We start from the raw sequence: 144,179 nt of genomic DNA, 5'->3' as shown, positions 1-144,179 counted from the left end.
AGAGAAAATGGCATAGAGTGCTCATGGTCTGTGTGCTCGAATTTCTAGATGTCTCTTACTGACAAAATACAGCTTGTATTTGGATCAGGAAAATGTTTGGTTTTTTCACACACCCCTCAAAAAAAATAAAAAGACCAGATGAAAATAACAGTATAAATCAAGAAGACAATTCAAAGAACAAATAGATATTGCTGCAGAAGTGCTCAGTTACTTTCTAAAGTGACATTGTTTTTTCCATGCAATAGTAGATACATCAGTCATTAAGAATTACACAAGTACCTGTTCCTTTTTCCTTTAAAAAAAACATATTGCATGCCAGCTGAAATGTATGTGAACCAAGATTTAATGGTACACTCTACCATCAGCTTGTTTGAAAGATTTACAAGAGAAGTTCTCTTGCTTATTCAGGTAGAGATCTTCCTGATTCTGTTTCAAGGTTGCAGTCATCAACAAGGAAGACATTTAGACAGAAGGCAAATGCAGCTTATAGATCTGCAGGTGGACTGAGAAATTCAGAAAGTCATCTGAAATGTCTGAGAACAGCTGTCTAAGCAGACAATTTAAATCCCATAAATGGTGCAGCAGAGAAAGGAAGGAAGGAGATAAACCATTGCTGATGGGATTTTTAATTTGCAGAGTAATTTCCTTATGTACTGCTGGTTTAGTTTTGGGGTTGGACTTCTGTTTGGTTTATTTACTTATTTATTTTGAATGCATCCCTCCAGAATATTATATTATGAAACAGTAATACAGTGATTTAAGTTATATTCCAAACAGGCCTATGATTTGGGATTGGAACCAAATTTTCCCAAGATTGTGAACTTAGACAGGGTCTGACTTCAGCAAGATCAATCATTTAACCACCAGGTTTATATGTGAACACTGAAGTTTGCATTAATATTTTCTGCAAAGTATCACAAAAAGTCTTAAGCCTAGCAAATTAAGAGAAAAGAGAAAAGACAATGGCAGAAAATAAAATTTTCACCTTAAAACAGAAAAATCTCTGTTCAGGGCTTGCATTTATAATTTTAGCTTCTCGCCTTCCCAGCAAACTGTATTTATCTGAGTTTTTAAGTCTAATATGCTTGGTTGTTTGTGATAAAGATAACACTTCCTGGCCATACGCTTGGCTGCTACAGAATAACGAAAGCTAATAAATTTGAATAAGGAGAAAATTAATGATGTTATTTACTACTTCTCATTAGGGGCATTAAAGCAGATGTTCATCAAGGAAAAAAAAAAATAGTAAGAACTAATAGAGGCCAATAAGTACAACATATAAAATGAAAGCAAATTTTAAATACTTATTAATAGCTTATCATGGAATACTTTAAAAAAAAAAGTTACCAATTAAAAATCATAGCAAAAAATAAAGTTAAATTACAATAAACCTGATGACTTCCAGTAATTAAAAGTCTAAAGTGTAGGTCCCATTTGATTAATAAGTATCCCATCAGAACAGTGTGGTGCAAGAACTGGAATGATGCGATTTTAAGAAGTTAGCCATCAGCTTCCCTGCTTTTTTTCCCACTACTGTCTAAATAGCAGGAATCATTCAGAGGCAAAGCGATATGCAGCGAGTCGGAGAGAACCACACATTTAGAGGCCCGAAAATTAATAAAAAATTACTTGATTGTGGTGACAGCCAATAGGTGCCAGAAAATCATCCTGCTGTGGTGGGAAATGATGGAATTAAGTAGAAGTTTTGCAAGATGATGCAGCAAGACAGAGTCTGTACCTGCTGCTGTAGAACAGTGAGTGAAATGGGAATCATCTGGGGGTTTTGCAGTTTGGGGTACATACCAAGAGGTTTCTGCTGACCCACGTCCCTCGAATATGAACACGTTCTACAGAGGAAGGCAGCAAGCTAAAATGGTTTGGTCAAAGCTGTAAGGTGGTCTTCAGCAGAGAGCTGGGGAAAAGTAAGTTCTGTTGGTTCTTGATTGTTCTTTCAGCTTCAAATCACCTTTACTTTTTTGTTCTCTTTTTGTTTTGGTTTGGTTTTTATTGGTTTTGTTTTGTTTTAAATCTATATATATTCTGGCTGAATGGCTTTGTATTAAACAAGAAGGGTTTCAGCTCTATGGTAGATGCTGGGATGCTCTTAGGAAAATCACAGTATCACAGTATGTTTGGGATTGGAAGGGACCTCAAAAGATCATCTAGTCCAATCCCCCTTGTATTTTTATTATTAAGAACAACTTCCATGAGGGAAGTAGAATAAAGATATTAATAAATTGTGGAATAGGTGGGTCTTCAGTGACCTTTCGATAGGTGGTAGATAACAATAGTATTGCAGGAACAAGTTGCTTTTTGATAGTTTGCAGGCAGTTGTTGGAATAGACTCAGGCTGTGGGGGTTGTAGCCTATATTCGAGTGGTAAAAGGAGCAACAACTTTTCTGCAAGGCCTGCATTAATTGTAGAAATCCAATTCCTCCTGAGGGCAAGTCTGCAATGTAGGCAGAGAGTTTCAGGCTATTTTACACGAAGTTTTGCGTTTATGTTTCTTTTTCCCTCCTCCCTGACCTTGGACAGGAGGTTGAAGTCAATAAAGTTCATTTTTCTTTTCGGCTGCAAAGACTTCAGCATTGAGGAAGGTTGGTTGGTTGGGGTTTTTAAAACTTTTTGATTGCATTTTTAAACTTTTCATTCTGTGCATGTTTTCCAGTTTGACCTCTCAGAATCACAGTATTACAATTTCCACAAGAAAATATTTTTTGATGCAGCAGTTGTGAAATCTTTATTACTGAGGGATTATACTTAGCAGCTAAGACTGGAAAATACACTCTTCTCTGGGGAGTGTCCCTACTTTTCCATATTTTATACTGCCTCCAACAATTAAATGCTATTTAACTCTGCTTAACAGAAGCATTCCCATCATGTTGTACCTGCTCCCTGTGAGCCCCATCAGTGTCAATGAAAAGTCTGGCACTTATTGCTGTGACTTTTAAACAAAGCCCAGGTTCAGGAAAGCACCCATGTCCCATACAGGCAGTAAGAACAAACTTGCATTTAAGCACAGATAAATAACTTCTTTTGAAAGGTCTGAGACTTCCTGCTAGATCAAATGATTAAGTATTTGGCTGAATTTTGGATCTAGTGAACGAGAGCGCTACCAACAGTTTCAGTGGTTGCACTGCCAGGGACAACCTGATTAAGGTGATGGGCAGAAGGGTAAGATGCTGGTCCAGACTCTAAGATCCCCTCACTGTCCCTGTGAATTCCCTCTGGCCTTAAAAACACCACATCTTTCCATTGTGTCAGCACGGTTTCAGCTGGAATGAAACAAGTCTCCAAGGCTTTGGCTATATATGTAGCTTATTTCTTCTTATTGGAGTGGGAATAAACACTCTGAAGGAATAGTTTTGACAGGTAACACTACTGAATGATGGTTTAAGGGGGTAGATGGCTGGAGTTTGTTTTCATTTTCTTCCTTAAAAAGAATGGGGTAGAGGTTAGTAGAGACAAGGGAGCTTTTAAAAATAGCATCTAATATGTGATTCAGTATACAGCCTCGAATACTTACAAAATATATAATTCAAAGTAAACAAAACCAACATGATTCATGGTGTTCAATAACCACAGTGCAAGGTCAATTAGCCTCAGTACAAACTGCAAATATGTTCAGACATGTAATAGAACCCCTAAAAAAAAAACAAACTGAAAAAACAACCAACAACAACCAAACACAAAACCCCCCCCAAACAAACAAAAACCCACCCCAACAAGCTCATGAGCAAATCAAGCAATGTAACTCACGTGTATGTGTTTATCAGCACGCTTTCTGAGTCAATTCCAAGACTTCCCAAAAAGTTTTGGACCTGGAAGCAGCAACAGCAGAAAAATAAGTCAAATATTTAGAGAGAGCAGTACCTTCCATTGCTTTTCACACTCCAGTGCCTTGCCACTGTTAAACCATTGCGGCCTAGAGAAAGTGTATTTCAGCTTTTGTCACCCTATCTTCAAGTATTTTCTTCGCTTGCATTCCAGTTCCCAAATGTGGATTTACCATTTCAGTTCTGGTTAGGTGCAATGCAATACAGTATAATAGCAATTACAGTAATTATTACAGTTCTGTTCCTGAGCTGAAATCTTGGGCATCTGAAAGCAAGGGCAGAAAATACATGCTTTTTTTTGATGGTTTGTTGGCTTTATTGTCTGTGACTATCCAACACAGTGCTTGAAACAATGTGAGATTACTCTTTCAGTCTTAATTTTGGTCAGAAACCAATCATATCAGAGAAGCGTTTATGAATGGATGAGCAGTAGCAAGCATCAATCTTTGTTAACAGTTTATCAGGTATAAAAACAACCCCCTAGTCATAGATTTTAGCTAAAATAATATTGAGATTGAAGCCTGCCACAGTGGAAGCACAAAAGAAAAAATAAATTACTATTAACATTTAGAGGAAATGAAGAACATGCATGTAGGCATAACATAGACCCATCAGCCATTGCAGTAACATTAATTTAGCTTTCTGCAACACTCAGATAACTTGGATATAAGCCTGGTGTGAAAAATAACATGCACACTTCTTTAACTCTGCCAGCTAAAATGTAATAGCAATTCTTTCCACTAACTCAATCAACTGATATCAGGTTATTAGATGCAGACTGCCAGGGTGGTGCAATGAGCAGGTCTGTTGCATGAACTGTTAAGTTTAAAAAATAAACACATTTCACCTTAACATCTATTGGAAATACCTAAAATGTTTGTTGAGCTATCGCTTCTCTGTGTGTTTATGAATAAATTTGTGGGTTTTTGGTCTGTTTTGGGCAGGAGGGGGTGGACTTTCGAATATCCACCTTTCCATGAAAACAGAGAATGGAACAGTATAGGACGTTACTTAGGGAATAGAACACATTTGCTATTCCATCCTGTATGAGCAAAGCTGGGGGGTTGTTCATAGCATAGAGGAAATGAGAGTAATTGTGCCATGGTTTGATATAGAGGCACGAGAAGCACATCTTTGGGGGTCTGAGTGCATATTTTATTTTGCATAATTATTTCAGGCTACTGAGGAGAAGCCATTCCGAACTGAGGGTGTATTTCTGTAGCATTAACTTCCACTCCCATTTTACTGCATAGTTCAACTGAATGTTTCAGTGTGAAGATACCAACGTGACAGATCTTCTTGAGGGCAGCAGAAGCACATGGCTACAAAGGCCAATGTCCATAGGAGATGATTTCTTTGGACAGAGGAGGAGAGGATCAGGCAGAAGAGAGAGGAGGTCATGAATAACCTTGCCAGATTTAAATCTTTCAGACAGAAACCTGACTTACAATGTTTTGAATACTCAGTTTGGCAGCAGCTTCCTAAGCTTCAGATGAGAGAGCCTTTCTGGAGACTGAACCTGGAGTTGTGCCCCAGTTAACCCAGAAGCGTTCCCATTTGACCAGTGCCTGCTGAAATAGTCCCTGAGGATCTGCTTGTGAGAGATGTCCAGAGTATTTTGCTAGTTCAGTCTCAAAAGAAGGTATGCAAAGAAATGCTAAGTACCTCCCCAGGCTGGTCTCTGAGACTCACTTCAAAAGACATCACTTAAGGGTCCCTCTGAAAAGCCTTAGAGATTTGAAGGGTTGGGGCTGAGGGAGGGAATAAGGCTGAAGAGGAGGAGTGTGTGCAATGCATAGAGAAACCAGAGCAGCAATACAGCTACGAGGAGAAATTCTGAAAGTGAGAAGAAATAAAAGCTTGATCTTGTTATGTCAAAGAAAAGAGGAGTCAATGAGGAGATCTGAGGATTTCTACAGACTTCCTAATCTTCAAAGACTTTAAAAAATATTATGATTGCTTTTTATATACATATATGTATCTATGGGACAGAGCAGATATAAAAAGTAAAAAAAAAAAAAGGCACCCAGAATCCTTTGGAAAAGCAGCACACCTCCCTCAGATGAAAAGACAGGCTGAGTTTTATCATCTTATCCAAGATTAATAAAATTTCAAAATTTAAGCCCAGCTCAGTGGCCATTTAGAGCAGAAGGGCAGTTGTTTCTAGTGTAAATTGTGAGACAGATAACTGTCAAGTAACACAGATGAGCACAGCCCCTTGGAGAAAAGCTGAACATAGAACTAGAATATTCTAACTGAATTTCCCCTTGGCACACTAAACAAAGCTAAAACTCTCATTAGCATGGCTACGCTTACCTTTTGCCATTGCCATTTCTGATCCCAAGGGAGTTATAATGAAACAATGTACTGCAAACTGCCCCAATTTTGTTACTGTTTTTATTGCTAATTCTATTTGGAAGGAAATTGTGCTTGACCTTTAACTGGGTAAGTTTACAATCAGGTCTCAAGGAGATGACAATTAGCAAGTAATCAATAAAGAGTATAATTGGCTTGGTAGTTCCTTTCCCTGATAGGTTTAGACTTTTACTGATCTACAAATGTCTGTAGCTTAAGTTGCATCAAGGCCTTGAAGGTGGACATCAGCGCAGAGGCAGACTACACTCACCTCCTCGTTTGGGTGAGTGATAATTTAAGTCCTTGCCTGGCCAGGTGAGTGTAAGTCCTTGCCTAATTCAGATGAGTGTAGTATCCTGGAGTCAGAGGGCTCTGGCTTTGTTTCTTGTGAGTGTGTGCATGCACAATGTGCATCCTCATTATTCTTATTTTGCTGCACCCCAATAATCTTCTCAACTGATATCCGAACCTTTATCTTATGTTATCGGAGTGCTAACCAATTGTATAAACCCTGTTTTGGTCAGTTCATTAGCTGTACTTTTCCAGCCAGAATAAAATCTGTTTTGGAACTTGTTTTGCTGCCTAAAACTGACTTTGGGGTCCCTCTGTGACACATGGGGTCTCACATGTGAAGACTGTTGTTTATTGTTTTTAAGCTAAACCATAATTGAACATGGTGTATTTCAGTTTGAGATTAGAGGTCAATCTAATTGCTGAGTAATTGTCTGAAAATTATATGAACAATAAAACATAAAGTTGTACACTTTGTAACATACAGTGTCAGGCTGGCAAGAGATGTTTTTGCATTTAATTGACATTTAACAAAATAATTACAAGTCCTTTGGGATAATTAGAATACACACTGTATTTGCAAAGTGCTTAAAATAATAGTTGACCTTTAGTAAGTGTGTTAATCAATGACAAACATATAACTTGCTATTTTGCCAATTAAATGTCTGTGTATTTCATTCAGATATTTAAAGATGAAGGTTAAATCATGCTAAATCATTACCCTGTCAGGATGGCCATTTTGCTCTGATGTGTTCCTTCCAGAGAAAGCATGCAAAAAATACCTTGTGAAATGCCCCAGGGATCTTACCGATCCATTTTAAAATGTACAGCAAGGATTTAAAAATCTTGTCCTATCATTGGTTGTCACCGAGAAGAGCCTGGCTCCACCCTCGTGACACTCACCCTTTATATATCTGTAAATATTAATGAGGTCACCCCTCAGTCTCCTCTTCTACAAGCTAAAGAGGCACAGTACTGGACTCTCTCCAGCAGTTCCCTGTCCTGCTGGAACTGAGGGCCCAGAATTGGACACAATATTCCAGGTGTGGTCTCACCAGGGCAGAGTAGAGGGGCAGGAGAACCTCTCTGACCTACTGACCACCCCCCTTCTGATACACCCCAGGTACCATTGGCTTCCTGGCCACAAGGGCCCAGTGCTGGCTCATGGTCATCCTGCTGTCCCCAGGACCCCAGGTCCCTTTCCCCTACGCTGCTCTCTAATAGGTCATTCCCCAACTTAGACTGAAACCTGGGCTTGTTCCTACCCAGATGCAACTCAAGTGATCTAAGAACAGAACTGTGATGTAAATCAGCATTACTCCACTAAGCTACAACTGTTCTAATATGTTGAAGATCTGATCAAATGTATTTTATGGAAAGGCATAGTGAATTAGTACAGCCATTCTCTCTCTTTTTCAAGAGTAATATGATTCTGACTTTGCATAAAGGTCAATGAAGTGTTAAATTGAGGGTGATTGAATACGGAATATGCAGGAAATGATTCCAAGAACAAGAATCAGTGAGAAACAGATATGAATGAGGATGCAATAAAAATAAGGTAATTGTTGAATGATAAAACCACCTGCTGAAGTGCAGAGTCCAAAGCTGTGAGCATTTGAAGTAGTGACCATACTGGGGAAAAAATAAAACTCTCTCCTTGCCATGTAACTGAGGCTTCTATGTAGTTGCATGAAAAGTATTTTGTAATTTTCAGTATTGGCACTGTACCTGAAACTAATAAGCAGAAACTTTGAAAAAGGTATCAAGTCAAGTAATTCAGAACTACCTCTTTAGTAGTATGATCCCCAGGCCCAGTGTTTCCAGGAAAATATTTTTTCATAACAACATGTTTATGTAAAGGCTTCTATTCCTGGTCCTGCCTTTACATTTCTATCACAATACAAGTAGGCAAGATGCTTATCTTAAATTTGCTAAGGACGTGCAAACCAGGCTGTTTTCCAAGATGTAAATAAATGTAACCATTGTAAAGCAATTTTGTTCTGTTTTTGTTTGGAGTAGGTTTACTAAGTAATTAAGGAGATCCATGTAGTCTTAAGACCCCGTGGAGCTCCCAGTTAATACCGAAGCCATTTTGATCTGAAGGTTCCCACGTTGCTCCAACGTGAGGTTATAACTAGGTACAATTCCACACCTTCACTTGCAATATCTCTCTATTGCATTTTAAAGCATGACACAACAAAGACAGCAGGCCATCTGTGTCTATATTACCCATGTGAAATAAAGCCTTATTTTGCAGATATTGTCTTCTGAATAAAACATTACTCCCAAGCTGTAATCTAGTTTCCCAAGAGATAGGCAGGGAATTCTGCAATGAAGTTGATGAAGATAAAGTCAGACTCACATCAATAAAAACTATCCCTAAATATTCCCTAAAACATTTTTAAACTTAGTAGTATACTTTGGGTTTAGTACATACAGAAATAGAGATTTATAGTCAGTGAGAAGTTGATGATGAAAAAGTTGAGATGTTTTATGAGCCCTGAGGCAACAAAATGCCAAGATATCAGTCAGGCCATTTGAAATAAAAGCCCAGAAATCACTCTCAAAGAGGACTGTTGATCTTTGATGTTAATAATTGATAAAATAATGTACTGACATCTTAGCTGTAGATGTAACTGCCAAAAGCTATGAAGCCACATTAAAATAGACTGCACTACTTTCTTTTAGAATGTTCCGTTTTCAGAGTGACTGCTGATTCCAGCATGGCTGATTTTCAGCACGTAGGTTTGGGGAATCATTCTCACATGTTGAGTTCTTTCTGGTTGATGTGAAGTTTTGAAATGTAACACACACACCGCCTTAAATTTTTTATGCAGATATAAGGCACTAATGATCCGTTCATAAAGTGGTCCCAGTCTGATTTGATCTTTACGGAGCTGTGGTGCCTAAGACAGAACTCAACTCCAGATGATATTTCTCTGGTGCTCCGTGAAGTGGCTTTGCAGATTTTTTTATCTGCTTCCAAAATTGATCATGTTACCTTTGCCTTTTCTGAGCTTAAGGGAGTCCCATCAGTCCTGTTTTCTTAATACAGCTGCAATACATCCAGAAGAATGGGATGAAGTGGAGAGAGAAAAATACTGTTATCTGCTAGTTGCAAAACTTGCCTAAGGAACTTGGAATGTTTTTCTTTTACTGCTTGCTGTAAACAAATATTTGTTAACTCACATCATTATTTGCAACTTGAAAGGTATTTCTTATAGAAAACACAAGGGCTTTTGAGATTTCTGAGTGCTTCCTTTAAAGTGGTCTAACCATTGCATGATCAGTTACCCTGGGTCAGTCCAAAGTTAGTTAAAATCCTCTGGAAAGCTTTGCCTGGATGCGAGTAGGCTTTGGGACAAACTTTATCTGAAGCTATTTCAATCCAGCCTGAGGCCTGCAGATTTAATACTTTTATATGTAGATAGTTGGGGGGCTGGGGCTGATCTGATTTCTGGCAGATCCCACCAAAGGCAGCTGTGCCAAGTGAGGGATTTCTGATTCACGAGCCAGCACCACCAAATGAAAACACAAACTGTACATCTATCCCAACCTAAACCTCTGGCACATCCACTGTGCACTGAAAGGCTTTGAAGGGCTCTGGAAATGTACCCATTTGTCTCACAATAGTATTAACCAAGCAACAAAATTAACCTGGTTCGCTTTCATTAGAAAATATTACCTGATCAGTATGCTTCATTTCAGAGCAGCAAATGTTCCTGCCAGCTGTGACAGCCACCAATTCCTGACATATCAATTGGGTCACACAAGGCAGTTGAGTAGATGTTTCAATAAAGAGGGAAATGAAATGAGCTATTCCTGAGTCCAAATTACCTGTTCTTTTAGTATTTACACTGGCTCAAGCTCCAGGACAAATGCATTGTACAATATAAAAAAAGAGTGAAAGCTTCAAATGTAAAGTTTGTTCTCTACTTTACGTATTGAACTCTTAGTTTAAATTCTGCCTTTTCCAGAAGACATATATCAAAATAAATAGAAGCAGATTATGTCTGATTCTCTTTTCAGTGAGACAGATTTCACGATTGATTCCAATGCTTACAGTATTGGCTTTGGTGGCTCAAACTGTGTAGAAGAAACATCAAACCACAAGATATTTATTATTATATTTATTTTATCACACTGCATCTGAAGCTCCTTTCTTAACAGCGCTCCTACTTGACTGAGGCAATTTGTCATCTCCTAGAATTTGAGAGCCATAGTGGACTTTGTCTAGCATTACTCTCCCATGTCTGTTAGCTCTGTGCTTGGATTCTCTGGGGAATAACTGCTAATAAATAACAAGCAAAGAAGTCGTAGACCTCTACATCCCTCCCATTTACATTTCCCTGACTGCTGACCTCTGTTTTTTTAGATAAGAAAGTGGTGGTATGCACATAAAAGAGCTGTTCTCCACTGTTGAATATTTCATATGAGTGTCTTGTTGAAAGATTTTGCTGTACCACTCTGACTTTATTTGTTGTCAAGATGAACAGACACACTATGTATTGGAAATGTAAATATGAATATTTGCTCTTTTAGTCTGTGTTGGAGAGCTCTGACTATGGTATGTCATGAACCCCCTTTTCTGCAAGAATCTGAAAGTTGCAAGCAAAGAAATTTTCAGTTTGAAATTGGTATTCCATTCAGTCCTCTTGGGAACTTCTCACACCTCTATATGTAAGATTTGCATAAATTCTTATAGTCTTCAACCAACGTTTGGCAAATCACACACATAAAAGCATTAAGGTACCATAAGTTGACATAATATATTAGAGAAGATACTCATACTAAAATGAGAACTTTTTACTGGCTTACATACACCAGTACTTGTGTATCTTGAGACTTTTTAAACTTGCGCAGTACGGTTAAGTTTTAGCATAGTATCATATTTCATTAGAATATAGTGCTTTTGCAGAATAGTTTGTCTGCCACCAGCTATCACAAGGGACTAAAACAGAAGACATTCTATTACGCTAGATTTGATTTTTATTATAGTCTAATAATTGCATTAGGCCTGCAACCTTCTGTATTCAGTTTTGTTCCAAAGTAATCCTTAAATCATAGTGCATTTTAGTTATTGATTTTGCAATGACCTCATCTTTTGTGCACTGTTTGGGTTACTAAATGCAGAAATCTGAAAACTTTAGTAGGAGCAGCTGCTCTCAACAGTCATCTCTTCATTTCCTCAGCCAGTCTGATGAAATTCTTCTTGCTTCCCCTCTGGTGAGCCTAGGAAATATATTTGACTTGATTCACACCTAGTGGATCAGTTGTATTTAATTATTTAAAGGATCAGCCATGGGGCTGTGTTTGTACACATTATTAGCACAAGTGCTGTCCCATAAAACTCAGTCTTGGCAGATTCCCTCCAAAGGGAGCGTTACCACAAGGAAAATCTCCAAAACATTTTGTTCCTAGGGTGTGGCTTCCTGACATAACCGTTCGGAAATGCCATTTTTCAACTGGCATTGCCCATCATGCCCAATGGCCCAGAAGAGTCTGTTCTAAATTTTCGAATGTGTTCCTGAAGGCTTTTAGAACCTGCCTTTCTAGTTTTTGTCCTGGCCATGTGTTGTGAGTGGAAGCAGCCTCCTGTGCTGCCAAAAGAGGAGTTCACCGAGGGCAGAAATCAAGTTATTCTGAGGTACCTGAAGTGCTGCTCTTACTGAAGGAGAGGCCTCATACACGTTCCCAAATTACAGAACTCTAATTAAGCTTACAATCATTTGGGCCCATTTTCCACTTCAGATGACTATCTTCGGCTGACACTCACTTTCATTGTACCCAACACAAAATTGTCACAAGGGGAGGGCTGGAGGGGGACAGGATGTCACATTGGCCATGCAGGACCACAAGCAAAGTAGCTACTGAGGGCATTAAGGTGAAGTTGCTGTAAACATTCAGATAAGTTTGTAACTTGCAGTGCTACTGCTTCAGGAGGGTTTGTGTTTTTAAAACAGGTTGCCTGGTTGCAAATACCATTAATCATCTTCCTTTTCAAAGGAAAAAGTTGCTTTTTGTTTTACTCTGTCTTGGCATTGCAGAATGCTTGTCCTGGGTGGTGCCAGTTGAGCAAAGCTCTTTGCACACCGTGTCATCTCACTTTGGAGAAAAGTTATTTACTTGTTTGTCCTCTGTTAGTCCTCAGCTGGTAACCATAGATTATTTTTTTCCTAATAGCCATATGTAACCTGGGGGGCAACACCAACTGGGATCTGTCTGCTGACTTAGATCAAATTTTAGTTCAAAATATATTTACTGTCACTTCTTTTATATGGGGCTTGTAAATCTTTTCATGTCGAAACTGTGTGGAACTACAGGTCTAAACTTTCCCTTTGATGTCAGTAAGAACTTCCCTGCTTAGCTGGATTGGGCTGTAATATTATACATCCACAAACAAAACAACAAACCAAACATTGATAATGGATTGTTAGAAACTTTATGGGAATTTTTAAATCAAACTTTTAAGTGAGCATATTGATAAGCTGGTATAATAAGCTTTGCTGTAGGCTTAGGGAAACACACATTAATAACACACGTAAATGATTAAATCAAAAGTACAAGTCATCTAGATATTCACATTTGTACGCAACAGGTCTTGTAAACCAGCTGTATCTGTGATTTAAATCTTAAATGAGCTAAGGATGCCATATGATTTCACCATGTATCCAAAACACTGGAACTCTTGCTGAGGAAATATTATTAAGGACATTTTATTCTTGGCTTACTGCAACACATTTTGAGCTGCCTTTGAATGTAAACATGTTGCGTATTCTGGGACGGAGGCAGATATTTTGGTCCCTTTCTTACATGACACCTGTGGGATAGTGGAAGATGGGGGGGGAGGGGTTAAAACAACAACAAACACCATCCTTTGGGAGGCAGTAACTATTTTGTATCCTATGGATGCTTCTTTCCTGTTTCTTGTAAAGTTGGGATTTTAAAGATAGTGACAGAAGTGCACATGGACAGTATTTGTTATTTTCTTATAAGCATATATTGTAATCATCTCACCTGGTCAGATCCTTCTGCCTTGACTTCTTTCAAGTAACTACCAGTATCTTTCCATATTTCAAGATATGTAGATTTGTATGTAACCCTCTATTATTTTCACACACATATCAATTAAATCAATGCTTTTACATTAATCTTCTTGATTTTGTGGATATAATGAGATTAGTCCCCCTTTTCCTTCCTTACTATAATTGCTAGATAGCATTAAGAATGCAATTTGGTATAAATTTGCTAGTTCCAAAGACACAATTGTTGTGTACAATGCCACATGGGTTAATTTAATCCCTAAACTAATGTAGACTCACTATAAAAATATATTAACCGAAGATTTTCCAAAATACTGATTTCAGACTAATATGGATTAATTAACGCTTAAATGAGGGAAATGATAATTTCATACATTATGGCTCTGATATTTACACTGCATCATATGCTGTGTGTTTTATGCTGCCTCTCACAACTCTAGCCATTTTCTGTTCTACATTTTTAGCTGAATATGCTTTTTTTATTAGGAGTCAGTACTTCAGCTGTCAGCTTTTCATAGGGCAACAGCAAAGGGGAAAAGAGACAAAACCAAGAAAAATAATAGCTTCCACTTGTATCCGCATCTCATCTCAGTCTCCAAAGCCAAACATCATTAGTGACACAGGACTATTGGTTTTATCTCTAGCCTGCATCCAGGTTACCTTTCTTGTGATCCTGTACAATATAAGTAGCAAAAGGAGAATAAATGGGTGGCCAGGAAGATGCTAACTCAGATTTTAGCAGAAGCACTGCTGAGTATTTCTCCAATTTCCCCTCTCTTGTGAAGAAACAGTGTCCTTTCCTAGAAATGTCTTGAACAGGACATAAAATCAAAAGTCTAAAGCAGGGGTGTCAAACTCCTACATTTATACAGTCCTAAAATCACATTTGGCCTTTTGAAGGCAACCGTGAGGCTGATGTGGCCCCTGGTGAAAATGAGTTTGACATCCTGGTCTAAGACATGCTTACTCATTAAATATCTTACAGATTGTTTCTGGGAGCCAGATTTCATCCTATTTACTTCAATTCCAGCTTCTGATGTTATTTCACAATTTAAATGAATGCAATATTCTCCCTTCCAGACCCTCATTAACACATAGTTGTTTAGTTCTGTTGCAAGGTATTGAAAAGGCTCTGATCTCACCCCAAGCATCAACTGTTATTCCTGCATCCATGATACAGCAAAACTTGTTCAGGTAGCAGAATATTTTGTAATCTTTTGCTCGATAGTACGATACTTTCCAGCTCTGAGTCTGCTCTTATACCAAAATAAATCAGAATCTGTTTTGTCACAGCGATTATGTTTTTTCTGTCATGACAGTTCCAGATCAGTGTATCTGACCCTGTCCTTTCAAAGTGATGTTAATTTTTGCACAGATAAACCAAAGCACAGCAGCTAAACTGAATCGATTCTGACAGATGTTCCAAGATAATGATGGTATTTGAATACAGCACTGACATCTTCACCTCCTCCCCTCTGTCGTCAGAGGTGACAGGAAGAAACACAAGTCATGCTGATCAAACCTTTCCTCTGATGGGATTCTAGCTAATGATATTGTCATTATCAATTCAGTCGCTATTGATCCAGTTTGTCAGATTTCCACCTTGCTTTGATTTTTACCCAGTGAAACGAGACACAGAGGAATTCCCCATGCAAAACAGGACAGGCTTCCATGCAAGACTTCATGTGCCTTGCAGATGGCTTGTGGTGGTTCTTCCAGTACAGTCCATGTTCTCCAACCTTTAAATCCAGATATTTCTTTTATTTTGTAACACATAAGCTGGCATGGTCAAAACAGTGCTGTTCTTGCCTGGTAGCCGTTGGTATTCACACAGGGCCAGAGCCTTGGTTTCTCATTTGGACTACAGATCGTGCAACTGTTGAGATGACAGCAGCAGTGGCATTTAAAATTGGCATTACTTATGTACTTATAGAAGAAATCAAAACAAAAAATAATAGGCATGTAATTTTTCATCCCTTTCAGCCTCTTTTTAAGTTGTTTTCTTCTGCCTGCAAACAACAGCCTCAGGCTCCACTGCAGCTTCTTATCCAGGGCTAAGGAGACACACTTGATGTATAGAGTGTATTAGGAAGCCTGAATAATCTCTAATCACAGAACTGCTTCAGACATCTCTTTAAGAACAGCATTGTTCATGTAAACAGAGTCACTATAGCGTATTACAAGTTTGTGAACTTGCTTCAGAGATGTTGATCTGATCTTACAGCTATCATGGTGCTAAATCTTATCTTGCTTGTCTTTTTAATTCTTTTCTCCCTTCACCTTTTTTGCTATGTATGTAAACTCTACATGATGAGCATAATTTTTGTATGGCTTATGTGTACTACTCCTGCCATCAGGAGATCTCATCCACTATTACTCAGTTGACTTACAAAGAATGGATTTGTGGTTAGAGGAAAGAGCTTTAAAGTTGCAACTAGATGACTTTTTTTTGACCGAAGAATTTCTGATTTTAAAAATGGCTTGAAACTTCATTCCATTTTTTAGAGGAGTCCTTTCTTCAGTCAGAATTTTACAGACATTTGTCAAGAAAATGTAGAAATTAAAATAAATTATACACTGATGTTAGTTTTTCTCCCATTTAGCTCCATATTTTTAAATGGACCCTGAAGGCAAAACTAATTAGTGAGAAGACACACATATAAAATGAGTTTAGAAGCAGAGAAATGCTGGTGTTGCCTCAAGCAAAGAGACCTGATCACAATCACCTAAATATAGACTGTTGTACTGAAAAAATTTAGGTCTTAAATTCAGACCCTCCCCTTCAGCCTCCTCTCTTTCAAGTCACCTTGTGAAAGATAAATTGACTGACCAAGACAGAGTTTTCCTGAGTGATTTCTGGTTTGAAATAGCCAACTACTTTCAGACTCTCTCTTTTCATTTCCTTAAAGAGGTCTGAGCTTTAAAGTGAATCCTCCTGTTTCAGAGCGGAGGAAGAACAAACCCTTCTGATTTGAGAGCCAGGGAGATGGTGTGAACACATCGTCAGTGGCTGTTGAAGGCATTGGTGTGTCTCTGCTATTACAGGAACCTAGTACTGATCAGCCAAAGTGAAAATAAGAGAGGGGAAAACATTTTAAGAAGAGAGGTAGAGAAAGAAATCGCTGTGCAAATTTTGGGTCGCAAACGATAAAAACTGCGAAGTCAAAGTTTGAAAATACCCGATGGGTGGTACTTATCCCTTCCTTACACGTTTATGACCCCTGGGCAACAGATGTTCTTCTGGAGGTCTGCACACTGTTCGCAAATTCCTGAACAATTGTGAGAACAACTGGAAGCTTTGAAAGAAACATTGAAAACGTGGCTTTTTCACTGAAATTAATCCAGTCCTCACCACATATTTTGTCTCATTGTTCACACCATATAAAGTGTGATTTTTGGTTTTTTGCAAGCTGTACCATGTCACTCTATTTTGGAATAATGTGACATTTCTCTATATATTGTCTCTTAAAAATATGAATACGGGTTCACATCTTCCCCTTGGATCCTTGTTCATATGGTGCTTCTTTCAGCCCAGTAACTCAAAGCTGATGCCACATACGACTAAAAGGCGACTTCTTGTGACACCGCTGGTGCTGGTCACAATCATGTCCATGTTCCCACAGCTGCCCTAAGGACCCCAAAATCATACTGAGCAGCTTTTTTTCTCTTATCCATCTCGTATACATCCACAAGCCCCCTGTGACTCCACTATCAGCTCCTAGCAGCACAGATCACTATTTTTTTTTCATTTCTCTGTCAAAATGTCAGTAGGCAACTGTCCTTGTTTCTCTGATGCCATTCTGATACTTAACAGTGCTAAAGCCTGTACACCTTGCTGGGCTAATGTAACTGGGAGAGGTTATTTCCGATGCACAGTTTTACATTTTTTACTGTGAGCTCAGCAGCATTCTCTCATTCCAAAGCTGCTCTGAGCCTCTTAACCTTAATTACACATCTGTATGCTTTTATCAGGTCCCAGAATCCTATTTAAAAGTCTTTTCTGAACATTTGGTGTTTACATGTGATGAAGCGCTCCTTTTTCGAACAGAGGTCCATAATTAGTTTCCTCCGCATCAAAAATGTAGAGGTGGTCATTTCAGATTAGAAACCAATAGTTTTAGTTTCCTTTTTGCCTCTCAGAATAATGCTCCAACTTATTTTTTTTCCTCCAGATAAATAAATCATCACATAATGCATTACCTACCTAACCCAGGAGATGTTTCCACAGAAAGTACCACTACCAACAGCTTTAATTCTCAATAGCCAATGCTTGCGTTAAGTCAAAGTAGGGGAAGGTAATTGTCACGTCTGTGACTATTGCCAACGTTTTATTCTCTTTAGATGCAACTGAAATGGCAATATTTTTGCTGAATGTGTATCAGAGTTAAACTTATGCATTAAAGATAAAGCATTTTTAGAATTGGAGTGCACTTCAAATTCGGCCTCTCAATATACAAGCTTTTATGCTTCTTTTGAGGACAAGTGAATTAAGCTGAAGCTTCAAAGTGCTGGTACTGTACACGTTGCCAATATAAAACAGGCAAGGCAGAAATAATTCTCTTCTAAAACTATGGAATAAGCATGTGAAGAGTTTCAGTTGTTTCTGGATGTGTTAAATACAAGTTGCTGGGACCGAGAAGTGTAGTCTCTACCACTCTCTAAACACACCCCGTACCACAGCAATCACAGCAGAAGGATATTCCTGTTCTGAGTTGTCATTTCCTCGTCTCAGGGTGGGGACAGACTGGCAGGACACACTCTCCAGGGCAGTGCTGACATCCACAAACGAAACCCCATCATGATATCAGCATCTGAGAAAGAAGCAGGTGTCCTGGTCCCTAACATAAAGCGGGTCAGGTTTGAATACCGCGGTGCTACAAGCGCCACAGAATTATTTCCCAGAGTTCATCCCATGTCACACCCAGCACCTCACTGTGTAAATATAAAACTGCACAGGGCTCCCCGAAGTCATCTTGGTAATCGTTGCTACCACAAAACAAGGCCAACTATACCCTTTTCTCAAATATTTGTCTAACCCCTTTTAAAAAATACCAGTACAAGAGATATAGCAGGCTCTCTGCATTATTTGTGTGAGTCCTCATGTATCCTTAGAGAAGGAGGGTTTTTTTCTTACTATCTAAACTAAATCTCCCACTGTTATTATCTGAATAGCAATTCTAATGGCAATTTGGATTAAAGGAATATGCTTCTTGCCGTGGTGTGAAGAACAGTGAGATCACATTAGTCACTTTGCTTTCCAGTGACTGTCAACTTTTTATGATTAGTAGGGCAGTAAATGAAAATAAGACTCCTGCAGAATCACAAGGAGTCCCATAAAGCTTCTGTCCATGATTCAAAGGGGCCATTTGCCACAGCTAAGTGCAGCTTTTCTATGCAAACAAATATTTGTTTTCCTAGAGGACAAAAGTAAAGGCACATTTAAAAGAGCTGAATTTTCATCAGATTAAATTCAGAGGTGGAAAAAAACAATTCAGGTGAATTAATAAATTACCTAAGCTGCTCAAATGAGCTTTGAGATTTAGATGTGACTTAATATAGCTTCTCTGGATGTAATTAGAGGAACATCTGGAGATTCAGCTAGATCATTTGAAAAGCATTTGCAATTTCAATGGATTATTCAACTGAAGAATGGACAAGTTGTGATTTTTACTGTAAATACAGATATAACTTCCAAAGTGTTTCAGACTTCTATTCTGTTTGCACAAAATAACAACAACGCTGAAGAAAAAAGTAAAATGCTGGGTAGGATAAGATACTGAAAAGCTAAATAAATGTAGTTAAAAGTGGCAAATGAATTTAAAAATAAAACTCATTGCCAGCAATACTCCACTGAATTTCATTACTGAGGAGCATATTGCACAGGTATCTTCTGCCTTAAATGTGTACTTCCCCTTGAATTGTTTATGCCCTTAAAATATAATTAGACGAAGGCTGTAAATGTAGTGCTAGAATTCAGAACTGCACCCAGAGTAACTCAACAGGGTTTAGACAGGTTTGAAACAGAGAAGCTATTCAGTACTTTCATTTTAGAATCTCACAGTTTTAGCAAGTGACATTTTAATCTAGGGCCAAATCTCAACTGATGTATAAAGACCTGCTCTCCTGGATCTAAATGAAAAAGATTAAAACCAAAACTAAACAACCACCACCACCACCACCCCAGCCCACACCATGTTGTGCTCCAACATGTAGATGTTAGATGTAGAAACGAAAAAGAGAAAAGGGAAGTCTCTGATTTTGGAGCAGGACCATCATTTTGAATATTCACTCTACACCCGTGTAGTCACGACCCATTGTTCTAAAAGAACAAAGACTTTGTACTGTGTAATTCTTTTTTAATACAGGGTTTTTTTGGTGAAATTTGAGTATAGCAGCAATGGAAAAAAAGCAGCAGACTTCAGAAATCCCCATTTCCCTAAATAAAACCTATCCTGTCAGCTACCATGACAGACATTTCTATTAGTTCTGTAAGTGGCGGTGCCAGCAAGATGTAATTTGTGAAAACCTGGACTTCTTTGCACCCATTTCTATTGTCAGTCCACCTATTCAAAAATTTCTCATGTGGTTTCTGAATGACCAAAGATAACCTGTATTAGAAGCCAGAAATACCTAGCAATTGAAAGAAGGTGACAGTAGTTTCATATATTTGCATAAAATAAACTAACCTTGAGCTTCACAACTTTACTGCCTGTGCGTGACACAGAGCACTAGGGCACTTCTTGGTGCAACACACTCAAACCAGCCTCTTTCGCAACCGTAAGGCAGCGCCATTAGAAACCAAACCAAACCAATCCCCAAAAGAACCAAACAAACCCCCTCCCAGACCACAAAACCAAATCAATCAGTAAAGAAGCAAAAGCATGGCACTAAACAAATTAAAGTTTTGCAAATTATATTGCTGTTTGACAAGAGCTACACAGAAAAAGAAATACATCTTTTCCTCTGCCTGTATGTGTTGTCATTTTGGCAAAATTATCTTCTGGTACATAGTTAGAGCTGTTTGATTAAATCCCATACTAAGCATGTGTTACCATTAGTGCCTTAATTTTCCAAACTCTAAGTGCATACATAAGCACACTAAATCAACAGGATTATTTATATTTAAGTATGAGCACAGCATGCGAAGTTAAGCCTTTTTAAGATCAAGGACTACAGAGATGAAAACAGACTGAGGGGAACAGATAGTTTCATTCAGAATTTCTGCACTGGATCAAATCACTCATAACATTTGCAACATGTATTTTGTTTTTTTCATACAACGAGGATATTCTAGAGAACACAAAGAAAAAATCTGAAACAAGAAGCCAAAGCCATTTAACATTTACTGCAGGTGATCAAGATTTTTCCCCCAGCTCTGGTCTGATTTTTTGCTCTAGATGTCTCTAAACATTGGACATCGAATGTGTAGCACATGAACAACAGAAGCATGAATGAGAGAACAGGGAAAATGTAACAGCATGTATTGAGATATATTGCCTTTAAGTTTCTACCTCTTATCCTCTGGCTATGTCTACTATTGTTTTCCTACAGCCTCTGTTCAAGTATTGCAGTGGTAAAAGATCACTTAAAGAATCTTGGAAATAACCATATTGTGGGAACTATTAAATACCAACATCTTAATCAAGAACCACTAAACACTTAGTAATAAAACCAAACATTGTGACTGGTCTTATTTCTTGTCCTTATTCTCCAGAGGAAAGTATGATGGCAGAGCAGAATTTCACAAGTATATACAAGAATTTCACATGGCCAAGTCCTCTGAAATTTTATTTTTAATACATGCTTAAAGCATCAACTTCCTAAAAATACCAGAAAAGCAGTATGGTTCATCCTGTTAGAAATCAATTTGCTGAAAAAGGTCATTTTGTCAAGAACTATAACAGCATAAGTAGATATCAAAAAGAACTGGTGACTTCCTTTTTTACAGAGAAGGATTTCAGCTTTAAGCTTTGCTTTGAGATGGGTTTTCCAACACCACAGTGCCTGTGCAGCTGATATAACAGGACAGCTTATAAACATATATATTCTTTCACTTTGCAGTACATTGATATTTAGCAATGTGCAACCCTTGTGTAGCAGCTCAGTAGCTGTTCAGCACATCAAATTTAAATTAGACATTTAAGGCAACCTAATCTGCCTTCTGATTAACAGAACTTTAAACATATGGACATCTCAGGCCTGCTTGAACTTGAGATATTCCTGAACGGTATAGAGTTATCCAGTGCCAGCAAAATCCTTTGTGGAAGTGCAGATATGAGGAAAGTTAGGTCTAAAATTTTTGCTGAAAAAAAGAAGGCATTCATGTAACATCTTCATTTGGACTTGGTTGAGTATGACTATACACACATCAAGCTGCATCATACCTATCCTTGTAGCTACTAGGGATTTTACTGAGAATTATACCAATTAAATTTTTTAGCACAATAAAAAATTCTTAATGTCAGCTTGTTGGACAGATTTAAGACATTACCAAAGCTACTTTGAAGAGCAAATGACAGCTATTGATTGCTGAACATGGATCCTGCAAATAATGATAAAAAACCCTCTGAGAAGAACGTTTCTGAAATGCAATCCTGCAAAAACCAGTGGGTTTCTGGTGCTGACACACAGAATGACAGGGAGGAGGGGGATGGAGGATGCATTGAAAAAGGTTCTCATTACAAATGTCAAACTCATTGACACTTTAAATCATAAAACCAAACCCATTTTCCAACACCTTCCAGCACTTCCTTGTTACTTGACAGATGTATTTTTTTTTTTTAAACAGTGATAGTTGCAATCAAAAGAGTTTTAAATGAACAGTGATTTGCAGTACTCAGCTTCCCAAAGATTACAGACTCTGGCAGATATAACTAATATATCATATCATTCTCATTCAGATATATAAGCAAGAGATAGTCTGCAAAGCTCCTAATTGCTGACTGATATAATCTATGATCTTCTTCCTGTACATTTTTATTTTTGGCAACATTTCTTCTCTCTTAGGAGATAGTCCAGCATCAGCTATGTTATATCACATAGATCTCCATTAAAATTAAGGACAGAGTTTCCACCCATCCCCATGCATATTTGTTTTGCATTTAAACTTTACTTGCACTACAGAGAAATAGGATTAATCATGTGGCTTAAGTGTTTGTGGGCCTCAGCAGATTTGGGCTTAAGTGTTGCTCGTGTCACAGACTGTGCATGACATTGGGGGGGAAATAAATAAATATTTCTGTTCCCGTGTAAACAGGAAAATACCATTTGCCTACTGGCCCTAATCCTGCAGATAGGTATAGTGAAGAGAAAGTTAGGTATGCGAGTAATTTCATTCATGTCAAGTCAGCTCCTATTGCTCCAAGGAGAGAGTGGGGAAAGCGGGACCAGCTCTGTGCTTCTGTCTCCGGGTTACTGAGATTGAGTCATTTTGAAACAAAATTGAGAGAGAAATTTATTTCAAGAACAAAACAAGAAAACCCAAACCCCACAGGGTCCACGTAGGGTCACTAAACCAGGATCCTGGTTGCCAGCCCTTGACTTCTTGCAGCCTTTTCCCCACCACAAGCTGTGAGTCACCAGCTGTCCTAGAGGCTGAAGGACCATGATGGACTCCATCACCTCCAGAATCCAGCTGTCATCTGCAAAAGTTCTGCTGAATACCAACAACTGCTCCTATTTTTATAGTCATCTCCCCTTTCTTAACCTCTTCAGCACTCACAGCAGCTCAGCCCAGGCTCCTGCTCCAACACTCAAACTGTTTTAAACACACTGCACGTCACAAAATACTTTCACATCATGTTTTATTACCTCCTGTCACACTTCTTTCCTGTTTGATATATCTGAAGCTCATGGAAGCTTTTTAGATTTTTAGCTCTTGGGGCTGGCATCTATAGAGTTAATTTTAAAGCTTAAAGAAGTAAAAATCACTTCCAGGCAAACCCCTTATGAGCAGTAAGCATTGTCATTCATTTCTAATCCCTGCTTCTCTACACCCACAGGAAATAACCGCGAGAAGTATGGGTACTATGAATCATTGATGGTGTTTCCCTTGCATGAAAAATTGCTTTCCTTACCTATATGATCAGGGTGCCCATTTCAGTTTGTCATGCCTTTCACACAGCAGCAGCAGGAGGTCAAAAAAGAGGCAATTTTCTACCCATACCCTCAACAAGGGCAAATAGCCTGAGTAGTTTTACCTGAAATATAGTTGTCGTCCTTCTGCAACTCCTCACTGCAGATTTTACTCTCAAACTCAGTATAAAAATCTAAACTGAAGTTTCAATAGTGTGTACCTCCTAACCCACGTGCTGCAGAATCACACAGTCTTGGAGAATAAGAAAAACATCCATGTGATACAATAGTCTTCTCAATCACGGAAGCTATGCCTTAATCTAATGTTGGTCTAATATTTCCAGGCATTATTTATCATAAGTTTGGGATATTCTTTGGTTCTTTGTCCAAAACTCCTAGTTTTAAATGACAGGAACTTCCTTAAGCCAATCAAAATCAAATTAAGTTCTCCAGTTGGTTTCAGACAGCAAAGACTGTGAAAATACTTTAGGTTTCTGCTAGCAAGTTACTGGCAATATTCTAGACTCAGCATTATGCATAAACTGGACTTTCCTAAAACTGCTAAGCTTGAATAGTATTTCATCACCACTAAGCATAACTGCAAGCAAAGAATGAGATAAAAGGAAAAATAAAAGCAGCATAGATAAAATGATGCCTGAGAAGGGTACGTATGTACTTTGAAAGTAAGATTTTCAAAGGCAGTCAGAGAAATTACATCACAGCTCCGAATGACAGCGGGAATGTCAGCTCCACAGTGGCCACTGAGAAGTTCAGCCACAATTTTGCTGTTAACTTTCTCCAGTTGATGCCTCAAAATGATGCTGCCTATCAGCACTTCAAGATGTTCTTATCCAACGCACGCTGACTCACGTCTCACCACATGCATTAATAGACTTATTAGCCTCCTCCAGAACTTTTATTGTCTGACTTAATGAAATGTGGGCTTCTTTATTCTAATATCTACAGCAATTCTGTACTTAACTCTGACTTACCAGCATTTTTTTATATTTATAAATAGCAATTTGCTTGTACATTTCATGGTGTATTTGCAGATCCCAAAGCACTTTGCAAAGTATATTTTCCCTACTTGCTTCACAAAAGAGAAAGAATGAGCAATCCCATTTACTCATTTGCTAAAATGCAAAAAAATTTTAAGTCTGTCACAATGGTGTGATGTACCCCCTTTCATCAGGTAGTATTGTTGTCCTAACAATACTGAATATGGTAATAAAACAGGCAATAATGGTAACCATTTTACACGTTGAAGCAGCAGGAAGAGGGACTCCAGCTTGCACTCTAAAGATACTGTAAAATCAACAGGCTCATTGTGCAGAGAGGAAGCTCTAGAGCACTTCAAACCGGAGCGATAAACCATGCAAACAGATTACCAGCTCCGAAGTTAATCTAGTGCTTTACACCATAGTCTTTTATAGCAGAACGCATTAATACCATGCTCCAATAAGCATAGCAATAGATGGAAAGATATAATAGCATCTCTGGATCCTAAATAATACATGGGAGGCTTCATATAGGGGGGAGCTGCTTTCTACTGCTGCAGATCTGTTACTTTTCAACAGTGCTAAAAATGATTTCCTTCTATCAGCCTTAAAGGAAGAATAAAGCAGGCTAAAACGTAGCACGTTTACATTCAATATCCCGGCTTCAATAAAGTTTGGAGTCTTTCAGAAGATGCGGAATGAGTTTAATTTCAGCATCATTTGACTAAATCTTACCCCTAGGTTTGCTTAATTATAGAGACACTGGAAGAGAGATGAGATCATAAATCTCACACAGTGTCAGGAAGCTACGCTAGTTAAAATTCAGCTAATAGAAAAGAGGTGCCTCCTGTGAGATTCAGCACGGATACACCATAGAAACAGCAGTAAAAAAGCACAACTATATTAAGTGCAATGCTTACTAGCCTGCCTTTTCCAGTGTATTTACTCTAACACACTCTGAACATTTCCAAGTGCTTTATTATTCATTTTTTCAGAAACCCAGCACACAGTGCCTGTTTCTCTTTTCACCTAATTCCAGAGAGACGAAAAAAGTGCATTCTTGTCCCTTCTGAGAGCCACAACCCAAAGGAACCCAACAAATTCTTCAGCACCTCACTGGAAATCTGTGAGGAACGCAGTGTAAACCAGATGTCCCTCTTGTCATCCCAGCTCACTACCATGAATTTTTATAAATGACTCAGATAAAGGTAAAGTCTTTTTAATTAAATGGCCTTGGGTTTCAAATGAAGATGATGAAGTTCACAGGTTTTCTTGGAACATGTCTCTATTCATACCAAAGTAGCTGACAACTGCAAGTTACTCAGACCAGTCACAAAAACAACAACAAGCAGAGACAGCACACAGGGAATCAAATTAAGACCCAACGGATCTTAAAACTTCCCCTGAATTTTTGTCTATTTAGTCTTTTGCTTTGTATATTTTTAAAAGATAGGGTGACAGGGAGAAAAGGTACAAAATATTCTCCACAGATGGTTCAGAAAAATTGTGAACGGAACAGCAGAATGAGGCTTTTATGTCTGGGCAGCTCTGGTAAATCAGATTACTGTCAGTCCCAGGTAATATAAATCACATAGTACAGTTTTGATGTGACAAACGCATTGATCCTTGCTGATAGTTGTTTTGCGTCATTTATTTGAAACACACTAAGCCAGGCTTATAGGAAAATTCTCTTAACCTGAGATAAACGTCTCTATTGACTTGAGTCAAGTTTTGTTGCAAAATGCAAATCCTGAAACTTTCTTCCAGATTGTTTTTTTTAATTAACACCTCACTCAGAGCTAATTCACAGTCTTTAAAATGAGCCAGTGAGACACTTTGATCTCTGTCTTTCCACACCATATTTGCTGCTTGACGGGGAAAGTTTCGTCTGGTCTTCCTGTTTAAATACTTCTGGCACATGTTAAACAATAGCCTGGTTATATCTTTCCCTCATTATCTGGGGTGTAACACAGCATCTCACCTTTTCAAGTACAGTGTATAATTTGTCCAAACAGCAGCTCTTCTGACGACCTTGCAGTCCTGCTCAAGTAATGTGTCTGTGTTGTTCAAATGAGTCAAGTCCTGTGTCACTCTGACATGTGTGCCAACAAGAACCTGGAGTGTTTATTCATGTAATCATGCATTTATTGTTATGCTCCACACTTTTTTTTAATGCTATCATTAGTTGCTCACACTTGGTCCTGGATGTGCTCCCACTGATCAAAGAGCCAGCATGACAATCTAAAAGCAACCAGCTTGGCAGACCCTTTCTTACTGAAATGAATGTTTGTTTCAGAAGCTATGCAGAAACCCATCTTAGAAGAGACTTTTGAAAGCCTAGGAATTGCTTTGTAGGACTTGGCATGCAACATGGCATATAGTTGGAAGAAAATATTCTATGTTTCCAGTATGAGTCAATATTTTGTGATCAATAGTAGAAACAAAGTCCTGGGATCAGCCTGAACCTTCTGCACAGGTTCTGGTAGCAACTGCTTTCAGTTGTAATTTAGGGAATTCTCATAGAACCTGTCCGGAGTTAGATATCGCACATACTATACAAAGACTAGAAACGGAGCTTGTGCCTTGGAGAATTCTGCTAAATACATGATTACCCTTCAAACAGTTTTGTAGATAAGATGGTGATCTTGGTATCTACAGTTCTCTCAAAGAGAGACTGCAAAAGAGGTTGCTATGGAATTCCCCAACTTATTGCACATAATGCATATGGGTCAGGATCTAACCCTGCAGGGCAGATGTAACCATAAAGGTGGCAGAAGCTCAATTCTGTGGCACATTTTAAGTACAAGTTTTTATGTAATTTATTTTATATTTATGTATCTATATATAATCCCAAGAATTGTCTTTGTTCTATTATGGTGTTACAGAGAACAGACCAAAAAATCATGGCAGTATGCAGTTCCATCTTATGCCTAACCTGTTCTGTTTGTAATTCTCACACACATTTCTCAAAAGAGCTGTATTTGTTTTTCTCACTTTTCTCACTTTTATTCATCCATGGAAACTCTCTTCCTTATATTCAGCAGTCTGGAGAGAGTGTAAATAACCAAATGTCCCTTCAAAACAGCACTTTTATTCTTTAGAGTACCATACACCTGGTGTTTAATATGAAGAAAACACACCTTCCACATAAACCAAACTAAGAAAAAGGTAATTTTTCTAGGTGTGGGGTTTTTTTTTGCTTACTATAGAGATGATATATTGCAAGTAGAGCTAAGTAGCCTAAAATCTTGATTCAATTCTTTGAGACGTAAGATAGCAGAACAATTGACATTTTCTACTGATCATACGCAGAGTAATCCACAGGGAGAAAAATAAGACTAGAGAGATGGAAAACTGAACTAAGTGTTTCACTAGTGCTGCTGTTGTCTGAATGTTAATCAATAAAGCAATAAATAAGCTGCCAAGTTAGGCATATCTTAGCGGGGGATTTTGGCCATAATTCTCTAGAGCATGTTTAGGGAGAGAAAGAGGTTGATTTCTATTGAATTTCTATTCTAACTTAGGCTTTAGGAAAAAAATACAGATCTTCAGTTAACACTGAAGAAGTTTGTTCTTTCCACTTCAAGAACGGAATGAAAATATCTTTTTGTTAGAATGTTCAGAAATCTAAACTTGTCTAAGAGCTTATATACAAGTCTTTCAAGTTCTTCTTGTGAATGACACTGAACAAGATATATATAGAAAAAGCATAGCATTCACAATTATGAATTATATACTTCAAAAAGAACTGAACTGGACTTCTGAATATACCAAATAAGACAGGTCCATAGCCTTAATATGTCTATTATGCATGTCATCTGGCCTTGCAGCTTTTCAAGACTTTGGTAGACAAAACCATGACTGACCTTCTTTGAGCAGGTTAGATCAGAGACCTGCAGAGGTCCCTTACAACAAACACTTCTCTGACTCTACGTGATTCAAAGTACAACAAAATAAAAGTACTGTTATTTCTGTCATAATACTATTGTTTTACTCTATTTCATCACTATGGTTAAAAAAAAAAAAGGCAGCATATCTTTTTCCAGAAGGAATATTTGTGAAAACATGTAGGTAGAAAATTAATAATAATAATAAAATCATGTGAAACCTGTTCCAATCAAAAGCACACACACAAAAAGCTGGAAACTAGAAAGGTATCTAAGATACTATAATAAATAAGCTATACGTTACATACTGGAAGCAAAAGGACAGTCTCTACCATATGAAGAGCAGAACACAGCCTCTTCAGAAACAGAGCTCCGCATTGGAGCGGAAAACAAACTGTGATAATCCAAGAGGCAATTAATTGGAATTAAAATCAAAGGAAAATTCTTTAGGAATTAGAGCAATCTGCTTCAGTTGTTTTCTCATGAACTGACTTCTTACTATCTACTATTTTTCTATATTGTTAAAACATGGAGGCCCATTGACTGTAGGGTGAGATTGTCTAAAATTCTTCCATGATTTTCCAGCATTAATCCTTAAAACCTAAAACTACTTCAGAGACCAGACCTTTTCAAATGTTTTCATTTTATTTCTGAAACATGCTCCCCAGATGGGTGGTTGCTCTCCAAGCTCTGCCCACACCTCCAGTCAATCTCTGAAGGGAGTTTTGTAAGAGAAGTCAGAGACATTACACTATGTGTCTTTCTCTACTGGAAGCAGAAGAGGTGGTTTACAACCTGAATAGGAGTGTCTTCATTTTCCCAAGGAAAACCTGCAGGGACCAGCCTGCTTTATTTCATTCTAAACAAAAATTACAGAGCCAGACCCTATTTCATTCCAAAAAGTGTTCTCAGAATTCATGTTTTCCCCAAAAGAGAGAACCTCACGTGACAAAGCAAACATAACTCACTTTTTTAGTAAAAACTGTTCGCCCCTCAGTTTATTAAAAATGTCATTTTTCATTGGTCATAATTCCTGAAGATATCAGTGTGCTTTATTTCTCATTGTTGATTATATTTACAACCTTTGCAAAAATAACTTCTGCCACATGTGTGTGTGTATATGTATATACACACACACACACATATATATCTAATATGGACTTAACTTCACATGAGACACCAGCCACAGTCTGACTGTGCGAGTGCAGTTCTCAGACTCCGGTACACTGAACCTCTGTATTGGACCATTGACGGATGTTTAGCAGAACTATTGCTCTTCCTAGCACAATATGTGGCTAAAGACCATTTTTAGGCTGTTGTCAGAACATAAACATGCTACAAGTCAGGTAGTTTCTATGGAAACCACACTGAGTAAGACAGACACGGTAGGTCACTGCTTCTACAAAAGATAAACTGGGAATAGCTAACATGTGAAACCTCAAATTATTTTCCCCTCTAAACAAGAGTGCTGTTTGCCCTCAGTAATAACTCTGGTTAAGAAGCAGTGCGTGCAGAAAGCATAGACTGAACACTCCAATAGCTTTCACTAATTTGGGAAGCACACTTCCAGCATTTTAAAAAGACTTAATTTTGTAAGGTGGTGAGGCAACGCATGATTCCTTCAAAAGGTCTCACGTTTGATTCTTTACAACAGTGAGACATGCAAAATTATCAGTTATCTCTAAAGCGGGAATCTTCATTTGAAGACTGTCCCTATTCATCCATCATAGTTTAGTCTCCATCCAATTTAAGGCATCACAAGGCAGATCTTATAAAATGACAATCAGTGGCAGCATAAAAATAAAAGCTGGATTGTCAAAGAAACTTAAGAGGTTTGGGCATCTGAGTATCTCCTAGGAACACTACATTTCATTCTTAGGCTTTTAAAAGAGGTGAAGTGACAAAATGATTGCATTAGTCATACTAATTAAACAAAACCCCAAACAAACCCTAAAACATTTTTACCTTCTCATCTGAAACAACTAGAAAATTAAATCCAAACTAAACTTGATTACAACAGCAGTTTCCCTGCAGTGTATCCTCACTGGCAAATACTTGAAGTATTTACCATGAATATTCATCCCAGTAGAAGAGGAACACCCCAAAATAAATGGAAATGGACACAAAAAGGTTACAAAAGGCAACACCAAAGATTATTTTCACATTCAATCAGTCATGTTTTTGTACTATTCCTGAAGTTTTATAAATAACCTAAGAGCTAGCTGGCATAGCAAGAGATCTAATTATAAAGAAGTTATAATTAAGTACTGTCTCTAAATTATATAACATAATATCAATATAAATGTATTCATTATGTAAATGGTTATTTTATTGCTCATTTAAAATACATAATGAAAATGCAGATAGTAGGTGGACAGCATGCTAAATAAGGGCACAAATGAAGGAAGCATATCTTGGCAGAGACAGAAGATGTAGGTGTTAAGGAACAAGAGCAACACTTAGCTGTCTCTGTGATAACAGACAAGTATTTACGTTCATGAGTTGGTTGCATGCATCATATCCAAGTCTGAAGATTCCAGTCTTAAGAGACATTCACCATATTTGCTTTGAATTTCAGCAGCCTCTCTCCTTTTGCTCTCGAGAGGGCAGGAGAAGAATGAGGAACAGACATTTGCATCCTGCTATTTTCTCTACCAGAATCTCAGTCTACGATAAATCCAAGAACTCCCCCTATATGTGCAGCTGACCAGCACTAAAGGTTGAACAAGTTACTTGAAGAGCTTAAAAAAGAATTTTCAACTACTTGAGCTGCTAAGGAGGCAGCCAGAGCCTAAAGAACTCCTGTTTTCTGAGGACGAAGTCAGGGAATACTTACAGGCACGTGCTACACCGGGAAACATCTGAACTCTGTGAGGTGATCTAATAATTCATCACCCAGGATCAGTGCTGGGAATCTAAATGCTCCAGGTGAACCATACTTGTAATTATTTCAAACCACCCAGCATATATCATTATTAACCATATTTACAGGTCCTAAGTGCAGAGCACAGCTGGAGCAGCAAACAAACACCACAGCAGCTCAGATAAATCTCCGTGAAAAGCAGTAGCTACTCTATGAGGCACGTACTGAGTGCTCACACTCAATTTTGACAAGAACTATATTTATTTTTGCAGAATGTGAAGCAACATGATTTGGCATTTCACAACGAAGCCTTTCTTCCTCCCTCTTTGTATTTAATGTCCGGATTATTCTACAACCACCTGGTTCCAGCTACCGAAGTTGTCAGCTTGTAGACACTTAATGACAACGTTTAGCTCTTACGATTTTACGTAAGAAAAACATTGGTCAGTTCCTCACTTTAAACATGTTTCTCAGGAAACTGGAAGTTTAAAAAAAATCAGTAGTTCTCAGCATGCAAACCAAATATTTAAATATCCTTTGCAAATAAATATTCTGCCAGACATTACTCAAATCTACTCAGAGTGCTGCAAAACGCTTCAAGCCAATTCCCAGCTCACTCCCTTCAGCTTCTCTCCAAGCCACTTTTTTTCCCCAAGAGGTTCCACTTACCCTTTGCTTCCTTTTAGCTTAGACATCTCCTGTTTAATTTCTTAATTATAAGAATGATACTGCTTATCATTTAGCAGGATTTATAAGTCATATTTAATATCATTACAGCACGGGTATATGCCCACTGCTATTTTACCCACCTCATGATTTACAGCTTGCTAGTTGTTCAGCACACTTGCTTCTGTAGTAAGAGGAAAAAAATCCCCTAACCATATATTTCAATTTACCAAACTCCTGTCTGTTACCTCCACACCTCCTTTTATACTAAGGAATTCTTTGAAAACAGACTCACCAGGAGAAATCCCACTTTGCAGACACCAATCAGACTTGGCTGGAGCAACAGGCAGGGAATGTCCTTTCATTAATTAGGCTGCCTTACAGCTGGTTTGGCACATCATCCTGTTATAATTACAAATGCTTGGTTAAGCCAAAACCCCAGAAGCTGCATTGGTGTTCACAGTAAAAACACAACCTGAGCACCAGGACCCCAAAAGCACCATTATCAACAGCCAAAAAAAAAAAAGACTAAAATTACATTAATTTCAACATCAATTTGCAAAATAATTAAAGGTGGATTTCCAGGTCTACTTTTTTCAAGCTGTGCTAGGAATTGCTAATACTTAAAGCTCTGCACATTTTCATTTACCTCATTATCACTTTTTTACTGAAAGTCCATTCTGAAATTCAGAAAAAGCTAAATTTTGCTACTGAATAATTTGTTCTAATAAATTAAAGCTTTGTCAAGTTAGGGAGAGACAGATGCCCAGCTTGCAAGTGTTTAAGCATACAGAGTTGTTCCCTCATTTATGGGCTGCTTTTGCAGACGCTTCACTATCTGCTTGAATATGCATTACGAGTAGTCCCATTACCTTAAAGGGGATTGATTCCAGCACATAAAACTGGGCCACAATGTAAGGCTGTGCTGCAGTTGGATATTAAGTAGTCTTGTTTACTTTAATGAGTAAGATATACATACTCTTAAGGGCTTTTTGCATCTTTTTAGACAGGAAGGAGGTTGTTCTCTTCAGGCATCATATTTGTAGACTGAAAACCTTGATCTTATTTTCTAGGCAATTCTTCCTTCAGTAGAGCTTTATCCCAAAATATATTCCAACTTCAAATTTTACAAAAAGCAGAATCTCTTTTGTCATTTTGAGATGCTTACTTGTTTTTGTTCAAATGTCTGAGGCTTTCTGTTCCAAGTCAGGATGCAAGTTAATAATCCTCTTCCATCCTGCCACCTCTCTAACCCAGGACCAAGGAACTCCAGTGATGCCTTCCTCAGAAATACCAGCTGTGAGCAAGCCCAGTTCTGCAGATCTTATAGCTGATACATGACATCCATCAGGTCTGTGACTGCATAAAGAAGGTAATTAATCCTTTGCAGAAAACTATTTAGTTTTACTGTCTTGGAGCATTCAAAATATAGTATCTATTCACAAAAATTTGAGCTATCTGTTCCACGGTAGAATCTGGAATCTGTTGTTAAATGAATAAATTACTAAGTGTCCTTTATAAACATGAGCTCCTGTCAAAGTGCTATGATTTCCTCAAAGAATACTCAACAAATCCTTAAGGATATGGCTTCCGAACTCTAATTAGCTGTGCACATCATGCTGAACTCTGAGACACGGAGTTCAGAATCCGGGTGAAGAGGAGACTTCTCCGGGAGAAGAGGAGACTGAGGGGTGACCTTATTAATGTTTATAAATATATAAAGGGTGAGTGCCATGAGGATGGAAAACAATTATAGGACAAGGGGTAATGGGATCAAGCTGGAACACAAGAAGTTCCACTTAAATTTGAGAAAAAACTTCTTCTCAGTAAGGGTGACAGACACTGGCCCAGGCTGCCCAGAGAGGTTGTGGAGTCTCCTTCTCTGCAGACATTCAAAACCCACCTGGACATGTTCCCGTGCGACCTCACCTGGGCGTTCCTGCTCCAGCAGGGGGATTGGACTAGATGATCTTTTGAGGTCCCTTCCAATGCCAAACATACTGTGATACTGTGATACCCTGTTTGTCCAATGGTCAAAATTCCATTATAACTGGCCTTTTAGTTACATGAATGCAAACTGCTTTCATCAAGCCTTCCTAGCGCCTCCACCACAATATTTAAAAATAACCCATTCATTTGCAATTACTATGTCAGTACACAGTCTTTTCATAGGTATTTGTGCTGCAGAAGTCTGTCCAAAAGGGTTGGAACTATTGACTAAAATGAGAGTGGGAAAAAGAAAACCAAACCACCTGCAGCAACTCACATCATGCATTATACATAGCATGTGAAACCCCAGTGGCACCCAGACTTTGGAGGCAAAATTTCCTCCTCAGATCCTCATGGTAATAGCTGAGTTGGGTATTCTGTGCACGGAGAGAGGGCAGATTCCCCCAAAGTCAGGCTGACATCAAGGTACAGTAACTGAATATCACCATTCAGTATAACCCCAGGAGGAGGAATTTGCACTGAATTTCTAACACTTCAATGCACATGTGTGAATTTAAAGAGAAGGTGACGGAAAAGCAAGAGTAATATGTAATTCTAGAATTTTAAGGGTAGAAAAACTATGTGTGAGGGTCTGGAGGTGACATTTCAGCCAAACAAAGAAAATTCAGCCCCAGTTATTAAGTTTAAGGTGCCAGTTTCAAGACTGTGAAGTCAAGCCATTTTATACCTCAATATAAAAGAACTGCCATACAAGTACAAGCAGCATTACATCATCTTTAACCTCCATCATCTAAAGTCATATTAACATGCGTAAGTCAACTGTGCATAGTGAGAGAAAGAACTTAATGTCACAGAATACAAGCAGAATTTTGATCAGTGAATTTCAAAGCATGTCTGCGATCGTACAGTGTGGAAACATTGCTAACGAAACTTGCTGTTTCTTATTCTTCTTTTTTTACATCAGTTGCCATACTGACTTTATCAAGCGCGAACCAGGAAATCCTCCCAGCTCCCATGGGACATTTCCTGATGTACTACGTGAATTCAAAACTGATGTTTCAGGGAAGAATCAGAAATCATCCAAAAATTCAACAGCTCACAGAGCCCAGAGGCAAAATATTCACCCCACTATAGCTGCTTGGATCTTAAAGCAACTACTTGAAGCTGAAGATTTGGTCTTGTACTTATCCAAAAAGTTCAGGGCCCTAAAGCTCTGTCTATGACTGTGTTTAAGGAGATCCACAGGGATGATTTTTAAAAAGCAGGATGATTTTAAAGAGAGCAGGAAACCTCAGTGAAGAAAGGAATGGTGGAGAAAGTGAACTCTACATCACGCTCAGAGAAAAGGGAGGGAACGCTTTAGACCAGGAATTTTGTGCGAATTGCAGGGATCCAACACCACACGCAAGTACAGACTGGGTTGTGACAATGCTGGGTTCCACAGAAGTTATAGGTGTTTCAGAGGAGAAACTGGCCCCTAAGTTAATCATACTTCAAACCAACATATTAGCAAAAATATCTGAATAATGGGTAACTTTCATGTTTCCATAGATACACTTGGGTAAAGAGCTGGGGGTAAGGGAATCCACACCGGAGATAACTGATTCTGTGTATCCTTGAGCACACTCAATTCTTCACGTTCTCAGAACTTTTTAAAAGTCCCTTTACCTCTCTTTAGGTGGCTTTATACCCTACACTCAACAGTTATTTCCAAGGCTCAAAAAAATTCACCTCTTGAGGCTAAGTATGTAAAATACTGCAGGTGTTCTTCAATAATTCATTAAATTCAATCAGTCTAGTACCACCATAATTAGCAAGGTAATATATGAATAAACGAAAAGGTAATAAACATTAAATATTTAGAAAAAATATTATTAAAACAAATGTCAATAGGTGCTAGGCTTTAAAACACTAAACATATATTTATTTTGCGTTATTAAAAAAACTCTGAATCCATTAGGCAAGTGGAAGATGAGAAAGCCCGTGTGCCAAACCAATCCAAGCTTCTCCAACTTGCATTCTACTGCAGAATTATGGCCTAAATATATTTTTAAAATTTTGTTGTATAAAAATTATGCCATAGTCTCCAGGTTTTCAAAATAAATCTGTAATTATTATTAGATGGACTCTAATTCTGCTACCACATATCTGCTTTTCTTCAGTACATTCAATTTGCTTTCAGCACATGCATAGCATAGAGATGCTCTATGGTGCAAGCACAATACATCCAGAGCTCATCAGCCTCAAAACATCCACATGTGCAACTTCTCCATATTATTTTACACGGGATTTGTTAATTGGAAATATACTTGTTATTTTTAGCAGGAATTTGTACAGTGGAGTGAATGTGTGTATGTGTTTCTACAGACCTTTACTTTTGCAGCAAGCTCTGGTAGTCCACTGAAAGTGACCAAAGCTTTACAGCTTTTATGAAGTGGAGGTTGCCCAATATCTACATATCTAGTGTCACCAGTGAAGCAGTATTAATTAGTGTGTCTCAGAATTCAATTCAGCTACCTCAATCCAGAGAATTTGCCTTAGATATTTATAGTCCTGGTGTGTCTTATGCCAAAACCAAACACCAAAAGCACCTTTTCAAAATAGAACTTAAGGACTCAAGAATGGTCCTTTTGCTACCCCCACCCCTTTTTTGCCATGGTAGTTTTAGATAAGGTATTTCTAATGCCTGATGAATTAAAAAGAAGGAGATGTGGTTTGTACTGTTCTGAGTTTTGCAAGCACCGATAGTAAACTGTGCTCCAGTATTACCGTTTTGCAGGATTATCTATGTCATGCCCAATTTAACATGAAACAGATAAGTCTTATTAAATGAACCCCTAAATGTAATAGAATTATAGTTGGGAAATGTAGTAGTAAAGTACATTATCTCTATATGATCACATAATGTGGAAATAGGCTCTCTCGAATTCATATTACCTACAGATACACCGTTTATCTCTGGAATTTTAAAGACGACTTGCTGAATGCTGCTGCACACTTTGCAATTACAAGTATTTTTGCAAGTATTTTAATTGTTGGGGTTTTTTTGTGTGTTTTTGTTGGTTTGTTTCTGTTTTTACTAATAAACATGGAGAGATTAACCGTGTTTGCTTATCAGAGTTAGTCAACAACTGTTGCCAATTCATTATATTTGTAGTTTTTCTCTTGGAAATAGCAGTGAGCTACACCTAATTAGCTTTTTGATTTGGACAGCAACAAACTGATGAAATCAAGCAAAAGTAAAACCCATCTTAAACAAAATACTAATAAACCACATTTATAGCTGAACAACTATTCCCATATTTTCTTAAGTAAAACTTTCATATTGAAACAGATACGTTTTACCAATACTTAAAAAAAAGAGTAATTTAGAAGATGATGCAATGCCACAGCTATTTCAGAGTTGGTTGGTTTTCAGGCCTTTAGTGAGGAGCATGGGGCTATGTCACAGCCACACTTGTTATGCCTTCAAACACCACGCATTGACTTTAGAGTAATAAAAATGTACTGTTAAACTTCACATCAAAAAAAATAGGTTGCTAAACTCCATTTACCCCTTACTCTCTGGGATGGGTCTAAATGTACATTGAGAAATGTAATATATCCTTTACATAATGCTGCTGATTTGTTCTTAAACACTGCAAAGTAAAGACTACTCCTACATTTACCTCAAGCATTCACTTAGCTGACAACAGGTCTAGGAGAAACTCAGCAATGGCTTAAAATAATGACATTAACACACAGCCTTAAATACCTCCTGTACTTCAAATCATTCTTTGGAGAAAAATGTCTAATGCTCACCTTCAGTGAGACCTTCTCTGGCTCCTGCTGTACATCCTGCCTGTTTTCTCATTCCCCCTGAAATAAACATCTTGGAATGCATTTGTCAGCTACTTTTTTTAAGCTGATATACTCTTCATTTTTCTCTACTCTTTATCTCTTCTCCACTACAACAGAATGGCAGTTAATCAGGATGACTTTTGTTTGAATTTATCAATTCCCTAAATGGGGTATAGTTATTAGCTGAGATTAGATCTACACAAATACCAAGGTATTTGAACTGTTCTGTCATTTACAACTTCAGTCCCTGGTGTCTTGCTAGGATATTCTAACTTTGCTTTGAAAGTACAAGTCATACTAAATCCCAGTCTTACAATTTTTACATACATCCTCCCAATCACACAATACACCATTATTTTAGGATTTAATCCCTTATTACTAGTCCAGAAAACTGCTAATTTAGCTCTAAGCAATTCATACTATTGTTTCCTTTGTTCACTTACAGTTTTCTTCGTATTAATTTTTCATTATTGCATTATTATTTTCAGTTATTACCTACTACCTATATAGTCTTTATTGCATTACCAATAACACCCAGAGGCTGACATCTACTTCTCTTCTAAAGATCGTCCAACAAAATAATTTTTTCAGTTCCCACTCCTTTACAAAGGTCTCTATTCTGACCCTGTTGCAAAACATGATGTTTTTTGGCCTCTGATAAGGCTAAAATAAAGTGAGACTAAAAGTGTTGCAGGATCAAATCCCCAGTGGAGCTACTGACTCTCCTGTTGCTGAATTGCTCTTGGATGGTGCCCCATCAGCAGCTCACCCAGCAGGACATCTGAAGGGATGCTGCTGTTTCCCACTCGTTTAGACATCACTTGGTCCTCCAAGATGCACGACTCCTGTTTAGCCCAAAGACAATTCGGGTGCAGAGCCTGGACAACGTACATCAGGCCACCCTGATGTATGAGGACAGTGAAGATTACTGTCATTTTTTCCCCTTGTAACTCCAAGACCATGGTTCTGCTTCTAACCTAATTATGTTCATATAAACCACAATTAGTTTTTCCTGTTTATGAATTAGCCTGAAAGATTTGCTGAATACATTTGGATCCTCAGCCACCAGCTACTTGCAGAAAATGCAAATTAGGGGCTATGAATTCACTTAACACAGTGGAACCTAAATAAAGCATACATACTTAGCTACTTATTCACGGAATAACATCAACTACACAAGGAAAACAAGCAGGGTGTTTACTGTGCTCAGCTCCCTATTTTTTCTCCAATCCATAGGCATTGTTTTTCCAAAACATCCCAATTAACACACTTGCCAGACAACCCTGTTTTAGACTCTACATGGCCACACTTCTACTTTCAGAAAATATCTCAAGTAACATTGAAGTTGGCTTCCTAAGTACACCCCAGGTCAATCAACAAGTTCCAATGGTTTGCTGTTTCCATTAGACTTTTCCTGACAGTTTTAGAGCAAAACAAAAAGTATCTTGAAAAAAAAAATCCTTGGTGAACACAAAACCTTTAGTAGGTTTCATCTAACACATCTTTGATTTTAACTGGTAGAGACATGACAATAATTCTCTCGCACAAACGTTAAGAAAAAGAAAATATGTTTTCTGTAGTGCTACTTTTAAAAATTACAGCACAAAATATCACAAGCAGTCAACATTGCCCGTGTTCTTCTTCCCTAGTTAAAAGGAAAGAATATATAAAGATATATGATACCGTACCTGATTTATGTACGATATGGTTTATTGCATCACATTTAAGGAATAATCTCATGATTTTGTAGTATAAAGCAAATCGACAGCTGGTGAGTTTGATTAAATATTGAAGTGGAGGTATTTAATCAATCCCGATTGCCATTTATGGGAGGCACACTGAAGCTGAGGCATTTAATCAATCCTGATAGCCACTTATGGCAAGCACTATATACCATAAAGCAATAAAGATTACGGTTATTATAGAAAAACTATACCACCAAAAAAAAAAAAAAAAAAAAGGTAAAAGGAAAAAATATTTTCCACTATCTCAGAAGACGGGCCCTGATTCTCCAAAGATATGATCACTACATACAGCACTTCACTGAGAATGAAAGTCCATCCTTGACATCAATGCACTTTGGATGTAGATAATGCAGTGATGGGAATTACCTCCACAACAGCCAATTTAGCCAGTTTGGGAGTAAAACAGTACAGAGAGATCGGAGCTACCAGCAGAGAGCAGTGAGAGGATAGAAAGTTATCTCCTGGCAAAGAACTAACAAGACCCTCAGAGACCCTGTGGCCGGCAGAGCCACCCGTTCAGTGTCCCCACATCACCCTCAGCCCACGCGGTCAGGAGCTGTGTCCCAGGGGGCCTGATCCTTCCCTCCTTCCAGCCTGGCAGAGATTTACAGCTGACATTATGTGACTGGAAAGAAAGAGTAAAGTTCTGTGTGTCTGCCACACAGCTTTGTCACACCTGCTTCATTCCCCACTCCTGTCCAAAAAAAACAACACCACCACCAAACCAACAACACTGGGAAAATTATTCCTCTTCCCTGACCAAATTACTCCTCGAAAGAACCGATATTCACTACATTTTGGAATTTTCATCCCATTGAGTATATATGAAGTTTTTATCAAATGTTTCATCACAAGTAAAAGCTTTCCAGCAGCTTCTGCAGAGCAAAAGATGCAGTCAATAAGTTTTACAAAAATTTTGGCACATAGAGCAAAAACAAAAAGCCATCAAATTCAATAAACTTATAATCAAACCTCAATATTACGGGCACCTTCGGATTAAAAAATATTGATCCCCTTTATTTTTTATAGTCTGTATTTTGAAATAAAACCTTCATTTGATGAAGGCATCATTCATACTTATGCATATCTCTCCGTAGCATTTTGGTCACAGGTGGACAGATATTCAGGGACAGAATTATTATTGCTAAATCAGTAAGAATACTAGTTGTACAGTTTCAAGTCACATAGTCTTATTTAGGAAGAAGATAGCCAAATGTTTTCTCAAAATAACACACTTGGTCATATACTAATTAAATCCAGTTTAAGAGATTGTCCTTAGATAATTATTCCCTGCAAGGATCCCCGCCCTTGCTAATGCATTAGTCCTGTTCATTTTTAGGTTAACTATCTGTTTACCTGCCTTGTTTGTTAAATTTGCAGCCCGAGAATGTGTCATGCCTCCATGCAAGTGTACTGGCATTAATAAGAAACACATCTAATCAATACCAAGTACACGTGTCCCTGTCCCTCGCATCCTCTCCCAGATGCCCTCACTGCTGCTGACAGCTTGAGCAGAAAAGTGGCCAAACAAAATGGAAAGCAGTGGTAGCAACTTTAATACCATGATTGTTATAATTACATTGTTTAACCGCTATCATCTTATCTGTTAAACACACACGGTAATTCATTTTTCCACTAGGAATGTTCTTTATGTGGGTAATTTCAGCACTGTATGTGCAACAGGAATGTAATAAAATTAAGTCATGCATGAGTGAGTTCTACAAGGTACAGTTCCAAGAGCTGTTAATTTAAAGCCATTCACAGTATATATAAATTTTACTGGCAGCGTTATCAGCAGTGTCACTGTAGCACATGTATATTGCTTTTCTATTACTTTTGAATTTTGCATTCTCTTATACAAGGCAGGGGGGACTCCATTAATGTACTAGAAGACACCATTAAGTGCTTCACCCTCTCCGAGTGTGGTAGTTACTACATTCATCATCTCCTTGCCACAACTCTCTGTTTCAGTAGTTCAGTGGCCCCAACATACGATGTTAGTAATTGGGTTGAATTGAAAGTGAACAAATTTGCATACACTTTCCTTCAACCCTCCCTCTTCCCAGAGAGAAATCATAGTATCATTATTTAAGAAATAGAATTGTTGGTTTGGTGTGGGGTTTTTTCATGGGTTTTGTTTTTGTGTTTATCCTGGCTCAAAGCAAAATTTCTGTTTGCAGAAGTGGTCCTTCTCAGTACCTTTGATTCAAAAGGCTTTTATGTCTGAAGTAGAATTACTAGTAAAGTAAAAGGAAAATCATTATGCAAGAAGCAGGGTGTTCTCCTGGAGCACAGGAACTCTCAGCACTTCCAGTAAGAGAAATGGGTAGGAAATGCCATTAAGCCTGGTTACTCAATGTACCAGAGTTCTTCTGACCCACATAAACATATAGTCTTACTGAGCTAGAGCTTGATTCAAGAGCTCTGTTTTTAAGATAAATGGTCTAAAATGGGCTATTGGATATTCTAGCATGGAGTATGGTGTTCTGAAAAATGTAATTTTCCTTCTCAAACAAAATAAAAACATCAAGGGCCTCATAATTAAAGGAGAAAAATGGCCACTGTAAAGCATTCCAAAAAGCTCTGTCATAGTAGCTACCTTGAAAGAAAATTCAAAGAGAACACACAAAAATTGCAACAGAAACAAACATGGAAACCATCTGAGATTCATGGCAGCATCACACTCATTCAAGGCTCTTTAATGAGAAAGAAAAGTTTGGTAGATGAAGATATCATTATTGAAGAGAGCACAAGAATCTACAGACTTGAAAGTGAATGGATAGGGCTGCAGGAAAGAAAAAAAATCAAAACCAATTGAGTTATTTCAGGGAACACTCCAACATACCCTTAGTGAGGCAACAAAGGCTCCTTTGAAAGTGGAGTGTTAGGTACTTATTTAAAATAGCCTAAGTGGAAAATACCAATTATAGTGGCGGCTGATAATTATTTTAATAGGAAAATAATAAAATGTGACAAAACAATTGTTAAGAAGAAAATGTCTGTTTCAAATTATTTGATTGCATAGAAGACAGAAAGGGAACAATGATGGGCACCTGCTCTGGGTATGTGAAAAAGGATCAATGTTCTGAAAGGGTGGGAACGTAGAAAACCCACAAGATGTTCAGATATATCAGAAGTTACATAAACAATTTTGCAATTAAGGCCCTAGAGAAAAAAGTGAGAAAATGAACAAGAAATATTTAAGCGAAATGATTTCTGTATATCAGTTCTTTATTGAATAAATTTTATCCAGCTTCCTGGTGAGAAATATGAATTATGGCTGGGAGAAATGTACGCATAAAATGAAGGTAAAAGATGTCATTTCTACTTTCAGATCAATGTCATTTGATGGAGCCTTAATCATTAAACTGCAAGGGGAATCCAATTTAATTAAAATATTGGAATCCTATTGGATTTGATTCTATAGAAGAAAAAAAACCTATGTTCATCAGCTTAGTAGGTATTGTTGAACTTTGCATTAACTAATTTGGTGAATATCAACCCAGATTTCACCTCCCTATCTCCTGACAACCTGAGCAGAGGTCAGAGCTCAAGTGTCTCCGGGTTCCCCTTCACCCTCCACTAAACCCACTTCTAGAAAAAGGTTTTGGTTTCTCAGTATTCAAATTCAGGATGTTGCTTAAAGCATCACAGTGCAGGATGTGCTGTGCTGACAGATGATGTCCACTTAAACAGCTTATTTTAATTAACTTTTAATATCTTTGTTACATGTTCACAATAGACTACATAGACCAACTGGTCTTAAAAAGAGAAACAGTAAAAACTTGTCAGTTTTCTTAACTATTAAGAACAATTACTGATTTTCTGTGTTATGGATTTGTGTATTTTATACTTTAAATTTCTTTTTAGAAACTACATCAACCAAAAAATTCCAGAAGAATGAAAATGATCTCCTTATAACATCCTCTTACCACGGCAGCATATTTTAAAGTGACAGAAATAAAGTCAGTGCATCTAGAAAAGATGCTGAATATTTGACAACTACTCAGATAATATTGTGGAATTAAAGAAGAAAATTAGAAAGAAAAAGTTACTAATTGCTATTCTATTAATTCACAATCTGTACATCACCCAGAATATCTAGCAAGCCCTTATGATTAATTTGAAGGGAATTCTAATGACACCTTTGTGTCAGCAAAAGAAATTAATGACATCAAGACAGAAAAACAATTATTCTCATTTAAAAAAAAAAAATCGTATTAACTCCATAGGGAAACCAAAAATCTGAGACACATTGACACAATTCCTGGGAAAGTGACAGGTGTTTCAAAACTAAGCAACAACAAACGTCAGTAGGAGACCGCGTAACTCCAGGGCAAGAATCTGCAAATGAAAGGAAATCAGCAGTAATGTATGCACATGACAATTAAAAAATAAGGAGTACAAAAGTAGTCTGAAATGTGAAAGCTCGGCACTAGCACACCATAGCTCTACCTTCTTGAAACACAAAGGAAATCAAATGTGATCAAAGGATTTCCGCTAAATAAAACCGACTACAACTATTCAGCATAGGAGACCTGAAAATACAAGCACAAGGATGCGATAGCATCTACAGACAGATTAATAACTAGAGAAAACCTCAGATTATTAGGTTGTGTTGATGCTGAAAAACATGACTATTTGTCCTAGAATGTTCTACAAATCTTCACTTATTTGCAACATTCTTCACAGCATGGTGTTCATTACCATTAATTAGCTGAACTTCATTTCCACAGGGACTGCAAAAGCAGCAGAATCATTGCAAAGGTAAAAAAATAAGGTACACAGAGCTCTGGGGCTCCCTGCTGGTCCCCAACATTCTCCTACAGTCATCCCAGCAAGGCAGGTCCTGGCTGGACACCCCATTTCTCAGCTGTTGGCTGCCAAACACCAGCATCCTCTTCAGAAGGAAAATCCTGATGGAACCATTTCCCAGCCAGGCTGCACAGCCATTGTTCCCCAGCCATGTCCGAGCCAGGCACAACACCCAAAAGCTGGGTGCCAAAAGCCAGGATGCCCCAGCAGCAGGTGACAATCCTGATGGGACAGATGCCCAACTGAGACAGTGGCAGCCGAGCTGATGAATGCCCTGTGCCCCAGGACTGGCAGCTTAGAGAAGTGGTGGTGTTTTTATTTTTATTTTTTTAATAGAAAAATGTTTTGGCCAGTTAGGCAAAATTCTGTAACAGATGTTACTGGTGACAGAAGATACAGAGAAGGCAGAGTTACTGAATGCCTTCTTTGTCTCTGTCTACTCTGTCGGAGGCTGTCCTGAGGAGCCCCGTACGCTGAGGCCCCAGAGGAAGGCAGGACAGTGGAGGAGTTTGTCTGGGTTGATGAGGACTGGGTTAGGGAGCAGTTAGGCAATCTGGACAGGCTGTGCTGCCATCCAGCAAGACCTGGACAGCCTGGAGAGTTGGGCAGGGAAAAATGTAATGAAATATAACAAGGGAAAGTGTAGAGTCTTGTATCTGGGTAGGAACAACCCCAGGTTACAGTCTAAGTTGGGGAATGACCTATTAGAGAGCAGTGTAGGGGAAAGGGACCTGGGGGTCCTGGGGACAGCAGGATGACCATGAGCCAGCACTGGGCCCTTGTGGCCAGGAAGCCAATGGTACCTGGGGTGGATTAGAAGAGGGGTGGTTAGTATGTCGAGAGAGGTTCTCCTGCCCCTCTACTCTGCCCTGGTGAGACCACACCTGGAATATTGTGTCCAGTTGTGGCCCCTCAGTTCCAGCAGGACAGGGAACTGCTGGAGAGAGTCCAGCGCAGGGTGACAAAGGTGCTGAAGGGAGTGGAGCATCTCCTGTGTGAGGAAAGGCTGAGGGAGCTGGGGCTCTGGAGCTGGAGAAGAGGAGACTGAGGAGTGACTTCATTAATGTTTACAAATATAGAAAGGGTGAGTGTCAGGAGGATGGAGCCAGGCTCTTCTCGGTGACAACCAGTGATAGGACAAGGGGTAATGGGTTCAAACTGGAACACAAGAGGTTCCACTTAAATTTGAGAAGAAACTTCTTCCCGGTGAGGGTGACAGAGCCTGGCCCAGGCTGCCCAGGGGGGTTGTGGAGTCTCCTTCTCTGCAGACATTCCAACCCGCCTGGACACCTTCCTGTGTAACCTCATCTGGGTGTTCCTGCTCCATGGGGGGATTGCACTGGATGAGCTTTCCAGGTCCCTTCCAACCCTGACATTCTGGGATTCTGTGAGATGTTAGATACGAGAACATTTCGTAGCAGGGTTCTGTTTTTCCCTTGTCAGTAGCTACCTAATATTATCAAGAGCCATTTTCATGAAATTATTTACACTACAGACACTCTGTCAAAGCATTATTGGCTCTCAAACTCTCTCTGTTGAAAATGCAGAGTCTTTTCAATGAATAACAAGTTAAATCTTCAAGTAAAAACAAACAAAAAACCCCAAGAAAACAAACAAAAAGCCCAAATGCACACAAACTAACAAAACTCCCACGTTTCTTTAATTAAAAAAAAAAAAATGCACCATGGATTACTGATAATGATTCTATAAAAGATGTAAGCTTTTTATTTTACTCTCCTACAGCTGAATATCCCACAGATTTAAATTTCCTACATGCCAAATATCCCCACGTCTCTTTGGAACCAGTTGTAGCAGACTCAGTGTAACATGTCCAAAGGAGACAGATAAAGTCACAGCTGGTGTGCCCCGACTGTGGGATTTGTTTGTTTGCTTTAACAAATTTCACTGGTCTTTCTAGAAATGTATTTATTTCCCACTTCTCCTGTACAACTCTCTCTTTTTACATTTTTTTTTTTAAACTGTGCAATATCAGAGCAATTATGACTTCAGCAATTATTTCATAAGTACTTTTAAAATTTTAATATCTAGCCAAGTATCTTCATAATGTACTAAGTTTGCCTACAATTTATGAGTTGCAGAACTAATATATCCAAATCAATATCCAGAAAGTATCACACCTTTAAACCAAATTAACTCATGTAGGTGTAGTTAATCCTCAATGTCAAGTCATGCTGCCTTTTTATTTTTTTTCCTCCTTAAGTAATTTAAAAGATAATTTCCCTGAGGATTTAAAAGCACTGAGATATGCTATATGGAATAGCATCAGCTTTGCCTGGGAAGGACACACTTCACATGTCTTTAAAATAAATTGACAGAGAATGTAATGTAGCTTTCCTGGGTATTTTCATCATATCACTACCTATTTATTATCGGAAAATGTCAAGTTCAGGTGTTAATTCAGGAAGCGAAATCTTATAGATTGAACCATGAAAATGACACTCATAATGCACAAAGAAAGAGCAGCAAAACATCTCAAAGGGAACTAAGACAATGAATCTGGGCTTGAATGTATCTGTAATTAAAATGGATAGTTCGCGTTTTATACATGCATATTAAAATGTAATGCTGATGTGCTAAGTGAGCCCAGAGCGGCAGGAATGGTTTCCTACTGATCCACAAAGCCCAGAAAGTACATTGTCCTATTAAATATGTGCGATGCAGAACTGCGGGAAGCAGATGATGCTGCCGCGATGCAGGTGATGCTGAGCTCTACCTGCTCCGAGTTCAGCTGCTACTCGGTCTATGGCCACACGTGATTCTGCTAATTCTTCATCTCTAGGACTTACGGCTGAAAGCAGTTTTATCAAATAACAAGATTACGGATGCTGAAGAAAACAAATATTTTCAAACATTAAGCATAAAAATATACATTTTTAAGTTAATCCTTTGATTGCCCTGCATTCTGCTAAGCAGCCACCCTCTCCAACGTGAGCTTTCCAGAACATGAATCTTCCATGAAACAAACAAAAAAACCCCAAAACTTCTACAAAACAAAACAATAAACCCAACAACAAAAACCCCAATTCAATATAACAGGTGAAAAAAGTTACACTAACCATATATGTTTACACCCAAGATAAAAATCTCAGAAACTTGTAATGCTCTCAACTTTATAGTACTGGAGAAAGCAGAATTTTTACAGAGCACTCAGGTATTTATAACCCCACACTTCTAGACAAAAAAAAAAAAGTGTCTTTCTGGGCATATAGTAGAAAGACATGTATTTATAAAGAGGAATTATTTTATTTTATTTTAAACTCAATGTGCTAAATAATTTAGCACAGCATGTTATTACACAGAACCTTAAGTTCCCAAAGAAAAAGACCTATGTCTAATCAAAGTTGCCACCTGGAAAATTGTGGCACTTGTTCAATGTTATCAGAACAGGCTCATTTACTGTAGCGGCATTGTACTAAAATAGTCTTGTGTATAAAACATTATCCTGATTATAGGATTACTCCTGTTAGCAGCCATTCATTTTAAAGCATCACCAGCCTTCTCAGAGCAAGACAGAGTACTGTGTTATTTCACAGTAATGGTAGTGAACACTGCACCCTAATCTTGGAACTCCTTAGGATAATTACTGCTCAAATACCAGGGTAGTTGACTAAGCTCCATCTCTTAAAACCTGGAATGCAAAGGTGATATATACGAGGTAAGTATCAAGAAGACTTAAAATTTCCAGGTGTTAACTGGCTTCCTAGCTGTCCCTGCAGTCACCACAGCATCTTTATGGAGACCCAGGCTCCTTCCCTGGGACAGCCAGCTCTGCCGTCAGGGAAGGACCAGCTGCTGTTAGACAGATCTGCCTGTCCACCAGTCAGTTATTTGCAAACCACCACCACAAAACCTAACAGAGTAGCTTACTGCCTAGACAGAAAAGTATTAAGGGAGACCACGATAAAGGGAAACAAAGAGGTTTAATAACTGCAAGATCCCTGTTGAGTCATTAGCCAGCAATAACCACCAAACAAGACAGTGTCCTTTGCCTACTCAGCCTTGCCCGAACAAACAATCACTCGGAGCCTGACACCGTACAAATTAAACGAGTGCTTGTGCCTGCATGGGAATGAAAACCCATTCCTCCTCACTGCTAACAGCCCCGATGAGCCATCACCTCCATGACTTACACTCCTTCCCCGAGGAAGGGAGTGACACATGACTCCTTAGGGCATTAGTGCAGTTCATTCACAGATGCCCATCTCTCTATTTAATGAGTATGAAATAACTGAAGGAACAAGGAATTAATTTAAGGAGTGAGTACTGTTAGGAAATCAGACAAGGTTCTTGAAACCTAATGTCCTACATACTTAGACAAACACAGTAAAAAGAGAATTTACATCATGTGTTTGTTGGACAGAAGTAGTGAGATAGAACAGATTGAATACAGTTTCATATCCAAAGGAACTAACTTTACCAATAGTATGAAAAGTAAACAGAAAATGAAAATTAATAACAGCACAGTTTGCTCTCCCATATGCTTTTCCATCTCACTATTTTACATGGCACTACAAATGATATCAGACTGCTTGCTTACAAGTAATGAGCCATTAAGCAGAATCATAGCAGATACCTAACAAGATGCACTTCTCTAATTGACTTCATTGTTTGAAGTAATAAATGAGATCCAACTTTCCTTCTTTATATGAAGTGTGCCCAAGTTGTTCCAAGCATTATATACACATTTTCTCTGTGAATGCTCGTGTGCAGAGAGAAGAGTGAGATGATGAATTTCATAGTCTATTTTAGAAGAAGGAATGTGTGCATAAACAACCTTGTGAATCTCAAGGTGAAGTTTTCAGGTTTTTTTTATGACATATTTTTGTCATTGTAAGCATCAGTGATCGCTGGAGCTGACATTCTTATTAATATGTTATCAAAATAATTCTCAAGAAACCCAGTGAGGAAAGAATAAGTCAAACAAGCTTGCATCCAAAAAGTCTCGGTGGTCAAATCTCTTGGAATTGCAAAATTTTGATGACAAAACAAAACCACTTCATGTCCTTCCACATTTCCCAAATTTTTACTCTAGCATAAACTGATTCTAACTCTGACCCCTCTCAGGGGAAAATCAAGAGCAGCAGCTCACGTCTGCAGCATGCACAGCAGGGAGAGACCACAATAAGAATCTCAAGACACACAGGAACACATACAAAACTGAAGTACCAGACATAAAAACGGAGCACAGCCAGAACTTCAGCAAAAACAATTGACCACAGCTGCACGCTCCCCAGTAGCCGCTCTAAGTTGTGTCACAGCATACACATTGGCTCCCCGCTTTTCTGAGAGTATTTTTATCTGCTCCCAAAGGCAGGGAAGTGTAAAACCGGGACTCTGGTTGTGGCAGAGGAGGACCAAGAGCAGTTGCTAACACACACAGATCCTGTTTCATAATTTATGACAAGACACAGTAGCTTGATACCAGGCAAACAAGGTCAGGGGGTGGACAAATATGAATGCGCTTTTCTGAATTCATGGTTTTGATAATTAGTGCCCACAATAACAGGGGTGGAGTTGCGGGGGAAGCAGAGAGACCAATTTTCTCCAGCTTTTCCACTCTGGAGTTTACCAAGGTTTGCTGCTCTTTCAGTTTTGCATTTTAAACTGGATTTCTCTTTCCTTTCACATCCAATTTGGAGCATAATTTTTCATTGTCATTCTGAGATGTGGCAGCAATCAAGTGGAAATAGCAGCCAGTAGCCACAGTAAATCATGACTAGGGAGTAATTAACTTGTCTGTAATTAACCATGGTATCTGGCATCTTATAACTAAGGAGTAGAAAAATTCACATCTAGCATAATTATTGATGATCATTTCAAATGGAATTTATTATTTAGGCATATACAGATTTTAGAAGAAAGCAGATCGTCCAATGCTCTGAACATCCTTACTCTAAATAAAGATCATTTTTTCACCCAGAATATTACTGCAGACTGGCTCTAGAGAAAAGTCTTCCATGTTCCCCAACTGTTGGATGATTGCCTTACAACCTACAGATTTCTTGAAATCACTATCAAAATTGACGTTTCCTGTGATCTCTGATGTAATTTCTAAATTGCTTAGGGACACTACTACAGTTTATATGTGCGAAAAAAACAGAACCAATACTACATTTTAGAGATCTATGGGTCAGAAGGAACCTAGCTCAGAGATGAAGAGGTAACATATTAGTATGTCAGAATTTGCAAATCAGAGACCCATTAATAATCCACCTTTGGCTGATTTCTATCACATATTAACAGCATCCAATATAATCTCAAATGTTCTCTGCACATTGAGCTTCATTCAGACCAGTGGAGAGTGACCTTAAGTCTTTCTGGACTTGTACTCTGCATAATCTTTCCACTGATGCAAAAGAAGAACAATGTCACCAAATTTAAATGGTAGTACATTGATTCTACACTTTGCACTAACACAAGTACCTGTGCTTTTACTTACGCAGGTCCCTGTGGCAAATTTATGCCAACAAAGTACAGGCAGCATAAAGACACGGGCAGTTTAATATCTCTGGATGCTGACAGGACCTGTCAGCATAAATACAATGCACAATAGCTGTCAAAATGAAAATAGTGGAAAAAGTCCCTAAGAACAACTTATTACCATTGCTGACCTCCACAAGAGCAACTGCTGTGCCATGAGCTTCTAACAGACTGACATGCCGAGATATAATTGGTTCTATATAAGCTGAGCTTAGGGCTGCAACAAGAAAAAATTGTTTAGGTGCTAATTACTCCTATAAAAGCACAAGGAGGAGTGAATTGTGTCACTGAATTGCACCACAGATGTTCAGCTCCATGCTCAATATAAAGAGTAAAAATAAAGTATATGCTGGATTATTACAAACAATTCTTCCTTTTCTTAATGAAAAAATAAAAATCTTACTGCCTGATGTTCCAAGCCAGTGAGGCTTTGTGATGACTCTTCTTCCACTTGCACCACAAAAACCCAATAAAGCCAGTAAGTTATAACAGAAGCTGAAAGCAACCTCACAGGAAAACTGAACAGGGTTTATTGTCGGAACTAATTCTAGATTTGAATATAAATGCATTCAGACACCTTGCAAATAGACTCAATACCAGTATCTGGAAAATACATACCGCTCTGATGCTCTGGGAATATTTTGACTTTTGCTCCTAAGGCACGGGCATTGCAACCCACCTCCTCCTCACAGGGAAGTTAATAATGTATGGAATGACTGATACAAAAAATGAATCATTGTTGTGTATTTCTGTGGTTTCAGATCTGTTTGTTCTACAAAGCCCTTTGTTCTAATATTTATAAGGTGTCACAGTAAAATATGTTTTACATGGAAGCATTTAAAAGATATCAGTCTTTTGTGAGTAAAGTGTCATTTCAGAAAAGACTTTCAAATATAAATAATCTGGTCATCTTAGCTAAAGAAATTAATGGGAGCCTAATTACTTAAATCGTTTAAAAAAGACTAAAATAAAAGCCGTTTAAAATGACTTCTCGCCTTCTCTCCCCATGCCCCGCCCCCCCACTATGAAATTTGATAAAAATATATCTGGAAACACCACTTAATTCATCCATTTTCATTTCGGCAATAGCTGTGGCAAGGAATAAAACAGAAACATCCACACTAACATCAACAATGTTTCCCATTAGACTAGAACAGGCAAAATTCTTGATCCTCTAAGCTGCACAACTAAATCTTCCCCGGACCAAGGCAGACGTCGCATGCCTTGGAGAGCAAAGGGGCAAGGAACGGCTCAGGGTGATTCATGGCCTGGCAGTGACAAGGACGTTCCAAGGAGCCCCAGCATCAGTTGGGTTGATCTGCGATACAGGCAACTCACAGAATGGCCAGGCATTATTCACTTTTACACTCAAATATTTCTCATAAAATTTTAGTATTCTCCATCTTCAAGGGATGATAAGATCTTTCCCAGGATCAGGATTTCTTGACAGCATACAAGAGACAGACTTTTAACTATTTATGAGAACAGGACCCAAGCTGAGACCAATAAACAATGACTAGAAAAGACAGTACCTTGTGGAAACCAAAGTTGACTAGTTGTGATAAAACATTTACAGATTGTTATGTACTTGAGTCTAACTCCTATACCATGTTCCGAAAGGCTCCAATCAATACGTAAACCACCAGAAAATTCCCCTAAAAATGCTCTTTGCTCATATGCGGCTGTCGAGTGGGCAACATAGAACAGTTCCAGCCCTGTTCTTCCCTTTGGCACATCCAGGTCAGAAAACACACCAGTGTGAATACATCACGAATTGTTGTTCAACTCGGCCTCTGTATCTAAGAAAGAATTTGCCCTAAATAAGCAGTTTGCAGACAGGTGAAATACAGAAGGCCTAGAGCCCCCATTGGCAGCAATGGGGGCTCAGTGCGGTTCACAGCACCTTGGCCCTGGCAGATCCCACCGATTTCTGTGCCATGGCACCCACAAATTCCAGTGGCAAATCTGTCATGGTGGGCTTTTAATCCTGTATTACTTAGCAAAAGTCAATGAAAGATTAGACCCCCCGTGGTACATATTTCTCTTGCCACCACCAAATATCGGTCTATACTTACATCCCAAGTTGCTATTTTCCATGAAGAAAACATACCTTCTCATCTGTACTACAGCTCATTCAATAGTAAATATTTATATATGGCAGTGCTTTTTGGCAAGGAAGAACACTATCACTGTGATTAAAAAGATGGAATTTTCTGCATGTTGAGCAAACAGCTTAGTGCCTTGACTCAGAAATATGCATCTAGTTAAATCCAGGCTTATAAGTCTTCCTTGTACTGATGGATTTAAGTATGCTTTCCTGAAGCAGAGCTTAACAGATGGAAAACCTTTTGAAACAAGAAGACTGAAACTCAAAAAGCCCTGAAAGATGGCTATTTAAATCTTCACATAATCCTATGTGCTCAAATATTTCCAGGATTCCTTTTTCTGTCAATGGCACAAAACAAATTTTAAAAATAATTATTTTAATATATGTAGAGAATAGGTTGAACAGATAGAGAACACCAAGGAAAATCAATTTTATAAATTCAATGTGCCTGCAAATCCTTTCCCCCCTCACTACCTGACCTTAGATGCTGCTATTAGGTAGTCTCAAACTGGGGGCCTGTTAAACTTCCGCGCATGGCTCAGCATGAAAAAATACCTATTTGGATCATGACAACTAGTCAAAGCTGATGTATTAGAAGAAGAGACAGAAAGCAACAAGAGAAAAAGAAGCTGTTATTTAAAAATCAGAAATATATTGTCAAAGGGTATGAAAAGACCAAATACTTAGCAAAGCTTCTATGACAGCTTAATTTATCTGAGTAAATGATACAGCAATTTAGAACAAAGCTAGAAAGAATGAGACGTGTGGAATTAATGAAGTGTATGACAGTGAGGGAATCTGAGGTAAAAAAAAACCCAATAGCTAATCCATTTACAAAGGTAGAAACACACAAAACAAATCTTTCATTAACCCAGGCACCATTAAGAGAAAAAAAAAAAAAAAAAGCTCTTGTGACATATTTACAATAACTATCTGTCTTTTTGGAAATAAAACATCTTAATTTTGTTAAATGGTAAGCAAAACCCGCATGTAGAATGGAAGCATAAACTGAGTGTGACCTACAAGGCTGAGGAAGAAAATGCATCAGACGTGTTATTACTGATATAACTAATCTCTCTGCTCAAGAAAAGCACAGGTCTGGGAGGAAAACACAAACACTGAGAAGAATGAAGATTTTTGGCAGAGCTCAACAGCAAAGATTGCTACAGTAAATACTCATTGCAGACAAAGAACATTTCAGCAGGAATAAAATCAGAGATATATTTTAATAATAATATCCTAGCTCTACATTCTCTGTGACTCCCAAACATCTGCTGATGTCTATTATGTTATTTACACTTAGAGTCTTGGCCTTGTTACAGGTCCTACCAGAATACAGCACTGGAAATTACTGTACTGCAGCTAATAATCTGCTCCAGGGCTGTTAAGTACACACTTATATCCCATTAAAGTCAACGGGAGTAATGACATGCTTGAAGTCCAGCATATGCTAAATTGTTTTGCTGGAGAAATGTCAGAAATTCATGACTTTTTGGGATATATTAAAAAAAAAAAAAAATAAAGGACAAAGCAGCTACAGTGGAACTGATAAGAAAAATAATCCTTACAAAGTATTGTGGCTGTGTTATTCAAATTGATGACTAGGTCATAATGACACCCATCAATAGATTACATGACTGAGTTTTAATCAAAGCCCACTCTAAGGGCATAGCAGTCTTATGCTTACTGCCAGACAAATTCTACCTACCCACCACCAAAGGCATTCCCAAAAAAACATGGTATTTCCTTCATTTGAAAAGTGTTATCATTTTCATGTATTGGCAGAAGATAATGTTGCTAATTCTAGAAAGACTGACTCTTGTGCTAATGCTATCTACAGCTTACATCCATTCATTTAAAAATAAATGGTAACATTATGTGTATTTCCACAGGGCTAGTACTTGACCCAGGGAAAATTCAGTTCAACGATGCAAGATTTTTTATGTTTGATTCAATATTTTCAAGTTTTGAAGACTCGTACAACAGTTAAGTTATTAATATATTTATTCAGCAAAGTCCTGCATTCATTATCAGTTTATTATCAGCCAGAAAGAAAAATCAGACCAAATTTGCAGAGGAGTGAGCACCTATATTTCAGTGTGGAACTGCTGGAGACTGTAAACACTCTCAACCTTTACAAAATGAAGCCCTTGATGTTTAAAACACTGACATTCTCTTTGTGATGTCAAATGGGTATCTTTGCCTTCTGTGAAGACTAAGATTCACAAACAGAATGCAAAAATGGTATTTATCACAATGAGTGGGAGACAAGAAAAAGGGGACAGCAAGGAAAAAATGCAGCACAATGAAATGAAATGAAAGAATATACATATGTGCTGCCTTAATAAAAGATTTTAGGAAGAGGGAGAGCCACCATAAAAAGACCAGGCAGTGGGCACAGTAAAGCCAGTGAATAGGATTAGATAAAAAGCTTAAGATGATAATAAAAATAGTTTATTCAAGAAATAAAAAAGAATGAGAAAGGGGACACGGGGAAAAGCAATTCACATTTTTAGCAGAAAGGACAATGGGAGAAGTATTCTGAGTTCAGCTATACATAATTACATCTTGTTACTTTCTATATACCAGAAAAATATTCCAGGTCATTGCATATGAATTTGGAGAAATACTAACATTTCAGGAGTCTCGAGATTTAAATATTTGAAAAGATTACTATACGTAAACCATACCAACTTTATTTTTAATATACAAAAACAGAGGAATTCCCATCCACATCCAGGTGAAACCAAACTGATTTAAAGGGTGTTACATAAAACTAGAAAAGAAGTGATCCCTCAGCTTAAATCCACAGTTGGATACACGAAGGTTACAAAATCAGATCTTGTCTAGAAAACCATTCTGTGTGCAGTTGGGGTTTTTAATAACATGATTTCTAAAGTCATGATGCAGTTCCTTAGCATGAAAACAAAGATGATGAACATTACAAAAGCTACATGAGAGTCAATTTTGAAGTAGCAACACACATCCTCCAGACAAAATTATGACCCAAGCTACTGCAATGTAATAAAACATATTCTTATGCCTTATGTTCTTATGGCAACCAACTACAAGAAGGTATTACAGGAGACACCAAATAACAGTGTGTCCTTTGCAACAGAAAGGGTCAAGTCTAAATGGGCCACCCAAGATGTTATATATTTATAAACATTACACTACCAGATGCCATGTTAGTGTTAGATTCAGTCTATCAGCTGAGCCCAAGGCAAGATCTGAACTCATGGAAAAGCCATCATTGAGGCCTTCCCATTGGATATACATGTGTCTTGTGATGCGATGAACAGAATAACTGAGTCAAAATGTAAAGGAATAAGAAAAATCAAAGCTTTTTCTCTACATGTTCAAAACTTCAAGTTCTTTTAACATAATACTGGTTTTGGTGTACCATACACTGTATTCCAAAAGAGAGGAACAAGGAACACTACGGTAGGTGAGCCGAGCAAAACAAATAAGCATCCCTCGCCCAGAGGGCTTGTGATCTGAAGATGCAAGCTGTTTCAATATAGGGAAGCAGATTACAAAAAGAGAAAGCACACAGCGTGGGATGGTCTCTGCAGCCAGCATGCTTGGTGCAATAAGTGAGTTTTCAGAATTACTCTGCAAGGTGAGAGGAAGGAAGTTTGACATAACGGGCCCACTCCACCAAGTTCTCTGCATGCAACACCACCTCATACAGAGTCCACAGGCCAGAGTTCATTGATTGGAAACCTCTTGCAGGGAAGGATTTTGAAAATGAATTATGCAATCTCATTAAAAGAAAAACACTTCATGGAGAATCAGCCTTCAAAGAACAACTTAAGAATTCCTAATTATTTTGGACTAGCTATCCAAGAACAATTTCCAGTGTTGACAAGCCCTGGGAGTCATGTTTCAGAGGAAGAAACCATTCTTGATGTGACATGTTGTGTAACTTCATGCTCTAACATGAACCAGTCAGCCCTTCATGCTAATATTTCATAGGCAATTAGCACAGAGATCAGAGAATCTAATGCTTCCTTTAACATATAGAGAATTATATTGATCTGGCACCCAGGCTTCCATTTCAGAAAAAAGTGTGCTTAAAGAGACACTAAATATAATTAAGATATTATTTCAAACATGACTGGCAATCCTTCTCCCACAGACATTACATTGGGTAAAGGGTAGGAATGATCAAACACCACTGACTCTTCTCATTTTGGGTAAGAACTAAGAGTTCAATTAGACAGTTGAAATACTAAGTATTTGAGAAATGATTGCGCTTAGGTTTATCTGAGTGAGGAGACATCTACTTCGGATATTTTATAATAATTTTCATTTTCTGCAGTAATCTGCAAGCTTCCTTTCACTGGAAATGGCTGTGGGAAGGTATCAGTGTAACTACATAGGGAAAGAAACCAACCTCAACAAGAAAACCCACAACAACACCACCACCACCACACACAAAAACCTGAACTAATATACTAATATGACATTCAGAGTATTCAGAGTCAGTCTTTGGTGAAGAAGTATGATGCAGTGATTTAGACTTCAACCTGAATCTAGAAAACCTGCTTTCAGTGTACTGCTACTACCAATATGTGCGATGGGTTAGCAAATAAATCATCATCGCTGTACCTTTGTTATGCATAAAAAAAGTGAAGAAAAGAAGGACACCACAGGTGTTTCATACAGAAGCTTTTTGAGAGGTATCAGTGACTGCAAGATACTCTGACATGCTACATAAATGTCACAGAACCTGGCACAGGCAAGGAGAATGAAATACTGGGCAGTATGGGAAGAGACAGAGGAATTTTGCCAAATGCTCAGCATCAGCCACCCCACTTCCTCCAAAATCAATAGTGATGCTTCCATTTCCTACAAGAAAAGGACTAAAGAAAATGTTCATCACTCCCAAAAATGCTCCCCCGAGAGCACCACTGAAAAAGAACCACAAAACTGTCAGCAGATCAAATTCTCTTCACCAACTTGCACAAAATTACTCTAAAACAGCAACTAGGATAGCTTTTTCAGACAAGTAGAACTCAGACTGAAATACTGAGACCCCAGGGAATATTTCATATGGATTATGAATTCACAGTGTTATTAAAGATCGTTATATATAAACAGCAAAAGAGAATAGTATGTATGAGACTCCATAGTTCTTTGTAAGAGCAGAGCTGTTTTTCTCTACAAACTCGAAGAAAACTCAGTAAAGTCCACATCAACTTTGTTCCCATGGGAAAACAGTAAGGGATCTCTTTCACAGACACTCTTGGGATGCTGCTGCCAACACATTTTTATTAAGTTGGATACAAAAAGGTAAAAATTGGAAGTTTGGACTTGCCAGACCTTAATGAAGCAATTTCAGATTCAATTAGAGAAAGAGTTTGGCTTCTGATTATGAGAAATAAATTATTTTCTGGATGGAATGAGGACACTTAATATTCTGACTAAAGAATTCCTGAAATAGCTTCTCCATGAAATGAACGTGTGTGAGGCCCCTGTTAAGATGGCATGAAAGGAATTTATAGTGAAGATAGGCTGAATATTTCTCAATTGGATATAGTTGTGAAAGATTCCTCTAAAACAGACAGCTTTGTAGATGCTGTCTTTGCTGGAGAAATTTTAAAGCTTCCCGTCCAACACGACCATATACAACTCTTCCCAAAGGTGCAAAGATTACTTAGTTTTGTGCCTTGAGCCTCCATCCACATCATACTGTCCTGATATTAATTAAGTACAAGTTGTACTACTGGAACATTCACCATTTAGATTAACATAACACTATACAATTAAAAATGGCAAGAAAAGTTGTTAAGCAGTGGAGAATCAGCTCCAGTGTACAAAGGAGAGATTTTCTGCTTTCACCTTTGCGTTAATTTATAAAGCACACAACAGTAATTTGGGTTTTGCTGCTATTAATCCCTCTTATTATCAAGGGGATTCTAGTAGTGTTTATTCAGAATTTATGATGAAAATTTACAGGACAGTAGTGTCAGGGGAAAGAGAAAATTTAGGAATAATTGTAGGCAATTGGTAAATTGCATCATCAGCAAAAGCTGGAGAATAACTGATTCCCAATACATATATCTCAGCATTTTTCCTTTAAAGGCAAAAGAGAACGAACACTGCCAGCTTGTCATGCTTACAGAAAAAAAGTGGATTAAAGAAGGGCCTGGTTTAACTCTGTTGAAGACTCCAGAGCCTTTAAAAAAATGGTAGTGACTTGCTAGATTTTCCAAGATAGTACTGAGTGAAATTGAGGAAGCTCACAGTAGTGATGACTAAACACTGAAAAGGCAAATACAGAGGGCAAACAATTCATTTATGTAAATTGGGTACTTAGTTATGATTTCACTGGAACTCCATAGATTTACCCATTTGATTATCTTGCCCAAGCTACAGCCACACAGATAATCTAATTAGCAACCTGAACTTAGTGCACTGGTCCACCAGAACTGAAGCAGCTTAATTTTTCACTCTTTCGGAAGTTCACCAAACAATGCAACAAGGATACTAAAGTAAATGGATTGGTTATTTCCTTCAATAAATTTAACAAAAAAAAAAATAAAGATATTAGGGAGATGAAGTTGAAAATGTAAGGATCACAAGAACAAACTCTGGCATATACAAGTAGGTACTAACAGAAGCAGAGAGCCAGAAACTACCCCGAGCGCCTCTCACTACACAGAGCTCCAGGAAAGGAATAGTTGGTGTGACAGATACTGCAGGAGGTCAGCCTTGAATCTGGATGTTGTCAAGAGTGGGTGAATTATTAGCATCTCCCCTTCCTTCCACTGCTAAATTCAGCTGCAAGCTGGCCTCAGGCAATCTTGTTTTCCCTATAAAAATTTGCAGGAAATGCAGGAGATGGGTAAGATCAGAGGTAATATGCTTGCTATACATTCTGTTCACCCAGCTGATATTGCTGAAGTCAGTGCAACTATTTGCATACATCTGGCAAATGATATTAAATTCTTTCCTGATGTCATTAGCCTGACATGAATATACAATCTCAGTTTATTAACATTAAAGAATTATAACCCATGAGTCTTGAAAAACAATCAAGACATCATTTGCCTTGATGTCAGGATACTTAAAAGCCATTCTGCAGTTCTCTCTTGCTCCAGCCTGGCTCCTGGCAATGGCCTGACCAAACCCCGCTCAACTGTCCCACCATGAACTGCTCCACTGCCACAGCACCATTCCTGCCCCCCGCAATATTCCAACAAAGTGAGTTCTTAAGAGAAAATCTCAGAGCTGTCCTATTGACACTGTGATTCATATGCAGGGTAATCTCGTTGCAGAATGTTTTAGCAGAAAAAAACCCCAACAAACTAACACTATTAATTTAGCCCTTTTTTTTCTTCTTCTTCTAGCTGGGCTAAGCAGAGATTTAGAGAAGGAATTGGCATCTATTAAAAGGATTGAAGTACAGGTCATCTTAGTGGCTGTTGAATCACTGCAGATAATCGTTAAGTAATACAGTCCATGAATCTGCTGCAATCTCTGATCTTTGGGTGTCTGATCCACAATTACAATGTCCAACCACAGCCTTGGGAGCAATAGATCCAGCATAGCCAGCTACTTTGACAGTAAGACATTAAGAACACCTGTTCTTCATTCCTGGAGCTGGACTGGGAAATGCCAACAATGTCATTCAGTATCTCAGAATCAGAATAGTTTTTCTTCAAATATCTAACAAAAAAGACAAAGCATTGTATAGAAATGCACCTACAGTAATGAACACAACTACGGATACCCAAGATATAGGACTCATTTACAAATTTTCAGAGTTGTATCTTTTCCTTTACATTGCGAGGAAGTTAGCTTACTAGGGGCTGGTACCTTTACCACAAACATACTAGGAAAAATCTCTCCCCGCTTGGCACTGACAAGAACACCCATGGCAAGACTTAGGTTGTAGGCAGCATTTGTGTTACCTATTGCTTTGGGTAGTATCACTGGTTGTAATCCAATTGACTGCATAGGTTTTTCTTAAATAAATAAAAGACCAACCAGTCTTTTACTAGCAGGTGGCAGAGTCTTGGGTTTTGAGAGTTGGTCTTTAGGTTAAAAAAAATGTGCCTTTTAGACATAAGTTGTCAAAATTCAGAGGGGTTTAAAATTTATTTCACGGATTGTATTCTGTAATGCGATCTTAGCCTGCCAGCATTCTCTTGGATCTCAACATGAGCATGCAGCTTAGACAAGTCCATGGGGAGTGCCAGGCTTTTCTGTTTGCTGTGTGCAAAAGACCTGAATCAACCCAGAGAAATTCTCAGAGCATGGAGATGGCTGAGAAGCAAAAAATTATACTGAATTATCTTTTTTTTTCCTGTTTTCTCCACTAAAAACAACACAGAGGAAACCACACAGATGCAAGAATCAGAAGACTGGAAATTCTCCTTCCAATTTATTCACTGAATGGCCATAATAAGGCCATTTTATCAGTTGGAGTTAGCAAGATTTCCCACTCATATCACAGGGAAAAAAAAAACAAAAACCCACCACACCTCAAAAAACCAACAAACAAACTGAAACAAAACAAATAAACATACTTATTTTGGAGTTGAAGCAGACACACATTTCTAGAGATTACAAAGAAATTCAGTATCAAAATCCCTCTTCTATCCACAATATTCATCAGGAAGAGCACACCTGGTCCTCACCTGCCAATACAATATGAGTAAATTCATGCTGCTCCTACATGCTCGCTTTGCCAGACAGCACTAAATCCACAGAGAAAAGTGCAGCATGAAAGAGCAGAGCAATTCTGTGCTCGCAAGATGAATGGTAGGTGCAAACCTGAGTAGTTCAGCCTGGAGTTGCAAGTATCAATACACAGCTACAAACTCCACTGGTAAAAGGCAAACCAGCTTCTCAGAAAAATATACTCTCACCTACTAATATATCAAAGGCTGAGTTTATATTAAGAAGAAGGTCAAAATATTTGACTAGAAGACTCAGAAAACATATACTTGCCAATGTATTAAGACTTCAACTTACAAGAAGGTTAAGAAGGTTTTTCAGTTGTTAATTTATGCAACTTCAGGTGCTGCAAAGCTCCATCCATTATCTCTTCTTAAGTAGAAACTCAGCTGTGTAGTATAGCACACAAATTCATAAAAGTGATCACTGTGAAACACCAGTCATCCTTTCCTCTGTTCTCTGGTTAGCAGATGCACACTACAGATAAGCCAAATTAGTGCTCAACATTTTATAATCCGTGAGATCAAAGTCCCAGAAATGTAAAATGGAAAAAGTGGAAAGAGATGCTGGCATGGTCTATAAAGCACCATCAGACCTGAGAACACAAGGGGAGATGCAAACACATCTCACCAGTCCAGCCAGCCCACCCCAGCTGCCAGTGCAAACAGGACCACCAGTTACATGGTCCTTTTGAGTCATGTCCCAGATTTCAGATCTTCTGAACAGTGATGTTCAGACCATATATGGCCAACCCAGGGTCTTGCAATAGAGATCTCAAAAGCAAAATGCAGACTATGAAAACTGTTTTTCCCTTAAGGTCCTGTGCCCAAATACCCTTGATGACAACTGCAGCCTCTGAGGGACCACAGTTTTAAGAAGTAACGCATCTGTCATGATGGCAGTTAGATATCACAGAGCTGGGTGCAGAATAGAAATCCCAGCTGAACGCCAAAATGTCAGATGGTTGAACAGACTCGCAGACCGAGAATTCTTAAACAATTGAAAGACACAGTGTTATCTACCCTCAAAAGAGAAAGACAAAATGTTTTCTTTTTCCATCAAGTATTCAGACATCCATGTTCTGTAACAAGTCACCTTAATAGATTTAATTATGTTTTCCTCTACCATGTATACTAATATCTTCTGCTGAAAGCAAAGGAAGATATTTTTCTGGGGAGTGAATTTTGCAGATACTAATGTTCAGTGGGATTTGCTGCAACATCCCAGACATCTTTAATATTAATACTGTGTAGTCAAGGTCCTTTATTCTTCTAAAAGTATAAAAATTGTACAAGGATAAACAGCAGGTTCAGCCGCAATGACTCCGCCACTTAGAGTCTCCTTATCTCTTACATGAAAATCAGATAACGTTCTTAGTTTTAAAACACAGGTTGAATTTTTTTTTTTTTTTTTTTTTTTACTTATCTTTATGCAGGTCAGATTTACATAATAATACCAATTTGTCCTGTACCGTTTGTCACTTTTAATTAAACTGTGGCCTGCCAAGAGATGGCAGCATGCTCATAGCCAGCTCCACAGGAAAGGTGAACATGGCACAGAGCAAAGTGCATCTGGCAGCCTGCGCTCAGATAAAGAAAAGACTCTGCATGTCTAATATGAAAGTGAAAGACAAATCCACTTTCTATCAGAATAGTTTAAAATGTAAGATACTAATAACACGATGATACACTATTTACAGAACAGGACAGCTCTGCCTCTCTGACCAGTAAGACACTTCAATCAATATTGTTATTGCAGAGCTTAATCCAAATGTCATATGAGCCTCCTGAGGCCGAGAGGCAGCTGGTAGGAAATAACCAAGTTCATAAAGGGAAGGGAAGGCGTGTGAATACAAATCTTCAGACTTTGTTTATGCCTGTCATCAGGGGCCTGATGGAATTTTTCTCATATTTCTCACAATTTCATAGACAAAAATGATCATAAAGTAACAAGGCTGAAAAATACTGATGTGCAAGAACTTTTCACTGTGCATATCGCTGCAAATAAAAACATTAAAATTGGCTAAATTCTTTATTAAACTATAGAGAAGATTGCAGCAGAAAGGATACCAGTAAGGAGATGATGACATTGTGAGCTGGCACTAGTCATCATCAAGTTGTTGGAGGTACCAAAAGAAAAGAGAAGGTTCAACCAGAGACCTGAGGGATATGAACGAAGTAACTGAACGCTCACCAACAGCAGGAACTGGAGAGAATAAGGTTCCTGTCTGTGGGACTGGGGGACAATGCTTATACCTCATGTCACCACAGAAGCACATGGTGTCTTGGAGTCACACACTCTAAAGTGACAGTTTAAGGAGGATACAGCGCTAACAGCCACTGAAGACACAGGCATGCTAAGGAATTTTTGCTGTGATAACACATGGCTCTTTTTCTCCAGTACTATAGTGGGAGAACATAATCTAGAGAGTCTTTGAAATAGATGCAAGCGATGCTTCACTACTCTCAGTCTGTAAAAATCAACCAGAAAGGACCCACCCCACCACATCAGCTCATCCCTCTCCATTCGGCCAGTTTGGTCCTTCCTCATGCACATATAGGAACCTGTCCACCTTGGAGCAGCGCTGCTCTGGACCACTGAAAGACAGAACTGGAAAGATGAGATACTGACATGTGGCTTTCAAAGCATTATGAATATGTATAGAAGTGTGTGTATTCATACAGTAAACATTTTTCATCTTGGAAGTTGCCACTTGCATAGTTTTGAAAAACTATCTTTATAAAATGGATATTAAAGCATTAACTTTCTGGGTGGCCAAAGAAAATGTAGGTTCACTGTTTTGTGCTATGGCAAAGTGCAAAGCTGAACAATCGATAAGAAGCATTGAAGTGTAATTATGGTACTTTATATTACAATCCTATAATTGTCTTAGTAATTTTCCCAAAGTAATTTAAATGTGCCTTTTAGATATTCAAGCAGTGAAACTCCAGATATCATCATCCAAGATAATAGCCTTCAATCAATAACCAAACAAGGCAAAGAAAAAAATCCCCCACAAACCCCAGAGGCCAAAAGAGCCTCTTTCTTTCTCAGTGGTTTTGTGAGTGTGACACATCCAGACAACAACTTGCAGTCCCACTCCATAGCTACAAACTATTTCACACAATTTAATTTTTCCTGTCAGGGACTTTTTATTTAAATAAGTGATACATTCTTAAGCCAAAGGTCTCCCAGTCTGAACTTGCCCAACATACAGACTCAGTCATTTTTCACACCAATAATCTGGGTTCCATTTAAGGAAAACGGGCATATATGATTGATTTTTCTTCCCTATGACAGCATAAGATTTTTATTCACTGCAAAGTATCACTAACGCAATTTTACTGTTGCACTAAAGAATATCTGATTTTGTTTAGCAGGATCAGTATTTCCTGCAAAATAAACAAAACAACACAAAAACAGATACGCAAAAGTCTACATGCATAAAGATGTACTAAGACAGACACAGCTCAGGAGCAGGTGGACAGACAGATGTGCTTGCTGCTGTCAATATACTGTGATCTGTACGCAGAGCCCCAGGAACTTGAGCTCAGATATTGCAGTCTCCAAGAGCTGCTGCAACAACTTTAGACCCTAGATCGCATTATCTTTCCCTTCTATTTATTTGGCAATTAACATATGTATTCTTACATGCATTCTCTTTCCCTTTACTTGGGGATTAATGTGCACATTCTGGTGTGGGGGAAGAGCACAAGGAGTCTTTACTCCAAGGAAGGAGCAGCAGAGACACCGAGTGATGAACTCACCCCATTTCCCAGTCCCTGTGCCACTCTTTGGGATGAGAAAAAGAAAATCAGGAGTAACTTCTGATCGCTCCTTTGTATGGCACTTGTCTGGCATAACACACTAAGCAGGCAAGTCTGTTTGGTTTAACCTTCTGCCATCTTTCTCATCAGGTAAAGTGATACATCAAAAGGCCTTTCTCAAGAAAACTTCAGTCACTAGTTGGTAGTATTAGCAGTAGGAAAAGGGGGGAGGAAAGGGGAATAAGTGATGAGAATCAGAGTGTGATCTTTCTCCTGCAGGAAGAAGTCAGGGAAGCTAAGTACACTAGAAAGTGTTTACTTAAAAGGTTGATTGTTTCAGAAACTAATTTAAAAACTCCACACTAAAGCATTTCCTTAAGTCGGTATTTAATGCCCTCTAAGCAGGTAGGATGGAAGGTAAAACATATTAGGTCAGAGGTGGGATGTTAATAAGCAAACACTGTGTGTCAGCTTTGATAGCTGAATCAAGGTCATTTAGCCCAAACATTGACACATGCTGTAAACAAGATGCAAGCTCTGAAGAGGCTTCACCTGCCTCCCTATGCTGGCTTTTTGTGTTTGGTGGTGTATTTTTTTAAAATATACTCACCCTGTTAATTCTGCACTGGTTATGCAGTTTACAGCTGCATATCACTGCACTCCAGGGTGCCCTATTATTGTACATTTCATAGACAAAGCTCAGAAAGGAGTAAAAATCTCCCAGGTATCAAGGAACACCCAAGCCAAATAGGTAAATCAGAGTCTGGTCCCAGCCAAATGAATAAATCAGAGTTCAGCACAAATAATCTTGTACAAGATGATTAAATGCATCTGGAGCATGACTGGTAAGGATGGAGATCTACAAGGGCTCTATCCTGAACATTAGAGACTGTTATTTCAGCATGCTCAGAGATGAATATAAAAGTATGCTTTCACAAGGAGGTGGCTGATCAATATTTTGGGTGAATTCTTCATTTATTTTTTGATACTTTCACAGTCACGGCAGACAAAGTGGCAAATAGACAAGGCACTGCCACAAGCTTGTGAGTAGGTGACAAATGTTCTTGTTTCCTCTCATGACAGATGACATATGGTACAATCACTGACAATTAGCCTGAAGTTAAAGCAGCCTTGCATTATTGACAAGCTAGAAAAACTTTATAGAAACACTGTGCTAGTAAAACCAAGATGAACTTTTTGCCCGTAGAGCAAGAGTCACTTACACTTGCATGGATGGACAACAGCGGCAATGTTGTGAAAACTCAACCATCCTCATCGTTAGTCTACACTAGACTGAAAGCACTAAACATTGTGCATCCATGAGCACAACACCAAATAGGATCCTCCCCACCCCCCTCAGAAGGAAAGCAAATGCAAAACTTCAGCACTATATTCATGGCATGCATGAGAATTAAAACAAAATATTAAAAAATGAAGGCTACACTAGAAACAGAGATTCTTAAAGCAAACATGGCTTTCTGCTTCAAAATTCCTTTCAGAAAATTAAACTTATTGATGTAGTTTGACAAAAGGCATAAAGGTAACTTTGCTAAGACACAATAATTTCTCAGTGTATTTTTCCTATTGAGACACAGATCTCTGCTCATTCACACGGCATTACACGTAGCTGCTGGAGCCATCATTAATTACAGCTTTGGGACACGGTCTGCACCCCACATTCACTGCAATGTAGACGCAGTTTCCAAAAGGGAAGACAACCTTCAAACCTTAAATCCACAGTCCTTTAAAATAATCAGAGATTTGTTGTGAGAGGCAGCACTAATGTAGAAAGCTAATCTCTTTTTACCTCATTAACAAACTGCCCCATACTCATAAGCCACATGGGAGCAGCAAAGCCTTGTGTGGGTTGGATCAAACAGACAGTCCGAAGGTAACGGAGCCTTTCCATGTTATTAGAGCCACAGTTTCTTTTCAAGCCTCGCCTTTTTGTTTTGTTCTTCTCTCAAGTTTTCCCAGCTTTTATGCTGACACAGACAGTGACCTGCCTTAGGGATCAGTTTATACAGGGTAATTCACTTACTGAAAGCGGTTTCCATCTGTGGGACCCAACAGCACAAGAAGAAAAACCTTTCCTGCAGTTTCCCTCACACTAGATGTTATCAACCCAAATGTACTACCATTTTCTTTCAAAAAGGTATATTTTCTCACCTATTGCTGTTGTTACATAACAAGGGCATTACAAGCTTCATAATAAAGTATGTTAGACTTTAGCTTCTTCTCCGCATGAAAAGGCTAGATCACCTTCTGTAATAAAGACACAGGACTGTGGTCAGTAGAATGAAATTATACTTGTCTATATTTCCAAAGACTTGGTTAATTACATAATTACTTATGAAGTGCTTTACAAATCTATTTTTATTTCAAGCAGAAATTAGCACTTAAATCTTTTTTAAACCTTTTTCATTTACCTGAGAGTGTCTCAAGACCATCAGCTCCACAGTTAATTATAACTGGCTACCACTATATTCTTAGATTGAAGGTTTTTGATCTTGCAATGGGAAAAAAAAAAACATTTTAATACAATTAACAAACTCAGTAGACCAGGAAAAAAGCGAAGACATAGTCTGTTAAAAACAAAACCAAAAAAAACCCACCACACCACAAACATAACATAACCAAACCCAGAAACCAATTCAACTGCATCTATTGCTTTGACAGCTATATAATTACAAGGACCATAAATTACATTCAGTAATCACCTTGTTTATAATTTTACCCCCTGTAAATTAGTAGTGTAATGGAATGAGATTTTGTAATTGCTAAACACACAGTGAGTACTCACTAGAGAGTACAGCGGAGAAAATCTCCCATGACATTTGCTGTTGACCACCCTTTAAGCTTATGATCAATAGATCCTATAGCAATATAGGGTGAGTCTGAGGAGGTCCAGTATGGAGCATATGTCAACCTCCCTGAAAAACAAGGACCACAAAACTGTCAGAACTATAAAGCCATGCACAAAGTGGAATGGCTGTTAGTGCTGTCACTAGTGCAGTTCCTGGTGCACTTTGCTTATTATTAGGAAATAATTTTAAATCTTGGACAAACTGTGTGGATGAAGGCTTGGTAAAAAGGTATCTATTGCCTCCATCTATCAGTGTGCAGGGAGGACACCTTGCAGACTGAGCTTATGAATTTTCACAACTGCAATTTTCCAGTCCCCAGTTTATATCCAAGATACAGACACTTTAGTGTTTTTTCCTAAGCTCCCACAATGTTGGCAGGCTACACTTGCGTAGTATCAGACTGCTCCTGAGGAGTTTCACAGAGCTCTCCCATCTCTAATTAACCATCTTCAATCATATGGTTGATCATTACAGTTTCTTACATCAATAATACTTAGCTACACTTCCCACATTCCACAACATGGTGGGGGGAGAAAAAAGGCAAGAGAAGCATAAAGAGTTTATATTTTCTAGCCCACTATAGCAGAGAAATCTCAAAAATATATTCCAGGTCTATCTGTTCTGTTACAGGGCTGTGCTGCTATGAAATCCAAATGAACTGCAGCTGTTCCTAACTGGGAGCTAGTAGCTAGAGGTCCTAATTACCTATCCAAATTTGAGCTGGTTATGCAGCACCCTTTCTATATTAATCACTGTCCAACTAAAACTAATCCTGGCAGCAGAGATGATAAAGCAGCAAAAAAGAAAAAAGGGTTCTGAAGGTTAATGTGCACAGCTGTCATAGGTTGACAAGGAAGAAAAAAGGCTATATGGGGGATTGTACAAGTTTCTATATTCCACAGCCAGCAAGATGATGTGTTTTCAGAGCTCTTCTCTTCTTGAGATAATGGCCTTGTTCTAAAAAACTAGACTATTCCAAATAGAAGGGACTAAGTTGTCATAAAAATTTCTGTTAGTGCAGGAGCTGGTTGTGTTAAATATCCTGACATACTGTTTTCTTTTAGATGTCTCGGCCTCCATTTCTCCACATCGGGTTTACAGGTCTAAATTCAGATCAATAGCAGCAATGAACGGGAAATGTTTGCAGCTCTGAGCTGCAGGATGCCATCGCTGGGAAGGAAAACAAAGGCTCTGTACTAATGGGCACTATCTAAATACAGGGACCAACCAATTCAAGAGTCTATACACATAACCACCTCAGATAGTCTCTGCTTCATGAGCCATGGTATTGTTTTCCAGGCTACAGCTACTTAAAAACATGAACAAAAAACAACCCTTAAAGCTCTATTTAATACGTAGGTAGAAAACAGATAATCATTTGGGAGACATGTTCTCCAAAACTGTATTCAAATGAGTTTCATACCTCTAATGCTTGTTCCCTTCATTTGCATCTCAGAGCTTTATGCTGGTTCTCCCGCACACCCAGAAGTAAACTAAGAGGGCACATTATGAACATCAGTAGAGAGGCCCAAAATCAGGCATTCACTGGTACACCGAGGAGGTTTCAGTGTTCAGTAATGAAGCGATAATCATCAAGGTAGATTAATGATTGTCTGAGAGAGTTCATCGCCTTGGGCCATTAACCCTCATGTGGTTATTAATTTTGCAAAAGACATCCTGTGCTCCTGAGGTCATTACTGCTGTTATTAGCTAATGAAAGATAAAACATCTGAAGTTCCCCCTCTCATATATTTAGATATTCATCCGCCCATTTCTGTATTGTACGTGTGCCTGATTAAATTGGTCATTTAAAAAGTAAACGGGGTAAGTGTGTGGGGAGGTCAGAGTACCCATCAGCTGGGTAAATTACCATAGACTGATCTCTCTTCCACCAGCAAGGCTTTTCCTGCTGTCCCAGGCTATATGATTTAGTGGAGCAGGAGAAGAGAGAAATAGCAATAATATAAGCTTTTCTTTTTATACAACAGGCAAATCTTTAGCCTGTAGTAGCATAGAATTAAGCTTCAAAGCCACCTAAGAAGTATCTCACATGAAGCTGCCTTGTGACAGCAACTGCTTGCAATTTCTATTGCTACACTACTGTTGGCAACAAGTCACGCAAAAGCAAAGTTGCAGGATTGGCTGGTGTAAGTGGTGATGCTTCGAGACATAGTTAATCAGTTACTGCACAGTTCGAGTCCTTCCACCTCCATGCTTACCCTGTGAGGATGCTGTTCCAAATCAGCTGAGTCAATGCAAGTTTGGTCCCACCTTCCCTCTATGTCCCAACCACATATTCCCACTGGCAAGGTGTGTATGATGGGATAGTCAAGGGCTGACTTAACTAAACACTAATCTCTCCCCTTTGCAGGGTTGTTTTTTTGTTTCAACTCCCTGAACCAGCTTCCCACATGCTCACCAGTGCCAGAACACAGCGGGGCAGAGCTCAGCACACCAAGAGCTTGACCTGGAGCAGAAACAGAGCGGCTGGATCTTAGATTAGCTTAAGCTGCTGGAGAAGCTCACCCATAGCTCACTGTCAGTCAGACACCAGCTGAATTCAAAGGAAAACTTGTAGACAGTTGGTAAAAATTTGGTCAAACTTCTCTGCTGGGGGAGGACACAACCCAAAGCTGCTGATGACACAGTTTGATTCATTATTTTGACTGAGGACTTGTTTTTTCAAAGTTATTTTCAGTGCAATTAAGTGCAAAGATCCATACTGAGGGATGTCATTGTAGAAACTTTGCAACAACGGAACAAAACCAGCCGTGTTTATAGTTCATCCTGGTATGAATGAGAGATGAACCAAGGCATGGGGGGAATTATTGTGGGGTACCCAGGATGCCCATTTCACTGAGGCATCAAGGGTGTTTACATCTGTATTCATCCCCAACTCCACTGAAACGTGAGTGTGGGTGGTTTAGGAGAACAGGTATTCAGTCCTCTGGAAAGTAAAATGACTCTGTGAACCTGGGAGCTCAATGTGGCAGAGGCTGTGGCAGAGAATTCTAGATGAGAGATACAATAACAGGCTGGAAGAAATATTGTCAAGTATAAACCAGGATTGTGTTTTACGTTGGGTTTACTTGTGATCTTTTGTTTCCAACCTTGCCCACAAAACCTCGACCTCTGGTCTTGTTAAATCTTTGCTTTGTTTACTATTAAACCTGCCCAGTGTTCAGGGACAAGGTGAATCAAGATAAAAACTGAAAAGTTTAGGAAACTCTTTTCTCAGAGGTGGTGAATCAGGATAACACTGAAGTTGTAGCCAAGCCTGAGGAACTCAAACTTTAAGCGTGTTTAGGGAACCCAAGGTGGGGTTACCCTTCCATCTAGGCAACATCAGAATGAGTGTTTATACTGTCAAGTTTTCTCAACTGGCAGTAAAACCCAGCATTCTTCTTATAAAAGCAAACAGCAGAGTTTCACCTCAAAACTCCAGATGAAGCAAAAACATCATGGAGAGAGAATAAAACCTTCCTGTAGGGCACAAAAATGAAACCAGAGGAATGCTGTAAGAAAAGAGCTCGGTCCAAATCCCAATTTCTGATTTCAGAGACAGTCTATCTAAAGATGGCTATCAGTTAGTAAGCAAGCAGATAAAAGATCGTGCAATCTTTTCCATTAACTGCAATTTAATTGTTCGTTAAAAGAGCCAGAATTGCCACGCTCAGAAACATGGTAAGTAAGCATCTCGGTTACAGCACAGTTTCAAAGGCAAACGTTACCCACACTATGCTTTTAGAATAAATGGTTGACACTACTGGGTAACAAATCAAGTTATAACATTACAGTATACATTTTAGGTGACAGACTGTAGAAAGACAAGGTACATACATATAATATAAACGTCTTTTTAATGACAGCAGAAATGAGACAGAAGAGGATCACCCACTGACAGACATTTAAATAAGAGACCTGTCTATTTGCAAGCAAGTATTGATCCAAATTTCTTTAACTCAATGGCAGAGTCCATCATATTCAAGGAGCATTAGAAGAGATGTTTCAGCTGTTGGATTTGATGAGGAATAACCAGGGCTCTAAACTGAAATATTCCTGAAGTTCTCACCACTTTGGGTATGATTTACACAGTTTATTTTTATCCCTAGCAGAAGAGTAAGTCAATTTCCATATTGGATTTTCCACCCGATCAGCATTTTTTTTTTCTTTTTAATTTCACTTAATTGATTCAACCAGACCAATTAAATAAGTCAACAAATCTGTTTATGAAAAAAAGTCATACTCAGGGATAAAGCTGATCAGGAATCATTTGTCTTCCAGAGCAAAAATATTTCTAATAAGCCCCTACATTTTACTGGGAAAAGTCCATATAGGAAAACTCAAAGACTGAGCTGAAAACTGAAATTATTTTTAATATTCCCTATGCCCCATAAATTTTCTTCCTCTCTCGCCACACTTGCCAGAGAAAGGTCATTTGAAATAGAAAACTATTTCACAAGGTCAACATTTAAAAACACCTCTGCTCAAGGAGACTTTTGTAAATATACTTGAGCAGAGAGAGGAACACAAAACTTATTTTCTAACTCTTCTAAGAACACTCCCACTAAACACATGAATGTCCTGCCACATGCATTTACTAAATCCTCAGCAGCTGCCTAAAGATAGGAATAGGTTTTTATAACCAAACAACTGCTTCCATTTGAGGCAGCAACAATAAATCTTGATAAAAATTTAGTCTTGGAAAGGAGTTACAAACAGATGATAATGGAGTAACTAGTTTTTTATCTAAAGCCTGTCATAAAGGAATCCTTGCTCTGACCATCACTGCCAATTTCTCAGTATATAGCATCAGGAAGTTAAGCAGAAAGGCCACTGGACAGCTATTCAACATCCATGTCTTTAATCACAACCTCAAAACTATTTTGGAATCAGGCACCAGTAGCATGCCTCTACCTGCGTGCTCTGTCCAGCAATTTTCAGTGTTTAATTAAAATTTCTATCAATTTTGAAAAACAGGGACTATTTTCAGGCATCCGTCATTAATCTGTATCTATTCATTGGTTTTGCAGAACAGACTGAAGCTTTTAGAAGAAACTGGGGAAGAGCCAGTTCTGCTTTATTGTTAAAGCACTATTGACTTTGACAATGAATACGTACAAAAGTTACGACAACAATTTATTTAACAGCGTAAACTAGCACAGAAATAAACATAAGGAAATATTTAGGAAAAAAACCCACAATTTTTGAAGGGTTCAATTCTAAAAATCTTTTTGTTATGATCTCCTAGTGTATCATCTTAGCCTTCTCAGAAAATACAGCGGCTTTAAGAGAAAGCTATTTACAGCAATTGAAGGAAGCAGAAAGGCTGTTTTCTAAGATAACAGTGCTTTAAGTCAATCACTATAAACCATCAACAGCTAGATCTTGCCTCCTTTACTCATACAGTAGTATCGCAAGTACAAGGGTGAGGACAAAATTAGCAGAATCTAGTTAATAAAACCTGAAATGTGAGAAAAATAAGGTCTTGAGATTATATCCAAGCTCCAAAACACACCTGCTCACATGGCTGCATATAATCACACACACCCATGCTGTCCCATCCCTGAAGGCTGTTCCTTCAACCCTTCCTTCTGCTCAACCCCTCTCACCCAATTATATTTGTGTAAGACTCTTCTGATCACTGGAGCTCTAGAGAACAGTAAGTGATCAGAAATGACAGCAAACAGCAGAAACTCCGTATGACGCTCCACACCATCAGCAGATCAAGAACTGTCCCTCCCCTGCAGACAAGCTCATCCCCAGATTACAAACCAGGCGCCGGTCTAATTAACTGCACTGTTTCCAGACAGGCTTTTTGCCAAGAGCATGCTCACAGCCCAAGCTCTTTTGGCCAAGGTGAACGGCACAAGCAGCCAGGACAGCAAATTAACAGTCCTGTCTGGACCTGGAACTGCTGCAGTCTGCAAGTCTGGAGTCAACGTTAAGGTTACAGTAGACTGTGCCACTTTTCCAGCCCAGGTGGCATGGAAATGGTGGCAGTCTGGGGGTTGCATTCTCCTCATTACCTTCCTGTGCCATTAATTCCATCTGGCTGAAGAAAGCAGCCCAGCTGAGTCAGGGGAGTTTATGTTGCTACCCTGATTGATCCTAAATGGAAAAGTAGAGGAAGAAACCAAGACTGGATTTTGCCATCTGTCCTTCTTTCTGTCTGTATTTTGTGGGTTTGCTGCCAGTGCTGTCCCTGGGACAGTGAAGAGAAGGAATCATGTTCTCCTCCCTACTTGCTCCGAGCCTGATGCAGGTTGTTATCCACATAACCAGCTCAGCTGTTCAGGTGGCACAGAGGAAAACAGGCCAAACGTTGGCATTTTGCTTGCAAGCAGAGATACAAGTGCACAACACCTGTTTACAACAGTGTATCCAGACCCACGTCTGGTCAGCCAACAACATAATGAGTAACTGAGGCTGTATTGTAAACATAATGCTCTTCACATGAGAAGGACCCATAGTGCTAAGCCTTGTGTTCCATCTCAACGCAAATCCACAGCTGCGACTCCACGGGGCCACAGCACAAACTCTTCTGTGGGACACCAGGACACACAAAATGTGCCACAGGATTAGGGATAAAATTAATTTGCCTGGTGATTTTCTACCAATTCCACAGCATAGGCACCAATATTGGCTGTTTAGCACACACATCCAGTATTGGACATTTGTTCATTTCATGTAGGCATGCACTCACAACACTATAGCAATCTTTTTTCAAAACACAATTCACTTTCATAGTGTCATCATCCAAAATGTAATTAACATAAAAAGTTGGGAATATAGCCTTAAATGAGGATAATTTCTGTAGCAGTCTTTGAAACAAAGATGTATTTCTATTTAATCCTGAATAGGAGATCTGGTTTTAATTTCCATAGAAATGAGATTCCTTTCCTTGCGGCAGAGCTGTCTGTAAGTACATAGTAATCCAGACCTGAGAGAAAGGACTCAAGTTTAATGAAAATTTAAACGGACTATATAGAAAATAAATTATTCCCATTATCTGTAAATAAATAGTTTGGATTGTTCTTCCTTCTTCCCTCATTCCCCTTCTCTGCCACTTTGCAAACGTTTCAATGTGTTGACTTGCCACAACAGCAACTTCTCTTGAGGAACAACCTTCCCTGCACAGCTGACTTCAAGTATCTTCCCATGTCTGTCAGTACTGGTACTGTTCACAAACAAGGATATTTTTACCCTCTGAATTTCCATGGCTTGTTGCTCCCAATGAGACAGCTAAACCTTTCTAACGGGAACAGTCTGATCTATCATTTAATGAGTGCTATGCAGCTATTTCTCTCAAATATGGATTAAAATATACAACATCCCTGCTGCAGAGCTAGAATTTAATTTCTATGGAGTTTGGGTTAGAACATACATCCAGGAATAAAATACACAGAGTTGTATGTGCCCTTTAAAGGACTACAAGATTTTAACTTCTTGCTATTAACTGACACCTCAGAAATTCAGGTTTAAGTAGTTTAAATCAGAGTTTGGAAACAAATCATTTTGATCTGTAATCATTTCTAATGTTGGCTGAGAGTGGCAATGACTTCAATGGAGCAAATTCTATCCTTAATGCACCGCAGGAAGAAATGTTACAGCTCTCATTGCATTTGAACCTTTTGATGAACAAGGAAGCTACCAGACAATAAAATCATGGTACTTAAAAATGACGTGAATGAATATTTCATCACTCTGGAACACCCTACTGCTTACTTAGATGACCATATCCACTGAAACAGGAGGTAACTTTATTGCTATCGAACAATAGAGTACAATCTTTAAAAGAATTGATTGAAAACTTGTAATGTTCAATAGCCTCCTTGTACTATCACATGCCCCAGCACTTAGAGTTAGCAGCAGAAAAACAACTGACAAGCCCTGCAAAAGCCTAACTAGACAGTCATTCCATCTTAAAAAAGTGTTCTTCCAAACAAAGATTTAGGATACAATGCTGAAGTAAATAGCCCCATGGTACCAAACATTTTCCTATCTCAGCCCATCAAAGTATTGCAAAAGGATCAGCCATCATGGATTAGGTTACCCAAATGTTGTTTCCTGTTAAGGAAATACCCATTAGTGCAGCGAGGTCTCATGTCAAGGAAGTAGTTCTCAGAAAACTGACCTAGTGTTTAGGATGTAACCCTTCTCATCCATCCCCTTCAGTGAAAAAAAACCAAACCAAACCAAGAAAAACCAAACACCACAAACACACACACCACCAAAAAAAAAAACCCCAAACCCCCATCATCTTGAGTGTTTCTCTTCCAACTTCAATAAACATTTAGTTATATTAAAAATCCCAGAACATTGCTGCACACCATGCCATGCCATCCTGGTACTCCTATTGGCCAATATAACAGCAAAGTAAAATTGTAATTCTTTCTCCTCAGAGCAGAGGTTAATATCTCCTCTTTGTGTTGATCTTACAGAAGCTGAAAGTCAGGAGCAAATGTGTTAGCAGGGTAACCTCCTTCTTCCAGTTGTCAGTCACACCCTATATCAAGCAGCTTATTGAATAACAATCCAAACATAATGAGGTAGTGATTAACAAAACCTAGTGCTCCCATAGCAAAGCACAGAGTAAAACTATTGCATCTCAATTACCGAGCACAGGCAAACAGCAACCTAGTCATTAAGCAGGGGCCCCACTCTGCATGACTGATATTAATGTAATATTAGACTAGCAGGTGCTGCTCTGCTCTGTTAAATCTTCAGTAAATTCAATTTAGCACGGAAAATAAACAGAGCACATTTGTTCCCCTCAAACATTTGCATATTCCCCTTACTAAACCTGGAGTTTTCAGACCTATCTGGAAAGATATACAGAGATGGACAAGTGTTGTTTTCAGGTCATCTGGATGTATATTTAGCAGAACAACCCCCCTGTGTACAGTGACATGCACAGTGACCTACCATGGGTTCTTTTGTCTTGACTTTTGCATCAAGTTTTACATGAGCGTGAAAGTTGTGTCTGGTACATTAACCACAGACTTTTCCCCTTAACAAGAAGCACTTTTTTTTTAGTTCAATTATTTCTTCCTTGAACTTAAATCTGGGGCAGATCTCCATCTGGCACTATTTGGCATAATTCCCTAACTTCTCCCTTCAAATGTCAGACACTGGGTGCCTCCATTTGCTTTGAGGAATAAAAGGGAATTTTCATGCAGGCTACATAAGCTTCCCACTGCTTTTACACATTCTCTCATGTGAATTCTCCCACTAATCTTATTTGGATAATATACATTTCATTTCCTGTTTCAAGGTCTACATCTGTGAAGACTAGTACATCCCAGTAGCTTACTCACTCAATTAATCACGTGTTAAAATTGCACTGGTTAATTTATGCCAATATTTATACAGTAATTATCTACAGTTCTTGCATCATAAAATTTTACTAATCCTAAGAAACATTATTCTGAAAACAGATGGAAGAACACAACAAAGGAAGTGTCCATCAGACAGGGTCCCCATTTCAGAAGCAGCATCAGTGCAACTGGTGTTTGTGTGTGTGGAGCATAGATTCACATTTTAATTCCACAATTAAGACAGGCTAATTTTAACTAGTTTCTGTTGATTTCCAGCCCACCCGCATTGCAAACATGACAGAGAAGCAACAATTGCAGAAAGAGAAGAAACTGGACAAAAAAATTGTTAAATATCCACTCACTCATTTAGGTACCTTTTTGTTTACACAGATACTTTTACACACTTACAATAAATACCATAGGAAATAGGTATTTTAATGAAGAATACAGCAAAGTTTTACCACATATATGTGTAGAAAATAATTATTTAAATAGAAACATTTTTACAGTACTTTGATAGACACCAAAGAAGGTGCAACAGGTTAGAGATACACCTTTCCTCTCACTGCACCAATAGTAGCACTGTGTGAACCATGTGTCATTCAGAATCAATCCTGACAGCAAGGCTCTTTGAGTTCAAATCACTCTTTATTCAAGTTGCCTAAAAATATTAATATTAAAAAAATAATCAACATTGCAACCTGAATTAGCATAAATCAAAACAATTTCAGTTCACTTCTTTTTCTTATCTTGATATGCCTAAATTTGGAGAATTGTTCTCCAGAGATTTTCACTGTAATTAATACCTCTCCTTCCCTGACCCACTTTTTCTGTTGGAAATCAGCCTTCCCAGAGCTTACCTCTGAGATCTAAGCCTAAAAACTCTCCAAATCTCTCCTAAAACCATATATACTTCTCAGCAGTGAGATTTCTCACTCAAAAAAGCCAGAGCTTTAGTTTCTCACATGTAATGATTTAACCACTTCCATCATACTAGAAAAAAAAAAAAATGTAAGCTGCCTCAAGGTTTTCCAGACAAGATATAGATCTATACATTATGTATTTTCCTCATTTACTACTTTCGTGCCAGATTGTGAGCCTAATTGATCATGCTCACCAGCTCCTGATGCTCATCAGGACCAAGTGGTAAACTGGGAGGTGTCTGAGGTCACAAATTGTTCTACTTAGGTTTTTGTTTTTCTTTTCTTCAGTGTCAAAGTGTTTCCACCAGCACATTTATGCAGGGGATAGACTTCCAAACCATGTAAGATGGAGAAGGCTGGAGAAGCTGTACAACATCAATGAACATATTTAGCGTGCAAAGTCCCACTAAATATCAATGTAGTTCAGTTTTCCCAGCAAATGAATTTATTTGGGGAATGGAAATTAAGGTCCTGGGGGTGTTTATCTGCATGTGGAGGTGGAAAGTCATTAAAAGTAATGCAGAATCTTATTTTTAACACTGTTTCTTGAAATGGGAATACAGTGTTTCTTCTTCTGTGACCTAAAGGTAGATTAATTCAGTTTGCTGAAGCTATGACATATTCAAGATGATTGTATTATTTTTTTCTTTTGTTATATTACATTTCCAAAATACACAATACCCTGAAGTTTGCTTACATCTAGATTTTATGAGCATTTTACTAAAAGCTCTAAGTTGAGCAAACCCTTAATTTACTCCTAAGGATTTCCTTAATAACTGGATTTTTAAGCAGTACCTTTAATAGCAAAATTAAAATCGGCCTGGAGGTGTGCAGAAAGCCTTTTAACATTTAAATTAGTTATTTTCAGTAGAGGATTTTTTTAAAAAGACAACACTATTTCAAATTATCTTTTTAACTTATAGAAGGTCAAGAGAGTAACCAAGTTTTTTTTAAAAAAAATATACATTCGCAGGATCAGGATTGATTTCAGAATTTAGGCAGAAATCCTTATTCTTGTAGGTACCTTCCAGAACAAGCTCTGAAACCGTAACACACTTTTTGATAGTTTGATCAATACTAGTTTAAGCAGCGATAAAACTTGCTTTGCACCAAAAGTCAATTTTGTACACAAAAGGGTGAGCTCAGGAGTTTTCTAAATCATTTTTGCTATAATAAAAGTGTTTTACTCTGCCACTTCAGGACAGATCGATTGTCAGACATATACCATCTGTTTCTCTGAAAATTTGGGCAGAAAATATATATAAACCTATATACTAAGGTTTAAGCAATAATCAAATGAAGCTTGCAATAAAACAGATTGAGCACTTTATAACAGAATTACTTTTAACACAACATATTTTACCTATATCAGAATAGTCTGTGTCCCTTGGACAGTTTCTATTCCTTGCAAGACTGCTGGTCTAAAGTAAGTCTAAAGTTTTCAATATATGATGGAATCTAATATAAAAGGTATATGGTTCTGCACAAAAGGGACATATTTGCTTCGCCCCAAGAAGATATGCAACATCTAGATGAAAGTCACAAGTTGCAGAAGTTTTAAACAACATGCAGAATTTCAGCCACATTGCAGAGCCATGTCTCCCATTGGAAAGGACCTTTCCCAACCGCACAGACATTTCCAGAAAGAAAACTCAGGATACAGACATTTGTACCAACTGCATTCAGAAGGAACTATTTTCCCTATTCCCAAGCCAGAAGGAAGCTTCTCTGTGAAAAATTAATCTATTTAAGTCTACCATGTGGTGCTGTTAACATGCAATGTTTCATATGATGTGTAAGATAAGTCTGTTAGCAATTATCAAGGTACATTACAACATTATTCTAAAGGACATGAATTACTCTTGTAGTATCGAATGCTTGAGAAATTCTCACCCCCTTGCCTAATCAGCCAGATTTCACCAAAGGACATCATATCTCTTTTGTTTCAAGGCTCAAGTGAATCAGAACCTTCATCACAAAGAAACCTCTGTTCCATACAACTGGAGTCTTTCTCACCTTCATCTTGAAACTCATTTCTTCAATAAGGAAATATTTAGAAGAGCTGTGGGAAGAATTAGTTACAGAGAAGGACAGAGTAGGACAGAGTCCTACAGCATTTTCCATTTCCTGTTTAGGTGCTCAGTCCCTCTTGTTTTGCATTTTATTTTGCATTTTGACCCCAAACATGGACCTTGTTAGGTTGGAGGCAGAGTTACCTCAAAAGATAGCAAAACTCTTAAACATGGCATAGAAGATATAATTCCATATTTCACAGTAAATTAACGATACCATTGTTTGAGAGATGCAAGCAGAATTAGGCTTGTTGCTAATAAAAGGTTGTTCTGGATGAGAAAAGTTAGTATAAATATTACTAACATGGTAAAATCCACATGGTGTTAACATCATCTGTGGAGCAGGAGGTGAATATGAATGACTTGATTACCTTGGTCCCATGTTATCATCCCTCAGGATTCTACCCAGCCCATGTTTTCTGTCTCAGTGAATCCTGCATTTTAAACCCAGTAGGACGTGTTCCATGGACAGTTCTCTATCCTAATTCTTTACCAAAATAAGTTGCACAAATACCTGCTGATCTTCTGTTCCTTCAATATTACATTACAAAGTGACTTCTCAGGGGGTTGCAAAATATGCTTTTAACTCCCAACCACAGACACCAGAAAATTAAGCTACCTGATCTCTCTTTGTACATACCCACCGTGTTAGTCAATATAATTACTAACTTCAGAGTGGAGCAGAATAAACAGGCACAAGTTGTAAAGGGGAGAATAAAATCTTCCAAAGCCTTGTTGTCTGCAATGCATCATATATGAATAACATACCTGTCATACTTCATGCTGTTATCCTGCCTCTCTCATCTGCCAATGTATTAGGCCAAAATCAAGAACCAATTTCTCTCTTGGTGAAAACAAGCTGTTCCTTCCAATAAGCTTTTATTTTGATTTCTAGAGAAACAAGTTCCACACTGGGGCTCCAGCATCTTCAGAACTAGAAGTTTTCTGTGCAATCAAGGCTAAAGTCAGCAGAACAACATTCTCCTTCATTTTATGGGTAATATAAATGCAAGTATTTGGTCTAGAGAGAAACCCACTCTTTCACCCATAAAGGCACCTTGATCACAGAATAGAAAACAGCATAGTCAAAAGAGGAGTATAAATAGCAAGCAAAGAGTTTTATATCTCTGAATACTTTTTCTACACATCCACATGTTAGGTGAGACATCTGTACTGCTCACAGATATATCCCTATTCATGGATTACAAATAAAATTGACTGCATAAAGTTCTGAAGCAGTTTTATATGGACTTATTTTAGCTCCCAGTAGAAAGAACGTAACATATTCCAACAGGAAGCTTGCCAGAAATTAGTGCGTCAGTTTTGAACATGAGATTACATGGAAGCGTGCCTTCTCAACTTCAGTCTAAAGTAAAAATGTTTCTCAGGCTGGACACAGAAAACATGCCTGCCGCATGTAAATCCTTAGCTCTTCAAACAGTTGTTTTTCTCCTAACAGTTACAAGTGGGAGTCAGTGTGTTGATATTTGACCCAAATTTGAATTTCCATCATTAGTGGTTTTTGTTTCTAAAACTACTGCTTGCACCAATTTAAGCTATAACCTTCCCATAACTTCCTCAAATACAACATGCGCTATACAAGGTTTAAACCGTTTTTTCACCATCTTTGCATGTGTCCCAGGAACTATTAGCTGGACGTGATATGTCCATGAGATGAATAAGCAGAAGCATCTCCAACTACTGCTGTATCACAATTAACACCAGGTCACATCTACCTGTATGTTCAGTGTTATCTGGCAACATGCTGCAGCCATAAACCCAACTTCACCTGGTTTATAGCCGCTTTGTGCCTGTGGAGTGGTGCAAAGCAGATGGTACGTATCAGTGATTTCTGCTGAATAATATAAAGAGATGGAATTATATTTTTGATATGAACAGTCAAATTGCAATTCCTTTGCTGTGGGATTTAGGGCCTGAGCCAAAGGCCACTGAAAACAATGGCTCCTACTGGGCACCAAAGGGAGCAGTTGCTTCTCGGGAGCAGATTCTTAAGCAGAGTCTTTCCCCCCATGTACCGTTTGGGCCTTAGATCAGGACTTAAGCAAACAAAAAAAAATTAAATGGTTCATTCCCCCTTTTCTCCTGATTTGTAGCAATCCATAAGCTCTGAATCATTTCCAGTGCCATTCCTCTTGCTGAAGGAGGTGGGGACCACAGCCCCCATCCCAGCGCTACAAGCGCAATCACAGCCAGTCAGTGACATGGTTACTGTGACAGAGAAAAGATAACTTGTTAAATTACTAAGATAAGAATGTCACTATCACTTTATGCCTAACCCTTTTGAAAAAAATTATATAGTTTGATTTGTAAGAAATAGAATTTCTATCTCTGGCTTCAGATTTAGTCTCCTATTGTTATGCATTTACAAGAGATGTAAGTCTAGCATATTTAAAATGGCTGGTGCTACACAGATCATGAAAGCAATGCATAAAATAAGTTTGAGCTTCACTTCCTAGAGTCAAAGAATTGCTGTTATGGAAAGAAAAAAAACACTCTTCCTTTTATCCCATAGTATTCATAAGGAAATTGAAAGAATTGTATTCATTGATCACACTTAGAGTACTCCTTTCAAATATATTTCAGGTTTCTTCAGGGTCAGTATGAATGAGTTAATCAGAAGTTTTTAGAGAGGAAGGGAGGGAGAAATCTGCCCATTCACTTCTAACAGCTTCATCAGGAATCCTCAAGGTGTTAATGAAACCAGAGCTAAACCATCTGCCTGCTGGAATCCAGACCTGGTGGGAAACAGGCATAACACTCAAGACATTTGAGATCTCGGATGTTGTCCAGCCATTCTGGGAAAATTGAAACGGGGATTGTGCTGCTGCTAGGAATACCAACATAACAAAGGGATCTTGCAACGTGCAGCAGTTTATAGGGATACATAGATATCTCAGGACCCCCCCATGCATCCAAACTAGTCCTTCTCAGAGCTAGTGACAATCTGGGCTTCTTTAAGGGTGGTATCTAAAGCACAAATCATGTTCAAGGCTCATGGTAGGTATCTAGGACTTCAGATGCACTTCATAAATCCATGAATAGCTAGATGATAAACATGGATAACCCTTGACAGAATTATTTGGTAAAGTGCTGCTTATGCTTTGAGGATAAAAGAAGTGATTTTGCAAATCGTGGAGTGTCATCTTTATAACACTGCATACTTCTTACAGGATTTTTTTTCCCTGCTTATAGATCTAATACTACAAAAGCAACACGGTCCTTTTCTCATTTGAGACAATGCCCAAAGCCACAGGAGCTTCTTGGGTGGCAAAATCTTCCTTTTAAGCTATTTAAAACAAGGTTCATTGGCAACATGAAAAGCTGCATATTTTATTTTGAAAAGCAACCAAAACATGAGTGATTATATCATAACATTTTTGTATCTTTTAGACTACCACTTCCTTCAAAATCTCAAAAGCAGATAAAGACAAAAAATTAAAAAATTCTCTAGATCACAGCGAAGTTTGGTACATGGATTTTCGTTTGCTTTGCAGCTGGTTCAGCCATTTTCTTTGTGCAAGTTCTAGAAAATAAATTCTCCACTTGCTTGCACAAGCAGCAGAGATTTATATTGCCCAGCACCCTTATGCATAACTACAAAAGTAAAAGGCAGCTTAGAAAAACTTCCATTAGACAAACTTTTCCTTCAGACTACATTTCCATGCAGGACTGTGTTTTTAAAAGAACAAGCAAAAACTGTAAACATTGCCTGTAAACTAATATTGCAAGGCGTATATATGAACAATTAAAAAAACACCACCAGCTGTCTGCTGACTGATCTTCATGGATTATTTAGTTGACTCTTGGCAAAAACAGGCCCTGAAAAGTCAACAGAAGCATGAACTGTCAGAGGGCTGGTGAAATAACAAAAAGCAACAATATAGCAATCGGAAAACTTAGAGATCAAGTGACAGATGAGTTTTTCTATTTTTTGTTTCCACTACTTTTTCCTCTTGAGCTCTCTAATAGACTAAAGATCATATAAGCTTCTTTAAAACAACAGAAAATAAAATTAAAGAACAGTAATTCCTGCCAATTACCATGAATGAATATTGATTGCGGATTGCTAAGTCTCCACACAAATCCCCTACACTAACAGATACTCAGCTGCCACATTTTACAAAGAAAAAACCATGCCACAGAAAGGTGAAGCAGGATTTAGGATGTACTGCCTATAAACAGAGACATACATGTATATGTACCTCAATAAAAAGCAGAGCTCTTTAGGCTTCAGAAGTTCTCAATCTGATACCCTTAACAGGCTAAAGATACATTTTGAATTTAAAGAAAATTAAGATTCTTATGAAACTTTGAAGGCACTAAGAATCCACCTCTAAGCTGGACCGACTGTATGAAGACAAGGGACCATCATTATCATCAATACCACTACAGTTTGGTACTATGAAACCTCTGTGGTTTGGAAAAATATCTAAAGCCTCTAAAAACTATGAATGATAAATTATGTGACCACAAGCGACTTCTTGATACAGCAGTGAACAGGAAGAAAAAACAAAAACACAAACAAAACACAAACCACCACCACAAAAACAAACAAAACCCACTACCACTAAATACACACAAAATACCCCCCATACAAACCACAAAACAAAAAACCCTAACACCAACAAAAAAACCTAACACCTTAATGAACTATATAGATCCCAAAGATGCATAAAACTAAAAGGACCACCCTACAGCTAACATGCTTTCTTTTCCATTGTATTCTACTTGTAATATCTCTCCTACACTTCAGCTGGGCTTTCTTTTACTGCTACAGATGATGCATCTTGCTCAGTTTCTTTTAATACGACTTACATGCAGACAAACTGGTCTAAAGCTCAGTAGTATTTCTATTAACAGAAAAAAAAAAGTGTTGGAAATAATGTTTCTTCTAATTGTGGGCTTTCAGATCAGCTGAAAGTTTCTCAGCAGAAACAGCAAGTGCTCAACTACTCTGTAGAACTGCAAGCAAGAGGCTCTTTTCTTGCTACAGTCAGTTGGCCCCTTTGTGTGCCAGCTTTATCTTCCCAGGTTATCATCTGCCTCCACAGATGTGCACCATTAAGATCAGAACCACCAAAAGCAATATTTCTATACAATTAAACATTTCAACGTAGTAAAGTAGGTATGGTACAAAAGCCATTAAATGTCTCCCATCAGGAACTCAGCAGCCATCAACCTCAATATGGTGTTCTGAGGAAGTCTGGATTCAGGACTTGCATGTAATGGTGATGGGTGCTATGGAAAATTTAAGACCCATTAGCAGGGGGTTTAGATATAATAGCTGCATCTGTGAATGCTTTTGTGATCAGCTCAGGGAACACATCCCACAGAGAAGTCCATAAAAACTGAACATTTCACTAATGATGTTTCTGTATATATTTTTTTGTGCACAACTGAACAACAAACAGGTTTATGCCCTTTAATTAGGGATGATGTATTAGAGTCAAAAAATTAAGAATCATATGAACAAATAATTTATACATTCAGGTGAACATACTTCTCTTCTAGCAATGTGTTTGAATGGGCAGTTTTGGAAATTAATCAGAAATACTATCAACTTTTTTCATCACTAGCATCCTTTCATGATGTATGGCAACAATACGCCCCCAGAATGAAACAAAGAGCATTTTTCTTTACTACTCTTGATGAATCCTACTCAGTTTTGCTTCTTAGGATAAGAAGTGAGGATAGTGTGGCAGATACACATATTTCTGTTTCAAGCTAATAGATTCAGGCATTAATGCATATGATAAAGCTGGATTTTGAAGCACAGAAATTTATAGCTTCTACCTAGCAATCATCTTCACTGAGGTTTAGTGCTTTCTCCCCAAAGCACAAGGAACAGACAAACTAACTGTGAAAATATGAATTCCCTGTAAAGAATAATGATACTTCACTGAAATTAACTTTTGGTATTTACAACATTTCAAAGACAGTTATTTCTAGCTATCTACATGTTAAACACACAAAACAGAAATCCAGGAGCTGTGGTTTATGACACAAATGGTGCAGAAGAGCTATAAGAAAGTCAGATTCTGCTATCAAGAAACAATTCTCGTGATGGAAAAAACACTACGTTTTAGAAGTCTAAGGGAGGGGAAAACACAGCAGGGTACAAAGCATGAAGAAAAAAAAACATAAAACAACCTCTCAAAATAACAGAACATAATAAAATACCATATCTTCTTGTAAAATACCTCACTGACTTCAAAGGAGTTTGGATCAAGTCTTAAGTAAACAATATTTTATTTTTCTCTAGATTACAGACTTAGAGATAGAGAAAAACTTTATCAGAAAGACCTGTTGGTTTTTCCTTTCCATTGCAGGATTGCTACCCATCCTACAAAAGCATCATTTTCAAATAACCACAGTTATTGAAGGAGCACACCTCTCAAAGAAATGTGTGTTTCTAACTCACTGGTCACTCCTGAAAATGTTATGTGACTATATAGTCTCAAGAGGCACAAAAAGGACATTAGAATTTGAATCCTCTAATTGTGTACCTCTGCGTACTGCTCTGCTTTCATAAGAGTTGATATCCCAAACTAGCTGACAAACACCGTATCTGCAGTTCTCTCATATGCATTGTTGTCCTTTTGTCTATTTTGTCATAAAGAGCTCTTTTAAACAAAACACTTTAAATTCTTACAACAAGACATAACAGTTGACAGCTTTTAGTTTTGTTTAAAGGAAATACTTGAGCTGAGTGAATAATTCCTTTGTAAATAATTTATTTGATGAATTTTGCTATTTCCCTGTTTACAAATTGTTTGTACAAATGATAGTAGGTATTAAAGACTACCTTTCTAGGAAAAATTAAGAAAAAAATTGCATTACCAAAAAAACCTGCAATTTTCTTTCTTCAATTCATCCATCAAGGCATCACAGAGCTTAAGCTGATGTGGTCACCTCAAGACTCAAGTAAAATTGCAGTGGTAATTCAGCAAAGGAAGTTACGATTCTCATTACCATAAGTAATGTATTAGTGGAGTGCCTCAGGGGTCAGTACTGGGACCTGTATTATTCAATATATTCATAAATGATTTGGATGAGGGAATAGAGTACACTATCCGCAGGTTTGCTGATGACACCAAGCTGGGAGGAGTGGCTGACACACCAGAAGGCTGTGCTGCCATCCAGCGAGAGCTGGACAGGCTGAGAGTTGGGCAGGGAAAAATTTAATGAAATATAACAAGGGAAAGTGTAGAGTCTTGTATCTGGGTAGGAACAACCCCAGGTTCCAGTCTAAGTTGGGGAATGACCTATTAGAGAGCAGCGTAGGGGAAAGGGACCTGGGGGTCCTGGTGGACAGCAGGGTGACCGTGAGCCAGCACTGGGCCCTTGTGGCCAGGAAGCCAATGGCATCCTGGGGTGGGTTAGAAGGGGGTGGTCAGTAGGTCCGAGTGGTTCTCCTGCCCCTCTGCTCTGCCCTGGGGAGACCACACCTGGAATATTGTGTCCAGTTGTGGCCCCTCAGTTCCAAAAGGACAGGGAACTGCTGCAGAGAGTCCAGCGCAGGGCAACCAAGATGCTGAAGGGAGTGGAGCATCTCCTGTGTGAGGAAAGGCTGAGGGAGCTGGGGCTCTGGAGCTGGACAAGAGGAGAATGAGGGGTGACTTCATTAATGTTTACAGATATCTAAAGGGTGAGTGTCAGGAGGATGGAGCCAGGCTCTTCTCGGTGACAACCAATGATAGGACAAGGGGTAATGGGTACAAACTGGAACACAAGAGGTTCCACTTCAATTTGAGAAGAAACTTCTTCATGGTGAGGGTGACAGAGCCTGGAACAGGCTGCCCAGGGGGGTTGTGGAGTCTCCTTCTCTGCAGACATTCCAACCCGCCTGGACACCTTCCTGTGTAACCTCATCTGGGTGTTCCTGCTCCATGGGGGGATTGCACTGCATGAGCTTTCCAGGTCCCTTCCAACCCCTGACATTCTGGGATTCTGTGAAGTTAATGTCACACAGCTCCTAAAAATATAACCTTAGTGAAAACTAAGGCTTCTCTGAAAAATCTTCCCTGAACCTAATACATTAAAAGCATATTCTTCTGGAAAGGTACAGTGATTTACTGTTCTCTCTTTAATTTAGTCCTGCTGGGCTGATATACTGGATATCTATGATTAGCTGGTGTTGTAATTAAGGAAGCAATGTGATCTGAATAAAAACCCCACCAATAGAATTGAAATCCTAGTTGTACACAAATTTCTAGCATTATCCTAGGAAGTCTTAGCTTCCTCTCAGATTTTCTATATGTGAAAATAATACTTTATTTACTTTACAAGAAATATTATGCAACTAAACTAATGTCCACAGCATCTCTGCCTGAGGCAGAAAACTATTGCACAAACACACATCTTATTTACGTAGAAGCTGAACCTTTGAAAAGGAAAAAATTCACACAAGTTCCACTCCAGATTATCTTAGTTTGATATGAAAAAGGTAGCTGGCAGAGAAGCAATTTGAGACTCTCAGAACTGACAGATTGATGCCACAGGGGTGAACAAGACCCTCCCAACATATGCACACTGTATATGTTAATAACTGGAAGACAGATCATGAAGCAGAGGAATTAAATTTGCTGATGATGGAAAAGTGGAAGCAAACGTGGGTGAGGGAATGGCTGAAGTCAGAACAGAGCAAAAAAATCAGTAATATTTACAGCAACTTCAGAGCAGTGGTTCTGCAAATTTAATATAGTGATCCTGGAGATAACAAGGACACAGAAAACTACAGGAATTTTAAGTCAGATGCTGAAAAACTGGAACAGAAGCTGAAGTTTATGCTAGGAGCTATGTGAAGAAAATCCCCAAACTTGCCATTCTAACATCAGAATGATGCTGACTCCTATTCACATCTGGTCCTTCACAATCTCCCTCCTTCACATAATAAAAGGATTTGAGTATAGATGTGAATGTTACAGATCCTTGTTCTGTCTCCCTTAAATCACTCAGGCCATGGACAAGGACTTGATGCCAATCAGAACTAGTAGCTCAGGTTTTTGTTTGGATTTGAGCATCTACAGTGGCAGTCAGTGGAGTGGGTAAAGAACTGAAGTAAGCCCTGAGACTTCACTAGGAATTTTGAATGAGAAGAAATTGCAGGTTTCAGCCTGGAAGATTAGAAGATTGGAGGCTGTAGTTCCAGCTGATGCACAAATTTATTTTTATCACCTTTCATGTGCCACTTTGCCTTCTGCTTTCCAATTGCCACACTGTGAAAAGCAGCAATACTAATTATCCTGACAGCCTTGCTCATGTTGGACAGCACTTACTTGCATGATAAGAGCTGTTGAGCTGAGTGGATAAGAAGCCGTGTGGATCTCTACATTCACATATGCAACCGTGACCTCACTTTATGGATGGGTCACACACGGAACCTGAACAGCGAAGAACCCACTGAAATCAAGTGCTGTTTTCCATTGACTTCAGGAGGAACAGAGCTGGGTCACTGCTGGCATCTTTAACTCATTCCAACCTTACTGCATCAAAACTTTGAAAATTAAAATATTCACCATGTAAGTCTACTGAGACCGCTAGAGAATGATACTATAATATTTTTCTTAAGGACTAGATTTATTTTAGAGGCTGTGCAAAGAGGGGTAATTTTCTGTTCTCACATCCCCTGCAAAATCAAATACTTTTCCAACATAGAAAATATTCTAAAGTGTATATCAAGGTAATATTTTCAGCAAATATAGGTCAATCTTTCACACCAGTAATATCAGTTATACAAGACAAGGCAAATCTGGAAAACACAGGCAAAGAATAAAGAAATATGGATATTATGCAAATAACTGTTCTCCTAAAAAACGTAATAACTGCGACTACTAAAACCTAACCTGAAACCATATTGACCCATTCTTCATAAAGAACTGAGGTAGTAAATAGAGTAACAATGATAGTCTCATTAGCAGAACGAGGTGGCAAATTATGCAACCTTTCATGCTGAATTAGTGTCACCCCGCCCCCATTCATTTATACATCCTGCTGAGAAAAAAAAGCATTTTGAGGCAGATTGATTGTATTGACCTTCTTCCAGTTAAATTAAACTTGCTGTAAAACTAAACTGGCAAACTCAAGTCATCCAGACATGATGATCACAGACAGATTCGGGGGCAGGGAGGTTAGTTCTTACATGTTTCAAGTTATGAAAGACTAAAGTTGATTTTTTAAAATGTAAATAATGCTAAGAAAAAGAATCCAGATGCTCAAAGAGTAATCACACAATGATACAAGACTTCAGTTAAGGTCAGCAAGTGTCCAGGACCTGGGACCCTAAACTGAAAGATTCTAGATTACACACACCTACTCATTCTGCTCAGGAGCTTCTCAGCATGTGCGGAGCTGCGTACACAAACCCCAAATATCAAAGAAACATCACTCCTGCAAGGTCAAATTACTCCTTGTTTCTACGCATGGTGTTTTGTTTTGAGGGGAAGAAGGTTGTTAGTTCGTTTTGTTGGCATTTTTCAAAATCTTTTAATTTGTTTTAATTTAAGTGAAGTCTAGGCTTTTTTGTTTGAGGGGAAGTTGAGAGACACGGACACAGACACGCTCATCTAAATGAAGGTTGTTAGGAGCACAGTTACGCACTTTTCCATAGGAATGGATTGAAAAATAAATCTCTCTAATTTCCTCCTGCCTCTCGCTGTCAGTTGCTATAATTCATAGTTCTGACTGTTCCCTCACAAGCGCAGTGGCACTTGCTTAACTTTAATTTCTCAAGAGTGACAACACAGAAGTGCTTTGCCAGTGACCCAGACTTGCAGAGCAGGAAAGAATTGAGTTCCCAGACTGCGAGCAGATGGTTGCATGTCAGAACAAGGTAACAGGAGGGAGAAGGAATCCACAGTCCTGCCTGCCTCAGAGCGAACAGGCTCATGAATGAAGTTCAGCATGCTTTTTGTGCCCAAAATGCCACTACATTTGGGATATTTTATAAATCTGAATACGTTGTAAGACACGGGAACATTTTCCCTTCATTTTATTCATTCTGTCCCATATTATATATGGTTCTTTAAGAGCCATCTTGGCCTTGCTAACACCTAGTGCAATGTCTCACTGTGCAGCTGTTGGGATGCAGCCTTCACATCACACACAACCCAAGATCCTTCATTTGTGGATCTGGCAGCTTTCATACCTCACCCAAGCTCAAGCTCAACCTCAAGCTCAACCCACCTCAGCCAAACATCAGCAGAAATTCATTGTTTCAGAACAGCTCGCTTCACAGCGTGCTCATGTCACCTCTCAAACTCCATTTCATTGGTTCAACACTTAGATTCTCAGCAGATTGTGTGCTTAAAACAAACCTGTTCAAAAATGAGCTATTAGGAAATTATTTCGATATAAATACACACATTTTACAAAAAAAACATGCACAAACACATACTTCTTTAGCAGATTGAAAATTTTGTACAACTAGTGCTGTTCCTGAATCTTAAGTACATGGGGCTTTTAAAGTGTTGTAAAGACAAAAGATGAAGCAAAACCAAGTCAGCAGGGCTTTTCCCTTCTGGATTACACAAGGACTTAGACCTCTTCTGTAATAAATTTACTTTGACAGCTGCTAAAAAATTTACCAAGCTTGACAACATGCACAGAAAGCAAAATAGGACAGAGAATTGTGTGGGCTTTCCTGCTAGCCCCAAGAAAATCTGTTTATTTTAAAGAAATAATATTTAATTATATTTGTGTGGTAAATTTCAAATAACAGGTTTGCCAGCTACCTTCTACTCTCCCACAGCTGCTATTTCATGTAGTAATTTTGTAGACAATATATACTTCTCCCATATATAGCTCTGAAGAATAAATAAGTACAGTTTGAGCAGGCACTGGAATGTATTTGGAATATAAAATGTGTTGCCTTGTCAAGAAAAGTAACTTCTCCTTTTCAGACTAAGATAAAGCAGAAAAACAGTGCTTTGATGACTTCTACAATGAATTTGGAGAAATGACTTTGAAGAATTCTGAGCTTCTCCGAATTTCACTTTCAGCTACAAAAGAAGATTACTTTGATTTTGTACCTATATGGATTTGAATCCATCTCACTTTCCTCCTTAATGCTTCCAAAGTGCTAATGGCAGCGCAAAAGACTTCAGTGGTTCAACAGAAATGAAAACAAATTGCAGGAACTGTGGCCAAGCTAAGTACTGGGACCGCAGCCTGTCAAATGAGAGGCAACTGTTTACTTTGCCGGCGTTCAGGGCAGATTGCTGCATTGATTTGTTTAAACTGCACACCGCATTAATATTTCTTATCCCAAAGCTTTGGCTCTATCAAATTTGGAAGGCGATCACCCAGTATATTAAAGGAAGAACATGCGCTATCAAGTAAAGCTTTAAATGCGATTGACTGAAATATATTGATTTTGCATGGTTGGACTTGAAATGTAATTTTGGACAGAATAAAAAGTGCAGTAGCTCACTACACCTGCAAAAATCCCACATGTCAAGCAACAGAAGAAAATTTCTTGACTATGTAAAAAATGCACCTTCCCTAATTGTTAATCACCTTTAAAACATCACTTTTAGTGCTTGTTTGTTTTTCTATGTGCTCAAAGTGAAACATTTGAAAAGAATTATGGCTGGAAAGAGAAGTTCCTGAGCAATATTTATGTCGTACCTTAGGAGGGCACTACAGAAAGCAAATGGACACAGGAGAAATGTAGGATGTAACAGTTTCTTCACAGTGTTTACATGGAAATTTAACATTTGATCTTAAAGAGATTTTTTTCCTGGCTGATAGAAGATAAATCACAGCCCAGTACTGCAGGCCAGAGCATCCCAGACAGATAATCTAAGCATCTGAAACATTCCTCAACTACTTTCAGTAACTGATAATTAATGGCATATAAAAAGTCACTTTACTACGCATGCAAGTACCATATATTCACTTCATTTCACCATGAAAAATTATTGATTTCAGCATCCCTTAGAGATTTTAGGAGTGTGTGTCCATGAACGTCTTAACTGAAAACACACTAGAAAGTGAAGATTTCCTCATATCCCAGATAAATCGATTTAAGTCATTCTTGGGCATTATTCCACAAAAATGACATCTTGCAGGATATATTTTTAATTAATCAATTTCTTTAAAAGCTTTAAGAAAGAGGAATAAATTTATCAAATAATCTTATTCCTCCCTCTCTTAAACATCTTATCAACAATGAAGGAAACTTAATGTATTTCCTCGAGCAGTTTCTGCTGATAAAAAAAAAAAAATTATCTGGAGCAACTCTTGCAAAACACCTAAAATCCATGTATTTTCACTGGGTGAATTATCAGTAAAAGATACCAAATAGAACAATTTTTTAAAACGTAGTTCTTTTAATATACTAATTGGAATATATTCACTTTTTATCCTTTCTGTAAGGCTTCCTGCATTTATTGAATGTATTTCCAGCTAAGCAGAATTCAACTATGGCAATAAATATACCTCCAGAAATCAGCTATGACAATAAAGCCTACTCTAAATAATCCATTCTAAAGGACCCTTGGTTCCTCTAGAGACCTTGTGTTTAGCACATTTGAAAAATACTGTGTTCTGAGTCACTAAGTTGAAGGGTTTCTCTTTAGACCCCACCAAGTTTTGTTATTTTTGCACATTTTGTTTCGCATTGATAGTTGCAGACATTGAAGACACTACTGGGAGCATCTGTCTAGCTCTAACCCAGCATTGTCCCAGCTGTGATTGGATTGTGGTCTGCATAGTAGGAGGCAGATTTCTTTTTTCCAAGCAAACGCATATATTTCAATATTCTTGCTGCTTTTGTTGGTGGTGACATTTTCTGGAATTATGAACTGCAAAACGTACCCCTTGTAATGTGGGTAGAGTGATAATTATATGGGACTGAGCCAAAAAATACACATATAAAAAACCACATACTGCAAACAGAAAAGACTAAATCAGTGGGTAATCTAAATTACTGGGGTTTGAGGACCAGCAATTAGAAATGCCAAGTGAATCTAAAAAAAATCAACATTAATAAGGTATAATAAAAGCAGTATAAACAAAGAAACCACAATAAATGACTATGACACAGAAGCAGAAATACAAAGGGAAATCCCAACATTTAAGAAAGGAAAATAATTTTATGTTATAAATGAAAGAAGTGCATGGACTGTGTGAAAGGAGTTGAGCAGGTCAGACCAGCCCTCTGTGGACAACTGACCATCCCACCAAGGGTATTTCTTCACCTGGGGCACCTGTTGTGTGCACAGATCCACCCCAGACCAACGCTAATTCTGGTGCCCAGACAGCATCAGCACAGAGGGTGGTAATTTTGTACATGATTCAACCCCTTATGAGTCAACCCAAAGCCCTAAACCAGTCCCCAGCGAGGAAATGCTTTCCTGCATCAAGCCAGACCCCTCAATTTGAGTGACACCAAGGGCAGTAGTGGAAGGTTTACATCACAGTGAAAATGGTGTGTGACAAGTTCTTCTCAAGGGATTTCCACAGCAATTTTCCACCTTAACACAACAGGCTGTACAGAGTGAGTTCCTGAGAACCATCCCTGCATCTCAGGATTACTTGGTTCAGAACACAAGCCTGTCTGGGTGTTAGAACAGAAGTGACAGAGAAGCAGGTGCACAGTGAGGTTTGTTAATCAAAGTCTTGCTTTGGGTGGTAACCATAGCTTGATTTCAACTCCTGAGACCTTAACTTATAAAGCCTGACAAGTGTGTATCTTGCCAAAGCTGATCTCTGTGGGTTTGTACACGGGTACATTATAGCCGTTATCTGGTACGGACAGTCATTCCCCATCAGAAGACACTGGGCCATACAGACTGGTGCACACATGGACTCAAGGACACCGTGTCTAGCACTGGACTCCAATACAGCCCCAGTCTACAGCAACAAGATCCCAGTTCAGCAGCACTTAGGAAGCTATTTTTATACGTCCTGGGCCAAAGTCTATACATACACAGTCACACAAGCAAAGTCCAAACCAAACAATGCTACTGAATGCAAAGATCCTGCTGTGTTAAGACAAACATATCTAGATTATAGATATGTGACTCGAGAAGAAAAAAGTGATCTACACATTAGTTAATTTAAGCTCAGAGTTGAGCACATAATTTAAAAAGAGTGATTTCCCTATGAAAACAGCTGCTTTTTTTGTCAGCTAGGATTTTTCCACATTTATTCATTACTCTGGTGCTCATTCTTTCTCCCATATTTTATATGTACTTGTAAGATGCATATACACACATTCACACACAAATACAAATGAGCACCGGAAGTAAAGAAAATCCTAATTAGATACCTAATAGCTTGTCTTGCCACTCAAAACTTTCTCAAAGAGAAGGAAATGTTTTGAGTGCATTTAACTCCCTTTGACATCAGCTTTTATTTAGTTCAGCTGGAGGTCAATGGGAACCAAGTGCCTTCAGCAGCCTGAGAAGGACATTTAGCACTTCACAGGACTATAACTTGTAGCTATTTTTATAATTCAATTGGGCAAGAACCTATAAACTCCAATGACACTAAAAGGGTCTGCTCTTGAAAGATGATAAGCAGGTTTACTGCTAAGGAGACCCCAGCCTCATGCTGGTGAATGACAGCGCAGGATTCTCCACCAGCTTCATGCTCATACAGTCTGTTCCCTTCCTCTGTCACAAACTAATACGTTAAGATTACAAGCCCAAGAACCTGCCAAATGCACCAGCCAAGTGACTTCTCTAAACCCTATGGAATTAAACAAGGACCAATTCTGACCCTGCATTTTGGGAGAAAATAAATTTCTAACCCTTGAAATGATGTTGAACCTTCTGTAAATGCTGGCAGTTGATATGGCTCTGGTACACGCTGTACACTTGCTGTGTAAGTCCACAGCTGCTCATTTTTGTCCGATTCCACTCTCATACCCAACACGTGCTTGTGTTCCTTAAATACGGGGAAAACTCTTCCACATTCAACAAGCAGAGTATGACTTAGGCACCTTTCTCCTGTTTGTCTCCCCTGCCTCATAAAATGTACATGGGCTCCTATAGGCACAAAAGACATTCTTCCACTTTATGGTCACATAAGGCCTTCATTTTGGAAGAACAGCTCTTAAGCAACAGCACATACAGGAATGATACTCCAGCATTGTGCATCCTAAATGAAAAGGGAGGCTTATGGGTAGTTGTCAGTCATAACCATCGCTTTTACCCACACACTACAGGCTTCTTTATGGCCACTGAGCTGTGGAAAGGCTACGAAAGATCCCTCAGCAAATGTCTGGAAATTGAATTTTTGTCCTAATAAAAGTCCACAGATCTGAGAAAGCAATTCTGTTCATTTCAGTCGGGAGCAGTTTCTCTGTCAGGCACCTGTTCTTCCAGAGAAAGAGCTTTCATGGAAGGTTTAGCTACGTTGTCAATGATGAAAAATGGCAAAATCACTGGTCGGCTTTCACTGTGTTGTGTCTACAGTGCTTCTGAACAAGCTGCTGAAAGAGATGTGTCAGGCAGGAGCACAGCAATATTCAAATAACTGCGTTCTTAATAGAAAGGGAAAATGTTTTGAGGACACAGCTTATCTAAATGATTATTTTGGTTTAGACAGCCTTGCATTTCACTGTCAGTTACATGCACATTTTAACAGGCTACAAAATACCAAATATGGCAAAGGAAGAAAAAAACCAAACCATGAAATAGTTTGTTCCATTTAAAAATAAGGATGAATGAATAATAAGACTGATGCATACAACTTCCAAAGAAAAAGCTTTAAATAGAAGGCTCAGATATATATGGTAGGAATAACAGATCACACTCTCAAGACTGTCCAGAAGCAGAGAGCAGCCTTAACCAGCTACCTGCAGATTCCCCATGAGTTACAGATAGCTCTAGATGTAGAAGATTCTTTCGACCCTCCCAACCTTTTTTTTACTGCATACAATACTTCTGTTAATTTATAAGTACAAAACATTTCCAATTACACAGATTGTCCTGCAGAAGAGGCAGTATGCACTTTTGTCTGAATTTAACATGTAAATATCTAAGGCATCACCTCCTAACATTTGAACTTCTATTTAGGGACATCTGGATCTTAAAATTGGTTCTCCAAAACATGTAAGCTAGATGCTGCAAGTTTGATACAATAGGCAATATACCTGCTGTGCTATAGGAAACACATTTAATTGGTCCCAAGCATCACTGGAATGAAAGTACATCTACCAAATTGAGACGGTTCCTCCTCAGTCTTTAGCCTAATGAGACTGCTGAATTTTGCCTTCCATTCTTAAAAAGCCACATTATTTTTAGATGTACACTGTCATGTTCACCTGTAGCATCCCTTAATAATGTTAATGACCATTATATTAAACCTCTTTATAAGGTGTTACAAGTACACACAATGAAAGAGAAGGATTCAAAATAAGTGGGAAAAGGGTCAAAATTATACCATATGAAGTAAAAGCAGTGTTTAATTATCAGGTTTGGGTGAGATTGGAGTGTGTTTTATAATGGTATCCCTAAGAGAGCTTGTCAGCAACACATCACTGCTATGTGAACTTGGGGCCATCCTCTTAGTGCTTTGTGAAACCAAAAGGCTGCTTGACCTCTGAAAACAAGCCTCTGGAGCAAGATACAGCGAAAAATAAATAAATATATGTTTTTAGTATTGAAGTTACCTGCCTTATGCAATACTGCACTCAGAGAGGTCAAAACAAGTTCAGTCAAAAATGGAGCAATTCCTGCTGAACTACAGGTGTCCTCAATGATACCAGCACCACACAGTTTGACAGGGAATTTAAGGAACATGAACATTAATGACAGTGCTGATGTTAAACCAGTATTAAAAGCATGTTTTGAAAACCTAGTCTTTTACATTGATGTGAAAAGCCAATGAGGTAAAGGGCCAAGGGTTACCTCAGCTTCAGCTGTGGATGCCTATTATTGTTCACTTAAACCACACTTTTATTACGAACGGTATTCCTTCTGCTTTCCTCATTACCCAGGACTACCAGTGCTTTTTATTACTTTAGAGTCTTGAGATTTTATTCAAAAGTTAGCTCTAAAGAAACAGATTTCTGCCAAAAGAGAGTGTAATTGCCCAACCGTGTTAATTCTGGGCTCACAGAAGTAACGGGGATTTTCAGTGCAGAGTTCCATGAGCCTGAGATTTCTCCCCAGAGTCTGCCAGTAACACAGTTCAGTGACAGATTGCTGTCTTCTGACTCAATATTGGAATATCAATAGATACAATGACAAAAAGTAATTACTGACACCATATTCTTCAAACAGACCTTTTGCCCTATATCAAACTGCCGAACTTGCAGACTTAATTATTTTACTGAGAGATTACAACAGTACTTTAATGCTGCATCTTAATGCCTTTATTATCTTTCCGCCAAGGAAGTACTCCAGGCTCCAAGGAGACCAACCTCAGTATTTTGAACATGGTATATCCACATGCAATAAAAGCAGCTTTCCCTGGGACACAGGACCAAAAGCATCTCAGCGTTTGTTGAGAAAAACCTGTTAAGACTCAACTGCATGCAGCAGAATGGTTTATTGGCTGGCCAATAGTTTAGGCCACAGTATATACTTTTGACTATACAACAAATCTTCAAGAGTTCTTCTCTTTCAACTACAAGCTTCCAGGATCTTGATTTTCATGGTTGGTGCCAGGTCAACTGGCACCAATTAATTCAGCTGAGCTGGCAAAATTAGTAAGAGCTGAGGACCTGAACAGCCTTTGTGAATATAAATCTTGCTCAGGTATTGAGAATTCACATTTTCAAAGACATTTAGACACCCTGGAGTTTTGACAGCGTGAGCTGCTCCTTGTATATTTTCTCTTTCACACAGAAAAGGCAGCAGTAGACATGCAGCATTAAACCCCAACACTGAGGTGTTCTCGGGAATAACAGATCGCTCGCCTAGCTATGAAAATAAGCCCAGTTTAGAATTTGTTGTTTTCCAGTAAAGCAAATGATGCTAAGTGATTCAACTCTCACATCCATTTACAGAAACAATTATAAAAGAGGCAATAGCATATAAATCTCTTAAGCCCCAGAGTATTTTCCAATCCTGATTTTAAAAACAAATGCCTGCCTTGTGAAAATCATGTTTAATAATTCTTCGCAAGGGCACTGCACAGGAAAATGAAAGAACTGCAGCTTCAGGCACATTTTGCACACTGCTGCGTTTGCCTGTCTCCCTGAACAGGACTTAAAAACTACTGGAAATACACATAGCATCTGCATTTTCTCCCACTTCAAATTTTACAGCTAGCAGAGGCTTACATTTTATTCAAGCATGTTGTCAGGGGAGAGAGAGGAACAACTGACCTTTGAACCAGTAACAGGAGTTGTGTCAAAACCAGCTAAATATACCATCAGAGGCAGTATTTCAATTAAAAAAATAAATCTCTAGCAGGTCTTCTGAAGAGAGTGAGAAAGATAAATTTTCTATCAGCAAGAGCTGCAAAATGATATCATAATGTATTTCTAGTTCTTTCCTCTGGATTCTATGGCTTTTGTTCTAATAAGAAGCAAAGTCAATCCTGACATCATCTACTGCTTAGATATTGTGATGATAAGCACATGGTAACTGCCTCCATAGGTCATTTGGAGCTAATAGAGAGAATTCCTGTATTAAAACATAGTATCTGAAAATAGACACCTAGCCTTTATTGAGAAATGGACCCTGGCCATGCTCTACATCCAGGAACATCTGAAAATACAGTGGTTTTAGTGCAATCAAATTACATTTCAATTAAAACAAAAATTTGAGTGGGTGCCTTTAGGAAGTGAGAGTCTGGGATGCTGAGGACACCAACTCTTTATGGGCAGATCGCCCAGCACCAGCACTCAGCAAGTCTTTCCTGTTCTGAAATTCATTCAATCAGATTCTAGGAACTTGAACCAGAAGGGCTGATCCATGCATATGTGACCATGAAACAGCTTTTAAAAAACGGGTCTTTTCCATTTCACAGCTGTGCTGAAATAGCACGGTTTGCTTCTCACGTGTTTGCAGAGGAGTGAGTAGCGCCACCATCACGAGTCTGACAGTGTTAGATGTTTCTGTTGGGAATTTCATTACCATTTCCTAGGAACTACCTGCAAGTATTTCCTCAGTCTCATCATTAAATGAGGAGCTTACAGAAGTTGATGTGTTTCATCTGCACAGTATAAATGCCATTTAAAAATCACATCCATGGTGCAGGATGAGATTTTCAAGGTGAGATTGAGAACTCTAATGGAAGTGGGAAAGAATTTAATCAGTCACAGTAAGCCTGTCAAACTTTCTATTTCACTGTCTTCCACGTGCAAATGCTCATAATAACCACTGCTTAATAGATGAACTCTAACATACATAAAAATCAACTGTTGGAATAGATGCACAAACACTTCATGTAAAATTTGTAGCAGGATATGCCTCTGAAGATTTCCTTATGAGGCTTTTGAAATGCTTGTATGAAGGACTCTTGATGCTTTCAATCTTCCATTTATTCTTAATATACTGAGACAAGAAAAAAATAGACTCATTTCGGCTGCCAGATCCATTACTCTAGGTGAGTAGAATCAGTTTAAGTCCATGTTTTTTTTTCTCCCAATACTTCATTAAAACTCTGGGGTACAGGGAAATATTTTCTCTGCTGTATTAATCTTGTTTTATTCGTAATTTTTTTAAATAGGAATAAACATCATAAAGTATGTGATGAACTAAATGCTAAAGTAAAACCTTCTGCCTGCACAGGATCTCACTGACATCCCACTTCAGCAGCTTCCAATGTCCAAAACCTGAGCCAAGTTGCTCCCTCACTAGTTTTGTTTCTTACAGCCACCCCCAAGCCTCCAGTCATTAAGCAGGATCAAATTCTCTGTTATGCACTGAACAAAGAAAGCAAAAGCTTTTAGTTCAAGTCAAGAAATCACAAAAAGAAAAACATCAACAGATCTAAATCCCATAGCAGAGCTGCTACATCAAGAAATATCAGCGTGCAGCAGAAAGGCAGGGCATGCTAGTTCAGACACAGCAGCCAGATGGTGACTGGACCCAAAGTTATTTCTCTGCGTGATGCTACACATCGTGGGAACACGCACAGCCACTTGCATCAACAGGGACTCGGAAATCTCCGCCCTACACTCCCCCATGCAGGGCAGACAAATCCTTAGTCAGCATGATGGATACGGTTATTGATACCATCTAGCGGCTTCCTAAGTGTGAGGTTTTGCAAAACATCATAGCAACAGATTTCAAGAAAGGATTTGAAGAGTTCCAAGAAAACTCTGAAAATCTGTGATAAGCTTCTAAAGCATGAAGGGGCAACATGCAAAGAAACAAAAACATACATGAATGAAAACCTGACAAGGTAGAAGATAAGTAAATATAGCCTGGATTTAAGGGGCAAGATAGGGGTCAAAAACTGAAACCAAGAATGGGAGAAACAGGACATTCAGGGTAATACATGGTACCTTGCAACTGCAACCATTAAAACACTCTCAGAAAGATCCTTTAGGAGCTGTAAAATTTAAGCACCAGCACATAGAGGCACCCAGCTTAAAACCATAGAAATTATAACAAAGATGAGTTGCAGTATATGGTCCAGTTCCAACTAGCAAGACCTGTTCATACTGAAAAGTATCATGCTTCTAAGCTCCAGCTGGTGAAAAAAAAAAATAGAAATATTCCTGACACACTTCCATTTAAATGCTGTATTTGATGATGGTCCTGTGTAGCTCCCTTAGGACCAATTTAAAGTTTACCACATTCTTTCTTTGAAGGGTACTTCTAAGGTGTTTGCAGAGTTTACCCACCGATTTGGCTATTAATATTCTATTTCTCTCCCTCAACTTTCCAAAAGGCTTTGAAAACAAAGATTGATTTAAGAGTATCTCAGTATATTTCAGGATGAACATCTGCTGCTTTAACATCATTTCTAGTCAACTGCAAAAACACCTGCCAAAGAGATGTGGAGATAAGCAAAAAAAAAATATCCATCTCTGAACATTATTTTGCATTTCCTAGATAGTTTTCTTTGCTTACATGGTACAGTGGATTTACACCTGAAGAGCATTTAAGACTTTCTTTTGTGCCTTACTTTGCCATTGTTGCTGTCAATTACAGCAAAACTGACTGACCAGACATTTGCAATGATATATTGCCAAAATGCATAAAAGAATTGCAGCTAGCCTGAAGCTGAAGTCTGTGGGCAGGACAATTTCAGTATCTGCTTTTCTTATTTGGTTGGTTGGTTTTTCTGAGAAGCATTATGTACCCTGGTTAAGAAGAGTTACCCTCAGAGGCAAGTGCAAATAAACTCAATAAAGTCAAATAAGTCTGGTCACCATTCCCCATCAGGGCAAATTTACTTTTTCTTATCTTTATTTGTCATTCTGTTCAACTTATCAGATGTGGAGAAGAAACAGGACAGCAGAGCAACATTTCTTTTGTGATTAGAGCCCATCCTGCCTCAAGCACAACACTTGGCCACCCTCTATGGCTGTGCTGTTCATCCTGTGATGCTCAAGAGCCTGTGGACCAGTTTTGCAACCCGCTTGATGTCACCTTCAGCAGGTCTCACATCAAAGAGCTCCGCCAGCTGATGATCCAGTCAGTTGTTTCCTAACCTAGGACATACATGTTTTTGAGATTCTCAGTTCCTGGGCATTCTTATTGATTTCAACTAGATCTGTGAGTTCTTGGTAGCTATGCAATACTCATGCCTCTTCATGCAGGATGTTTTCTCCTGTATGACATTATCTGTGAAATAATATACTTTAAAAGATACAGGAGGAGCTACGCATTGCACATGCACATCTCCAGAATACAAATGAAAACAATTAAGGAATTTCCAGAGTTTTCCCTAAACAGCACTTCCTGCATTTGCTGCTAGAAACGTACATGGTTACTTTTAAGGAATGTAGATTTCAGAAATTTTCTTCTGTACAAAGCCAAAAATAAGATAGAGACAATGAGAAACTCCCTTTGAAGCATTAATGAGCTCTGTCTCAGAACAGAATGAAAAAATCCGGCTGGACTCTTGTTTCAGAAGCATGGTAGCCCATTGCTTACTGCACTGTCAGCAGGAAGAACCACTTTGGACTGTGATGTTTTCAGAGTTAACGAGTATGTAAACACAATTAAAGCAATAGCTGCACTTTGTGTTCATTTTATTTTGACAGCTGTGCTTCAGCTGTGATTATACTCTGTTCTGTACTAGGAAATGTGCGATCAGTCATATAATGAACTCTTCAAAACCCAAAAACCTCAATATAACACCCAGCAACTAAACATTTGCAAAGAGATGGACTGAGACCACCAGAGCATAGGCAGGTTCTAAAACACAGAGATTAGTGAAGTGTTAATCAGGCCCTGCTTTGGTTTTGGTCACTGACTAGACAGACAGACACCACAAAATTTGGGTTAAAAATGAAGGACCTCAGAGAGCGCACATTGGAACAGCTCTCATGCAGCTCTCTGAAAATACAGACCACAGAGGATAAGTAGTAAAAATACACTAGCCTTCCCCCCAACAAATCATCATCATCATTCACCCAAAATGTTATTTCCACACTGAAATCCTGACCTCCAGCTCCAGCTTGACTGATGGTGCTGGCAAAAGAGAGCGCTGATAAATTGAGCCATCGCTATAGTCCCAGCCTAGAGGTAATTCTGAGAGTACGTCGAGCTGCTACAGCAACTGTCATGCTTCACCAGCACTTCCCAGCATCTCTGGCCAGGAGTCATGTTGAACAAGGGGATGTGTGCAAGACTCCACAAAGATCCAAAATAGAAATGTCCTGCACCAGTGCCAGTGGAATAAGGGGTTTAGAGAATCAAAGATCTCAGAATAAACAAAGCCAGAATTCAATGTGTGGCACTTAAATAAAATTGATCTTGAACATCTGAATTGTCCTTGAGTGTTAGTGGTGGCAATTGGGACAGATAATTGTGCACTGCCATTCCTACATTCTTGAGCCAGATTCATCTGTTAGAAGCACACAGCTATGCCACATGGAAAGCTCTACACGCAGGTCAATTGTTCCACTAAAACTCATGAGTTCCCACCTCATCTGCTGTGAAGCAGTCACTACATGAACAGGCTGGACCAAGACCAATTTAGGGTGTTAGCATGAGAAGGATCAGTGTAAACCATTCACCTCCTTTGTTAATTTATCCTGTCAATGTGGGTATGCTTAGGTATTAAAATCTAACTTGCTCACATGAGCATTGCAGCCTTCCTCAGATGTTAAAGCCTATTGTCCCTAGCCCAAGAGGCAAATAAACCCTTTTCAAATAAATTTCAATTAGCCAGGCTTTCCTATTGTTAAAGATCAAGGAAAAACCCTGGAGAACCCCATTAACATGCAAATGAGTAGGTACACAAACATAGTTCCTGTGTGAGCTTGTATCAGCAGAAACAATTAATTCTAAATACAGATACATCCAATGAGATTAACATTGGACAGCTTTGTAACAGACTCTCATAACCTACTAATTTATCCCCACTGCTACCACTGAGCCTCCCCCCAAGAGGCAGAAAAGCCTCCCTGTATACTTGCTGCCAAAAAGAGTCAAATCCCCGTGGGTAACTCTCACCAGATCTCGTGCTGCAAATCCCGATGGAGCAGCAGTTCTGCAACCCGCACCACAAAGCGGCTACAGGAGGTGGATTGCAGAAATGGGGTCGAGCCCATCCAGCTTTGGCATGGGGAAACCCGCCCCAGTGCTTTGCCTCCATTAGGATTTTTTGCTAAGATTGCCTTGCCATGAAGCAACACTGCAGCAAACTCCGCTTTACAGAAGCAGTTCCATTCCCCGACAACTGAGCTGACATTGTCTCTGCGACCTTTCCTGAAGACGTGTGTCCTGTGGACAAAGCTGCCATCAAGCTCAGAGCCTTCTAGACAGAACAGGAATTTAAGGCTATGAACTCCACTGCAACTCCAAACATTATTTGCTTTTTCATTTTGCAGTAATAAGCTGGGTCTGACCCTTGGTTTTTTTTCATTGGCTTTGGATAAGTTATTTAACCTAGCAATTTCTTGAGGCTGTAATACTTTCCTTCCTGAAAAGGGTATTTTGATAATTTCTAATTTAATATTTGCAAAATGCTTTCTAGAGTTTTATTATGATTATTCCCACACTGAATGCAAAAATAATCCAAGTCCTTTATCTCATTATGCCAGAACAGCACAATTAGGTTCCCCTGTACACTTTGTACAGCCAAACTACCATGAAGCACTTTTCACTAGAAATCATTCGGGTCTTTAAACAAATTTATGTTGCTCATGATTGCTTGCCTCCAACCTTTCCACCACAATGTGTGATCACTTGTTACTTTAATTTTCTGTACTACCCATATTCCAAAAAGTGCATAAAGTTTAGATATACTACAACTTTCTACAAGTATATTTTAAAATACATTTTCCACTAGCTTTGCCTTCTGCGACTGGGTTACAGGTGTAATGGTTATTCAGCCAAGATGATCATTTTGTTCACAAATTAATTTGAATTCAGATGACAGGCTCTCCCATGAGACAGTATAGGAGAATACTATGACAGACTTTTGTCTTTTGCCACAAATGATTCTCCACAGACTATCCCAGTCAGTGTGAAATCTAAAGTCAGGCCACATGAACTATTTGAGCTCTGTGATCCACCTCCACCCCAACACATATGGGATCTGCAGGCATAGGATCATAGGTTTGATTGCCAAACAGCATCTGAGTTGAGACATTAATTAGGGGCTCAGATAACCTCTGTTAGTCTAAACAGAGAAACACAACAGCAGAGCCACAAGTAGGATGGAGTTCTGATTTCCAGGAACATCCCTTGTATTAAAATAGGAGGAGCTTGTGCTTTGGGAATTGAAGTTCCCTGCTGGACAGAAGGATAGCACGCTTGAGATCTATTTTGAGAATTTAAGAGAAGCATCAGTCTTGAGCTAGCCCACTGCTCAAGGATGGATTTCTTTCCCTCTGCTGAAGGTCTCAGAATAATGGTCCATTACCGAGATACATTGAAAGAATTACTCACCAAGTGCTCCAGGAAGGGGGTGCTACTGGGAGCTGGAGCCTGGCACAGAATCCATAGTTTGAGGGGTGTGTTTATTCTGCAAGTTGAAATACAGAGACAAGGTCTTTCTTCAGATTTTTTTTGGTATAGAAAATGAAGATTAGACAGGAAAAAAAATCCTAACGAAGGATTTGAATATCTAAACACTGGAAAGGCATGTGCCACTGCAGCTCAAAATTACACATTTCTGTAGAACATTTTTATAGCCTCACCCAAAAGACTCAGTCTTACTTTCATTACCTCCTAATCTTCCTTTTACTATCTATATGTATAAATTAAGTGGTAATTTCCATCTCTGTTCTAAAAACCATTCATGAAAGGGTTTTGTTTCATATATGATTAAACTATAAACACCAACAAAAAACCCACAACACACCCACACTCCACCCCACCCAACAATGATACAAACAGGTTTGGTTCTGTTGCTGTTGTTGGGGTTTTGTTTGGGTTTGTTTGTTGTGGAATGTACTTTTTTTAATGTTGGCAGGAAACGCAGTACAAACCTAAATTTTTATCAGATTCATTATTATGTCTCCAGGTAGCATTTCAGATAGCTTTGAATCACCAGATATAGCAAGAGTTTGTAGTTAGATATGCTTTATGCACATTGCTATATAATGATTGCTTATAATGCAGAAGGAAATTATTTTAATGTTTTGGGGGCATTTTACAAGAAATAGATATCCTTGTCCTTTGTGCAAATAATTTTTATGCAATGAGCTATTCTTATTGATTATGACAGGGTCAACATGAAAGAAGCAGCTAACAGATGTACTCTCTCCCCAGAGATGTAGCGCATGTCAAAATTATCATGCCGAGACATGCTCTGGCCTTTCAAGCTGCTTGAATCAAACTTCATGACATGAAGTCCATAAAACATAAGCAGAGTTCAATCCCATTATTTCCCCTATCTGACTGCACAGATAACATCCTCATATCTATAGCAGTCTGAGCCTAGGCTGATGTCACAGAGCCCTGATTCTATCTTGAGAGGTACAGAAGCCCCAGGAGATCCCTGGCATGCTCTGAACACACCGATAACTACAACAGCTGGTTACTGGCACCCAGCTCGTCACAGAAGCACATATAGTCAGACATAGGCATTGGTGTTGCCTTGTACCTAAGGCTGTAGAAAGCAAATCAGCCACCTGAGAAAGAATCCAACCTCAGCATGGTTACTGTCAATGGGCAAGTGCCAAGATGATTCAAGCGCGGTGTGACGCAGCCACGCTTCACCTGCCCCAACGCCACGGGCAGTGCTTTGCAAGGCAGCACTCACATTTTCTACATCTCACTTCTTTCTTCATGCCACTGAAACCCAGGTATCAAGTTCAATTGGTATCTAGAAGCCTGACATTTTCCCCATCGGAAATGATCCTCCTCTGCCCTGCAAGGGAGGTGACAACTGCGCAGCCACCAGTGGCCCTTGGCTGACACCTGGTGACACGATGACGCAGCCAGCTGTGACGCAGGCACTGAACTGGCAGTTTGCAGGGGACTCATCAGAACACTTGTGATATTTTTCTCCATTCACTTGCTACTTTCGATTACTGTCTGTAAAGCATTTTGGAGATAAAACCATGTTGGAGAAATTCAATGCGTTATTACTGTCTTTGCTCAATGGCACTTGTTTTAGGATCTCTCTCCTAGGTTACCCAATGAGGTAAGTGACAAAAAAAGTAGTTATCCAATGTTAACAGTTGTGAGAACAAAGATAAAAGAAGGATACAACACCTGGCACACAACTGAGGAAATACAATTTCCTGCTGACACCTTGCTCTTAACTGAAGGAGCCCAAAATTAGCAAGAAGGCTTAGGAGAGGTACTTGTCCTTCCCCCTGGAAGATGATGTGAAGAATTGAGTTTTGACACCTATAAGTCTTGAAACTGTATGGAGAGACTATTTCCTGTGGCTTATGAGCTTCTGATTTCTTTAACCCCTGCAGTTTAATCATAGTGATCATAACCTGATGCCCCAGACTGAAGACAGAGCAGTTTGTAGGAGTGTGCAGATGCGAAACTATTTCTGTTCATGGTGACATCTATTTACCACTATTTCTCAGTTCCTTCTTTAACAAAGCCTACATCCAGCAAGCTGAGGATCCACCTCAAGCACAGAGATACATATTGCACTGATGCATAAAAAAGTATTAACTGGAAAAAAAGGATTTTGAAAGATGGAAAGCTTACGGAAAGCTTTGTCTCTTCACTTATTTGGATTCATATTACAGAAAATATTGCTGCAAGCAATTTCAGCATCCCTGCAGAGCCCGCTTTGCTCTCACTCTACAAAACAGGAAAACAAACACACCACTCCTGTTTGTCAGCCAGAACACTCCAAGAGGCTGGATCACTTTTTGGGGCCAGAACATCAATTGTTCACTTTGTCACGGCTCTCTTGACTTCAACAGATCCCTGCTAAGATACATTGGAATGATCTAGTCTAACCTTCAACAGCCCTGAAATCAGTAATGGGTCACACATACCCACGCAGCACATTGATCAAATGCAAAGATTTCCAAAAACCAGAGTCACAATATGACAGAACTAAACAGAAATAAGCTCTGCTGTAGAGAAAAAGCATATAGGACATATGCACTTGCCAGCACATATAATTTTGATATCACAATATACACACTTTCCTGGGGTTACAGCAAAATACAGGCTTTTCAGTTATAAATTGATAGTCTTAAGAATCTCTAAAATGCAGCAGCCACTGGAGTATCCAGCTGCAAGCATTTACTGTATACAAACTATACAGGAAAGCAAGGCTGGGAGCAGTAAGTCTTCATTCATTCTACCTCATTTGTAATGCAATGGGAGCTCAAGCACTCATGAAAATAAGATGAGGACAAATTTTGAGGTCATAACAGTTAAATTGCTACTAAAAAAGTGCAGAACATGAACTTGCAGCCCAGGAATTACTTTAAAGAAAACACACAAAAAATAATGAAAGAAGTTTTTGTCAGAGAAAAAGGAGAAGACCAGACTGCCCCCAGTGTAAAAGCCTGTAAAGCAGGTCTCTACAGAGAACTCGTAGAAGCATCTCAGAAACACAAAACTCCAGGTAAATGCAAAGAAAGGGAAGGATCTCATTAGCTACAAGGATCATGCTCTAGTGAGCATATCTGCACTTTTAAAAATTACCTTTGGTAGAAGTAATATCATAGTTTGAGTAACTCGGGTTTTCATTATGCAGGAGCTTTACTGTGCTATTCCAGCAATATAAAGGCCTTAAAAGTAGTAAAGAATGGTGTAATACTTCAGAAAATCTCCTCTAGCTTTACTCTCCCCCAATTAGGGGAAAAAACCCAAATTATAAATCTAAGAGGTATTCCAGAATACATAAAATAGCTTCATTTCATGAACCAGCCAACTTTGCAGCTAGACAGGAAACATATTTAGAACATTTATTATACCGGTGTTATAGTATCACTTTAGCAGGGATCCCAGACATGCCTTTGGAATAGTTTACAGGAGCATCAGGCTTTTTTGCTGTCACAAAATATTATTGCAATTACCACAACAGCAAGACAATCCATTAGTTTCTAGAAAACCTCTAGAAGTTACAAGACCCTGGTTTGAATCTCAGTCATGTTCAAGTTTCTTGTTCAAGTCTCAAAGTAATTTACTGTCTGTGCTGCAGGTTCCCATCTGTGAAGTTGTTCTACTCTGCATTAGAAAGGGGTTTATAAGAAGCACATATTATTTGTGTGAGATGAAGAAGCACTTATATTCTTCACGTCTGGAAAAGGACAATATTATGTCAGGCATGTAGGTTGCTGATTATTTTGTTTTCTCCCTACAGTTCCTTGAAGCTTTCTCATTATAGTCACATTTAATGGCAGTAAACTCGCATGAGGCTTCCTCCACTTTCAGTCCAACAAATCATAAAACATATCTACCAACCTATTTTGCCTTTCCCCCCCTGTCTCTTCCCCACATTATTTTGGGTGTTCCTGATCTAACTGAACAGCACCACAGAGCATCTGATCAATTATTTCATATTTAATTGCATCATTACAGTTTCAGTTACAGCTATAACAGCGTTGAAAGTTCCTGGGTTAGGTAAAACTCCCTCCTAGGGAATATTTGAAAAATGTACCCCTCAAAGAAAGCAAAAGAACTCTTTGCTTCATTGTAATTATTCTGTATATGTGGTATATTGAGCTCTGGCTGGGGAACCATAAAAATTCCTGAGATAATAAACAGGCTGTCAAGTGAATGAAAATGTGGCTCTGGTGATTATTTATTTAAATGGAACAGCCAGACACTTGACAACAACATTTCAAAAGAGAATGTGTCTCCAACAGCAAGAAACATGCTTAATTCTTGGCTTCCCATCTACAGGAACCTTGAGGTTCTCAAACCTACATGCGGGGCTGGGAACCCCAACTGTTGTGCTCCAGGCAATCACTTGTCTTCTGGAGATGCTGAGAGAACGGTGAAGCCAGCAGTAATAATCAGTGTTTGAAGCAGAAAAACATGATGTAGAGAGAACAAACTTCAAGTTGGATGAACTCCTTGTTCAGAGGATGTGGTGGAATGAGTAGTTTTGAACTTGCCTCCAGTGAAAACGATTTCAAATAAAGCACTACAACAGGTAACATTTAGCTTATTAAAAATAAGAGGCAGAATATTCTTTTCTAAATTAGATATGACCCGAGTCTTAAGCTCTCAGCACCTGCCCATCACATTCAGATTTCAGCCCTTGTACATAATTTAAAGTAATTACAGTAAAGATATCTAAATGCAAATTAATTTTATTAAACAATGAATCTGCAAGAAGGTTAAGCCTCACATTTCTGCAAATGAGTGCTGATTTTAAATATTTCTGGAGACCTTAAGACTAATCTTCATAATTACCAAGCATCCATAAGCAGTCAGAAGAATAGAACATGTTCAGGCTAACCGGAAAAAAATCTGGACATCCAAAGTGTTACCACACATTTGTGAACACTTGAAAGCCTTACCCTAATTAAACCTCGGCTCTTAAACAGAGAAAACTGAAAGTGGCTGAGCAGAAGGGACAGAGGTCCATGCTCAGCCAGCAGAACCAGACACTGAACATCAGGCTCTCGCCACCTCTGGACACCCTCCCCACCAGCTCTCCCAGCACCTCTGACTTGTGGCCACCAACAAATCATCAGGATCATGAGCCCAGGTTAGAACCATTGCCAAGGCTGTAGCCTGTGGTCTTGTACCGTGGCTTCAGTGCAAGCCCAGGACGTTTGGCCAGGATTTAGGATGTATTTCTCCAGATCGCACTGCCTCCCCTTTCTCTAGTGATTTATTCAGAGCATCCCACTGTAAGCACCTACTTCCAACCTCATGCCATAACCTCCCTTTACAATCCTTCCAACAGTGGCATTTTAGATATAAGTGCTGCATTGCCACTGCAATCAACAGGGTATTAATGATTTCTATTAATATAATGGACTTCTAAGAACACGGACTTTTTATTTTGTCTTATGACAACGCGACATGTTATGCTACTGTCCCCTAGGGATGCACTGAGCGAGCAGAAACCGCATCAGTCAAAAATTGTGTCCTTCATGGGGAGCTCTGTTTTGAAACAGTAGCCCAGGTGTTGTGTCCTTGAGGGACTCTGGGCGTAATCTCTGCACAAGTGAAGAAGAAATATTGAAGGTCAGAAGCACTTAGTAACTGCGGGAGAGTTAGTGATTGCTCAGTGGCTAGGAAAAAAATAATTACCCTTGCCAGAGATTTCTGAGGAAATCCTGATGCGTTATGGGACCTATTTTACATCCTGCCTGCTAAAAGGATTATATCATCTATCAGAGGTGGCTGTACTACAAACTTCCTTTTATCATACACACACCAAAGATCAGGTGAGAGGTTTAATAAAACACTAAATGGAACAAAATGCTGAAGAAAGGGAGCTATAATTACCTCTGAAGCTTTTTCCTTGCCTAGCAGGAAGTCTTTTCATTACACATAGTCTTTGCATTTTGAAGGCACCTGAGTCCTTCCTTGAACAATGCTAGATCACAAAAAACTTCAAGTTTAACGTGCAATGGAAAGACAAAGCTTTCTCACCAAATGCTTCTTGCTTATTACCCTAAAACAGCAGGGTTGAGAGGGAGTCAAAAAACAGTCCTAGAAATGGGTTGCTTTCCCTCCTTCATGGCAAGGGTGGACCAGATCTTTACTTGCAGAAAATTGGCATAATTTCTTTCTAGTCAACCAATTAAAAAAGGATAGCTCCAGAGTCCCATAGGCCCTGATTATTTTATACTGTGCTACTGCAGACATTTTAGTCACCATGGGGTAAAGTTACTATGATGCATGTCCTTGTAGATATATTAATAGTGAAACACTAGTACTACAACTTAATAGGATTAGGTGAAATTGCTGTAATACATTTTACAGATGGGGAAACGGGGACACAGGCAGACTTAATTTTAAGCAACTAAATCCATATTTTGGCACCAAAGCAACCTGATTCTCAGTAGTGCTGAACACTGAACTCCCACACTGCAAGGGGCTACAGTTTCCACTATTCATTTTTCCTGGAGGCAACCACTCCTCTCTCAAACATACACGTTCCTGAGAGGTAATTCAACACCTAACAGCAGCATTTAAAGACCAGAGCCCAATCTGTGTACATCATAAAGGATATTCCCACTAAGGTAATGGACCTGGCTTTGCAGGGAATTCCTGCAGCTGCTTTATATAATCACACATTCTGTGTCCTGTCCTTGACACTGGCTTTTTCCAACCCTCTCTCTGATCTGTACTGGATCATCTTTCTCCCTGTTCCCTTCAGAATCCAGGGACACACACTTTCCTCCTCTAAACTGGATTTACTCCATTGGAGCCAATGTTTCTCCACTGTAAAATTTGTCTCCCTGCTGTAAGACACTGTTCTTATTTGTTTTTTCCTTCAAGTCATTTCTCTTCCTTAATTTCTTTACTTTTGTTCATTAATGTTCAGAGGGAAAAGCAGCACAAATTCTCAACCTCACTAGCACAGCTCTAATCTGTTTAATGAAAAAGAAGTCACAGCACAGTTTCCCCACAAAACAAAAGCAAGACTTTTCAGTACCACGTAGCAAACCTTACCATTCCTACTGCATTATTCATTGTTACTTTTCTACTTCATTCAGGAAGCTCTAAGGATGAAGCCTGGCTGTTCTCTATGCAAACTCAAGGAAAGCTCACAACATTCTGCAGGGCATGATACAGCACCTTCAATGTATTCTGCCCCCTCCTAGTGTCTTTGAGTTCTCCAGTATTCACTTTCTCCATTTCAAGAGGCCAAATTAGCACCTTACTTTCCATCTACCACAGGCATTGCAACAAATTTATTCTGCTGTGTAACATTCATGTCACCCACCAGATGTCATTTGCTTCCCGTAGTCCCATAACTGGAGGAGGACAGTGTTGCATCTCTCCCAGTTTAGCAGCCTCCATGCTATGGGATCCATCACCTTCCACAGCACCTAACAGCTTGAGGCAAGGAAGAGTTTTTCCCCTTTCGATGCCCTCCTCCCTCCTCTGTCCTCCAGCAGGAACCCTGGTTGACCATGGGCAACTTCTGTCAGCAATCGGCTGCTATAACAATGTGGGGATATCAAGAGAATACAAAAAAAAACACCACACACCACAAACAAACCAACCACCAAAAAACCAGACCACCCTCCATCAGTACTGCTTTATGTCTGAGGTTGTTACTAAACTGAACGCCTCATGAAAGAAATTAAAATAGAGTCTTTTACTTCCACAGGAAGCAAACTAGAATGAAATCTGACAGCTCCTTCACTTCAGAGGCTTTATGTCCCAGATGGTTAACAAATGTAGTAAATAAGCTTACAATTGCACTTTTTCTTGTTGCTGTCAACTCTGAGCTCTCTCAAGATAAAGAGGTAGTAGATTAATTGTATATGCATTGCTTACCCCCTCCACTTCCCTGCCCAGTACTGTGGGGGAAAGAGAAGAGAGGAGGTGCCGGCTCCAAGTTACCACCACTCCAGCTTCTGCCAACATTAGTCCCTCACACCAGTGAGAAACCTGGGAGAACGGGGCAGGGAATCACATCCTCCCAAGACACATTGATCCACCCGCTCGCAGTGGCCACGGTCCCCAGAGCTGCCAGGTCCAGGCGGCCCCAGTTCCCCATTGTTCACATCCAACCATCCAGCAGAGCAGCCTGCCCGACCCTGACAGCAGCTCCGCTCTGATGTTTAAATGTGTAGTCATAAATACTACACATTATATAAACACACGGTCTCTCCTGTCAAGCAGTGAGAGCTAATCCTCCTGCAAAGCAACAGGAGGGTTTCATGCAAATGTGTATAAAGCTAAAATGATGTTTTATACATGTGGAATAAGTACAGAGAAAAGAGTAAGTGGGATCCTTCCTTGCAAGTGGCAATTAACACAATTATCACAGATAACCTGTCAAAAAATGACAAAAGAAAACAAACAAATGTTTAAAACTCAGAAGATATTATTTAAAGCACTCTGCGTTGCACAGAAGCCTGTGTTTGTGGAAGAGCAGTCGGAGCAAGGAATTACTCCAGGACACAAAACCCCCATTGCCAGAGCCAGCGGCTCCCTGTGAGCGTTGGCTTTACAAAGTTGCAGAGAACAGATGTTCAAAGCCACAGTCAAAGTCAAAATCACCACGAACACCCACAGATGAAGGGATTTAATATCGCATCAGCACAGCCAGTTCCCCCCCACAACCTTTTGTAGAGGAGTGAGTGACCAATGTGCCAGCTAAATGTGATTAACAAAGAATGCGCTTAAAAGTGGCTTAAAAGTGAACAGAGAAATTCAGCATTTGGAAACTTTCCAACAGCCAGCTCTAATCAAAAGAAATTACAACACCTGGTACAGCCAGCAGGACAGTGACATTATTTGTACTGAAAGGTCACAGCTGTGTCTGAATGCCCAGCAATGGTCATGAACTTCTTGTGGTCAGCTCTGCCCAGTTCTGTGCTGTATTATGGTCTTTGCACCCAGGTGGGCTTCATTCTTACAACAGCATCTTCATTATTTTCTGCCCCCTTCTGGTGTTATCTAAAGCTATACGTATGCTACGTTTTTATGAAAGAACAAGCTTCTTGGTCAGAACTTTTATTAGAAATAAGGGTGAAACAGCATGGGGACACAGTCTTGTATTGCCTATCCTTGAGCTCTGTTACTGATTCCATAAATCACTGAGAAGACACTTTGTGTTAACTATGGCGATGGCTGCGTTGTCCTCAGTACCAAAAGCACATGCTTACAACTTAACTCATGCCAAAGTGCTTTGCCAAATGAGGGAATACCCAAGCAAATTAGTTTGCAGTCTTAACTTGTGAAAAGCTGTTAAGTTTCCCAAAAGCTGTGAAGCCTTGTTAGAGATGCACTCAACAGGAGGGGGGGTGGGGAAAGAGACTCTGAAGAGCAAGAGTACTTCATTTAACAACTTACACAAAGAACACACACTCGTCATCCCCTCCTGGAATTGTTGTGCTTTTGTTTTGTTTTTAAATCAGAAATCATCATTATTATCTTAGAAAAACATTTACACAGCAAGAGACCATTGTAACAACAGGGCTTGAGAATGTGCTAAGTACAGAGAGTGATGCAGTTTGTGCAATGCTAAGAAGTCAACCTGAAGCTGTAAATTCACCATAATGACAGCCAGACATGCACCCCCGATATCCTTTTGAAAAACTGCCAGTTTTCATGCTACAAAATGGCTGCTCAGCCTTGAGTCCAGGGTTTGCTGAAAGTGGGCTACTGCTGTTTTAATCGCAGCAGTTCTATTAGCGTAAGTGGAGTGCTGTTAGTTATGGAGAGAGCTTGGGCTCAAGAGCTCCTGCTTTATAGAGCTTCATGTCGTGCACAGATCTACTCAAAAAAAAAAGCTTTACATGAGTCAGTGGTTTCCTCCCGAACTGAAGAAATGCAGCTCAACACCATCCCCTCCCTGGAAAAGTACAAAAACCTTTTTGCAACAGAAGCGCCAACCTGAAAAGAAGTTGGTTGAAAGCCAACAGACAGGCCTGCCAGACAGTGTTTCTGGGTTTCAGTTCTCTAGTTTGCTGGAGATGCTCTTTGATATTGAACTTTTGTTTGGGCTTAAGTTTCCAATTAGCTAAAATGGTGACAAGAAAGCAACACCCAAACTTGATTGTTCCATGCACTCACTGATTTCCCAGCATGTTATCAACAAAGCAAATGCAATCACACACAGGTGCCCTCTTCACCAGAGTATCCCATGTGTTTTCAGAGTTCAGTAGTAGCTTCAGGAATGCCTGCTCCCACAATTACCATTTGTGAGGCATGCAAAGTATTTTCCTCCTATAGGATTTGAAGTAGATGTTACCCACATTCTATTTATTTGCCTCCATGGAAAAGTTATCCATTTTCCCTTCCTTTTCCTTAAACAGATGAAGAGGAAAGTGTCTTGATTCTACAATGGACCTTGATTTTTCAGTGCACCTAATTAAGCAGACACTTCGTTAAATAAGGCTGGGGGGGAAAAAAAAAAGCATTGGTTTGATAGCTGAATCAGGGACTCAATTCATAAAATATCCCAGAATCAAAGTATTTTTGATGTTGGAAGGAATCTCTAGAGGTCACCTTGTCCAACACCCCGCTCAAGCAGGCTCACCTAAAGCAAGTAGCTGGACAATGTCCAAAGAGCTTTTGAATATCTCTAAGGTTCCCAGGTTCCTATTAGGCCTTTTTTAAATTGTCTGCTCTTTAGAATGAGCGATTCATATCAGATCTGTACAGACCTTGCTAGGTCATATTTTGATTTATCTTTCCTCATATGAGAAAAGAAGTTTGAGAGTTAACATGAAAACTTCACTGGCAATGATTTCCTCCTAGAAAGAGTACAGTGTAAGCACCAAAAACTCCATCAAATAGGTGAAAGATGGCACAAACTACATATCTGAATGCACTGGGAACACTCCAAATACTTTAAACGAGAGTACTTCAGAATGAACACTGCCTCAGGATGTTTGTATCATACCAGTCTCTGGTTCTGAAGTTTTGTTTTTATGGATTTTTCATCACTTGCCTTGGCCTTGAGATTCTGTAAAGCAACTTGTTAGAAACCGAATTTTAAAAGCCTTTACAATTCTTCTCTTTAAAACTTCTAAAAATCTAATCTCCTTAATCCTGGAACAGATTTATGTATAATTTATGTGTGCAAACTCAAGTCACATACACCGACTCCTGTGCTTAAGGCCAGAGTAGCAACAGCATTACTTTCATTTGTAATCTAGTTACACAGAGTAACGACGAAGAAATGGAGTCTGGTAGCATCAGCCAGTACAGCTGTATGTGTTTCTTTGCATCCCAATCCATCAATCAGGCACCAGAGAGAAAGAAGTTAATGCTTACAGAATAAAACAAACACCACTGCCACAGTCCTCAGAGCTGTCTCCGGGATAACGCTGGAGAATCCATGTAGGTTGACTTGGTGCAAGGTCTAGAATCAAGGGCTTTGTAGATTCTGGACTCTACATGAAAACATAAAACATAGGAACTCTTACTTGCAAAACTGGTTTAATATCTTGCCTAGATTTACCATGGCTTTAAAAAAAAATGTCAAACTCTCCTCCTCTATTAAAAAAAAAAAAAAAAACAATCCTTCAGAATGACAAATTACAGATTGCAAGCTGGATACAAACAATGGAACAATTAATTTGCACTTAGCTAGGGAGAATCCACAGCACCAAAATTATTCCCTTTAATCTCAAACACCACATGGGGTCCTTACTAATTCTAGTTATCATTGTAGTACCAAAAATAGACTAATTCATACATTTGCACAGTGATATATCTGAACACATAATTTTCATTAAATTCCAGCTCTAGTAATATACCTATAAGGGCTGCAAAGCCTTTCTCAGACAGTAAAGTTTAGTTGAATTAGGAACACATAGAATGGAAGAGTTAAGTGTACACAATCATAAGTAATATTCAAAAAGTCAATGTATCAACCAAAATACTGTTAAAATAGTAACATGCCATGTGTATCTCAAGGAATTCCAGCATAATACTTTGAAATACTATCACGAAATGGCTAGTACTGATTCAGGTGCAAAGTTTAAATATTCAAAAGGGAGAAGTACACTTCCCATGGTCCAGAGACCCCATTTGCAAAACACACATTCAGCACTGCAAAGGTATCACAGCAGGTGATCCAGCAGTAATGAAACAACTGGATGCCAAGGCAATGCGGAAAGCTCTACTGCAAGTTAACTAAGGCATGTTCTACAGCGTTTACCAATTACCTACACAGGCCTCCGAAGCTCTCTCTTCTCTGCAGGCATAAAAATCAAAAAGTGCAGCAAAACAACTTAAACTTGCAAAGGCACATTAAAGCAGAGATCATAAAAACTGCCCGTCAGAATCGAGATGTATGGACGTGGGCAAAGGTCACAAATCAAGCTAGACTGCACTACCTAAAGGAGAGATTTGAAGGAGTTTGAGACACGAGGAAGATCATTAATCTCACATGTGCCAGGCTTGAGAAGCATTTGTGATTGCGATTCACATTAATGAGATGGAGGCAAGAGGCACTGTCCATGCAACTCAGAATTCTGGGGCCCTAAACTCTACCCCCTGCTTCAAGAACTGCTCAAGCATTGAAATTAAAGAGGTTTTTTGTGTAAGTAGCGGTAGGAAGGGAACAGCAATCTATTGCTCTTCTCTTCTCCCAGAAGGACTCTGCTCACCCAGGTACAAGGCCATGTCTCCTCTACATCACTCTCCCACCACATTTCTTTTTGTCCAAACAGCCCACTTTACACCAGAACAGCTTCAACTTCCTTCACCTCAGTTTACTCCCCAACCTGCCAGGGAGGAGACTAACGTGATAATAACACAACTAAAGCACAACATGAAAGACTAGGAGCATCTGGAAAAATGGCTGGAGAAAAGATGCAGTTGCAAAGCGATATGGTTTTAAACAAAGCAGAAAGGCAAAGGCAAGAAAAGTATGAGGTTTGTTTGCTGAACAAACTGGCATTTTAAGAGATGAGCCCAGGTCATTGCAGCTCAATCACTCACTTGGTTACCATTAAGTTTTGTTTGCAAAGCCCAGTATTTCCTCAAAGTACAGGGGATTCTCTCCAAAACTTGCAGATTGCTCTATTTCACATAGAGGTTGAACAATGGTTTGCAATGCATGGCCAAAATGACAAATGAAAAGGCAGAGATGACTTCATAAATAATTTGATATATTATGGCCATTTCAACACTGCCATAGATTGCAAAGATATTAACAATAAATGTTAATAGAAAGGTGGTGGGAATGTTTGAGTGATTTTATTGCATTCATAATAGAAAGTAGTAGTAACATGAAACCAGATATCAATGTTTAACAAATGTTTTAGCAACATATGTTATAAATTATAAATGGGTGACTATATATGCCATATAAAATATGCATAATGTTTTCAGATGTTCGTTAACTATATGCTATAACTATTTAAAAACTATTAATAACCAAGTGACTATAAATATAAAAGTTTCCAGACATGTTCAGGAAACAATTTCTAATTAAACAAGTAAATTTTAAAATAAATGCAATTATACTGGTCTCTGACATAGTGTAATTGTTTAATAAGTCTTTCATTCCAAGCTGCATGCTCTAAATGCTGTATTTTGAAAAAACACTACACAGAATAAACTTTGCAATTGTTTTTCTCTGCTGCTGACTGATTTCTTAATTCCAAACATGTATTTTTGAAGGCAAAAATATCTTTTTCCTAATAAATATTTAATGAAAGACTATATTATGCTTTTTGTACAATCTTCGTAGGGTAATATCATATCTGCTTCCAAATATGCAAGAAGCAGTAAGCCTGTTCTAATTATTAATACAAGGAAGTTCCTATAAAAAGATGAAAATCTCTGCATTACTATCATTGATTCTGAGGGTATTTGGTCTAAGCAGATTTATACACATAAAGAGAATACATCAATATCTGAAAGGTGATTAAGTCAGAACAACTACTTAAATTTTTTCCCTCTTATGTGCCAGTAAAGGAGAAAAGTCAAGATCTTCTCCATAGCTGCTAACACTGTAGTTCTCAAGTTCACCACAACTAATGAAGGTGACTTTTATGCAAATGTTAGACCACTGGTTAAGAGGAAACACCACACATTCCCTTTTATTTAGATTATTCACTTGATTTTTCTAGCTTTTTTGGGCCACAGTAACATGCAATGTTCATACTGCTGGCCCAGCTGAGAAACAGAAAAGAGTTACTACTGACGCACAGACAAAGTCACATTCCTATTCCCTAAATTTAGTTCTCTTTAGGGAATAGTATTGTTCCGAACAATAAAAATAAACAAGCTAAAAATAAAGGAGCACATTAGATTTCTCTAATGAGGAACATGAACACACACACCTGTGCACAGCATTCTCCAAGCCCTCACAAAAAAATATACTTGCTATTCAAAATGGAGCCCGAGTCCCTTTACAGCTCATGTATCATATTTTACTTTGTAATAATTCAAAAGCGTGTTACAGCCGTGCATCGCCTTGACTCCTTCAAAATAATCTTAATTGCCCTCTGCACAGTTTCAGTCCGTATTGCGTGGTTAGTAAATACTACACAGCACAGGGGTGTAGTTGTCAGGCCCATCCATTTGGCTCAGTTTGGACTTTGTCAGCAGCAGAAGAAGGAAATTACTCCAGAGGCTCAATGCCTTGGTAAACTTTTGATTGATTTTTCAGGGCTAAGTTCATTCTCAAGGATGCTTTTTTCTACCTGCTCTCTAATGACACTATTACCTGGAGGGGGACAAATGTCTGCAATAATTGGAGAAACTTCATAAAATGGATCCTAAATTAGCTGAATTCAAATATATACAGTAACAGGGAAATTGTTTTGCAGGCATAAAATTTCATTCCAATCTATTGGTTGTACACTTACTCCAAATTTCAATTAACCTGCTGCCTGCAACAGGACTACACAGTATGTAAAACTAAGCACATGGGTAATTGTCTGCAAGATCAGGTCAGTGATTCATCTACAATATTAAGCCACTCAAAATTGAAAAGCTTGCGTGTGTGTTTAATTCCAAGGGCTCACACCTTCCATATACAATTATCATCTACGCCTCCCAGTTTGTCTTCACTTATTCAGTGAAGAGCGTGCATATTTACATAACTTAAATGAAAACTAATGTATCTTTCACATTAAAATTATACCAGCTCTGTATCCTCCCATCTGGATTAGAGCAGGCAACTCCATTCATGTTCTATTTATGTGAAACCTGCTCAGAAAAATGAAAGGAAGGAAATCAAAAGGGGAAGGAATAGCACAAAAGGAACATTTTGCACCTGTTCCCTCCACAAAAAAAGCCCCACATCTCTGAAATAATTTCTCACTTTTAGGCTACAAAACTAAGGACTGAAAGGCAAGCAAAATTGTAGTAAACTTGTAAAAATTCCCTCTCCAGCTTTCTTGTAGGTCCCCTTTAGGTGACACCCCCTCCTCAACGCCCCTGCCTGTCCACCCTAAAGGGCCCATATCCTTTTATTCCAACACTCTTCCTCTATAAACTGTGAGAGTTATCAACCCCCATACTATATCAATGAACAACTTCCACACAGAAGAACATGAGTGAATTCCAGATCACTGGGGCTAAGGAAAAGAAAGATTTCTGCCACTGACATACTAGCAGACATTAGGTTTCAAGATTTACTCTGTAGGGCCACTGCAATCTAAGATCAGCAGTTACTAACAAAACATCTTTGTTCACACAATTATGAGAATATCGAAGTCACCTCCTCCTGAAACAAAATAATTTAAATAATGATGGTGTTCAGACTACTGATGTATCTACCCTGGTCATGTAATTTAATTCTCTTTTATAGATTTTAATTATTTTTTCAGCATCCAAAACACGGTAGCAGATTGCTGAGGAATCAAGTGAGTGCTCCATGTATCTACAATTTTATGAATAACCCACTCAAGAGGAGTCTGTGTTTCCCTTATCAGAGAAGCAAGCATCACAAGCCCTCTCCTAACCTACAAAGCATTGCAAAGTTTAACTGTAATTTTTAATGTGGCCTGAGAGCATCAGGCCAAACATGTGCCATTGCTTACGGTGTATTATTGAACACAGGGATCTGCATGTACTAAACATTTTATTTGAAAATTAGAGAGCAGTAAACAACATTACTGCTTATCGCACTGGTAATTCCCAAACGGGTAAGAAGATTTCTGTCTAATTTCTGTATACATTTATTGCATGTTTTACTGTTCATCTAATCAAAACCAGGAACAATTTGCTTCTAAAGTAACCATAAGAAAAATATAGATTTCCAAGTAGGATGACTATAAAAAACAAATTAAAAAATATATACCTAGCATTTTCTTGATAACTAACTCCCCCACTCATATCAACATACGGTTGGCAATGCAAGCACCTTTTGTTTTCCATGCACCACATTTTCCTTCAGAAGGCAGCAGGGCACTGCTGAAATCTACTGTAAGATTCTGTATGTGACCTTCTGCAGCATGAACAGAACTCAAAGCAGATGGTGATAAAGTTACACAGAACATTTAAGTTATACACTGATCTGGAGGTCATTCTTGTTTTCAATAGATGTTTCGGCTTCTCACGAAACAATTCATCCACTTCTCACAGAAGCTAATAGGAAACTTTCACTTTATTTGCACAATATCTGGATTTATCCTCAGTTTACTTGTTTGTTACAACATACAGTAAAAAAGGACTACAGCATGCTGTGATTTTAGTGATCTTCCTGAAACACCAAAATGCAGAGAGTAAGCAAGGATTTTTCTTTTGCTGGTGCATATTCAGCTATACCAGTACTACATCATCTTCCAGACATATTCACAATTGCTGTATAAGGATCCCTAAAGCAGCTGAATACCAAGACAACAAAAAAGCCCCACACCAACCACACAGCTACGGAATAATTAGCTAAAGAACAGATGAAGATGACCTCCTTCAAGAAATTATCTAAAATGCTCCTCTCTTTTGAAAATATCTACAATTCCGACACTGTCTTCCACCCAAATCCTTGCCAACTAGCAAGAAAAGGATGAAATATTCTTTACAACTAAAACAAAGATGCTGACCCCAGTGGGCTTTGCCACTCGAAAAGAACTGCTAAAGTTTCCAGAAGGTCTACCAAGGTCTGTGCTATGCTTGCACAATTGGATTTACAGTGAGAGGCTCAGCAGGAAAAAATATAAAATAAAATGAACTAGATTAGATTAAATAGTCAGACATTCTCTTTTGAAAAAGAGAAAATAATCTAATTGAAAAAAAAATTACAAAATAAATGATATACCCTGGGCACAGTCCCAGCAGAAACTGCTGAGGCTGCCTTTTTGAATAGTTTCATCTCCACAGACGTGGAATAATTTCACATTTAGAAGTATCTGCTGGCTTCTGGGATACCAGATTAATTGCACAGTCCCAGTTTCAGAATCAAAAACATTCTAATATTACAGTTGTTTTGTGGGTGGTTTTTTTGGTTTTTAGTGGTGGTGGTGGGTGGTTTTTTTATTATCTATCCCTAGCTGTTCAGTTCAGATCAAGTTCATCAACTAGAAACTTTACACCACTTTTTATTGAAGATGATGCTCTAGATAACTTCAAAACTGACAAGAAGGTTCCTTTCATATTACCATTACTCTTATATAAAATATGTACATGCACAGCAGTGCAAGTCCCTGACCCCAGGAGGTTATAAACTACAATGCAAAGCTGAAATGTGGCCTTGAAGTGGCAAAACACACAGAGCAAATATGCTGACAAGTGTCATATAATAACTGCTACATTTTTTGCTCATAAGGAAAGTGAATGGTTACTGGGTGCATAAAAGAGAGGGAAGGGGAAGATAAAGAAGTGGATAAGATTTCTCATACTGTGGATTGCAGGACACAAGGCACAAACAGAGAGGGAGATTGTGTGCAAGACAGTAGAGTTCAGGGAGAGAAAATACAGACAAAACTGCAAGAGGTTTCTAGGAACCAAGACAGTCCCTGCTTATTATTTTCCAGTGTTCTCATCAAATTCATCCAAGGACAATAAAGGAATTAATGCACAGATCCCAATGCTCCTGCAGTGAAGGAGGATTTACTCCGCACAGTCGTGGATGGAGGGAAGGACACTGGCTGCCAGTCACCGCTGCTAATAGGGTAATTCTTTGTGCAGCTACACTGAACTTGTGCTAGTTTATACACTACTATTACGGTTTTTCTCTGATTCAGCTCTTGCTTTCTCTAAGTGTATTTTTTTTTTTTCAGAATTCTCAGAACTAGATGAAAATTAGTATAATTTCTGTCAAAAAGTACGAAATCGTCTCTACTTTAAATTTTTAACCAGCACTGCACAGTCTTTGAGCAGTTGCCTCGAATTACATTTAAAATGAACATTTCATAACTCCAATCTTTGACAAATTCCATCCCATTCTGAGTTTTATCCATAGCTCCTTATTTTCTCTGGGGGAGGGGGAAAATCCAATCAACCTACCAGATATAATGACAAATTGCACCTGTCGGACTAGTTCCATAGGTGCTCTGGGCGATCATCCCAACAAGACTTCTGACCACCTAAGATTATTTGCTGCACGAACTTCCATATTCCCTTAAAGAACAAACAGCTGCAATTAAGTATAATAAACCTAAACCAAATAAATGTTGCATGTTAGATTATTCTTCTGTTCTCACACTATCAAAGCACAGTGCAGCCAGACAGCATGAATCTCCACTAGCAAAACAGAGGCTGGGCAACACTGGAAAGTGTTTAATGTTCATACTTGGGCTACTAAGGGAAGAACCCCCGAAGCTTTTAGCTTCCAGATGCTAAGACAGCTTGCTTGTCCTAGCTTGTAAGTTATTCACCCACAGAGAAGAAAAAGAAAGAAGAAAACCAACCAGACAAACAACCCCACAAAGAAACCCCACACACACTATGGATGCGATGGATACCTAAGCTAATAACATCATTTAAATCTCACTGAAAACATGGCTTTAACTTTGGGACTCACTGCATTGAGAGTTGAACAGCTGGCTGCCACCCCATAGGCTCATTTGAATATCACACATGGGTCAGTGGAAAATATTCCTAGAAAACAACTGCAATAGTTTAGACTTCAACAGCCTGTTTTCCACTCATTTAAATGGTTTTATAGCCACTCTTTCAAACCCCTTCAAATCCTCCCCTTTACCTTATAACAAAAATAAATGCACTTTCTTCTGGGTGCAATGCCAAGGTCCACATTTCCCCAAGTACTGGCCATTCCTCAAACCTATCGTGTGTTTGCCTTCCATATCTCACAGGGCTAAAACCAAAGAGGCTTTTATGCCCTTCATAACATAGTTCCCAGCCCCACACAAATCTCTTCCTTTCACCAGTACTGATCAATACAACACTGAAGGTGTCACTGCTCACGTATTTGCAAACCTGTCGCTGACCTCTTTGCTGTTCCATTCCCCTTTGCTCCAAGAAAAGTCCCCTTAAATCAATTATTTATCAGATCCACAGGGACTTCAGTAATAAGTGCAATGAGATTTGTGGCTTCTGGGCCAAGATGAAATCCCATAACACATAAAAAGTTCTCTGTTCATACCTCATTTTCCAATTTCTTTTGAAGCCCCTACAAAACAGCCAAACCCTTGAGTGAGCCAAGATTTAATAGCTCTTTGTTCGCACTTACTGAAATCATCCCATACACAATGAGAAATCCAGTGCTAAAGGCAAGAAGTGACATTGCCTTCTCCCCAAGCGCCAAGCCAGATAAGCGCCCTCAGAGCTTTATTTCCAACCATCCCAAACTCCTCTCTACCTTGTTATATTCAGCTCCATGAGAATCCTCTCACACACTTTTATTTCTAATATGTTGTCTCAGATGCTGCGAGTTCATATCCAGAAACAATCCAAGTTATCCATGCTGGACAAACTATTTTTTGTTGTTCAGAAACGTTAGAGCTTAATATTTCGGCAAGGAAAAACGACTCAAACTTTAGTACTAGGCATAAGTAGGCTTTCAAAATATTCGAGATAGCATGCCAGATTCCCCGTTGTATTTTTCCATTTTGGTCTAGTTGCAATAGCACGGAAAAAGGGTCTCAGTGGTGAATTAGGACTCTTATCTATACAACCCCTATGTGAGAAATGTATCTGTATCAAAGTCTCCCAGGCACTGCTGTGCTAGCTTCGAGCAGCCTTCAGGAATAAACACCATTAGTCAACAGGTTGTCTAGAACAAATACTCATAAACACTTCAACAACAACAATTCCCATACCGTGTATTGAAGAAAGAAACTTCCCTCAGCTAGTCTGAGCATTTTATACATTAAGAATTACAATGGAGAGGCTGGTTGGGGTAGAAGGAACCCACCACAAAAAAACCCTAAATCATCATCTTCCACCAGTCCACTGAATAAATGTATTCTAAATATTCTAAACATAAGAGGATTTTGAATGATATTAAAGTACAATGAATTAAACAATAGAGACGAACTCACAGCCACAGATACTTCTGAAGCTAAAGATGTCTTAGAATCCCTCAACTAGACCTGGGTGTTTATTATTTAGTGAAAAAAGTGATGAAGTAGATCTTTCAGTATGCATTGAAAAGATGAGTTTACAAGCTAAGAAACAAAGAATTTACATTAACCGGATAAAAACCTTAAGGGGTGCAGAGACCAATCACAAATCTGCTGAAATCATGGCTCAGGGTTTATTTATGATAGAATTTGAGGGGTTTGCAGCAGAGAACAGATTTAAGGCTTGAGTGGGTACTCAGCTCTCAGCTCCAAGGAACTTATCTGTTTCTGTTTTCAATACCGGTGTTGTGAAAACATGTTTGGTGTATACATTTCCAGCACAATAATGTTTCTAGGAGAAAGCAGGGCAATTATGCCCTTGAGCAGTTCTGCAATTTCATATTTAATCTTATGAAATACACTCTTTCAGTTTAACAAATCATCTCTAAATTGCCAATCAAATCACTCCAGGAAACGAGACTCTCCATCTCACAGACTTGCAAGAAGTAATTTACCAATTAAAGCCAAAGAGAAGTTACAAGAATAATTTACAGAAGCTTTCTTGGAATATATTCCTTTAACTGTGTGCAAAATCAAGAAGAAAAACAAAACAACCCTAGTCATCATTATCCATTGAACCTCCTGAAAAACAAATACACAAATACTCCCTGTTTAATTAGTGTAATCAAAGCTGCAAAGCCAAGCGCTCTAAGGTCAGAAAAAGCCAGAAGTAAGCTGACCTAAGGAACCATGAATTCCACCCCACAGTGTGCTGCACTACACTACAGCCTCCTGAAGAGACAGAGAACACACGTTATTTTAACAAACCAACTCACCACCCATATTACCTGATGCTCCATTTTTGGGCCACTGTTCAACTCTATTATCTAGTGCTGAGCACCAACTGAGGTCCCTTAGACTTGGTCTGGCTTTGTGTTTCATGTCAAGTAGCACAGATTTTTGTTTGCAGTGGGGTCTTAAGCATTTTGGTAAATCAGGGTTCAGTCACCTATGTGCAAAGTGAAGGAGACTCTTTGAAGCACCTTGTCCAGTATCCTACCAAAAATGTGGGAAAAGATGCCTGTGTTTCAGTTTTAAATTACGTTCACTATTTTCCCCTCCTGTGGCATCTACATAACCCAGCTTCCTTCACTGGGCAGCCAAAGTGCTCCCAACCTGTTGTTCTCAGGCAGGTACCTCTGTCTCAATTTGCCCAGACATTTCCAGGTTCTTTTTCAGCTGCTCAGTAGTCAAAGAGCCCTAAAACACATAATAGACAGATGTTCTTGATGCTACTTAACATCAGGAATGCCCAAGAAGGCAGAAAACCTTTGGAAGGATAAAAAGGAAAAGCACCTGTAGGTAAGAAGGAGGCATCAAATGAACTAGTGGGACTGCAGACTGAAAGCAAAGGAGATGCTTTGTCCTTTCCACTAAAGAGACAGGTAAGCGCTGGAACTCTTCACCACAGGACACTGTAGATGCAGAGTATTCATCAGACAAATTCTTGGAAAAAGAGTAAAGACCCAAACTTCAGTCTAGCTACACTGTCCAGAAACCACTTACCAACCATGAGGTTTGGGTTTAGTTTAATGACAATTTAAGGTAGCAATTAGCTAGAGTTAGTTTGTTATTGATACTGCGATTCATCATATCAGCAATAATGTCTAGCTGCCGCAGTTGGTGATTGCAATATTAATCTGCCTGGGTAGCAGATAGACTTACGTAAGACAGACTATGCAATTTCAGATATTGTTGGGATTTTCTTGCTACTGTAGTTAAAAAGAGTTTGGGGTGAATATTAAAAAAACCCCACAAACTACAGCTCTGAGACAATCCTGCTTGAAGTAAAAAGACTTTGCTAATTCATACTTGAAATACCACACATGTATCATTAAATAACTTCCATAACTAGTGATTTAGTAATGGGAACTGCATGTGTGGTGCACATTTTTTTAATTATACCCATTTGCCCTGCACAGTCCATGTACTACAGAAAAGTAATGAAATATGAAGACCATCCAGTTTATCCTTACAACGTTCCATCTACTTCTCCACTATTAGTTATCAAACTTCTCCCAAAAGCCTGTGAATAACCCGAGCAGACCTTTCTACTGAAACACTTGAAAGAAAATCACCAAGGCTGTTTACAGAAGTAGAACTTGTTGGAAATTGGGGATAAGAGAAACACACAGCCCTTCATGCTAAAAATAATGAATACACATGTGGGAGGGTTAGCAGAAGAAACAGCATTCCTATTTTCCGTGTTTACCATTTGAGCCCTGCTCTGCTGTATTGATTTTATGTTGCAACAATTTAAAACAAATAGCCTAAAAGGCAATGGTTGCAAAATAATGGTCACTCTGGAACAGACCTGCAGTGTGGAACTGAATGCAAAAAAAATATTGACCAGATCTCAACTGTTAGGTGATGATGTTGCACTGATAGGAAAGGGGCTAAGCCTCTTGCACTAAACACACAAATATTCTCCACCAACTGCAAAACCATGGAGAAGATCTTAGAAACTTTCAAGACAGCTAGCAATACAAACTCCACTTGTAGTTGCTATATTCTCCAGGACATTCAGACACAGATGCCATATATATATATATCTATATATATCTAAATCAGACATGTCAAGTCTCTCATTGAGATAAATGCACTTTGAGGCTTCCAGTTATTTTTTTTCTGGCAGCAGGGCTGGCTTAAGACCTAAGTGTTGACTGACATACTATGAGGTTTTGTTTCCATTTCAATAGGGAAAATAAATTAAACCATAGGTGCATTACACAGGGACGCACAGCTTCTCAAACAGCAGAAAACAATCAAAATTCTATCTGTCCTGGCTATGATGAACACCAAGCAGATCAGTCTGGTACAGGTCAGCATCTCTGGGCATGCCAGCGTTAACTATTCTTCTGAACTCTCTCAAGTACTCAGCACATCTCTCCCTAATGCTGCTAATGTTCATTTCATTAAGGGAAAAGTAATTCTATATTCACATCCTTTGCTCTTTACCTTTATTCACAATTCTAACAGCTAATATGATGTGTCAAACCACCACTAATTGAAAATTGATTTTAGATTCAATTAAATGGCTAGCCCAGGAGGTAAATATACATGCAGAAGTCTCATCCGCTGACTCATTCCCTGGGAGCATCCATACTGAATTTCACCAACACAATCAGTATCTATAACAGGATCAGTGGTGGCTTTAGATGGTGCCTAAATAATATACATACCTAAAACTTCAATATTTAATTGCTAAGGAACAAGACACAATTTCAGGTGTTACTGAACATGGTAACAGCAACAATTTGTGATGTTCAAGCAGTGCTGAAGCTGGAAGATGAGCCCCAACTCACTGGCCTGCTGCATTAACAGACCTGCTGTTTGATTCTGATTCTGTTTGGGTTTTCTTTTTGATCTTTGTGCAAGACTAAAGAAAGTGATGCTTGTTTTGACACTTGTTTCAATAGTACATTTCAGAAAACCTTATCGTAAAATCATATGATTTTCCTTAAAGCTTTATTTCGGATTTGCTTGGTCTGCCTTATGATCCAAACCAGGGCTCCTCATCCTTTCTTTCTGCTAATGGTGCCGTAAAAATCAGTCTAAATCATCTGGAATCCCATATCTGAAATAATTATAAAGGATACATCTATGAGTGAACATACTAGCTTGAAGTACTTAAAATTACAATATGTGCACAAGGCTTGTGAATAGGAAATACTTGGAAACTACAAACAAGCGTAATCAAATCATCCTTTAATGCTGCAATTAAACATATTGTCATACTGCTCTGTCTCATGCCAGTATCTTGTCATTTATAAATTAAAGCACCGTAAGAATGCAAAAGGCTCATTACTAGGTGAACTCGGGTCTTGCATTTGATTATAGGTAGTAATTACATTAGCCAGTTGTAGATAGTAGACACAGTTAGTGGAGAGCCACAGGGAAATTTCGGGCCCCTACATTAGAGGACAGTTCAGATCAGAATGCCAAGTGACTTTCATTTTCTGGAATCTTAAGGTAAAGTAGAATTAACTTCAGCACCTGAGTTAATCTCATCCTGAAGCAGATTTTTCCTTTGTACTCATATTTCAATTACTAAGGATACTTCAAAATAAAAAAAAAAAAAATAAAAACAATAAAAAAAGAGATGGACCTCCTTAGAAAAATCACAGCCTAAGCCTCTGTTTTCTCTTTGCTTTTTTAAACCTTTTTAACCCACACTTCGCCTTGTGTGTCAGCAATGACATTAGGCAGAAACTAAAACTATGTGCCATTATATATTTGCACAGTATCCAATGCAGCAGGCAGGATGAGGTAGAGGCCTCCTAGTATTACTACAAAATCAAAGATGCAGGGACAGGAAAACTGATCAGGTACACACATAACTAAATCAATATAACTAAAACACATCATAAAAATTATGAAAAACAAGTAAAATAAAAACAAACGCATACCATTAAGGGTATAGACAATCCCTACATAATATAAAGTCTGCATTTGATAAATCCACTATTCCTTTTTCTTACTGAAAACTCATATCCTATTCCAGAACAACGAACAAACTTTGCCCTCTGTCACAACACCGGCATCAGGAGGTTTGCAATTTATTCTGTTCTAATGGAAGAAATGACATGCACACGTACATACAGTTTTAACCACTTTTCTTCTGTAAAGCTATCCTTCACCTGTACTCAAACAATTCCCATCTAATTTCCAAATTCACATTTTCCAGGGCAGGTGTGCATTAATAACCCTGTGTGTTCTCTTCAGCTGTGTTCAGTTTCCTTATGAACAGAATCAATAACAAGAAAAAGGACCGGCTACAGTTTAAGTAGTTTGCAGCTTTAAGGGGGATATCACACTAAGCAGAAAGGCCCCACATTTCTGTCCAATCTTGGATGTTGCTGCTTTAAAAAACACACGCAACAGAAATCAATGACTGTTTGTTCAGTAACAGGGTAAATGAGAGAAGAACACGTTTACAAACAGCAGGTGAGGCATTCAATTTGAAAAGCAATCAGATTGTCTGCTGGCTGCCTTCAAGGGCAGTACTCATACCACACTGCTGATACAGGGAGGAAGACAAAAACTTATTTATTTTAAACTTGGTACCCAGACCAAGACCCCTAAACTGAACATTTAGAGTCATTAAGTAATGCTTTTCCTGATGAACAGTACCATTGATTTTACCTGAGAACTTATCTGTAACACTTACTTACGGATTAATGGACTACACCAATGCCCAGTCTTGAATGCTGTTCCATGCAAATGGACACAAACAAATAACCCCATTGCCTTAAACTGGGCTCCACAGAAGAGACCTGTGTTCAGTTTCCAAAGCGGAATCCAAGATTTTGCATTTTGGTTTTTGTTTCTCTAAAAAAGCACAAACCAAAATAACAAGGGAAGATAAAAAAAACAAAACACACAACCAGATATCACTGCCGAATTAACTCAATCACTAGACCACCAGCAAACCACTTATTTAGTTCCAAATTAAACGACATCAAATTCATTATTTGATATATACAGAGAAGACTAAATAAGGATGCCAGTGCTCTTTCTTGCTTGCAGAAAAGTCATCCAGACGCATATTTCTGAACAGATCTGACAAGGTGCAGTGTGGCATCTGTTCAAAAGCACTAAGCAGTATGGACACAAGGAGGTGTTGAAAACAGTGAAAAGTTGAAAGTATGGAAAGATATAAATGCAGGAGAAGAGTGATCATCAATTGACACAAGCTGGGATTAGGTAAGGCCGCTGCTGAAAGTGATAACACAGAGTGAAGAAGCCAGCACAGAGAATTCTCTGCACAGAAGCAAAAGGGAAGAGCAAGTCAAGTGCAGAAAGTGTTTGCATCACTTCCACCCCAGAAAACAGACCTGCTCCTCTCAGAAAACCAGCTGGGAGGCAGTGACAAATAAGTATTCTGTTATGACAGATTTAATGGTCCCCTGGCAAAAGAAAACAGAAGAGCAAAGTGAACTTAAAAGGCAAAGAAGTGAGCTTTCTGATAAAACAGAGCTGTAGAGCACAGGAGGGTCTACACTGCTTTCTGAAAAGCAGGCGAAGTTAGGAATTCACAGCACTATCACAGCAACAAGGACAATGAGTGCACTTAGTGCTGCAGGTAATGAAAGCTGCCTGGCATTTATCATTTCCTGAAGACACACATTAAGTAATGTGATACAATGCCATGTAATATGGGAAGGTAATTTTAGCCTGGGTTCCTTAAGGAGACAAGGCTGCCGGGATCACAATGTCAGCCAGTCCTCCGCAACAGCTTTTGAACCTGCCCAACCATAATGACACAGAACAAAGCAGCAGAGGTCTTGGGTGTTATATTCCTAACAGCTGCATGAAAAACAGCAGCTGGAGAGAGATAAGGCATGCTCTGAAAGAAAGGGAGGGATGTTTCATCTACCTACAGCTTAGCAGTGTGTGCCTGACCAGCCGTCTGGGATAAGACTGGTCTGGGTACAGAGGGAACCAAGCTTTATTAGCTCTGTTGTTCAAGGAACAGCTTGGTATGTATTGAAGACATACGTTAAAACACAAGCAACGCATGGCAGCACTTATTCTCATTGGAAAAGAACACTGAGCATTTAAAAAAAAAATCAGAAGCAGAGGGTAGCATTAAAAGGCTTGTGATGTACATTCTCCACATTATTATTGAAGGCAGAAAAAACACAGGTAGATTAAGGGACACCCCCCCAGTCATCCTACGATGATCTGCATGGGCAATAGGTGGGACTGTGGGCCTTTTCTCCAGGGTACCAGCAGGTTAATACAGGGAGTAATCCACTACTAGTAGAAGACAAGCCTTTGTGAAACCATTCGTATCGGACGATGTTTTTGACAACTATGATATTCTCCTTAAAAATAAAACATTCTGTTTCCTCATACAGAGGACCTGGTGTTTTAAACTCTTAATGAAGTCTCTAACTGACCTCCTCCTTTAAATTAACATCCTTGTATAGCCACATCTTGGGATGAGGTCCCATATGCTCAGATTCACAGAAGACATTAAAGGCAATCAGTCACATAACCCTGCTCAAGCACATAAAAACAGAAACTTCAGATGGGATTTTTTTAGAGGGGTAGGAGAAACAAAACAATTTAAATAAACTAAGCAAAAAGTTAGAGTACTTAAATGCCCTTCAGTACTAAAGCTATTTACTTTATCTGAAAACAAAATAACATTTGGCAAATTACTCAAGTCCTTCAATGGCTGCTGCTAATAATTGCCCTGTGGTCCCTGCGTGGCACGGAAAGCTGTGTACACCGCAGAGTATGCCAATTTGCAATAAGCTCATTTCTATAAAAACAGAACAAATTCCCAATTTTCAAGAAGGAAATGTATTATCAGAAATACGGCTTAAAAGGATATAATAGCCGATGCTAAGAAAGCTGCATGCCCTGATGTACTTATTTCCCAGAGTAGTGCTCTCATACCCACGATGCAAAATTTGCTTCTAGCCTGTACCTGCCTTTTTGTGGAAATAATGCACTCTGATCATTCCCATAGACCATTCATTCACACCATTCATTTCCCCCAGTAATTTATAGATGAAGATTATGTCAACATGGACTTGCTTGGAGCAGCACTCACAGAGAACTCCATTTTAAAAATATTCCTAATCTTCCAAGACAATTTTTACTAATGCCTAGTGAGGGCTTCACAATTATGTTTTTCCTCTTATACAATTTACTCAGCTGGGTTAAGACAGATTGTTTGAGTTAATTCATGAAAAAGGGTAGTTTTCTGCTGCTCATGCTTTTCAAACCATCTAACACCTGAAATACTAAATTAACACCAAAAGCTGGTTTTAATGTATGCTTTATGAAGAATTTGCCATTTAAAAGTGCTTCAAATTCAGACTGCTACTTGAAAGGCAAAATAATAATTTAGCTATTGTCACATTTAAGTATCAGATTGACAGTACTGTTTATAACTTCTGAGAATGCACTCCCACAGATGTGGGGATGAAGACATTGGCTCCAGTTCCAGTCAGAACTTCGCACACCAGCTTTAATTTCCCTTTCAACTATATGCATATATGGAGCATGCACAACTTCTGTGAGGAATGCATAAGAGAGCACATGATTTACGAAGCATCTTACAGGAAACCTGAGATATAATTGGGGTCTTTAAAGTTCTTGGCTATTAACATAATGACTGCATTGCTCTTTCACATCAAGCTACAGACGCAGCTTCAGTGTCTCCATAGATTTATTCCGGAATATTAGAAATAATAGGCAAATGAAGTTTCTAAAAGAAATCATTCTAGCTGAGAGTGCAGGTCTTGCAATCTGTGACTGACCCTCCTGGGCCACCCTTTGCTGCACATGCTGCTTCTCATCACGGGCCACACAAACTCCTGAAACCTGGATCAAGCCAGGACTGTCAAAATAAAAGAGCTGGCACCAACACAAATCACTCTTTCACCTGCTCATTACACTCAGCATTGCCTGTTCTGCAGGTTAATTGCACTGAATAATGTTATACAATAATAATAATAAAAAAGAACCCAACCCTGCAATTTCCCAAACCATTTAAGGTATTAAACTGTTGGTAATTCCAATCTAAATTAATGGGAACTCCGCATCTTAATCCTCTTGAGACCACTTTGAGAGTCTCAGAACAAATCAATATGCTCTTTCCGCAATATGCAAATAATTTCAAAGGACCAAAACAGCGCCCAGCTGTTGGTAGTACTTTCTGTGTTTCTCATATAGCATAATTTTTTCTCCTGTAGGTACAACCAAGCCCTTTCCCAGCAGCATGTTCCTCACTTCAAAGAGGGGAGGTTTGTCACACTCTAAAATAAGAGCCAGGAATCCTCCTTTGCCTAATTACTGTGTGTAACAGCAGTTTCACACTAAAATACCCCACCACAGTAGGAGCTCAGCTGGATGTCTAGAATCCCTACAGGAAAGCACTTGTCTGATTTAAAAAAAAAAAATAAAAAGGAAAAAAAAAAGCAAAACTGGTCCCTTTCCCCACCTCCTCAGTTTGAAGTCACCAAGGAATAAGAAAAGGGCACAGCTCACCAAGTAAAAAAAAAATCGTAAGAGACAAATAAAATTCCTAACTAGACTTCAAACAAGAGTTGAGCTCCAGAAGAAGCAATATGACACTTGTGTCACAGAGCCTGGTTTCTCACAAATGCATGAAGAGAAACCTCATGCATGAAGGAAGGGAGGAGGGAAGCTGAGGAGCACCCAGAGATGGTCCCAGACTTCAGACAGACAGGCTGCATATTGCTTTAGGGTTTCCAGCCCAGTGTGCATGAGGTGACTCCTTAGAAACTAATTGCAGCGAACAAAGAATTCAGTTTCTGTGCATTAGTGCAAAGCTCAGGCTTACACTTGGAGCAGGACAAGCTTAGTGTGGTGTGGAACCTGGCACCACAGTTGGACATCACAATGGCATGACTGGAACTTCTTGCAGCAAGAGGCATCCACAGAGCTGCTAAACTAAGTGGAGTTTTTAATACCACATCCTTTTCCAATTTCTTTGGCCTAAAACCAACTCAAAATTTGACCAAGTAAAATGGACTTCAAGTAGCTTTAAAGGGATAGTGCATTATTTAACATGCATGAATGTAAGTGCACCTTTATCTATTGTCCATTATTATATTTGAGATGCTAAAGAAAATCCTTAGGCTGCAATACGCTGACTTTACATCCCCTATGCATGTGCAGTGAAGTGCACAGAAGTCTTAGCACATTATAAGATATTGGCCATAAGATGTCAAGGGAACTCCAGCAGCTATAACTGTTACGCTCTTCTAGCAATGCAAACTGCTACTCCTTCTAAAGAAAGATGAGAAGCAGCAGAGATTAACGATGCAGAGCTAATTAAAGATGTAAATAATTGTGGTGACGTACCCTGAACCAAAGAGACAACAAATAATGCAGGAGGAAATAAGGAGAAATATGAGGGTTTGATTAATTAAACTGCATTTCTAAAGGTAAGTAGGACTATAAAATGCCAAATATGAAATTAATGTAGAGTAGGTTTATTAGAAAAATAAATTACAGTTTAATATAAATTAGACTGAGTTTGTTTTCTGTAGCCAGTACTGTTGTACTTAATTACTACAGCTTTCTTTTTTTGGGGGGGAAAAGTAGATGCCCATGACTAATAAGACACTCTGATAATGTGGCAAAGATGGGATTTCTGAGGTGAAGGCAACGTGGTAGAATCTATATTCAGGAACAGGCTCAACCCATCTCCTGGAACAACCCATATGTTGCTGTAAAATACTTGAAATATTATTGTGGCTCTGAAACAAGAACTTCCCACACAAAGCAGAGGAAGGATCAAAGAACCTCAAACCTTCTGCCCCCTTGCCCCACCCCATACCTAAAAAAGCAGAGGAAAACAAAAGAAAAACAGGAATTTGCCCATCGTACACCAGAGTACCCAGTAGTATATCCCAAGAACACCAATCTGTTGGTTAGAAATTTAATCATCTAATACTACATCAGTCTTAGTTCTCAACATTATATTAATCCTAATTCAACAGCATCACCATGGTTACACTATTATATTTTAGCCTTGGTACCAAAACAATTGCAGTATTCATGCTATATATGTTCCAGACAAATAATTTAGCTATCATAACTACTCTATTAACATAAGGTCACAATCTCTATTCCTTAATTAACACAAAGCCACAATATCATCATCTGTGTCAATAACAAGCTATTGTATATCACTCTTCCCACAGTCCAATCCTCAATGCAACACAGCAAAGCTCCTAATTAGCTGCCCATCTTAGGGAGCTACTTCCCTTCAACTCACATTCCTCTATTACTAACAACTGGTTTTTCCTGTCAGCAGGACCATTAAAGTCATTAAAAAAATCTGCAACACTATGGAGAAAGAAAATTTAAGAGAGCTTTGTCAAAGAGGTGAAGATACTCTTTAAGAGTTATTTTAAAATAATGAACCAACCCCTAAACCAACACTAACAAGGGTTTATAATCCCAGCTGCAGCACCACCTGAATGCATAAGAAAACCTTAAGTTATATCATCTACCTAAAATGGGACAAACTCTCAAAGTCCAAGCAGACTCTGGTGTTTTGATCCCATTTAACTGAACTTCTTGTGATTTTGCACAGATCAAGTATTTGCATTTATCTCGTGGTTAGGCCCCATTTCCATGCTGGGTGCCACAACACCACAGATCAGGCTGCACTTGGCCCTGTTTTCTGATTCACAAAGCAGCAGCAGCAATTTACTGAAGCACATAGTTTAGAGTTGTCAACACGACTGGAACAAAGATCCTTGGCTTTATGATCATTAGGTGTTCCACTAGTTTCCGTGCTTTTAAACAGCCATCTCCCTTCAATATTCTGGCTTTTGTATTCCTGTTGCTCTTCACTTGACATATTTCTCTGTAATGTTTCATCTCCTTGTGACTGTGAATCAGAATATCCATCATCTGATGATTAAGTTGATAAATAACGATTCATTCTCTTTTACTTCATTAAGCCGGTCTGTTTTGCTGACTTAATCCATGTCTGCCTAAGAATTCACCTGTATCTTCTGGCCCGAGGCTTTGAGAAGTGCTTTACAAGAGTGCCTGGTCTTGTATTGGAGTTTTGCAGCTAAAACATGTCCCACATATGTGCTATGTGACATGACGGTCTTTAAACAGCACCAAAATTACACATCCAAGTTTGAGCAGAGTCCCAAAATTTCAGTGAACTAAATAATGTTGAAACTACATAAATGAGAAAAATGGTTTAAAAATACTTTGTAGAGTCAAGTTTCAGCAATTTCTCTGACCTATTTTACAATCTATTTACAGTATATCTGGGAAGCTATTAACTAATGTAATTATACTGTCCATATATTCCAACAGTGTTTGCAGTAACCCATAGAAAAAATTAATGTAAAGCAGAAACAAAGATAATTATTTTATTTTGGAAGTGCAAACTATGCCAAACCAGATCTTTGAAAGCAATACAAGAGCCATACATTGAAACACCAGTTTAAAATATTGCATAAGATTATTAATCAAAACCCCACATCTCAGGAAAATTCTGTTTTTGCCATAGAGTCTGTGAACTACAAGTTCTCCTTCGCATTGTCAGCCCTGAGAAAATTGCCATTTAAATTTCAATTTTCCCCCCCGCACTAGAAACACCATTTTGTCATGACCACCAGATGCAACATTTGGCTTGGTAAAAGTTCTGGTTATTTGCCTGTGTACCCAGAACAAGTATCTCAGCTGGGCACACCTGCTGTCCCACACAGGGACAACTCTGATCTTGCAAGCAGCGTATCTGCACTTGCCTAATTTACCAAAATGCCTAAGTTTAAATATTTATTTAAATGAACCTGTTTTGATGCTAATTGTTAGTGAAGCCTCACAAGAATGAGTCCTAACTTAGCAGTTAAGATCCAGATGTACACCTTCTATGAAAAGCATGAAAGAAAAAAATATTACAAACATGACTAGAACAAGATTTGCCCCAATCTGGCAACTCAATATGAAAGTATTACAATGACTACACCGAGGGAACTGTACAGGAACATGTCCAAACATTTCCCACATTACAGTGATTTTTATCTCTATTCAAGGGGTTTCACTACAGGACTGTATTTTTTCTTAAACAGCTGAGCTTATTTCCAGGATACACCATCCTGTGTTGGCAACTCAGAAGCACAATGATTACAACAACCACCGTATGATTAGAAACTCATTATCAGAAATATTTTTGCAATGCACTAAAAAATATTCCTAAGCTAATTTTACTCACAGCATATAGCAGATGATATTGCCATTTCTGTACTAATGAGAGCCAAACAAATTCTTTGTAATGAATATTTTCCCTCAGAAGTGACAGTGGTCTGCCTTTTAATTGTACCTGAATGGAGCATGATTTTCTGCAATGTATTTCTTATTCAAAACAAAATTCATATGTTACATCATTTGGGATGTTGAAGTAACACCTATTTATTGACTTATTTCCTACAGGTCTGCAAAATGTAGAGTTACACTAATTTTACACCTATGTAAGCAAATGCATGCCTTCAAATTGACCTACAAATTGCATTGCCAAACCAAATGGAGACACAAGCTTACAGTGCTGAGATAGTAACTGGCAGGGGAAAAGTCAGATTTTCATCATTCAAAAGAAGAGCAAAAATTTAGGCTTTATACCCAAATTATCTTGCAATTTGATGGCTAACACAGGTTTTCCAAATGATGTAACAATATTTATGTTGCAAAATAATATTTCAATTAAAAAAAAATCAGACTACTGTAATTATTTTCACATTTTGTGACAGTTGTGCAGGTTGCTATTCCCTGCAACAGCATTTATTAAGCAAATAGTGGGGAGCCATGGTCAAACATGTTTTTCTGACAATCTGATGCCTAAATATAATTCACAAAACCAGTAAGAGAAAAGCAATACTTAAGAATTACTTTTATTGACTGACTTTGGTTGGCACTGCTGATGAAAAGGACAGAACGTAACCCTGATGTGACAACTGCAGTGCTCAGATTGGAATGTCCTTCCCCAGGGTAGCTGCTCTGGATTTGATCTGGCATAGCTGATAGCAGAATCAGGGCTTAAAATGGCCAATTTTCCAGCAATAAGGAAAGGATTACAAGACAAACTACTGTATAAAGCAGCAGGGGGAGAAGGGGGATAAAAATTGAAACAAGAGCAAGAGAAGTCTCACTGCATTACAAGTATCAGTGAAGCAAATGCTTCCAATAAAAGCTGAAACCAAGGAATGTTATTTATCAGAGAACATCTGTTTGGCTGACCGATATCTGTGCCAGTGTTGCCTGACGGGCATACTTATAGACAGAACACAAGCTGGTCCGACATCGGAAAGATGTCTATTAGTGCATCAATATATCCCTCACGTGCGTACTGGGTAAAGCTCCTGAATTTCTACTGATTTTTGTAACATTCGGCTTTGCTCGTCACTTCACCCTCGCACTTTATCCCAGAAGCCATCCCAAATCTCGCATTTTAAGTACCCTGTAAGATTTCTTTCTAATCTGCCTCTTAATTCTTTCTTTTATCTGCTTTTATCCAGCTTCCCAGCCACCTGTATAATTCCGTATTTAGCATACACTCATTCTGGAGATCAGACCTCCTGACAAAAACATACCTAGATTCTACACCCAACTTGGAAATTATACCTTTCCTTCCACTCACTGAAGGCTACTTGGGATGCAAATGTCTGTGATTAGTATTTGATGTGTTGGCTACAGGGCCATTCCTTGCAGTCAAAACTCCAAGTGAAAAGTCACATTTGACTCCCAGCTGGCATCCTCCAAAACCTCAACTATTACAACAGGAGTTCCAGCTCCCATAAAGCACTGCTTAAACTCAATTATTTTTGCCTTGAATACATATCATTAAATTGCTTCAGCATGGTACAAAACATACTAAATCGCATCATTAGTTAACTCATCATATTTATGAACTTGCCATATTTTAATTAGATGCGTTTAGTATAATTTTTTTTACTAATAATTTAAGGGTTAGTAATTTAAAGGCCCATCTTCGGTGATGTTTTTGTCACCTATTTGGTATCATAAATAAAAAATCATTTAAAAATTATGTAAATGAACAACTGACTCTTCTCCTAAGTGCAACTATCGTTGCTATTTAGAAGTTACACAATATACTGCTGTCTTGCTAAGCAGATTAAGCACAGACATGGATCCTTCTGGACTGAATAGCCTTTCCACTGGCTTTGTACACTCTTGGGAACTAGAGTGTTCCCTTCCCATCTTCTGTCCCTGAGATAAAAATAACTATCTAGACACTTGGTTGTTTCATAGACTGAGCACACTGAAGATACTAGAACACGTGGTGGTTTGTATACTATTACTAAATTTTCCAAATTCATTGGATTGCATCCAGATGGTGGATCTCACAACGACATGGTAGTGATCACAACACCCAATCTTTATATTACCATAAAATTAGACATTTACATGTGCTCTTTCAAAGCAAAACTGTCTCTTGACTTTATGGCATTATTAACTGCAAAGCTTTTTATATGTATTTAAGTCTTCATAGCAGTACTTCCTAACAGCAACTTGTCTAGGACTTTAATGTGTCCAACAAGTAAGAGTTTATTTACAAGAACATCACCAGATAAGCTAAAATAGTGGTGATTTGAGATCTGGTTTAGGTGATGCCCCAATGCAAAATATTTTAACTGAAACACAAATGTGAAAAAATTCCACCACTATGATCAGCCTCAGGATTCCAACATGATCAGAAGGGTTATGGAGAACTTTCTAATTGTAAAACACAGCAAGTATCCTGCAATATGAAAAAAGGGAACAAACTCCAAGTCTCCATGCTACAAAATACTTGGTTACCAGTCACATGTTACAGCTTGGCAACATCATTCTTGAGACCAAAATAAACTATTGCTATAGCCATGCTAATAACTTTCATTAATTGCAGCTGAAATCAGTGGAAAGGGCAGAATTTCCTTTAAAGATTAAGTCAGACTCCTTGCCTTGGTCCTGCAGTCCCCTGGTATCTTCAGTCTTGTGGAATTATTTATGCCATCTTAAAAATAATACCAAGTGCAGCAGAATGATAACACTGTTATATAAATGAGGGTACAAAGTGCAGGGCAGCACATTCCAAGCCATCAGAACTGTTCTGTCTCCTATGGATGATAATTTCTTTTATGTGTCCTGATGGCAGGATCAGACTATTAACTTGTGCCATCTGTGTGCAGCTTGCTCCTTATCACAGAATTTTGACTACAGATTGTAAACCTCTGACTCAGCAGGTAATACCTGCTTGACTGCATTAGCAAAGAGACTAAATGCTTTTCTTTCTGTATATACACAAGGGGGTCAAATTGCATTAAAAAAAAGCCAGACAAATAGCTTTCATTTCTTAATACAAGGCAAGCCAATATTTTCTGTATTTTCATGGATGGTACATGAAGGTAATTTAAGCTACCACAGGGAGCAGGTAAAAGTATTATATTCTCATTGCCACTTAGCACAGTTCAGCTGCGAGGGGTCCCTCACGCAGCTTTCTGTCAAATTGTTAAGAACTTTATATCCAAGCCCTGGGTTAAGTCAAAGAACCTTTTTTTCTTTTCGTAAAAATACTTGTTAATCCTTGAATCTATTATGGTGCAGTTCCTAAATCTCTGAGGCCTTCTAAGCTTGTAATCTTAGATTTACCAGGCTACTGAAGGAGTATCACAGCACTCACTACAAGAGCTCATACACCAACAGCATTTCAAAAGCAGCAGAAAAGTTCAAGCATCTTTTCCAGCAAGTTTCAAGGAGAGCAGTTATTTGCTTCAGATGCATTTTCTTACATATCCCCTCACTTCCTGAAGGTTTCTATACTTCCTATTTAATTATAATCAATTAATTCATTCTCATAGACTATTACTTCAAGGGCCAGTAATACTCCAGTAATTTCAATGAGGTGAAACCAATGGGATCATTCACAGAAGCAAAGCAAGCAGAGTTTGGCCCATGGTTAAAACTAGGCAAGGTTAATAAAATTCAGCTACCACTTGGCCATCTATTCAGGGAGCTGTGACAATGCACCAGCTGATTTAGAGCTCAATACTGCAAGGTTCTCCGTGTCAAAGTATATCAAGGCAGTGGGAGGTGAAAACATTTAGTAGTTTAAACATATGCAGTCTGTCAGCACTGAGCTTTGCAGGCTTCTTGGTTAGGGACTAGAAGGACCTCTAAATTGCAGATCTAGCAGATTTCTCCTTGATGAGGTTGAAATTATACTGATCCTCTCTCCCAGGTTACATCCCTACTTCATATGGATGCACACCAGCAGTCAATTCTACAGTCCAGTTTAGGCACAGTCTAGTATGGGAACTCTTCTCACTTTGGCTATTTTGCTGGCTGTAGCAGTGTCCAGAATAATCCCAGCAGCTGAGTATTCAATCCCAGCAGCCGCATGAGCTGCCATCATTTCAACAAGA

The sequence above is a fragment of the Streptopelia decaocto genome (assembly GCF_964273445.1).
Source record: "Streptopelia decaocto genome assembly, chromosome: 16".
NCBI classification, from domain to species: Eukaryota; Metazoa; Chordata; class Aves; order Columbiformes; family Columbidae; genus Streptopelia; species Streptopelia decaocto.
This window is presented reverse-complemented; position numbering follows the sequence as displayed.